The 142,166-nt window shown below is 39.0% G+C and overlaps 1 protein-coding gene across 4 annotated transcripts; it reads left to right on the top strand.

The window, feature by feature from the left end:
• Nucleotides 1-22,646: 22,646 nt before the first annotated feature.
• On the top strand, nucleotides 22,647-140,101 carry MTUS1 (microtubule associated scaffold protein 1). Of its 4 annotated transcripts, XM_032223734.1 has the most exons (17): nucleotides 22,716-22,861; nucleotides 23,487-23,589; nucleotides 49,176-51,286; nucleotides 53,055-53,235; nucleotides 71,498-71,668; nucleotides 78,269-78,400; nucleotides 79,597-79,704; nucleotides 81,294-81,344; nucleotides 109,201-109,415; nucleotides 117,325-117,391; nucleotides 130,768-130,982; nucleotides 131,509-131,614; nucleotides 131,832-131,905; nucleotides 132,531-132,626; nucleotides 133,230-133,346; nucleotides 137,028-137,125; nucleotides 138,287-140,101. In XM_032223734.1, the coding sequence occupies exons 3-17, from the start codon at nucleotides 49,304-49,306 to the stop codon at nucleotides 138,501-138,503; spliced, it is 3,831 nt and encodes a 1,276-aa protein (XP_032079625.1). In that variant the 5' UTR covers nucleotides 22,716-22,861; nucleotides 23,487-23,589; nucleotides 49,176-49,303; the 3' UTR covers nucleotides 138,504-140,101. The 4 variants fall into 4 exon arrangements, with proteins under 4 accessions (XP_032079624.1, XP_032079626.1, XP_032079625.1 ...); XM_032223733.1 differs by lacking the exon at nucleotides 23,487-23,589 and having other exon boundaries at nucleotides 22,647-22,861; XM_032223735.1 differs by lacking the exons at nucleotides 23,487-23,589; nucleotides 71,498-71,668 and having other exon boundaries at nucleotides 22,647-22,861.
• Nucleotides 140,102-142,166: the final 2,065 nt, after the last annotated feature.

The following is a 142,166-nucleotide window of genomic DNA, read 5'->3' as shown; positions in this document are numbered from 1 at the left end:
AGAAAAATGGGTCTAAATCTCACATCTAATTAGGAGAATCCAATGTAGTATCATTTGTTTCAGTCTGCAATTTATTTTTTGATGTGACTTGTAATCATTGAAGAATAGGGACATTGCAGTGAGGATATTTTTTAATTAAAGCTTGTTAAAGGAGCATTGCTTTTCCAATCTACATCACAAAAACTGATACAAATGAACTCAGAATAATATGTATCTTCTATTATTTCAATATGGCACACCTACTAATTAGCTGATACTCATGGCATCATTGGTGATGAATCATAATTTATTTGCTATTCCTGTCCTTTTTAAAAATCAAATTATTGCTTAGGAATTAGTGACAATTAAAGAACATGAAAAAATACAGGGCACTTAGAAAAAGGACAGTATGGTTCTAATAGGACAAATCCTATTTTGGATTAGTATATTCCCTGTTAAATTATGTCAATATGATTCTAGACCTATTTAAAGTTTAATTTCAAATATGTATTTTTAATATTTTAAAAAGCATTACAGAAAACTTTTTTTTAATAAATGTCATAATAGAAATGAAATGTTAAAATGTAGAAAAGCAGTAACTATTTTTTTTAATTTCATCTATTTCTTGTTTCATACCATTGAAATAAAGATTACTTTATTTTAGGCCCATTATATTATATGATATATTAACTGGGTTTCAACTTTGCAGATAAATAAAGTTATACCATTCGCATAACATTATTTTAGAGACCAAAGTGACTTGTGTAATAAAATCCTTATAATAGCCCCATAGAGGAAAAGCAATCCTTATATTGCAGGTAAAGTAATGTAACTGGTCAGCAGTATTTGTAATATGCTATGATGTTGATAAGATATTGGTTAGTCAATTAATCAAATCAATGCATGAGCATCATACACTAGAAGACAATAAAATGAGAGAAGATACAATGAAGTGAAATAAAAGCTATGGTGACATTAAATAGAATAAAATATAGGAGGTAAGATAAAGTAAAGATAAATGAGTAAGACAAAATAGAAGAAGAAGAAGAAGAAGAAGAAGAAGAAGAAGAAGAAGAAGAAGAAGAAGAAGAAGACTTTATGAAGTTGATTAACTGTATCAAATAAATAAAACTGATACAAAAATGCAAATAGATAATGAATAGATAATAATAATAGATCACCACCCCTGCATTTAACCTCAATCTTATCAAGGTATTCTGTTCTGTTTGAGGTGGCTTTTGAAATGAAAAGTGCAATCTTATTGATGATATGGAGTTTTGTTTCCTGCAATAAGAAAGATTGTTTCTCCTGCCTGGGTGTTTCAATATTTTTTTTACTTTTTAAATAAAGGTTAAGTAAGCAACCCTTTCTAGAGATAGAATTGGAGTCAACAAGAACGTGTTCCACCAACCCATAGTCTTTCTTCAACCGATACTTCATGAAACCTCTCATGTCTTATAATGGAGTCCTATTTTGTGTTCTAAAATAAGTATTCTGAAGCATGTGAATTGTTAATTTTTGATTTCATTTTTATGAAATCAAAGTGATGATGTCAGGCTTGCAGTTATATTCCTTTTAGGATCTTTGGCCTGCCACACTCTCTCTCTTTCTTTACTATGCTGTTCATTAGTGAGGAATTGGGAGAGGGGAATAGTAAGGAGTAGAATGTGTTTGTTTTCAAAATAAAAAATCTCTTTCTAGAAATCAAGGTCATTCTGTGTCTCTGCATATATTTAGAATGCTGACAGATGATACATCATTACATCACTGAGCAAATGATTTGATTATTTAATAACATCATGATATCCAATTCAAATATATAAAGAGCATCATTGGCATGCTGACATCATCATCCGCATATATTTACTTGATCCCCTCTTGGCTCCTCTTCCCCCCATAGATGCCTATGCAGCTGTAGAACAATGCCCTGTATCAGTACTACAGTTGAAACTCAAAAACGTGCAAAAGTTCATTTATTTCAGTAATGCAACTTAAAAGGTGAAACTAATTTTTGAGATAGACTCATTACATGCAAAGCAAGATAGTTCAAGCTGTGATTTGTCGTAATTGTGATGATTATGGCTTACAGCTCATGAAAACCCCAAATCCACAATCTCAGAAAATTAGAATATTGCATGCAATCAATAAAACAAGGATTGTACATAGAACAATATCGGACCTCTGAAAAGTATAAGTATGCATATGTACTCAGTACTTGGTTTGGGCCCCTTTTGCAGCAATTACTGCCTCAATGCGGAGTGGCATGGAAGCTATCAGCCTATGGAACTACTGAGGTGTTATGGAAGACCAGGATGCTTCAATAGTGGCCTACATTGTTCGGTCTCATGTCTCATCTTTCTCTTGGCAATGCCAAGGGTTCAGGTCAGGCGAGTTTGCTGGCTAATCAAGCACAGTAATCCCACAGTCATTAAACCAGGTTTTGGTGCTTTTGGCAGTGTGGGCAAGTGCCAAGTCCTGCTGGAAAATGAAGTCAGCATCCCCATAAAGCTCGTTTCACCTGTAAATGAATATGTGACCAGCTGTAGTTTACACTTCTAGCCGCAACGCAACTCTATTTGTTAATTTCTGAATTTGTAGTTATTACTTAGAAATACGTACAGTTGAGTTCTCAAATAAATTTGCATGAAGGTGCTGCTTCTGTTAGTTTTGTAACTGAGAAAATTAAAGTCTTCATGAAATAGTAAAAAAAAGAAGGGCAGGCTTAGCAATTAGGTGGTAGCATTTATTGCTTTCCTGCCAAAGTCCAGATATTTTCTGCAAATGTTTAATGGACTTCTTAAAGGATGACAGAATAATGATCAGCATATATATTACTCCCGTAAAGTGCCCACACATGTTTTATCTATCACCCTTTGTTATGACCACATAGGTAAATAAAGAACAGTAAGAAATAACCAGAAGGAACAAGATGTCAACTAAATACACTATTACAATTGTTAGCAGCAGGAACAATGCAAAATTATTTCTTCAATTTTCCATTATAGATATACCTTAAAAGATTTATAGTTTTATAAACAAGCACAAGCTCTGTGAAGAATAAATGAGTATTTAATGTCCTAGCCCTGAACTAAACTCATATATTCGGTTCTACAAAATAGTCCAATGAAGTACTTAGGCTTTCTTTGATTTGATGATAAAGTAAAAACAGACTACAATAGACAAGCTCCTATGGATTTCCTTACATATTCAGAAATACAAAAAAAATACCATCCTATCCTAGCCAGAGACAAAAATGAAACTGGAAATATATTTGTGCCTTTGAATCTCCTCCAGTCAGAACTTGGGATCTGTGAAGACTTTCAGATTTATGGTCTTTTCTGAAGTTGAGGGAGAAAGGCAGAGAAGATGGACTATCAACCTGAAAAGCTGGGAGAATCACCTGAGGTGGCTGCCATAGATAATAAACACGGCCATTTGGGGTTGATTCAGATCATGAGGGAATGCCTTCAGATCATGACAGAGTGCCTAGCCTTGTAGGTCAAGAATATGAAACCCTAACTCCTCCATTAAGCCATGTCAGCCACTGAGGCTGTAGAAAAGCAAACCGGGAGTCTTTTTTATTGTTGGAAACACTTTCTTATCTCCAGGCATACTTCAGTTTCTCTATTACCCTGCAACTTGAGCTTCAACTGCAACTGCATTCTTCAGACTGCTAGTTCTTGAGCCACAGACTTCTTTGCTTTGACCTGTATTTATGTTTTTCAATGATATGGTCTGACTAAAAAGAAAGAACTCATCTTTTCCAAATATCTCCTGGCTCTCAATTTACAATCTATCCAAGCAAGTATTATCCCTGCCTTTAAAATAAATTGATTTTTTAAATTTATTTTATTATTAACCTGCCTTCATTATCTTAACAAATAACTCAAGGCAGTGAGCATATCCAATACATCTTCTCCTATTTTCCCCACAACAATAACCCTGTAAAATGACAGGCAGAATTCTCCAACCCCTAGAAATAGCAGTAGCCCACAATCTATAGCTACTCTCCACCAGGAATTATCCAGAACCAAAGACAAGATACAAAAGGATAAAAGGAACAATGTAACCATTAAAATCAATTCTGCATGGGACAAACATCACATCAATTAAAAACCAGGATCCACAAACTCCAGCTGGCAGTAAAATGCCACAATCCCAAATCCTTAATCTCTACCGACAACAAACAGCACTAATTGGATTGGAGCCACACAAAACTAATCATCCATGCTACCACAAGCAATTCTCTCAACAGATTCATTAACCTATAACCAGCTATTAACCCCTCAGAATCCAAATCCACTGCACAGCCAACCAGAGACAGCATTGACCGTCAACCAACCTTCACGTCCTAATGACCTCACCTGATGTAACCTCCCCATCACAAGATTCACACTTGACGCACATGAAGCCCTTATAAACAGAAGAACACTGACACTGAAATCCCCTAAACTCTGCTGAAGATGTTACCTAGTCTGGTAACGAAACATTCAGAAATCAATCCACAAACTCAGGGAACTAACCTTCACCCTCATCTTGTGAGGTAAATTGGGCTGAGTGTGACTGGCCATTTGGCTTTCATGGCTAAGACAGGATTAGAACTCATGGTCTCCTACTTTATATAGCCTGTTATCTTAACCACTTGACCAAACTGACTCTCTTTTGATTTATTATTTATTTGATTTATCTCTCAATTGATTTAATACCCTACCATTAGGATAATAATCTACACTACCATTAAAACAATTGTTCTTATTCAGTTTAGTGTAGGACATCTGGGATGACAGATGTTACCTGGAAGACAATTTCAAAGATGCCCAGGCCTTTTATAGGTAACTGCAGTACTTTAAATTGCTCTTGTGGCAGTACCATGACTGTCTACTTAGCATAAAGGCATTTTGTATCCATTAAATTTTCTGGGTGGCCTTAGAAGAGCAACCCATGTACAGTGATCAAGTATGAGATACTGACTCAGCATGCTCCTCTGCTCCCAGAAAGACCACAAATGGTTTACCAGACAAAGCTGGCTGCAGCCTCCTATTTTTCTTGAACAAGAGCCAGGAGTCCAGGAGATTGCCCAAGTGACTGCTTTTTCAGATGGAGGCCTGTTTCTTCCAGAGTCAAAATCAATACCATTCATAGGGTGTTTGGTTTCTCAATTAGAGGCCCCACTTGTCTGGGGTGTTTAGAGTATCTTTTGAATCCCCTGCCTAAAATAATCTGAATTATTTGCTGATATTCTCTATTTAACGACACTTAAGATGCTCAGGACAAAATATTTATTTCAATTTTCTTCCCATCCTTTTATTTTATTATAATGACATTACAAAATAACTGTCATTTTTTCATGCTAAGCCAAACCCAAACAATTTCTACTGTCTTTGGATTATATTTTAATTTATTAGTTGTCCTGTCTTATTAAAAAGAACATTTCACATAGTAGACGAATCTTCTTTTGAGAGGAAAAAGTGTGCAGGTGATCTTCAACTTATGACTGTAATTGAGCCCACAATTATGGTTGTAACCTGTGTTGGTTTTTAAGCAGACAACCATGTGACCCCTCTCAATTGTACAATATTTTTTTATAGCAGTTGTTAAATGAACCCATTATATAGGATTTTTTATATAGGATCCCCTCTATAGGATTTTTTTGTGGGAAAACAGAAGAAAACACCATTAAATCGTGACCATCGGATGCTGCAAATGACAAAAAATGCAGGCCAGTTGCCAGCACCCAAAATGCAATCACGTGACTGTGGAGGGTGGGGTTGGCCATCATAACGTCAAATCTGGGATGTATCATGTAAGTAACTCTGGGGAGGTCCAGTGTAACTTCAAACAGTCCCTAAATGACAGGTCATAAAATTACCTTTATAACTGTTGAATCAGTTGCAGGGAGATCCTAGTTCTTGTCCACCTTATGTAAGTTCACTGGGTGTCTTAGGGCCAATCACACTCTCAGCCTAACTTATTTCAATGGGTTGTTTTGTGAAAAAAATAGGAAGCTTCCTCCCTGGACCCTTGTATAAACGATTATATAAAAACCACTCCCATCCCCTCCTCACCTTAAATCAGCTTTGATTGTGACAGGGGAACTTTTTAGAAAAATGAAGGGGGGAAAATTCCACCCATTGTAAGTTCAGCCAACAGGCAGTTCAAATTTATACTACTGGTTTGGGCTGCAGTAATAGAGTTTGGAAATTTTAGAGACTCTGGATTTAATGGTTGCAAGCAATTGTCTTTAGCCTTTGTTTAGTAAAGTATGTCTGCTCCAAAAATGGTATCCCAATTCCACACACAGTAGCTTTCTGTGAGATGTGGAGAGTTCAATGGCTTCTCAGCTTTAGCTACACCACTGTTTTAGATTTCTATTTATGAAACAGTTAATGCTTAGGTCATCTTTTGCAGCTTCTGACTGATATCATTTTCAGAAATGTTTATGTTTAGCTCTACTGAATAAAAATATTTTTAGCACAGAAGGCTCCTCCTGTATCTCTCTGAATCCAACAGAACATAAATATGCTGTTGCTTTAAAAGAGAGGGTTGTAAATTTTCCCATGGTCTCGAGTTGCTTGTTTCCAGGACCAGTCCAATTATGGATTGATTATGAAGTTTCCTCCCCCTGTTGATTAAAGTCAGGATTCCAAGTCATCTACTGACCCTTATTTCCTATATAGACAATAGTATTTCAACTGTATTTAGATGGATAGCTATGAAATTGAATAAAATAAATTTCCAGAGCGGTTTCCCTTTCTTCATCTGACCATTTAATGCATTAGGATTGCATAATGCAAGATATTGAAATATTGAATGTGAGCTATTATAGGCTGACATTTCTATCTTAGATGGGCTTTGAGTGGCTTGAAATATCCTTGCTTGAAATATTCCAATAATATTGTCATATCGCATTCTTTATTAAAGAGGGAGTATCTAAGCACATTTTCCCTGCTCTGATCAACATCCACTCCAAACGTATCACCAATCTACTCCATCAATCTTACAAAACAGATTCCCCAGCTTTGTGGAGAATTTATGCCATTGACAGTGGAGTGAAACAAAGGGATACAGATAGTCCTTGATTTACAACAATTAATTTAGTGACCATTCAAAATTACAAGAGTACTGAAAAAGTGATTTATGACCGTTTTTCATACTTATGACCGTTGCAGCATTCCCATGGTCACATGATCAAAATTCAGATGCTTGGCAGCTGATTCACATTTATGACTGTTGCATGTCCAAGTGTCATGCAATTCCCTTTTTGCGACCTTCTGACAATGGAAATGTCAGATTCATTTAACAACTGTGTTACTAATTTAACAACGGCAATGATTCACTTAACAACGGTGGCAAGAAAGATCACAAAATGGGGCAAAATTCACTTAACAAATGTTTCCCTTACGATCATAAGTTGAGGACTACCTGTACCATGTTTTATGGCTCTGAAAATAATTTTCTAGATTTTACATTTTGGGTAAATCCCATAATAAAGTAAGCACATTTCGAAGTTTTAAAATGTAAGCAGAGCAATCCTGCATCTTTAGAATATTTCAACATCAACCTTTCAAATTTCTGCATCAAACTAGAAAGAAAGTCCTTTGGCAGAACCTATCTCCAAAAAGCTAAGTAGGATTGGACAGGAGACCGCCCGGAGATACAGAAATATATTTAGACTGAAGTTGAAAAATACCCTCAAATGAAAGCCATGGAAAACCACTTCTATTGCCAAAAAAAAAACAAAAAACAAAAAAAAAAAAACCCAAAACAAAAAAAACCCATACATCAGGGACGTGCAGTCACTAGAGGCAAGGGAGGCGGAGCCTCCCCAGTCTCCTGAGAGAAAGGAAAGAGTTTTAAATTTTTTTTTTTAATGAATTAAAGCCAGGATACTTGCTACCAGATTTCAAGTCACAGTGGCTTGGTGTCTGCTCTCAGTGGTAACTAGGAGGAGGCGAGAGAACTCGGGGCCTCTTTTGCTTAAGGAATTTTTCGCCTTTTAAAAGTTAAGGCGGAGTTAAAAAGCAAAAGATTTAATATGCAAAAGAGGCACTGATTCTCCCGCCTCCTGATCTGGGAGCAGCGAATCATGTCTTGCACTTCAGCGACTGCGCAAGTGCAAGGGTGATTCTGGAGAGGTTTTTCTTTGACCACTAGCCGCCATTTCTTCAGCAGCCAGCCCAGCACCGAGCGGGGAGGATGAGGAGGCGGAGGAGGAGAAGAGCGGTGAGCCCTTGTCGGGTGGGGGTGGGTGGCTGGCTGGCTGGGAGGAGAAGAGCAGTGAGTCTTTGTGCCGGCCGGCCGGCCGGCCAAGCAGGGAGCAGGTCGGGTGGGGGTGAGTGGCTGGCTGGCTGGGAGAAGAGCGGTGAGTCCCTCCCCAGCCAGCCAGCCACTCACCCCCACCCGACCTGCTCCCTGCTTGGCCGGCCGGCTGGCCAGCACAAAGACTCACTGCTCTTCTCCTCCCAGCCAGCCAGCCACCTGACCTGCTCCCAAGAATGTCAGCAGGGACGGAGGAGGCGGAGGGCGAGGCGGCAGAGCACGGCAGCGGCGAGAAGCAACACCCCCGCCGCTGTGTCCGACAGGCATCTCACGTTTATGTCCATCATAAACGAGAGACGCCTGTCGGACACAGCGGTGGGGACGTTGCTCCTCGCCGCTGCCGCGCTCTTGCCTCACCAACGGTATCCCTCACCACACGTCACTGCCATACATGGATGTGTTTGAATAATTGTCAGACATCCATTTCAGCTAGAATGATACTTGTATCTTTTGTCTAAAAAAAGAGCTCTTCCAATACAAGAAAATAGGAAGGAAATACTTGAAATAAGTTTAGGTCAGGTCTATCCACCAACATCTAACCTTCCCCCATTTTGTTGCTTGTCATGTCAACAGAGGAACATCAAATGCCTGTCTCCTAATCATGACTTCTGGGCTTCTCTTCCCCACTCTGAGTAGAGGGAAAAAAACCTGGAAAACCACAAAGCATGTGATCTGCACTATCAAAGTCAGGGCCATAAATGCCACCATGGCAGGAGCACAAGGATGATTCAATGCTTGCTGTCCCTCCAAGAAAAATTCCTCAATCCCACAAGCTCCCTGATTGGTGGCCAAAAGTTGTAGAACTGCCATTTAAATAATTTGGGTGGGTTTTCTGGATCTAAAAGGGGAAAAAAGCTTCTGCAAACAACCCACTTATCAATCGATGATATGTTTTTAAAACCTTGAATCAATTGACTAGATTTTAGAGCTGTACACATTACATCTCTGCTTTATGGTCTAATAAATTAACCAATAAGCAAGATATCATACATAATTGATGTTTGAAAATGGGTTTTTATGGTTTGCAGCAACATAATTCATGTATTAAATAGCTCAAATTATTCAAATCATACCTATTTTTCATACAAAAGCAAGTAATCTGAAGAAATGTTTCATCCTTTCATAAATAAAATTTTTATTTTTTTAATACCTAATAATGTAATGTGGAATATAAACTGATAGGAGAAATATATTTAGGCAAAATAAACAATGTGTAAAATCTGCATTAATGTTTTGCTATTGGATTTCTTGCCCAATTTTAATGTACTGGTGTTCTTCAGTGGCACTATGGAAAACATTTCAAGCTTATTACAATTCTCTCTTCTTTAGACCACAAGCTCTTTCACTCTAAATTAAGATCTGTTGGTTTTAGATGATAAACGTTTGTCTGATAAAAGCTTAATGAAAGATTGCTTTTTCACATGACAAAATTATCTTTTTCACGTGTTGGGAAGTCTAAAAATAGGTCTTTCTGTAAAAATGTTCATAAATACTACCACAGAATAGAAATGAGCCTAGTAAGAAATCTCAGAATAATTTTACATTTTTAAAGACAAGCCTAGTGTAAGGTATCTACTACATATGTTACCTTTATACTGGCTCTTCCTTAATTTTACTTTTCTTACTATATTTAATTTCTGCGCCATTTTAAACTATCAGTTTTCCAGAGGTTAGCATCATGGTCTATGTAAGGAGATTTTGAGAAAAATGTGTCGGTTCTTTTCCCTATACCAAAATTATTTTCTGAATTAAAAATTTGTGGATCATTTATTTAAGCCTGGATTTCATCTTTTAAAAGGACGAGTCCAATTCATTAGTGATACCTTCATACAGGTATCATTTTGTTACTTAGTGGTAGGTTATACTTACCAGCTGCCTAACTATTGCCTCTTTCATTCCAGCTACAATATTTCCTTTCACTCCAGCGTATTCAGACTGTCGGTTTCTACCAGTGTAAAATGAAACTCCAGGGAAGTCAACTTCAATAAAGGTTCTAGTGTGCTTCTTTGGGGGTCATCTCCTTTCAGTACAAACCTGTCTAATGCTTTCTGCAAAAGGAGCCTTCATAGAGTTTCATTCATTAATCATTTAAAGGGAGGAGGTTTTAAGTTTAGTGTGGCATACCTGTTAAATTGATGTGACTAAGAAATAATAAACGATGGTGGTTCAGTAGGTCAGATGCTGAAAAGAAATATCCATCTCATCCAGATCTCACAATTACCTTCTAGAGATAACAAAGCAGAGTAAAACTATCTCTTTCCCTCTACAATAGTGGCAACTAATGTGCATTACATTGTCTCTTCCCTCATGGTGATATGGTAAAATAAGAAGATTGTAGTCATGGCGAAAACACACTAGCAAGCAAGTTAGTTTTCCAGATGATTTGGTTGTCTGTATTGTCTCTGGGCAACCCTATCCTCAATCAGAATAAATTTCATTCATTTGAGCAGACGGATTTTCTCTATAAGAGAGCCATATGTTGACACTACTACATCATATGTCAATGTTATAAAGGAATGATAACTTACCTGTAATGACACCGTCAGCTGAACAATGCACCATTTTCTCTTCTGAATACTCTCAGCAAAGACCAAATCTTCAAAATTGTCCTTCTACCATCTGAATCAGTTAATAAACCAAATGGTGAAAGATTATGAAGAACCCAATTATATTTCAGTTAAAGCCCCTTCCCTGAATGTGAATGCCACTTAGGTACAGAGTAGCCAAAGTAAATGCAGTATCTTCAAATGCAAGAAGATCCCATTGCCACAGATTAGGGGTCAAGGAGCTTTTCAACACTGAAGGGATGCTGAGAAATCTCTGGGAAGGAACAAGCAGAATTGTGTCATTTCCTGCAGGAAAGACATAATTTTTTTCAGGGGGTGGATTTTTTATCAAGGGGAGGGGAATTTATTTCCACTCTCTAATATCATCCTCTCCATTAGCTTCTTACAAGCAGCAAGCAGACGAGGTATCTGCACCCATGTTTGCAAAAGGTAAGAATCTTCTTTGCCCTTGTTAAATGACAATAGCAGATTTCCTAAAATCACGCATCTATAGCAATATAGATTATGTTATTAGTATAATTTCTAATAATTTATGGGAGAAGACAGTTTTTGCAATGGTGATATTGGAATGCAAAATGTCCCCCTTAAAGGCTCCTTATTTATACTCTTAGACTTTCTCACAATGTACCATATTTTTCGGAGTATAAGACGCACCCTTTCCCCTCAAAAAAGAGGCTGAAAATCTGGGTGCATCTTATACACTGAATACAAGATTTTTTGCCTCTCAAAACCCTGCCCCCTTCACCAAAATGGCCATGCATAGCTTGTAAGAGGCTTTCAGAGAACACCTGGTTGACGGGGAGGGCAAAAATGAGCAAAAAAAGCCCATTATTTGCTCATTTACCCCCCCTCCCGCAGGCCCAAGGAGCACTCTATAAGCTTCCTAAAGGCTATCCATGCCCCCCCTCTTTTTTTTCAAAAAAATGGGCCTGTTTTTGCAAAAAATGTTTTTGCCCATTTGGGGGGGCACCCCCAGGATTACTCTGCAAGCCCCCTAAAGGCTATTTATGCCTTTGGGGGGGACGGATCCATTTTCATGAAAAACAGGGCCGTTTTTGGGAGGTTTGTAGAGTCAAAAACTTTTTTTTATTTGCCTCTTCAAAACCTTGGTGCATCTTATACTCTGGTGCATCTTATACTCCGGAAAAATACGGTACTCTCTATGTTGTAAACTAGTTGTTGTTTTAAATGGGATTGAACTTAATGCTGCAGCTCTATTGATTAAAAAGAAAATCAGACTGGATTTGTAACAAAAATCAAAAACACTTCCAGCTTAAAGTAATTGCATACTTTTGTGCTTCCTTAATTGTCCAGCCAGAGTTTTTCAAGCTTTAATAAGGTGCTTTAATGAGATACACATTTAGCTTGCCTTTAAGAAACTACATCAAGAAATCACAATTATTGTAAAACAGAGATGACCTATCCATTTAAGCAAACCAGCCTCCTGGCTGGTTGCTAACAGCAGGGAGATGACACGGAGCTGGATCCAAGCGGTTATTACCGCCTCGCTTCGGGAGGGGCACTTCCCCGCCGCACTTAAAACGGCGGTGGTGAGACCCCTCCTGAAGAAACCATCTTTGGATCCAGCTGTACTTAACAACTACCGTCCAGTCTCCAACTTCCCCTTTATTGGGAAAGTTGTTGAGAAGGTGGTGGCCTACCAGCTTCAGCGGTCCTTGGAGGAAGCCGATTACCTGGACCCCTTCCAGTCCGGCTTCAGACCTGGTTACAGCACAGAAACCGCTTTGGTTGCATTGACCGATGATCTCTGGAGAGCCAGGGATGGAGGCCATCCCTCCATCTTGGTTCTTCTTGACCTCTCGGCGGCTTTCGATACCATCGACCATGGTATCCTTCTGCGACGACTGCGGGAGGTGGGGGTGGGAGGCACTGTTTTGCAGTGGTTCTCCTCCTACCTCTCGGACAGGTCGCAGTCGGTGTTGGTTGGGGGACAGAGATCGACCACGAGGCCCCTAACATATGGGGTGCCGCAGGGGTCGGTCCTGTCCCCCGTACTATTCAACATCTACATGAAACCGCTGGGCGAGATCATTCGGAGGCACGGGATAAGATACCATCAATATGCGGACGATACACAGCTGTATCTGTCCGCCCCGTGCCAACTCAATGAAGCGGTGGACGTGATGAACCAGGGTCTTGAGGCCGTTAGAGACTGGATGCGGGCTAACAAGCTTGTACTCAACCCGGAAAAGACCGAGTGGCTGTTGTGTTTCCCTCCCAACAATTTGGCTAGCGTTCCATCACTCAGGCTGGGGGGCCAAATTTTACACCCCTCAGACAGGGTTCGCAACTTGGGAGTCCTCCTGGATCCACAGCTGACCTTTGATCACCACCTGTCGGCTGTGACCAGGGGGGCATTCGCCCAGGTTCGCCTGGTGCGCCAGTTGCGACCCTACCTGAATCGAGAGGCACTTGGAGCTGCCACTGAAAAGGCGCCCTCGTGACCTCTAGGCTGGAATACTGCAACGTGCTCTACATGGGGCTGCCCTTGAAGAGCATCCGGCGACTTCAGCTAGTCCAGAATGCGGCCGCGAGAGTGATTGTGGGTGCACCTCGGTTCACCCACATAACACCTATCCTCCGCGAGCTGCGCTGGCTACCTGTTGATCTCCATGTGCGCTTCAAGGTGCTTCTTACCACCTATAAAGCCCTCCATGGTAGTGGATCTGGGTACTTGGGAGACCGCCTCCTGCCGATTACCTCCTCGAGACCGATTAGATCTCATAGATTAGGCCTCCTCCGAGTGCCATCTGCCAGCCAGTGCCGGCTGGCTACTACGCGGAGGAGAGCCTTTTCAGTGGCAGCTCTGACCCTCTGGAACGATCTCCCCGTGGAGATTTGTACCCTCACCACCCTTCAGACCTTCCGCGCAGCCCTCAAGAACTGGCTATCCTGCCAGGCCTGGGGGTAAAGATCTGATCCGCCCCCACCCGAATGTTGGATGAATGTTGTTTACTTTTTAATTATGTGTTATGTTATATGTTACTGTCTGTATCCCCCTCCCTATAAGTTGTTAGCCGCCCTGAGTCCCCTCAGGGAAAAGGGCGGCCTATAAATAAACTTATTCAATATTCAATTATTCAAAAGCTATGTTGTTTGTTGGGGGATATCATATCAATGCTGAGTTTGACTGGAACAAACAATAGTAGAGGGTAGAATGAAACATTGAATATAGATGTTCATTCTATCCAAAGGCTACACAAACAGAACTTATGAATTTTAGAAGCCAGACTTACTGCACCCGAGCAGTGCTGGGTTCCGGGTGGTACACCCCATTACGGGCGTACCAGCTGGGAGCAGCGGCCACCATACCGGAACAGTGTTTTGGAGGGCCCACACACCCGCTCTCGTTCCTTACTTCTATTTGAGCTAACAGGGCCATTTGCGCATGTGCGGGCAGCATATGGCACCTGTGTGATCTCCGCTGAGCAGCTGGAGTGTCACAGAGTGCGTGCCCATGGGGGATACCTGGCCCCGTTGCAGCATACCCGTTGCAACGGGATCCGGAACCCACCACTGCATCAGAGGTACTTGGACTGGCAAAAAGATAAGAAAGACAAATCCATGCTAAAGAGTCAAAATAACCAAAACTATCAATGATATAGAGCACCTGTGCAGAATATACAATTAATATACAATTGTCAACAAATGTCTGTCTTCTATTCAGCACCCATATTTCACACACATTCAGATGGAACTCATAAAATTCATAAAACTGGGTCTATTCTGGAGAAAACCTTGATTCTGAGTATCTTTTTACCCCCATAGCCTTAGATACAGTGGTGAAAATCATTTTTTTTACTACCAGTTCTGTGGGTGTGGCTTGGTGGGCGTGGGGTGGCTTGATGGCATGGCAAGGGAAGGATATTGCAAAATTTCTATTCCCACCCCACTCTGGGACCAGCCAGAGATGGTATTTGCCGGTTCTCCAAACTACTCAAAATTTCTGTTACCGGTTCTCCAGAACCTGCTGAATTTCACCCCTGCCTTATAACCTGGTACTGTATTTCTTTGCAGGTTCAATATATGTTTCTTCAGCAGGCTACTATATTTGGGCTGCAAAACTCTGATGACTTTTACATGACATCAAAGAATTCCTCTTTGCCAACATCTAGTGGTCATCCCACATTTTGCATTCTAGAATAGGTAGTTCAAGGCAACAGTGCACATGCAGTTTTAGACATTGAAAAGAACAAGGGTTTATGTTGCAGGTTCAAAGGCAGAAAACATTATCTTTGCCCATAAATTCTCAGTTAAGTTCACAGCCTAAAGTAAATAAGTTTTGACATGAGGCAATCCTTGACCAATACTCCCTTTTCATCTTTGGTCAAGTTTCTTCCAATGTAAGAGAAATAAAGAATCTTCTCCCTTCTGTTTCTAATTTTCTGTCTTCTTCTTCTTTTCTTGCCCAAGCAGTGGGGGTATGAGGAATGGGCAGTTTTTTTTTTAAAAAAAGGGCCTAAAGTGCTATTTTGCATAGAGTTAAAATTAAATTGACTAATAAATGCAACAGATTTCCTACAAGCTTTAAAACATGGCCAAGACTTCTAATTGGACCTAGGAATAGAGGTGGATTCAAATCCTACTTTGAAGAAACCCAGAGTTGGGCAGACAGAAATATGAGGGAGAGGGAGAGAATAGAAGTCAATTCAGAAACGATTATACCAAATTACTACTTTTAACACCATCAGTAAATATTACTTTTTGATGTCTGTTGAGGGCTGGCTATGGGAGTAGCATAAACCCACAATAAAGTAACATCATATTTTTCTTTAAAACCCACAGTAATGTTTGCTTTGATATCAGCAGCAAAAAATATTTCCTGACTTTGGAACTGATAACCCTGCCTGAATTCTGCATTCTAGGATAGAAACTTATAAATGCAGTAATTCTCCATTCCTTGAAGTAATGATCCAAAAAACTAAGAACTCCAGGCCAGTCTTTAGAGCAGCCAAGCTGAAGCTATGCAGAAAGTTGAAGCTATGCAGAAAGTTGAAAACTTGAGCTGGATTGTGTCCAGCTCAAGGCAAAGCACAATTTGTAATGCGCAAATCCCATAAAACTTCTGAGTTGCTCCCATCATTTAGAGCTAACTTACATGACTGCTTTTATTTCATTTTTGCAATTATGGCAATTTTATGCATGCACAAGATTAAGATTTACTTTATTATTATACGTATATACACAGTATATTCATACAACAAAATTCACATGACATCCAGAGACTAGGTTCAACACACATGACAATCCCCAAACACCCCCTGCCCTCCAAAAATTCCTCATACCTAAACCACCCAAGCATCCACAAAACAGACCAAGTAATGCTGTCCAACAGCTCACTGATGGTGGCCCTTTAGTTCATTGTTGAATGCGATTATAGCTCTGGGATTAAAAACTATTCAGAAGATGTTGGTCCGAGTTTTAATTGTTCTGTATCTTCTGCCAGAAGGCAACAGTCCAAAAAGATCATAAGCAGGATCAGAAGAGTCTCTGAGAATGTTGTGCGACTTCCTCAAACAACAAGATGTGAAGATGTCATCCAGGGCTGGTAGCTGGAGGCCAATATTCTGGGCAGTTTTAATGATTCTCTGTAGAGGTTTTTTACCTGCCTCAGAGCTGCTCCCACACCATGCAAGAATACCGTATGTCAGGACACTCTCAATGGTGCTGCGGCAGTGGTGAAGTTCAATTTTTTTACTACCGGTTCTGTGGGCATGGCTTGGTGGGTGTGATGTGGCTTGGTGGGCCTGGCAGGGGAGGGATACTGCAAAATCTCCATTCCCACCCCACTCTGGGGCCAGCCAGAGGTGATATATGTCGGTTCTCTGAAATACTCAAAATTTCCACTACCAGTTCTCCAAACTACTCAACATTTCTGCTGCCGGTTCTCCAGAACCTGTCAGAACCTGCTGGATTTCACCCCTGTGCTGTGGTAGTAGGACAGAAGTAGATGCTGGGATAGATTTATCTTCCTGAAGATTCTTAGGAAGTACATCCTCTTCAGTGCCTTCCTCCCAAGCATATTAGCCTTCGTAGTCCATGAGAAGACAAAGACAGTATAAGCGGCATAAGGGTTGATTTATTCTCTTTTTCTTTCTAACCTAACAATATTACAAAGAAATTATGCAGTAGGGCTTTGGTAGATTGTGTCCATCTTCTCTGTCAGCAGTTTGAAAACGGGCCAGTCAACCCAGTTTAAAGAAAGATGGAAATAACAACCCAGCAAATTCCTACAGGAAAGATGATTGGGTGGAACTTTAGAATATTTATGACCTCTCTATTCTAATCCCCTAAATTGACTCAGGGCATACACATATTTCCCTGTTTCACACTGCACACATATAAATCAAAAAATATACACACCCATGCAATACATCGGAATTCATTCTGATTAAAACCTCACTGACTGCAGGCAATGCATTTGCACAATTCTTAGTATTTCCTGGGAGGAATGTGCATACATTCATGCCATCACATGCAATGAACGTTCCTTCATGCTCACAGTTATTATGGCCACTGAAGCCAAATAAATTAGAGAGAATTTTAGAATTCATCCTCAGTGTGCATTCCCTATCTTGTTAATTTTCACACTTTCATAGGAACAAGGTGGCGAGGATTTACACAAAGACACCAATAAAGTGGTTTAGAAGACAGGCAAGAACTTGAAATAGTTTATTATTTTTTCTAGAGTGAATTGGAGTTATGTTAGAAGAGAGAGTGGTATAAATGCTTATTTTACTTATCACTCCAGAAAACAGGTTTGTCTGGTTTGTATTGTTTCAAACTCTCTAAATGTGGATTGGAGATAATAAAATACTTGTGCTGTGGAATTGGAAATGGGAAACTAAGCATTCTTAAAAAAAAAAAAAACCTTTAAAATTCCAATGCATTGCAATCCATTCCATAGGATTTGTTTTTAGGGAGAAATTGAAATCTCATACTTATTGATCTGGGAAAAGACTGAAGTCAGTGGGACTTTGCTTTGAATACACCTGCATAGAATTCATTTCTATCAGTGTTGGAAAAAAATATTTAAACCGGTAACCTCAGCAACTTTAAAGTGGGTGGATTTCAATTCCCAGAATTCCCCAGCCAGCATGCTGGTTGAAAAATTCTTGGAGTTGAAGTCTACCCACCTTAAAGCTACTGAGGTTGAGAAACTTGCTTAAAACTGTGGTTTAATCATAGCAAGAGTTTTTCCTATCAGTAAGTATAGTTAAACATACTCAATGAAACCCTTTATTCCCCTTTGGCTTGTTTCCCCCTTAACAAGTCACATTTATAAGCCAAGAAGAATATATGGGTTGCCATAATGTGCTTTTTTAATGGCATCCTAGCACAGAGATACCTAACCTGCCTTCCCAATATTTGTTTTTCTAAAATATTGAATGTATCAGCAATGAAAACATCCAAATATTGATACCAAGCCAAATTACTAATGTGACAGAAGTGGTGCTTAGAAAAAATGCTAAATGCATGACTAAGAAGCATACTATTGTTTATATTTATTTATATAGGAAGTGCTTTTGTACCTCTATTTTTTGCTTGCTGAGTCTGTCTAGCATACTGCTTGACAGCAACGTTGAACCAACTATAGCTCAAGTTTTAGTTTGAAAAATGATGGATGTTTTTAACTAAGAATTATGCAGGAATCCAGTAGTTGGGTTAATTGACATAAAATGAAGATTCCCTGTTTATACACAACTTTAAGCAAACTACAGATGGAGGGTTTTTTTTAGGTTTAACCCTTTTATTTCAAAGAGTGATTAAGAAGATGCATCAGTACACTGTTTTTCATTCCCAAACTCCTTATTTGTAAATAAAACTACTATAAGGGTAAAAAAAAATCAGATTTCAGAGTCTATGTAGCATGATTTCTGGCAACAATATGGAAATGACTTTCCAGTGCTTCTTCGAGATTTTAAAAAAAGACCTTTTTAGTCTGTCCTTGTGCTCCTGCATGTACACATTCTATCACATCTACTTATTGTTGACTGTATCACTTCTTTTGCACATACTGTAGGCTTCTTAGGTACCCCATGCCACTGCATTCAACTTCTTTGTTCATTTCTATTAACACATCCAGTTTACTTACATTGATAAATAAATTTCTTTCAGCAATCCTGAGCCATATATCCCTGTCTGCTACCTTTCTACAAGCAAATAGAATAGAATAGAATAGAATGGAATGGAATTTTTTATTGGCCAAGTGTGATTGGTCACATAAAGAATTTGTCTTTGCATATCTTTAAAATTCTTTGTTTCTATCTTTACTAAACATTCTATCAAAGTATCAAGTTCCTCTAGATGTGTTGCCATCTATATATCACTCGCAGTTGTACCTTCTTTCTGTAAAAAACACCCTACCATGGTCTTAAGTTACATGAATTTGAAATCAATACTCTTTATTGCATCATACAGCCTCTATAATATTCCCTAATCTTTTTCTCTCCTTAGTCGATTGTTGAGTAGTTCAGTTATAAGATTTAAGGAATTTTTAAGACTTAGGGAAATTATTCTTTTTAAATCGCTCAATCACTCATACTCTGGGTCGTCTCCCTTAGGAACTACTGCAATGTGCTCTATATGGGGTTACTCTATTCAGAAACTTCAGCAGGTGCAGAATGTGGCCATGCAAGCTATTTTACACTCCCAAGGATAGTGCATGTAACCCTTTGCTATGGAAGCTACATTAGATAATTGTTTGTTTCTGGATCAAATTCAAGGTGTTGGTTATTATCTTTAAACCACTACGTGGCATGGGGCCAGGTTACCTGAGGAACCATCTAATAATCATATCAGCCCATCCCACCTATTCAGGTAGAAAAGATAAGTTATGTCACTTTGACTGGCAGGATCCAGGAACTTATTTGCTATTGCTCCCACTCTCTGGAATACTTCTCATCTAGAGGTCTTTGCTCTCCTGACCTTTTGAAGGGGCTCACACTAAGCAGGAGGTAGTTGGTACAGTGGCAGCCTATCTTTTACTTTTTACCTTATTTATTATTTTATTGATATGTAGTTTATATGGTTCAGGGACGCAGTGGCTCAGTGGCTAAAACACTGAGTTTGTCGATCAGAAGGTCGGCAATTCAGCAGTTCAAATCCCTAGTGCCGCGTAACGGAGTGAGCTCCTGTTACTTGTTCCAGCGTCTGCCAAACTAGTAGTTCAAAAGCACGTAAATATGCAAGTAGAAAAATAGGAACCACCTTTGGTGGGAAGGTAACAGCATTCCATGCGCCTTCTGTGTTTAGTCATGCTGGCCACATGAGCACGGAGACATCTTTGGACAGGGCTAGCTCTTCAGCTTAGAAATGGAGATGAGCACCGCCGTTAGAGCCGGAAATGACTAGCATGCATGTGTGAGGAGAATCTTTACCTTTACCTTTATTTTATATCGTTCTTATTCTTATATATTTTTACATGTAATAGTACACTACCGAGAATAATTTTGTGAGTCAGATGGGCAGTATCTAAATGATGGGTGGGTCATAAAAGAGTGGACAGACTAAATATGCTTCTGTGGAAAGGAAATGGTAGTTCACTCCAGTATTTTTGTCAAGAAAATTAAAGGTATGTACGCAACAGGGATTATGTCATCACTGTATTTTGAAGAAGAGCCTGCCAGGTTGGAAGGCATATAATGAACCAGAAGAGGGCAAATAAAAATAGCCTTGGCACTTAAAATGTGGCTGGATTAAAGGTGAAAAAGCAGACAGTGCCAGATGAGGCCAAACGCAAAAGTTCAATGCTGCAAAGATATGCATAATATTATAATATGGAATATAAAAGCTACGGTGCAAGGTAAACTTGATGTTATCAAGACGGATATTGCATGACTGAACATTGGGGATGTTTAGGGAATCCAAAATTGGAGATAGACTGGAATAAATCACTTTACATCTGAGAAGCATCAGATTGTCTATTGTGGACAGGAAAATCATAGAGGACATGGAGTAACCATTAATATTAATAAAAAGAGGACAAAGTCAGTCCTCAGATACAGCACCCCAAATGACCGAATGATTTCAATATGAGTCCAAAAGAAGGCAATCAAAATACAGAAGAAACAGAAAGAGAACAATTCTATGGCAAACTACCACACCTTGCCAATACAGGAACTAGTAAAAGGATGCAGGAATAGTAGGAGAAAGTTACAAGTAAAATAGTGTTTGTAATAATGTAAACATTTGGCTTTAGTGTATGAAAATAAGTAGGAGACAGATTAAAAGTTCATCAGAAAAATCCATTTTACACTAAAAACCTTTTTCCAATAACCTAAAACTGTGAATTTGCACATGAACCTCAAACTGATCAACCAATCTGATTACCATATATAATTTGCAACAAAGATGCTGAAGTTTTAGTTAGCCGGCAAAACCAAGATCTTAATTTACTGCAGCTAAGATTGTGAACTCTTCTTTGCAAAATTATAACTTCAAGAAAACAATTGGTTATTAAGGTACAGCCTACCTGGTCATATGGTAAAGATCAGCAATAGATTTAATGGATTATATTTGATAAACAGAGTACCTCAAACATTACAAAATTTGTGATATCTTCAGAGATGAATGGGGGGGGGGAACCTACTAAAATACAGAAAGCAAAAGGCCAGCAAAAAGACTTTTAACTGATACAGTATGTTGAAACTACTGTATCTAAAGAAATCAAAAAGCAGTAGAACCCTCCTCCCCAATAGATGTTGAGTGCCAGAAAAAAGCAGGAAGAAACTACATGGAAGTAGCTAGAATAAATTACAAGAAACTTGGAGTTATGAATCAGAAATGCAAAGAAATTGAAAGTAATAATCAAATAGGAACAAGAAGATCAAAAAAAGATCCCAGAAATAAAAGGGAAACCTTTATCAAAGATGGGCATGATAAAAGACAAAAAAATGATGTGGAAGTACTAAAGAAATTAATAATATAAAGATATGATTACTAAACTTTTCTTCTGGAAATTAAATCCTAGAAAATTGCTCATAACAACTACCTTCCAAGATTGATGGAATGCCAAAACAGGCTATTGTAAAACTTTGTAAGCTGATGTAGTTTGAGTATTTCTGGAAGGCTACAAGCAGAAAACAGAACAAGTTTTATTGATGTCAAATGCCTGTACACTGATTTACTTCTAGGATTATTATTTTTTTGCATTTCTGCGTATACTTGCTTTCTTTTACAGCAGTGCTTTAATATGCTTACTGTGCCTTTAAACTTTTTGTGACTTATTTTACCATGTCATCTTTATTTTCCTTTTGAAGGGAGGGTTCCTTTTAAAATAAACTATCGCTTGGATCTAAAGGATCTGTATTTCCTAAATCCAAACTGATGGAGTTGCCACTGGGTTTTTTAAAGGATGAGATCCTGTACAGTACTGAAGCTTTTCACTGCCTCGTTTCTGGTATCCTATATTATAATAAGAGAAGCTAGAACAAAACCACGGGTACGAGAAAAAAAAACCTGCAGCTTTTCCTCCAACGTAACTCCTTCTCCGTATTATTCAACAGGAAATATTTAAATCATATATTTAAATCTGGCCCGCGACAGTCTTACCAATAGGCAAGCAATAAGAATTGCTTAATTTCTGTCTCTATTACAGTAAACTGATTGCCTTCAGTTGGCGTTAAAGACAATCCCCCTCCCCTCCCGCTTCTGGTTGGGCCAGGTAGCGCGGAATGCTGTGTCGTCAGCGGGGAAGGCAGGTGTGGCCAGTCCCTCAAGGCACAAGAAAAGGTACTCCCTTTCAGTGGCCGGCCGGGATTGAGCACGCGCACTAGACAAAAAACGGACCAAAGGCAAAGGGAGGAGGGAAAGGAGTGAGTGAGTGAGAGACGCGAGCGCGCCCCTTGCGCGCGCATAGGCTCAACGCACCAGCTCCTAACTCGGCGCTGAGAGAAGCGTCCTGCAGTACCTACCGAAGATAAACCAAGTTGTCCTGGGGCTGCGCTTTGAAGAGCAGCTCCGGGGCGCGAGAGGTGAGTGCTTTTGGTTACCCGTGGGCTGCAAAGGGATGAGGGAGAGGATGTTCTGGCTACCCCTTCATCTCCTGGCCCCTTGCTGGGTTGCGACGCGGCGGGTGCAGGCGGGGAGTGGGGGAACTGAAGTTTTTACTCTAGTCCTTAGGAGGGGGGAGTGCTGGAGATATCCCCTCCGCGTCCCCTCTGCCCGGGCAAAGGCTGAACTTTCGCGTGGGAAGGAAAGTTTTTTTTCGGGTCGCCTGGCTGAATTCTGCGGCGGTGGCGACAGCGAGCGAGGGTCCCTTGTCTCCGGACCTGGGAGACGCCGGCGGGCCAATAGGAAACGCTGTAGCGGAGACGGGGGGTTCTCATTGGAAGGGGGAGCCGAAGAGTCTGTCCCTTGCCCTGCAGCTCGCGCTGCGGCTTGTCCTCGCGCTTCTCCGGAGGCTCTTGGCAGAGTCGGAGCTGCTGCTGCGGCTGCCTCTAGGAAGGAGCCGCGTTGAAGGGACTGCAGTCCCGGCGAAGTCGTCTGCGGCTCGGCGGGTCCTGAGCTCCTGCCACTGCTGCGATGCCCTCAAACTGAAGGGGTCAAACGGCAGCGCGCAAATTAATAAGCCACGACTTTCCTTCTTTCCCTCGCCAGCTTTAGGCACTGCTAGAGCTTAAGAGCAAAGTTGGCAAAGATGTCACGGCTGGTCAAAGGGCTCCTTGGATTGATCTGTACTGCGATTGCGCGCAACCGCCAAGTATGTGGAAAGCGACCTGGCCGGGTGTTGCAGCTTTTAAAAAGAGAAAAGCAATCCCGTAATCCACCAATGAACGAACGTGCCTTCTTGGAGAGTTGACATACATTAGTAGATGTGTAGTGACCGCTGAACTTAGAAGACCCCCTTCACTTATTCCTTTCTTTTCCTAAATGGAAAAGAAATAGAAAGGTCCCAAGAGGAAGGTGCAGCCAAACTATGCCCTCCGTTGCCAAGAAGTGGTTCAGATTTCATCCTCCTCTTGGACCTCCCTAAAAGCTTTTATTTATCCTGTAAAGCACATCTGCCAAACTTAGATATGCTAAAAGTGCATGTGGCTTATTTATCGGTTCTTCTTTGGTTGCTTTTTGTCATTTGCTTGAAATATTCTCATGGTTTTATTGGGAAAGGCTGAAAGAGGGTCTCAATTTGGATCCGAGAAAGAAAAGTTTAATTTTAATTTTATTTATTTTGTCAAGCATGTGTAAGATAACAGATATAAGTATAAACAGGATTATGAATACAGGAAATGGATATGAATAAGTTGGGGCAGTAGGACAGCGACGGTAAGCACATGGTGCGCTTATGCACGTTGTTCAACTCAACTTAAAAGTTGAGTTCAAAAGTTCCTGCTTCAACTTTCTGTATAAAGTGGTGTTTTTTACTTGAAGGGAGGCTGCTACACAGAGAAATTATGGTCTGAGTATGAAAATTTTATCTGTTAGAATCGGTATGTAAAGTAATAAAATATCTTCATTGAGTTCAGTCGCAGCACTAAACAAATGAGAAGGTATAATTTCCAGCTAGTTTAGAACTGGTTGTCCCTGGTGATAAATGTTAAGAATGAAAGATCTGTGATTCTGGTCCTGTAAGTTCTCCCACCCCCACCCACCCCTTTTTTGCTGATGTCCTTAATAAAGATTTTGGACAATTTGGTCTCCCTCTGAACAGTTTTTAGCTTTTAGAAAGTTTCTGAGTTAAAAATGCTGCTGTGAATAATATAATTTCCATGTTCCCCATACTATTCTTGCATCAAATTGCTTGTGTGTAGCTTCCTTTCACCTAGGCTAATTAGGATCAGGTTTACTCATCAGTGATAACCAGGACAGGGTTTGTATTGAACCTGGTTTTAATTAACTGATATTTTATCTCTTCCATCCATGCATTTAATATATGCAGAAAAGCTCAGAGGAACACAGCAAAATTTTAGAATCAAGAATGGAATTTCTAAAGATTGTAGAAGAAAGAGACAATTTCAAGGTGACTTGCTTAGGGCTGTAAACAAGCTTATGAACCAAACTGCAAGATGAACTCTGCTTTGTGTGATGCTGCAGGCTATGGATGATTGTGTGATTAAAACAAGTGGCTTGGATATGCTTGCTTGTTTTTAGTTAAGAGAAGTTGTCAGATATGCAGTTTTCTGGCTTTCTGAAAAATGTAAATGTAGAAAAGTTTCAGGTTGCATTTCTTTCATATCTAATGAAATGCCCTTTTGTCCTGCAACAGGGTTTCCCAACCTTGGCAATGATAAGACACCTGGACTTCAACTTCCAGAGTTCTAGGAGTTGAAGTCTGTACCTTAATGATGTCAGTATTGGGAAATCCTACCCTACAGAGACAGTTGCATTTTTAACTCAGCATTCTGCAGTGCTGCAATAGTGAATATAGTAAAGAATAGTGACTTCCAGTAGGATCCTCACAATTGTACAAACTGCAGGTGGTCCTCTGTAGCTGAATGAGGAGACCAGTAGTGTCTTCAGCTGGCCAACAGGGAAGGAGACTGTAGAAAATGCTGCCTCTTCCCCATTTCTTGCTGTGTTTGTTGAAGAAGAAGAAACCATTCACTCTGTGAAGAACCACAAAAAGTAATTCTGTGATCAACTCAGAAAGTTTGAGTGTGTGTGTGTGAGAGAGAGAGAGAGACAGACACAGAGAGAGAGATTGGGGAGGCCAGGTGCCACTGTTGTGACCAAGACTTCCCAAGAGCATGAAACAAACTTCTTGTCCCAACAAAAAAAACATTTTATTAATTTACTGTGAATTCTGCTCATTCACATCCAGCAACGTCTTTAAGGGAGTAATTACAGTCACAAACCTTATCTGGCTTGGAGATCTGACAGACCAATATCTGCAAAATTTGGCAAGGAGTCTTGGAGAGTCACGAACCAATTAAGTGAACTAATTATCTCCAGCAAACTCCACTCCTCTTTCACTCCTCTTTTATTTTCTCTGGGAGGGACCATTCATCATCTGGCCTTACTCCCAAGTCAATCCTTGTTCTTTAGTTGTTTCCTTCGTCTGGCAACTCTGTGCATGCGCACACTGGGAACAGGCTCTAGCTGTTCATCTGCCTTACTGAAGGCAGCTGATAACTGGCATATGGCTCTGGCCCCCTCTCTGCCTCCAACAGAGCTCTGCCTCATCAGAGCCTTCCCCAGACACTAGGACTGGCCCATGTTCCTCCCCAACCTCCCCACTGTCCGAATCTGCTGCCAGCTCTGCTGGCTGCTGGCAGGCCACAACAACCACTTCTAGTTTTGATTACTATTTAAACTATTTTCCCTATAGTTCCAAAGGAAATGCTGCAAAATTATTTTTGAAAGGTTTCTTCTGGAAAAGTAGTTGAGTTACAAGATAATTGGCTCAGCTTACAAAGACTTCTGCAATTACAAGGTATTGTGGGGGGAAAAGAAATTTGGATTGGTGATGTCCTTGTATGTCTTATACACATCTATGCTAATTTGCAAACTTAAATAGACATGTAGTCGTATAGTAGGAAGTTCTTTATAAATAAAAATTGATGTAAAATGTATAATTTTCTAGAATTTTAAAATAGTTTTCAGTCTTAACAATGTTCAATATTCTAATGTCTTTCCAACGTTTTTTCTTTGGAAAAAAAATAACTTTAATAATAATATACCTGATGGGACCTGAATAGTATCTGCATTGACAAAATCACTGTTGGTCAGTTGCAAAAGGCAATTTACTTGGAACAGCTTACATCTTGCTACATCTAACATCATTAGATAATGTTTGCCTATTCCAGATCCTTGGGCGCAGGACTCAATAGGTGTATAAAAATGCCAAATCCAGTCTAAACATTTGGCTGACTGTGTGCTCAGCAACAACAAAAATAATAATAGAAAAAGAGGTAGCCTTGTAACCAACTAGCTGGAAGTAAGGATAAAAAATTAATGTAAAATTGAATTTAAATTAAAAATTTATAAATCTCTTAAAAAGCAACTGAGTTTTTGTTCACAAGTAAAGGCAAACTTTTCTTTTCTCATTTTACTGCAAAAGTCTGTAAAAGTACTTTGATAGCTTAATGTTCGACTCCTTCATAGTTATCAGCCTGATTTAGTTAATGACTGGATTCCTAAATTATGTTAAGCCATATTAGGGTTTTCATGTTGAATTTGGAATCTAGTTATTGTAATATATAAACCATAGCATATTATATTGTATAAATAAGGAAGGTTGGTCTTCACTAACTAACCTATTTTTATCCGTTCTGGAAGGGGATATTGTCTTTGATTTTTTTTGGTCCTATTTTATTTATAGTATCAGTATAGTACACGGAAGCAACTGGAAACATTTTAGTGATAGAAACATGTAGATTAATGGAATTGATTTAAAAGCATTACAAAAGAAGCTGGTAACATCTGTTTCACTGCTCAGGAACTTAATATTTCTACCATATTTAGGAAGACATGGTCTACTTGAATCAGTTTATATATTTCCTGACAAGCCAGCTATTGTTCTTTGAACATGTGGGATAGTCTGTGAATTTTGAAACTTATAAAAAGATTAAAAGGTCAGAAATCATTGTAGCCCAATTATTAACTGTATCCTTAATAACTAAGCTGCAATTAGTTTGTGGATACTATGGTTGCCATAAGACACTAGTATCAGAAGGGTTCAGTATGTGATTTTTATTTTGCTGACAGGAATTCTGGGAGTTGAAGTCCACACATCTTGAAGTTGCTAAAATTGAAAAACCTTGCCTTGGAGTAATAGTAGCTTGCAAAAACAAAAACTTATTCCGACATGCTTAAAACAGATCTTGAACTGTTTGCCTCTTTCCTGTAGGATTAAAATGTAATAAATAAGGCATTTTGCTAGTAGGTCAACTGTTTAAATGTGATGACTTCTACCAAATGATTGTGCCTTTTTACTGGTAGTTTGATTAGGCTGCTTTGGAAAAATGCTTAGTTACTTTGAGTACTTGTACTTCCTTTTGTTTCTATTTATATAAAACCCTGCTGGCAGGAACTAGAAGGGGCACTGACTTTGAATCTGATATCATTGTTTTGAATGACTTCTTGAGGCTCACTAAGAAGTTAAAGGATCAGAAATGACTTTTAAACCCTCTTAGTTTAAACACTTAATCACACTTTGAAGACAGGAAACACAATAACCTCTGGATTTCATCAGTTTATTCAAGACAGTAAGTGCCCTACTTCACAATGCTGGCATCTAAAATGCCACTAAGATAAACATTTTCAGGCACAACTTGTAAATTTGTAATAGTAACTTTATTCTTGATTAGTCCACAAGCCATATTAAAATACAGAATATAAAACACAGAATGTTAATATATAAAATGGAATTAAAACAGATTTAAAAATGCAAATCATATTCATCACCCTACAATTAACCCCCAACCAGGCCCACATTTTCAGATCTCAACTGCTTTATTCAAATAAAGGGCTGTTATATGTGATTTTTGAATTATGATCACATAAAATTTGATTTAATATAAGGATCCCAAGTGGTTGTTTATCTAATGTGCAGTCCAAGATACCGATATATCTCTCTCTTATACAATTGTAAGTTTGTCATTAAAATCAGGTTGCTTTATATATTTTAATCTTATTAAAATATGCAGGTATCAAGGAAGAAATTGTGTTAAAATTAATATCAACATTGCTGTCATTTTGTGTTTGGTTGGTGTTTGTACTACATAAGAAGTGTTGCATTCAGATTGTAGGGTAAAGAATAGAACTCAATTATGATTAAATAGGCTTTTTTCATAATTCCATTTTTATCTATTATTTTTAACAATGATTAAAGAGTCACATTAAGATGGCCTATATAACTTTGAATAATATAAATAATAAATTATCCAGTTAATGCTTATTTATAAGCTGTGTATTTCTTGAATATAGTCAGACTTCATGCCCTGTAATTTGCTTAGTCATAACTTATTTAGTAAAGCCTATTGGCTGAACTCACACAACACATTTTAAACATGCAGAATTCATGGTTTGCAAACCAGAATTGGTGATTCATACAGCAAGCCAGTTCAAAAGAAAACAACTGCATTTTGGCTTTTTATGATGTGCATGCTAGCCACACACAAGCTGATTTTCAGCTCATGTTAATTTGTTGAAAACCATGCACAAACTGTGGTTCTTAAATGACCAGATTAGAAACAGATAAACAAAACCAATACATTTTGGTTGAACACACAATAACTGCTGTTTTTAATTCTATATGGCTGCTGTTTTCAGGCCTGCCATCTCACAACTAAACAATTTAGTTTAACCTACTATAGTTCTTGCTATTACCATATTCAAACTAATATCTTGTGTGTGAAACAGTTGTCCTCCAGCAGACTGGTAGGGGATGGCAAGAATTCCAGCCAGCACTTGGCCTTTACTGTCTTTGTACTTAACTTGCCATGTGGTGGAATTTTTTTCTGTGATTATTTCAAATAAATAAAACAATCCTGTTTGGGAAACAATTCCAAAATTGTCTTTCTACTTAGTTTAGTAACATTGATGGGACAACTCGGAGGCATCAGCCTTAACAGAAGGGCAGAGATGGAAGGTGAAATGCAAGAACAGGCAATGGGAAATAGGTTGTCACTAATTACAGAATTGTTTTTTTCAGCCGCTTCTTCTGTGTGGTAGTTGAGATGGTTTCTTTTGAAGAACAGTGATGTGATTGCAGAGAGATGCAGTTCAGGCATAAAAGCAACACACAATCATTTTGTGGAAGTTGCTTGAATTAATTTATTCTTTTTTAATTTTATTTAGTTTGTCAAACATGTAAAATATAATAGGTGTATAAATATAAATATGAACACAGTAAATGGGTGTGAATAAATGGAGACAGTAGGACAGGGATGTAGGCACGCTGGTGCGCTTATGCACGCCCCTTACAGACCTCTTAGGAATGGGGTAAGGTCAACAGTAGATTGTCTAAGATTAAAATTATGGGATATGTGAATGTAACAACATAGTCAAGTAGTGCATTCCAGGCATTGACCACTCTGTTATTGAAGTCGTATTTTCTGCAATTGAGTTTGGAGCGGTTTACCTTGAGTTTGTATTTATTGTGTGCTCGTGTATTATTGTGGTTGAAGCTGAAGTAGTCAGTGACAGGTAGGACGTTGTAGCAGATAATTCTGCTACATCCCGGGCCTATGGTCTGATTTTAGTGAAGTACACAAAATTATCTGCTACAACGTCCTACCTGTCACTGACTACTTCAGCTTCAACCACAGGTGGCACGCGGAGACATTTGTCAGGGCATGCAAGGCGTTGCCCTGTCAGCTGGCCAGCGCACGCTTCAGCCTTTTTTTGAGGCCATTTTTCACCCTCCCCAGCTCCAGAGACTTTATAGGAGCGTGGGGAGGGTGAAAACAGCCTCCCGGAGGCCTTCCGGAGGCTTCCGGAGCTTCCCTAAAGCTTCCGGAGCGCAAAAAACCTGCCCTATGGGCAAACCGGAAGTTTGGGAATGGACCTTGGGTTTGTTTGTAGGGCCATTTTTAGTCCTCTGGAGCCTTCAGGGAAGCTTCCAGAAGGATCCTGAAAACTCAGGAGGGCTAAAATTGGCACTATGAGTAACCCAGAGTCACTTCCGGTTTGCTCGTAGGGTCATTTTTTTCTCTCCGGGGAGGGCAAAAAGCATGGAAAAAATGGGGAGGAGCGCTGGTCATGCTCGCATGCGTGCTGGAGGTTGCACATTGCATTACGGGTATGGCATGCCCGCACACGACCCCCCCTGCCCTCCCCCGCTTTTGGTACCTGAGCCAAAAAATGTTCGCTATCGCTGCCATAGGCAGCATAGTTCTAGATTGTCCAATCCCAAAATGTCAAGCCTGGTGGCATAGGGTATTCTGTTGTGAGTAAAGGAGTGGACTACTCTTCTCGTGAAGTATCTCTAGACTCTCTGAATTATATTAATATCAATATACAGTGTGGATTCCAGGAAGATGGGCTGTATTTGAGAACTGGTCTAGCAAAGGTTTTGTATGCCCTAGTTTGCAGTACAATATTACTGGAGAAGAAGCTTGGCAGGATTAGGTTGCTAATTAAAGAAAATTAAAGAAAATATGATTGAGAGGTAGGAATCTCTTCATTTCAAAATGTTGCAAATGAATGGCATTTGCAAATGAATGGCATTCTGCTTCTTTATTATTCATCCAGTATCAAATACTCATATCAAATGTGTGTATAGCATATTAGAAATATATTTTTAAAAGGATAGAAAAGGTTAGATTAAAATATTGGATCAATTTTTTAAAATTTTAAGGAGTCATTTAGCAAATAATTGTCAAAACTGTGTATTGGATTGTTCCCAGTTTACTAGAAAACATTGCTATAAAAGCAATGAAATCATTCTTCAAATAGGTAGATCTCTATTGTATGTCAACATCTTAGAAAGTGTTTGTTATCCATACGGTCATACTAAGGTGTGTTGAATATGGACAGATTACTGTATTAGCTCTTGCATGTGATGGCTTTATTATTATAATAGATACATTCAAACAATATCTTTTTAATTGCTATATACCATTTTATTGAAATCAGGAATTTTGTTCACATATAGATATATTGATGTTTCACTCAAAAGGAACTGTCTACTGTAACCTAAGGACAGTAGTGTTCCATATGCCTGGAAATCAATGAATAGGTAATCGTCAAGTAGTTGCTTAGTTGCTTAGAATTTACCAGTTACCTGAAAAGGGGAACTTATGACTTAGATCCAGAATTCCAACAGTTCCAGTGGTTACATGACCACACTTTGGGTGCTTGCCATCACAGCCATATTTATGGCCATTTGTCGCATCACTCGATCACATGACCACTTTTTATGATGGTTTTGTAAAAAAACAGCATTTAATTATGATTTTTAACAAAACCTTTCCCTAGCAAACAATGGGTTTGATCAATGACTGCCATAAAAACATTGAAAAATTGGATTGTCATGTGCACAACCTGTTTTACAACCATTATGACTTGCAACTATAATGGGCAGGCTCCACTATGGCCATACTCAAGGACTACCTGTATCTATACATGGTCAACATTTATGACCATTTATATTGTATGAAGCTTCATAGAATAAAGTAACAATCCTGTTATAAAGTCAGTTATTAAGTCCCAAACGCTTCTTTCAAATTCAGTTATTTTTATATCCAAAGTTAATTGGAATAATTATAATTAATTATTTCCATTTCCTCAATGAATTATTATTTCAAATAAAGATAATGCTTTGATCTGAAATAGCATTGTGAAGTTTTATTTTAATATTTTATATTTAGTTTGCTTAATGAAAGTGGTATATATTAAAACAGAGATTTTAAAAAATCAGCATATTTAGAGAAGTATGTGAGAATTTCTATGTCTTATGATTGCTCATTCCAGTTTTACTTATTATATTAAAATCTTCATGACCTCCCTTCTCCCGATCAGATAATTTGATACCGGTATAAACACACGCCAGTATTTTACTTTGTTCAATACATTTATAGTTATAGGTTTTACCTACTCTTTGGAGGTTTATCTGTGGAAAAAATGGTTTTTATGGGAATCTTTTTTCCAATTACAGGTAGTCCTCAACTTACGATTGCAATCAAGCTCAAAATTAATTTTAAGTGAGAAAATGGTTAAGTGAATTTGTCTCACTTTATGACTTTTCTTGCCACATTTGTTAAGTGAATCTCGGTTCCCAATTTGTTTGCTTGTCAGAAGTGACTCCTGAACACTGTAACTGTCATAAATATAAGTCAGTTGTTAAGCATCTTAATGTAAATCACATGACCATTGGCATGTGGCAATGGTCATAAGTGTGAAAAATGGTCATAAGTCACTATTTTCAGTGCCATTGTAACTTCAAATGGTCACTAAATGAACTGTTGTAAATCAAGGACTGTAGTGAGCAATAGATGGCTACAAAATTAAATTAGAAGATTGCTGCTGTATCTTCTTTGCTTGGCAATTTTAAAACTGCAGAATTTTTTAAAAACATAAAATAATAACCAATATTCTTAGGTCAAACTCTATAATTTCATTGTAGCAGTTTCTAGGTCCCTATCTCATATTTAAACATTTAAATTTATGCTACTGATGTTCATGATAAAGCCTTCTGCTACAGGCCTTTATTTTATTGCTTGAAATATTTCTTGAGGTATTTCTTCTCTAATTCTATGTACATGCATGGATGTTGATTATAACTCCAAGTGCTATAATGTAAAGACAGTTGGTAGTTATCAACATAGCTATTTGCTAAAGTTGAATTGAACTGATTATGGCAAAGTGAACATTGTAGCTGTTTGACATATGAAATTAAACACCTGCAGACTTATTTGCAGTGCTGGTGGGACTCAGTAAAAATTGCATGAGACGTTTTACAGTGTAATTAAATAAAGGTAGACTAAGCATATTGATGGGAGAGTGAGAGATTCTGTAGAGGTCATTCAGTAATACCCGTAGAAGTTATATTTAGGTCTTGTGTACAACAAAGTCCAGCTAGAGTAAAGCTGCTATTAATATAGTTAAGTTATTTATAAGCAATGTTCTGTAGTAAGAAGATAGTAATGTTTCTCCCAGTCTCGTAGACACTGATTCAAGAATCACTGGAATTATTCCTTTGCCACCAGTACTTGCCACTACTATTATGGTTATTTATGAACAATCAGGCTAAACAGTAAAATACAACTTGTTTAGCAAGCTTTCTGCAGCCTTACAAAATGAAATTCTGCTTGTTGGCTTGCTAAGAAAAACACTGTTCATGCAGATTGTTTGTATCAAGAATAAACGAAGCTTAGTGAATTGAGGATCTAATGCACTGTTTCTCAATCTTAACAACTTTAGGTTCTGTGGACTCAACTCTCAGAATTCCCCAGGCAGCATACTTAAAGTTGCTAAAATTGATTAAACACTGATCTAATATTCTGGAAATATATAAAATAGTTGTGGATATTTTACTCAGATATGATATCTGTGTAAAATAGGCATGAACAGGTTTCAAATATAGTGTAATGTTCTTAGACAATCTAAAATTTGCCAGTCAGGGACTGGTACAAACAGGATATGGCTGAGATTAAATGCTGAGCTAAGAATCTGTTCTGAATACTAGAATTAAATGTTCAAAGTCTTTAAGTAGTAAAGCCTGATGACTGCTCCGACTTGTTTACTCCCAATTAGTTACTACAAACCATATCATGACCTATATTAAACAATATACTATACAAAATTTGGAAATTTGGAAAAGACTGTTGGATTGTAATATTTATTAAATTTGTATGCTGCCCACCTTATTATTGAAGTGACATTCTATAGCCATGATGGCAAACCTATGGCACACCTATGCCAGAGGTGACACATACAGCCCTCTCTGTGGGTACGTGTGCCGTCGCCAGCTGCTCTTCTGTTTTCAGGCCATTTTTCAGGGCGTTTTTTTCTCTGTGGGCATGCACATGCCGGCCAACTCGTCTTTGGGTTTCCGGCACATGCACATGCATTCCAGTTTTGGTAGTTGGTGCTGAAAAGGTTCGCCATCACTGCTCTATAGTATTGTAAGTAAAGCGATCTGCACATGGAATCAGGGGCAAATCTTTCTATGAAAATGATGGGTTTTCCTCTGACCCACATCTGAAATCTATGAGAAATGAATGATATGGTAATAAACAATCAGAATAATAAACAACAAACAGAAATAGAGATCTGTTTTTATGTTACTCTCCAGTATATGTAGATCACTAATGATTTAACACCATATTTTAAGGAGATAGTAAGTTGGAATGAGAACTATATTGCTGATACATAGTCTACAAATACCTGAAAATTGCCATAGATGATGGAGTAGATTTGCTCTCTATTCCTCAAAAGGGCAGGACCAGAACAAATGGATTAAAGTTAAAGGGCCAAGATTCAGGTTAGCCTGAAGAGCAACATGTTGACTATGCAAACTGTCAGACCCTAGAAGACGCTTTTACAACTGGAAGCGTTCAAGTAAGGGTTGGATGGTCATCCATGAAAGATGTAATGGGCTCTAAACTGAGCAGAGGATTGAATTAGATTACCTCTAAAGTACCTTACAAATTTTATGATTCCGTCATTCTAATAATGATCTGATAAGAAGAACTGTGTTAAGGAACACCTGATTAAATAAGGATGAGAATTATTAAAACAAAAATTGTCTTTTAAAATAAATCCATCAGTATGTTAATACTTCTAAATTCCAGGGTCCTGAGATTTAAAATGCATAAAGCAAGCAGTTGTGATATTGAAGAGCTCTGATTTACAAAAAGCACTGAAGAAATTATGTTAATACTGAAACAAAATAGGACTCAGTTAAACCTATCATCTTGCTAGCCTCTCTATTTAAAGGAGAGTTTGGAATTTGATTAGAGATGTTTAACGTGTTGGCCAAGTTCAGTTGATGCCTGCATACATTGGATGTCATTTTGAGAGCAATGAATAGGATATAGTGGATTGGGAACAGGATTGTAATACAACTGGTAGTAGGTGTGACTGAGGCCTAATTAATTAATGGGTCCTTAAGTGACATTCCTGCTGTAGAATATTTGTTAGGTAAAGCAAGGACTTCTGTAACCCACCCCTTTGTAACATGTTGCATGCATTGTACATTAAAAAATACAGGCTTCAATCTTATATCTGCCATTTGATGACCTTGCCCCTCCCATACCTAATAACCATACATGAGAGTTTATACATTATAGTATACTGCATTATAGTAACATATGTTTACTATGTTTATGGTACATTGTAATGGACTATTTCCTCCATCCAAGTATCTCAAAAATTATACCGAGAATTATGAACCTAATTAGAATATTAGGGTTTCCTAGGGAGAAGGAATAATATTAAGCAAGTGGAATGTATAGAAGTCTAGACAAGATGGGTGGCACACAAATCAAATATATACATATGCATGAGCTTGCATCAAAATCTCAACTATTTTTAATCAATTTTTGGTGGAAAGGGGGGAAAAACTCTACCAGTTCTTCTAACATGGGCATCAGAAGTGGGTTGCTGCTGGTTTGGTCAAAGTAACGGCGGCGAGAGGCTCTGCCCATTTGCCCAGATGCTTTTGCGCACACGCAAGTGTGCCCAAACCAGTAGTAAAAAAATTGGCAACCCATCTCTGATGGGCATATATTTCACATATGTCAGAATTTCTTCCAATCACTGTAGCAATTACAAAAGAGCATAAGTCAAAACTCAGGGTTCAGTTTTGTGAATCTTGTTTAAATCATTTTATGTGGCTGGAAGAGAGAAAAGTGTATGTTCAAAATTGAAAATGATTTCACTTTATTTTCTTATAGTTCATAGGCCTTAAGAGCCAATTCTTGATTATTTTATTCTGGAAAAGAAAATGGACGTCCTATTTTCCATTAATGAGCAACAGTAGCAGAGGTGGGTTTCGGCCAGTACACACCAGTACGTGCGTACCAGTTCAAAGAATTCAGCGTGCCTTCCCGTACCGGGGCTTTTGAAGGGCCCCATACTGGAACGGTCCCTCTGTTGGCCTGCCCCCCCCACCCCATTAGCTGTTCCCGCCCACCCGGTCACCGCTTGCTAGCCCCTCCTGTCCGCACCAGGCTTACCCCATCCACCCACTTTCTTTGCCGGAGCTGAGGATTTGGCGGTTGGAAGAAGCCCACGTGGCACGTACATCCTTCTCTTTGATAGCCGGCTGGTTTCTGGGAAAGGAGGGAGAAATCCATGCATTAGAGAGGGAGGAAAACTCATCCTCCCCTCCTATTCCTTCTTCGGCTGCTTTTGGCAGGTTCCAAGTGCAGCTTTCTTTCCCAGTTACTCAGAGGCTTTGGTTTAAGGTGGTGCTGTTTTATGCCGCCCCTCTTCCTCCTGCAAGCGACCGGTGCCTCAGAGACTCAGCGGGCAACTCAAGGGAGACAATGGCAACGATGACTTCATTCCCCAGGAGCTGCTGCTACCACTTAAGCCCTCCCAGAAGCCGAGCAGAGCAGGAGCCCCAAAAGCAAAACATCTCTCCTTTCCAGTCATCACTGCCCATTGGCCCAATTCCCTGATGCAATTCGTGGAGCTGCTTGACCTGATGAAAATGCGGGGGTGGCATTTTCAGGCTTTCACAACTTACGGCTATAGGTAGGAAGACGAGGGTGTCTCGGGAGTGAAGTCTTCGGTGCCAAGTGCTGAGTTTCCCTTCTGCCCCCCTGAAAATCAACCCCCCCAATCCACTCACTCCAGTTAAATGTGCGTAGGGTGATAGGATTAGTTTTAAATGGATAGTGTGGCTTATTTGCTAGCCTCCCAGTTGGCAAAACAGAAATTTTCACCAACTGGGATGTGTGTGGGAAAGGGGGGGGGGAGAAAGAGAAAGAAGGATAGAGAAAGAAAGGAAGGAAAGAAGGAAGGGAGAGACACAAGAAAGAACAAAGGAAGAATGAAGGAAGGAAGGAAGGAAGAGAAAGGAAGGAAGGGTGGAAAGAAAGAAGGAGGAAGAGAGAGACACAAGAAAGAAAGAAAATTAAAATAAAGAAAAAAGAAAGAAAGAAAAAGAGAATTTATGATCACAATTCAGCCCAAAATTTTGGTTGCTAAGCAAGAGCGTTGTTAAGTGAGTTTCACCACATTTTCCAAGTTGGCCATGCCCACCCGGTCACATGATCGCCAAGCCACTCCCACCCGGTCACATGACCACCGAGCCACTCCCACAAAACAGGCCACACCACAGAATAGGTTCTAAAAAAAATTGAAACCTACCACTGAACAGTAGCTTAACAAATCTCAATTTTAAGAAGATAACTAACACTCAGTTTTCCACCTTATATATAATTCTGTTGAAAAGTATCTGCCTATTTAAAATAACTGCTATAATTGTCTGAGACCAAGAATGTAAATGCTGCACAATGGCACAAAATTACTTTCACTCTTCAGATTACTCTTTCAGATTAAAAGGTTTAGCAAATCTCTAGCAGTCACTAAACAACATGGAATACCAGAAGTCTGCTGTCCTCTCCCTTTTAAGTGTGTAATGAGCTGTTCACTTTACCAAGCTCTTTTTTCTGTATGTAAAATAGAAGAATTAGCTGTTGCTGGAGGCTATTGGATATCTCTGTGTTATATCCTTATTTAAAAGCCATGAAAAGCTTTGCAAGAACTCCTGGCCCTTATATTGCTGGCAGACAACTAGCCCTTGATGTAGAGTTGGCAGCTAGTCCCAGGAAAATTCTTCTGCTAGAAAAAGGTTATTAAATTCTGCCTTGTTACTGCTGCACTACTGAACTTCTGAATCCACCCTGTCTCATGAGAGGAGCCTTTGTAACAGGGAGGAAAAATCCACATCTTTCTTGTTCTAGTATTTTGTAATGTGCTGAAGTATGTTAGGAATAAAATCTACAAACTGGAGAGTAGTTAAACAAATACAGGGAAGAAAGGGGAAGATGAGAACAAAAGGAAAAAATTACTCATTTTTAAATGTTGATATTAGATTCATTCATTTGTGCCTTGTTTAATGCCTGTGCCTAATTTTACTGTAGAGGACACCACAGAACTTCTGTTTCATCTGTCGTGAAATTTATTTATTTATCTAATAAAATTACAAAGACTAATCCATGTTGTAGTTGAGCATAGTATGTTATCTGAATCATGTAATGGAACTAGGTGATTATTAAGACCGCTATTTACAATCTCAATTTGTGTTTAGTTCTATGATTATTACTTTAGTCTTGACTGCAGATGCAATCTGGAAAATAGGCTAAAATATTGTTAAATCCTCTTCCTAACCCCCAAATACAGAACCAGGTGAGGACTAGTATGTTTCTTGAAAGAAATAAAATTTGATAGTATTTGCAATTTCACCTACTTTAGTGTATGGGTAACAAGTTTGGGTTGCCAAAGTAAAAGAGAATTGGATTAATGGGATTTTAGAAATACCATGTCAGAAATTCTTATATCTAACAAGAGCACATTGCAGTTGTTTGGAGAGGGAAGATTTAAAACTTTGTAGCAGACTACATTAAGAAAATCATACACAGTAAGCATTAATATAAAATTCATTCAATTTCACAGGGTGATTTACAATGTAATTTGTTAGTCATATGTAACATTACATTCCTTGGATTATAGTCATATAATTGCTTGCCTAGAAGTAAGTGCAGACTATGTTGAGGTTAGTGAGATTTCTGATTAGTTCTGAATAGAATTAAGTTGTCACTGCTATTATGCATTGATTGAATTACATATGTATACTGTAGATGCTCTATGACCCTGCCAATATGAAAATACTTGTTAGGCACATATGAATCAAAACATAGCAAATGTTTACTGGCTCTATTATTACCATTTTAAAAGCTAATGTTTTGTTTGTTTTTAGATCAAATAACACATTTTGGATACTTAAGATAGATAGAGGGGGCGTGCTGGTTCAGTTATTAAAGACACTGACCTTCTCAGCTGGAGAGCTGACAGCCCATGTTCAAGACCCAAGCGCTGTGCAATGAAGTGAACTCCCATTACTTGTCCCAGATTCTGCCAACCTAGTATGGTAGTTCAAAGGCATGAAAATGCAAGTAAATTGCATTTACCACTTGTTCTGACCACAAGGTACCACTTGTTCTGACCTAGGCTTCCTTAAAAAGCAGGAAGCAGAGTCTTGGTCTGGCAAAACCTCTTTTATGTACACGACTATTAATTCCTTTCATTAACAGTTAGCAAGGCTTGGCAAACAATCTTTCAGAGGAATATTTATCAACACATACCTTATCTCGCTGGAGAGCTGCTAGATAACTCGTTTCCAAACACAGGGCAAGACAACACTTGGCACAGAGACTCTTATAGTCACAAACAGAACTTTCCACTCTTGAAATGACTGAAGGAATGAATTGTTTCCTACAAAAGCCCACTTCCTGTTTGCTTTTCTTTTGTTTCCTATGGGAGGGGCCAATCACCTCCAAGGTGTGGCTTGACCCCCAAGTCATCCATGCTTTCTTAGTTGTTCTTGTCTTTTGCATGCACACACTGGGAACAGGCTCCATCTGTTCCTCTGCCTCACTGCTGTCTAGCTCACTCTCTGCCTCTGATGCAGAGCCCTTGTCTGAGCTTTCCTCAGATGCCAGGTCTGGCCCATATTCCTCCCCAATCTCCTCACTATCCGACTCTGCTGCAGGCTCTGCTGACTGCTGGTGGGTTATAACATTACTTCAGTGGGAAGGTAACAGCATTTTGTGCATCTCAGTGTATAATTATGCTTGCCACATGAACACGGAAGTGTCTTTGGGCAAGGTGGAAATCAAACATGACTCGACAGGGGAAACATTTTCCTTTTAAAATAGGTAGATCCATATTGAAAAAATCAATAACAATGAACAATGGATGATAAACTCAATTTATGTTTTTTAAAACAGCAACATTTCTCTGACATAGAATATTGCTTCTGATATCAACTTGTATCTTAGAATTGTTTTAAACGACTAAGCTAGTATGATTTTTAAAAAATGGATTGTTTTTTGGGCTTATATAGATTCCCAGTGTTTGTTTTCTAAATTCAAAAACCGCTTAAGATTTAAAGAAGAAAACATCTCCTCCTCTGACCTTCCCAAATAATTAGCTTGACTATAGCAAATTATATACAGTACAGTAAAACAATAGGCTTACTAGCAGTGATAATATTACCTATTTTGTGTAATGAAACATTTTCAAGAAAACAACCAAGTTCAGAGTACCCAACCTCTTTATTACAACCCTGAGCTACAAATATTCATTTTATTGGTACTATAGGCTATAGTGCAACAATGCTATTGAGACACATTAGCAAAACTGCTCTTGTGATAATATAAAAGGAGGTTTGAATAGGTTTTTCTTGTGACATTTCTTGAAAAATAAAAGGAGAAATCCCTGTCTAAAACTTGCTTTGTCTCCAAAGTAGAAGCTATCCAATCTATTTGTGATTGCGGTGTTTCTGCCCATCCTATACCAATACTGCAAGGAGAGAATCTTGATGAGAAAATAAATAAATATTCTGAAATAGAAAACTGTGAGTCTACAGCAGGGATCCCTATTTCCTGGCCTGTGACCCACTTTTGGACCACAGCCTATTCAGAACCAGGCCACAGAAGATGGGCGAATGTATGGCAGGGGGGTGAGTACATGAACACACAGTCCGATCTGTGCCTCTGTTCATGCAAATGTAACTGTGGATGTGCTCTTCCATCACCCGCATGGATTCATCTTTCCCCGCTTGCCGATCCGCAAGAGTGAAAAAATAGAAGGTCTCTGGTCTACAGCATAGAGAGTGGATGAAGCAGTTAGAGTAACTAGACTATGAGTTTGGACGTAAACTAAAAAAGATTACAGGCAGTCCTTGGCTTACCACAGTTCATTTAGTGATCATTTGAAGTTACAAAAGCACTGAAAAAAGGGACATATGGCCCATGATCAATATCCCCATGATCACATGATCAAAATTCAAATGCTTGGCAACTAACTCATATTTATTACCATTGCAGTGTCCTGAGGTCATGTGCTCTCTTTTTGCAAACCTCTGAAAATCATAATCAATGGGGAAGCCAGATTCACTGTGTTACTTACCTTAACAACTGCAGTGATTGACTTAATTGTTGCAAGAAGGGTCATAAAATGGAGCAAAACTCACTTAACAAATGTCTCACTTAGCAACAAAAATTCCGGACCCAATTGTGGCCATAAATCGAGAACAACCTGTATAGATTAAACTACCATTATATATTGTAGATAGCTGCTTAACCATTATCCATAGGTTACTATTAATGGAATATGTAAAGATAATTCCTGATGTGGACGGCCAAAATTGTATTATGGCCACACTGAAAAAATCTATACTGGTTTCTAGTTATTTTTCCAGACAATTCCAGGGAGTAAGTACTAAGATTTTTACATTCTAAATAGCTTAGAGCCAGACTACCTGAAATGTCATCTCACATTATGTATCTGTGACCTGTAAGATATGCAGGAGACACGCTTTCACAAATATATGCAATACCTGTTCTGAGATATTTCCAAGATATGGAATGTCCACTGTTTACAAACAAATAGTTAAGTTTTATCTATTTAACCAAGGCTCTTAAAATTATTTTATGGCTATTTTAATGTTTAAGTCCTTTATAATTTTATGTTAGCTGCATTATTTATTCTGGTTAGATTTTTTTAAAAAGGATATAAATCAAGCAGTTATAGTACAGCGACAAACTGAAAAATAGTGATTAACCACAGAAATATGCAGAGCTCTTGAATTGTTGAGAGGAACTTTTCCAATAAAGTCATGGATGTCTTATCAAAATAAAGTTTGTGAATTCAGAGGTACTTTCTTTCAGGCACTGTAACTATACAGTATTAGATTGTAGTCAGGGGTGCATTCCTGCCGGCATTATTACTGGTTCGGCGCCCGAAACATTTTGCATAAAGGAGGTAAGGACCTGTTCTTTGTCACTCCAGCATAGAGGATAAGAAGACAGATTAGAAGGGCTTTCTAATATTGAGCAATTTTGATAATGGGTTTATTTATTAAAGTTGAAGCTAGAGAGCTGTTGGTAAGGAATGCCTTAATTGCGGTTTCTATGGTAGTCTTTTATTTACAACGATTCATTTAATTATGGTTCAAAGTTATGATAGCCTTGGAAAATATACTTTATTACTTGTAGTAGCACTTACAACTGTTGCACTACCCCTGCAATCATGTAATTACAATTCATGCACTTGGCAACTGGTTTTCATTTCATTTACAGTAAATTGCAGCATCCTGTGGGCATGTGATCATGATTTGTGATAGGCAAAAATGTCCAGTAGGGAACCTGGATTTGCTTAATAAGCATAGTAATCTGCTCAACCACCATAGTAAAAATGGTCATAAAATCAGGTCTGTCAATATAATGACTCAACTTATGACCGCACTGACTTAAGACCAAAATTCCGTATCCAATTGGTAGATCTACTTGTACAAGGTACAAGGAATTAATGGCCCAAATAGCTTTTTTTCAACAGAATAATTCAACATACTTAAAAATGCATTATAATATACCCTATTGCATTTGTCAAGCTAAAGAATAGGAAGAGTTTGTGAAAGTAGAAAATATATTCCAATATAGTTTACTGGATCTACTATTTAAAAAAACTGGTTTCCACACAAAGCAACTATAGAACATTTTTGAATTTGCAGATAAATATTTAACTGAAAAGTATTGTGACAGTTCTGTTTCCAATATTTTGTCATATTGTTGCTTTGACATATCACATTGTTTTCAACTAATAAGAAAAACTTGTTTCCTAAAGACCAAAAACAAATACATGATTCTTTCCCAAAAGCATTGCTTATTTTCTGGCTAAACTTTGTTTCAAACATATTGCCATTGTTTTTTCCGCATAGTTTTCCTTGAGTGTGAGAAGGCAGAAAAAAGAAAATAGGCTGCTTTTTATAGATTCTAGTAAAGAATCTTCAGCATTTAATTCTGACTGATTGGCGAAATGTTTGGTGCATGCAAGGGGCCCTTCCGACTCATTTCTGTTTAAGCAAGAACCCTGAAAAATTCTCCCATGGTTTGGCCATTATTAGTAATGCATGGTTACTGTTGGAATAACATGTTATCTCTTTCCCTTCACAAGCAAAATATAAGTAAATCCTGAGACTTTTGAATAAGCTCCCCCAGGAATTTGCATTTTTGAAGTATCATTCCAATGGGATTTCTCAGGCTCAGTGCACTTTATAAAATGAGTGCAAGAGTTTAATGTCTTTGATGAATGTGAATTCTTGGATAAATAAAACTAAACTTTTTAGCTAGCTGGAGATTTCTAGCTTTATTCTGACTTCATGATTATTACATCTTTTTGTTTCATGAAATATGAAAGATGTCCCAAAGCCTGCTTTGCTCACAGAAATTAATACTTGTTGTTATTTTAATACTAATTGGAATTGTTGCAGTTTTAATGTAATCCTAATTTTGCTGCCATTATTGTATAATTTTATTCCAGAAACTCATTTGCAACTATTTCAAAAATGGGTTTTATTCTTCACAATTCTTGATTTAATATTTCCGCTATGCAGATTTTTCAGGCTTGTCATCTCTGTGCAAAAAAATCTTAGTTTCTGAATCTGTATCACACTAGCACTATTAAAGATTTAAATCCTTTTATTTGCATATGGTTATGCAAAGCATTATTGGTTCCTCATAGGCAATGAGTTAACCTAGACAGTTAAGGTTTCATTTGCAAAGTTTCATTTGCAAAGTTTAAACAGGTTTGATTGAACATTTGCCTGAATTTGTGTCCTAATGATATGATTAAGCACATTGTTATGCTTAGCTGTCCAACCCAGATAGTTTGCCATATCAAAAGATTATAGTAGGGATTTTGGTAGCTAAGAGTATATTCAAATATATCTACTGAATAAATTATTATCAAAGAAAGGATATTATTTCTAAAGATGAGTCATGAAACTTTTGGGTGAATCTCAAACTGTAGGTGCTGGAGAAACCAACTGTACCAAGAAACAACAACAACAACAACAACAACAAGGGTGTAGCCAACTGCACATTTCAAAAACACTTGTTATGAAAATATAGCTGGAAGGGACTTTGTGGTTCTTATTTGCAATACATCTGCTTCCTATGTAAAACACATCAGGATTGACAGGAATGTGATCTTTGTAAATGTTCAATTTGAAAAAAAATAGGAATCTTCAAAAAATAACTAATAAGGAAAAAGAGGAAGGTTGCTAGTAATTATATTCTTGCAAAGATTAAATGCATCAATCCTGAAATAATATAGAAGGATAAATTGTGCATCTTGTCATGGTGATACAAGGAAAAGAAAAACATCTTGAAATATTTGATTTTGTTTTAAGAAACTGAACTGATAGCATAACGAAGAGGATAAAAATGACCAATTAAATTTATATTTAATTACTTTTCTGCTTAGCAATAGCACTTAGACTTATATACTGCTTCACAGTACTTTTAGAGCCCTCTCTAAGCAGTTTACAGAGTCAGCATACTGCCCCCTACAATCTGGGTCCTCATTTTACCCATGTTGGAAGGATTGAAGGCTGAATCAACCTTGACCCTGGTGAGATTCAATCTGCCAAACTGCTGACAGCTGGTGATCAGCAGAAGTAGCCTGCAGTACTGCATTCTAACCACTGTACCACTGCAGCTCTTACTCTTTGGTAATATTGACTGGATTCATACAATACTTGAACCAATAAATAACCACATTTTATTCTTGCAGGTTGTAGGAACTCAACCCCTATAATTCATTGGATTGTTCAATCCAGAATGTGGGATTAATTGAGAAAACCATGATTAATTTAATCATAGGTAAACATACCATGCTAACAAATAAGTCCTTGTGTTTTTCTTGGAAAGAAATGGTTTGTAATTTCCTTCTTCCTAGAGCTAAGAGTGAGTAACTGGCCCCCAAGATTGCCCTGCTGACTTTGTGCTTAAGGCAGGACTAGAACTCAATCTCCTGGTTTCTAGCTTGGTGCCTTAACCACTACACCAAACTGGCTCTCAATAATGGTAATAGTGAAGAGAAATTCAAAAGACTAAATATTTGCTATAAAACATCTATTTTGTTTTTTTCCCTAATAAATTTTGTCCAATTTTTGTATTATACATTATAAACATTTCTATTCTTCCCAGTTCCAATATTATTTTCAGTTTTGTGCAGTTTTATAACATAAATGGAAGGATGAAAAGTGGGAGAGATTCCGCAAAATTCCTAATTTGAAATGAGAAATACCTCATTTATATGATGTGATTAAATTGTGACATTTTCTGGATTCCTGATAAATTTGTCATTACACAGTACTGAATACAATACATTGAGAATTTCTAATAACAGCTTAAAATATAACAGCAGTTTAAAATCTGTTATATTTTAATAATGGTATAGTGGTAACCATTTCTTAAAAAGTTACATTATATAATACAACTTTTAAGAAATGGTTACCATTATACAATTAGTAGTATAGTAACTATTAGTTACTATACCATTATAAGTAATTAAGTAACTAATGGTTACTTATCTACAGAAAATAATACAGTATTGGTTAGGGCAGTGTTTTTCAACCTTTTTTGTGCAAAGGCACACTTTTTTCATGAAAAAAATCACAAGGCACACCACCATTAGAAAATGTTAAAAAAAATTAACTCTGTGCCTATATTGACTATATATAAAGTAATTCTCCCACGGCACACCTTACACTATGTCACGGCACACTAGTGTGCCACGGCACAGTGGTTGAAAAACACTGGGTTAGGGGATCCAAAACCCTTACTGAATACAGAGACGTATGAACAAAATATACAATACAATACAATACAGTAGCAGAGTTGGAAGGGACCTTGGAGGTCTTCTAGTCCAACCCCCTGCCTAGGCAGGAAACCCTATAATGTTTCAGACAAATGGCTATCCAACATCTTCTTAAAGACTTCCAGTGTTGGGGCATTCACAATTTCTGGAGGCAAGCTGTTCCACTGATTAATTTTTCTAACTGTCATGAAATTTCTCCTCAGTTCTAAGTTGCTTCTCTCCTTGATTAGTTTCCACCCATTGCTTCTTGTTCTACCCTCAGGTGCCTTGGAAAATAGTTTGACTCCCTCTTCTTTGTGGCAACCCCTGAGATATTGGAACACTGCTAGCATGTCTCCCCTAGTCCTTCTTTCTATTAAACTAGACGTACCCAGTTCCTGCAACCGTTCTTCATATGTTTTAGTCTCCAGTCCCCTAATCATCTTCGTTGCTCTTCTCTGCACTCTTTCTAGAGTGTCCACATCTTTTCTACAACGTTGTGACCAAAACTGAATGCAGTATTCCAAGTGTGGCCTTACCAAGCCATTATAAAGTGGTATTAACACTTCACGTGATCTTGATTCTATCCCTCTGTTTATGCAGCCTAGAACTGTGTTGGCTTTTTTGGCAGCTGCTGCACACAGCTGGCTCATATTTAAATGGTTGTCCACTAGGACTCCAAGATCCCTCTCACAGTTACTACTATTGAGCAAGGTACCACCTATACTGTACCTGTGCATTTCTTTTTGTTGCTTAAATGTAGAACCTTACTCTTTTCACCATTGAGTTTCATTTTATTAGATAGTGCCCAATGTTCAAGTTTGTCAAGATCCTTCTGTATCTTTAGCCTATCTTCTAGAGTGTTGGCTATTCCTGCCAGCTTGGTGTTATCTGCAAATTTGATGAGTTCCCCATTTATTCCCTCATCCAAATCATTGATGAAGATGTTGAAGAGTACTGGGCCCAAAACAGATCCTTGGGGTACTCCACTGCATACTTCCCTCCATGAAGATGCAGTTCCATTGAGGACTACATGTTGAGTGTGGTTGATTAGCCAGTTACAAATCCATCTGGTGGTGATGCTGTCTAATCCACCTTCTTCTACTTTATTTAGTAGTAGGTTATGGTCTACCTTATCAAATGCCTTACTAAAGTCCAAGTAAACTATATCGACGGCATTCCTCTGGTCCACTAATTTTGTCACATTATCAAAGAATGCAATAAGATTAGTCTGGCACGATCTGTTTTTGATAAACCCATGTTGGCTTTTGGCTATTACTTTGTTTGTTTCTAGGTGTTCGCTAATTCGCTGCTTGATTATCTTTCCCATAATCTTTCCTGGTATTGAGGTCATGCTGATAGGTCTGTAGTTTTCTGGATCTGTTTTTCCCCCCCGTTTTTTGAAGATGGGAACCACATCAGATCTTTTCCAGTCCTCTGGCAGTTCCCTCGTGCTCCAGGATCTCTGAAAGATATAGTTCAGTGGTTCTGAGATCTCGTCTGCCAGTTCCTTCAGAACCCTGGTGTGTAACCCATCTGGTCCTGATGATTTGAACTCGTCTAGGGTAGACAGGTGCTCACTTACCATTTTCTTCCCTATTTCAACTTGTGTTCCTAATCTGAAAAATATGATGGAGTGTAATTTTCTACTGTACTCCATTGCACATTAAACTTAAGCTAGGAAAATGGATAAATTTCTTGTACCTACAATAACACAGGTACATAATTAAAGAAGTCTGTTCAGGTTTCTGATAGCTCATGGAGGAATGGATAAGGTACTATAACTAGTTGTTGACTTACAACCAAAATTAGGATCAGAATTTCTGTTGCTAAGCAAGACAGCTTAGTGGGTCACACCTGATTTTACAACCATTCTGCCATACTTGTTAAGCAAACCATGTTAACTGAATCATTTAGGGTTAAGTGAATGCAGCTTCCCTCATTGTCTTTGTCAGAAGCCAGCTGGGAAGGTTGCAAGTGGCAATCACATGACCCCAAGGTGTTGAAACTATTATAAATACATGCTGATTGCCAAGCACCTGAATTTTGATCATGTGACTGTGGGGATGCAATAATTGTAAATGTGAGGACCCGTTGTTAATCAGGTTTTTTGTGCTCTTATAATTTCAAAAGGTCACTTAGAGAACAGGTTGTAAGAACTATCATACCTGTATAGCAAGTCAGCTTTCCATGGCTATGTCATCTGGGGATGAAGTAAACAGTAACCTACTGATTCTGAAGGGCATCAGGCTGATAGAGAATATTGTGGCAACATTTTACTTCAACATGAGCAGAAGATAAACATTAAGTTATTTCACGTTCCAAAAGTTAAGTTAAACTTCTGCAAGACAATTAAGCAAAACAACTGGTTTATACCTATCTTTCACTCTTCTACATTTTCAATTTAAAGAATCTAATTTTACCCAGAAGATTTTAGGGATTTCTCCTGTATTTGCTAATAAAGATACCAGTTTCTTCAAAACTTGATCCTTAGTTAGAATTCTATAAATAAATACCTATTTTTGTGGATCAAATCAGAAGAGTGTTAAATATCAACAGTGACTCGTCAAACTACTTTATCTTAAACACATGTGCTTAAAAATAAGTTTATATTGTACCCATTTGTTCTATTTCCCCCCAAAGTGTAGGGATTTGATCTATGTTGGTACTTTGAGAAAGTAAGTTAACTCTTATTTCTTTAATTATTATTACTGTGTCCTTTGCCCCCTTTCCCATCAAAAATTCCATCAAACTACTATTTTCTTTTTTAAAAATTGTCTGAAAATTGCATATTTTGGGGATAAACAGCTTCTTTTGAATATAATTCCCAATGAGAAAATAATACAAATGAGATAATGTTCAATAAATTCTGGGCTGATGTCTAAAACTAATTAGGGTTTCTTTTCCACGTGCTACACTAAGTATATTCAGCAATGTGTGTTTAGTATAATATATGCCCAATTACATTGCAATTTGAAGAACAGATTATCATTTGACGTAATTGTTCAATTTATCCAATTCTAGATCAGAACCGAATTTAATTGGGAATCCTACAATTATGAAAAATGAATTAAACTGAAGAGGACCTCCTTAAAAATAAAACCAAGACAATTTTACAGATTACCAGAATGACAGGACAGAAAGAATAAAAAATGAATGTGGAGAAAGTAGAGGAAAAAGTCTTGCAGTCACCTTTAATCATCAGGGATGAAAATGGCAACAGATGTGTGAGTAACACCATTGGATCTTTGAATGAAAGCACTATTAGTCATCCTCACCAAGGAGTAGAACATGAAGGCTGTACAATATTTAAGGATACAACTGGGCTCAAAACCATTGCTTCAACTCCATGCATTGAAGAGCAAGACTTGCAGAAAGCTCCCAGTGATTATATTTGCATGGGGACTTCAGACCCAAAGGCCACACAGTGCTCTTTTTCAAAGGAACAATTTTACATGGATGCCATGAATCAGACTTTCCTGGAGTCAGAGGGTTGTGGCAAAGAAAGCCTTGCAAAGGAACCTTTTCAGAATTGTAGTAGTAGGAAATCAATGTCTTATTGCCAGACAGATCTCATGAATTTAGTGCCCCTTGCCTCTAAGGAAAGGAGCACTACTGAAACACAATATGAATTAGGAAGTGCCCAAATAGAACAGGAAGATGCTAATACAAATTTAATTACAATGATAAATTTGGGGGATACAATAAGTAAATGTTATGAGGTAGCAGTCAGTCCTAGGGAATTAGGTGAAACTTTCATCTGTGAATACTCTGACTCTCCTAGCCTACAAGTTTTCATCAATTCAAATGCACCAGATATGTATCAAGATAAGGGTGTGCAATCTATTCCGCTTTCAATGGCAGCAGACGAGGTCACTAATTATATTGATTTAGTTTCACAGAATAGTGAACAGCCTGAAAAGCAAGGACAGCAGGATGCTGGTTCTTACAGTAAGCAATTATCAGAACCAGAACAGTTTGATATGTGCAAAGTCAAATATAGGAAATATATGCATAGCACTCCTGAACAAGATGAAAATAAATGGATGGCTGGGGCTAGTATAGATGATGACATACATGATGTTTGCCGTTTAGCCATTGAAACCTTTGATGAGCATTCTGAACAGGAATTTTGTGAAGATGAAGTGCACATGACCAAAATCCAGACTCTTTTCAAAGAAAATGAAGCCTTGTTGAAGGGACCTAGTGAAATACCCAAGCAAATACAAAATGATACACCAAAGGCAGAAAGAGTTGCTCTGTCTGAGCACAACTGTCAATCAACTTTCATTGTTTATAGCTCTCCAGCCAATGAACATAGCTTGACCTCGCCGCCTCCTGTGGGGTCAAAAAATGCAACTTTTGCTGTAGTTTCCATGCGAGATGATCCTGGTGAGGGATCTAAACCTGGAAAGAATACTCCCTTGGTAAAAGATCACCCTAGAAGTCCGTCCCTTAAAAATAATTCTGAACAAATTGCAGTAAAATCAACAAAGAGATCTCCTTTTATAGCTACTATAACCAAAGCCAGGAAAGCAGAAATTGTGAGCTTTCCAAAACCAAATTTTAAAAACATTAAGCCAAAAGTTGTATCCAGGCCTGTGTCACAATGTAAGGACAGTGCTGCTCTAAAAATAAGTCCAAGATCTCCGCAACTATCTACTGCTTCCTCCTCCTCGTCTTCCTCACCAAAGCAACCATCCTTTTTGTTTGCATCACTGAGGAAAAAAAAGGACTTGGATAAAGGCACCAAAGCAGAAACCCCTATGAATAAGACTCATAAGCAACATTTTAATAAACAGCTTCCTAGCCAAGGTGTGCATGCTACAACTTATTCTGAAAATGTTTCTCAGAAGAGTCCAAAACCAGTGTTAAAGCAGAATGTGGATCAGGTTGAGAAAGCAAAGCATCTTAGTCAATCATGCTTCCCTATGGCTTTAATGAGCTCCCAGAACTATGGTGGGTCACCAAGTGAAGGGATGGACAATGCAGAAACTTTGATTCAGCCTTGGGCTGTGAGTAGCTGCCAGAGAGCTCTAGAAAACAAGCATTCAAATGATTGTACGGGAATTCCAAGTGAGGCATCTACCCAAGAAGTTACAAACAATGGCCATGGACTAGTGCAATTTTGTTCGGTAAGTTTATGTGTGCATTGTGTACTGTATGTATATATTCTTAATCTGATGTTCAAACCATGTTTTTCACTGGTTGCATGTTCCTGAACTGAAAACCATTTTATTTCTGAGGTTATGATTTTACCACCTTGATTTTAAAGGCAAAAAGGGGAAAACCATATTTTCCCGTAAATAGTATTTATTATAAACATTGCTACTGCTGCTTTAGGTTTTTTAATATATATTTTTATTGAATGGCTTTATATAGTTAAAAGAGAAACAAGAGCAAACATGTAAAAAAGATAAAAGTACCAGAATCAGATAGAAAGAGTTAAAAAAGTGGTTTCCAATTTTCTTTATAAGAGTTGCTAAATTGTTATTATTTATCTCTTTAAAACTGAATTATATATTTCCCAACTTCACATATTCAGTCCATTATAGTTGACAAACCTAGGAATCACCAGTTCATTTTTACCCATTGTCAGCAAAAAGATCATACAAGCTTTCTAGATTTATAAAAAAAATATAGAATTTCTTTTGATAAAAATTATAAATTCTGGTTTCCACTGGATATTATTTTTTAAAATTTGAGACATTGTATATATCGTTGTCCAGTACTTGTTCACTTTTTCATGTTTACCATGCAATGTTGGTTTGTAACTTAATAGCTACAAACTACATATGGTTAACTGCTGCCTGTTTCTACTTTAAACACTGAAGAGAAAATCCTAACACAAAACTCACAGACTAGTTGGCGTGTTTTCCTTATCTTTTTTATTGAGTTATGCTGCAAAATTACATCTTATTAAAGATCGGATATGTCTATCCACTATAAGTCTAATACAAAAGAGCTAGTTTGTTTACAATTTGAATCTAATCTAATCATCTAATCTTATTGTAATCTATCTGTGGCTTAACATAGATTGTTTTAAGACTGCAATTAATACAACACAGTGCTGCAAAATAACATTTCCTAGCTTTCAGTTCAGCATTAACACCATTTCATATTTTGCAAATCCTTTTGCCCTGAAATAAAAAAAATATATGAGTAAATAATCTGGCATTATCAAACCAACCCAACAATCTGGTTAATATGCAGCCACTTATGTTTTGCAATGAGAATTTTTAGCAAGCTTCCAGCAAACACGCTGATGCTAGTTAAAAGTATGTTGAGTCTGTCTTAAATATTGGTATAAAAATGATTGAGTGCTAGCATTACAAACTTAATATTGGTATTTAATAACATTTTAAACATAGATACGTACATTCACAATTTAGATTCCTAACAGGGCTTACCACAGCACCCACTGATTGCTTCTGCTCTGAATGTTGAGTTGCAAGCTTTTTGGGTCTCCAGGAACAGCTGAAATTTCATGGAGGAAACTGTTGTTTCACTCCAACAATATTTGGGGACATTTGTGGCATGTTAGGAAAAAATCTTGATGCTTACCACAAAGAGTTAACTACAACATTAGATGATTTTGCAGCAACAGACACTTATCTTTACATACGCCAAACACACACAACTAAGTGCCAGGAATAGTGCTTATGACTGTTAGCCGCCTTCTCTGCTTAATCAAGAATGCATGGATAACTATCATTAACAAAAAGTATGTGGCTACAGTATGGAAAATTTGAGGCAGACCTTACTAGCACATATAATCAAGTGAACAATGCTTCATTAGCAGTAGTTACTTTGTGCTCTACATTATGAGAGTAAGAATATACATGTTTCTACATTTATTCTCTCCATTTCTTTGTTTTTTCCATATGGTATTAAATCATGCAGGCTTCTTTGTCTAAAACAGACATCGCACAAGGACAAGATTTTCCTAAAAGTAGTCCTGTTCCTGTAAGGAATGTACCACCATCTAAAATTGCATTCCCTTCTAGGAGAGGAAGTGACAATAAAAATACTCACGTGACCAAACTTTCATCTCCTCAAAGACACATTTTATCATCAAACTCTGGTGAGAAACATTTGTCTATTATCATTCTTGTGCAGAATGTATGACAACATGGTGTTTCAATTAATATAAGTTTGAAAAATATATTCACTAAAATTAATTGAATTCTCAGTGTTTTTCCTAAACACTACATCCTGATCAATGATGTAGTTGCAATTGTGTGTAGTCTGAAATGTTTGGGTATAAATTCTATAATATTGCATTGTACTAAGCCAATATATTTTTAATCATTGCTAGAATGAGCCATAAGCTGGCATATCATGTTACAGTTGAGTTTACTGTGTTGTTTCAACTGGAATATGATTCAGATTAGATCAGAGAACAGGAGAGAAAAAACACGCAAGCAGTCAAGACTAAATCCCTGGCATTTATGTCAGTTATCTGTAGTTGATTCGTCTTGCCTTTATTCTTAGAATATATTGAGGTTGGGAGTTTTAACTGTCTGAAGAATCACAGTTGCATTGTTACAATTGATTACTCTAGAACAGTGTTTTTCAACCTTTTTGTGCAAAGGCACACTTTTTTCATGAAAAATATCACGAGGCACACCACCATTAGAAAATGTTAAAATTTTTTAACTCTGTGCCTATATTGACTATATATAAAGTAATTTTCCCACGGCACACCTTACACTATGTCATGGCACACTAGTGTGCCGCGGCACAGTGGTTGAAAAACACTGCTCTAGAAGCAATAGAAATGTCTCCTAGAACCAGGTTGCTGATGTTCTGATGTATCCATGCTACCTGAGAAAGGGATTAAATTAAATGCTCTCCACTTGTACCCTGCTGGGAAAATCTAGAAGCAGTAGAAATGTCTCCTTCTAGAGCCAGGTTGCTGATGTTCTGATGTATCCATGCTACCTGAGAAAAGGATTAAATTAAATCCTCTCCACTTGTACCCTGCTGGGAAAATCTAGGGTTCTATTTTTAAAGAGTTAAATTAAAACTCGTGTTAAATCTGTACATATCTATGGAGTAATTTGGTTGCTAGGAAGGGTATATTGTTCAGGAGATTTAATGTTTACTGTGGGAGCAAGTAATTCAAATAAATGTTATCAAAAGGCTGACAGTGGAAAATAAAGCTTATTTATTTAAGTCTAGAAATTAAGCTAGACCTTTACTAAACTTATATTAAGTTATTTGGATTTTTTTTTTTTTGTAAACCAGCAACTCTCAATTATCATGATCAATAAAATTTGGAGATCCATAATTCTAACTTTCTCTGAAAGTAATCTAGTAGGGAAGGTTGATGTCAACTGTCCTGATAATGATGTGTATTTAATTTTTCTGTGTGTTTTCCCTCATTTGATAATAACAACAAACATTGATTAATAGCGGGTGAGATCTAGCTTGGAAGTAATGGTAAGTTCCAGCTGATGATCTCTACTGAGAAAATAGTTTGAAACTGGCTTCCCTGCAGATATGAAGAATAGACTACAAGCATATCAAGATGGTACTTCATAATTTTGGTGGGTGTTTGAAGTCTGAGCCAGGACAATCTCGTGGGAAGACTACCATATAAGATACGCCCAAATTGAAAGCACACAAAGTAATTCTTCAGTACTTTGGGCTGTTGCATCTTTGAAGTAGAATCAGTGATTAGCTTATCTACCAGTTCTTGATATATTCTGTAAAAATTTAAAATTCTGAATATCTCAATATAAGAGTTCTGTATTAGTACACAATATTGTTAGTTTTTCCTCCATAGTTTTCTAACCATTATTAAATAGGTGGTTGGCCTGGACATGAAAAGCATAACTTTGAAAACATGTCATCATTTTAAAAGCATGCTAATGACTTGTTATCTAGAAAAACCTGTTTTAATTTGTCTGGCTTTCCCACCCTCTGTAAAATGGGAAGCAGTCCAAAACAATGTGCCTCTCTATGTGCCACTCTTTCATGTTCAGACATGCTGTCTCTGTTTGTTTTCCTATCCTGAGCTTTGGTGTAAAATCTTTAAGTAGCCAATTTAATTCTCCTATTCATAAAAATGGCTTAGTGGGAGGTAAGCATAGAAAGTGAAAAAAATTAATTGTAACCTTAGATTTTTATACACTACTGTATTTAAAAACCACAATTTATGTGATTCATCTAATTTTATATCACCTCTTTTTAAGAAGAAGAAAGAAATATAGTGATCTTAAAAATAAGTGTAATATGTATGATGTTTTGTTTTGTGGCATTTGCAGTAATGAATTTCGGAGTTTGAATTGGGAGTTTGAAAGTCTTTTATACTTTGGCTCTTTGACTTGAGACAATGATCTGTGCATCATTCTTCGTGGTATTTCAAGCTGATCATAGCTATTATATAAATTTCTCCCTTAACCTTGTAGATTTTGCTAGACACTCACTTTCAATTTGTCTAGTCATGTTTGACCCTTTTGAGAGCTGCAGACTCTCACTTGGGAATATAGTATAAGCAGGAGGCATTTTCAGTGGCAACTTCATCTCTATGTATGCTTTCTAAATCTACCTTATTAGGGACTTTTTATCTGATCTACAGATAAGGGATGATTCCATTATTTCCAATTTCAAAGCCAGTTTCTATAGCCACAGGCAAACATTGTTATTGTAATAGTGGCTACACTCTTAAGATTGCTTACATCGAGAGAAAAAAATCTTTGAATTGTATTACTGAATGAAGGAGATTTAAACAACTCTGATATTACGATGAAGACTCAATATTATTAAGACACAAAGGTTTTCTCCATAATTTTAGATATAGAAAAAAATAAATGGAATATAATAAAATTGAACAAATGCCTTCATTTAGCAGCAGAGGTAAGTCAGAACAATTTTCTGTAACCTGCTGCCCTCCTTAGGCATTCTGGGGGGAAAAGATCTGGGATTGGTAGACAGCAGAAAGTATCCTGTTGGCCAAGGCTTAATAGAAAACTTGTTTTAGTAAATATGATAATTCTTGGAAAAGAGAGAGAACTATTCACAGCTATAGATCTCTTTAATACAAAGGACTCGACATACAGGCAGTCCTCAATTTATGACCATAACTGAATGCCAAATTTCTGTTGTTGTGAGATATATGTTAAGTGAGTTTTGCCCCATTTTATGACATTTCTTACCTCAGCTGTTAAGTGAAATACTGCAATTGATAAGTTAGTGACCCGGTTTGTTAAGTGACTTTCGACTTTGCTTGTCAGAAGGTTGCAAAAGATGATTACATGACCTTGGGACACAGCAACAGTCATAAATATGAACTAGTTACCAGGCATCCGAATTTTAATCATATGACCATGGGGATGCTGCAAAGGTCGTAACTGTGAAAAACGGTCATAAGTAACTTTTTTCAGTGTGGTTATAACTTTGAACCATTCACTAAATGAACTATTGTAAATCGAGGATTACCTATATCTCCTTTTAATACTGATAGAAGAGTGGATGGAAGTTTCAAGGTCTCAATTGTGAAGCTTTGTATTCATTGGCTTCATGTTTTTAGTATAGTTTAAGGCATGGGGGCTAAACAAATATTTCTTTTCCTTCAGAGCAGTGCTCAGATACAGCTTGCTAACTGTTAAAGGGCCACAAGTTTCAATCTAAGAGGCATGAGGCAGTGTGAGCCAATACGGTCCATTCTATTCATAGCTAAAAATTAGGATGGAAAAATGGTTGCAGATACTGTCCAGACTGCTTGTTGTTAACGAACGGCTGAAATCCCAAGCCTGCATGTCTACTTCAAGCTAGCCTTTATATTATGGCAGATATCTAAACAGATCACTGCTGAGAGATCATGTTAGAGTGTTAGCTAGGAGTCTGGCTACTGTCCACTAGCAAGTTGGCTATTTGCATTCTGAATTATCATTTGTTTTGAAATTATTATCTGGTGCATACATGGTGTGTGGTTATCATGTTCTGCCTTGCTGACAGAAAATCTGGTTTTTAGTTATGATTCATTATTTATAGAATAAACTGAGAGGAATTAAATCTAAACATAACCACTGGCATTTGATGATAGCACAGGCATCCCACCCCCCAAACCTCATGATAGCTAAAGAGTTTGGCTCATGTTGCTGCTTAAAGCTAAACATGACATGTTCCTTTAGTTTTTCTTTTTTCTTTTTAATCCACAAAGTCTGCCTCCCTGGGGAGACACCATTCCAACCTTTCTCTTGGGTTGATTTTTCTGTTCAAAGTAAGTTACAGTATATCCATATTAATATGCTTTAGTAGTCCAACTAAAAGTTTTAAGCATTTGTAGATTTAGTAACCTCTCACTAGCCAAGCTGGTTAACGCTTCCTAAAAGCATGTCGTGCATAGCACAGAAATGTTTTGAAGTAGTAAAGCAATAAACCTAAGACATAAATTAAGGAAAAGAGAAAAAAGGTATTGCTAGTTTAAGTTTACCCTACATGCTATATTTTTCCAACTTTCTATACTGGAAATCACCCTACTTAATAATGCTTTATATATTGCCTCCTGTTTTTCAAAACTCATTTCTTTGAGATGAACGTGTACAGAAATGTACAGAAGCATTTGGTTTTTGCATTTTCTTTTCTTTTCTTTTCTTTTCTGAGAAATAGCTAAAATTCCAGACCCAGATCCTTAACAAGTTAACAGGCCCAGTATTCTTCCATATCTTTATCAATTATTTAAAATAGACGATAGAAAGGGAACTCGTCAAATTTGCAGACGACACCAAGCTGGCAGGAATAGCCAACACTCCAGAAAGTAAGCGTAAGATACAGAAGAATCTCAACCAACTTACTGGATCCTATTTAACAAAATGTAATTCAGCAGTGAGAAAAGAGGTTCTTTTCTCCGTCACACAATTCAGTTTGTTATATACTTTATCTAAATCAATAAATATATATGTAAAGTTTATCTTGTACATTCATGTGTTTTTCTGGGAGCTGGGAAAAAGCAAAAATATGATCTACATGCCCACTGCCCAGCACAAACAGCCATATTGAATGACCCAGATTTTGTTTATTATAATTTTTCACACCATTTCAAGTACAATTTTTCCTAGGAATACAAGCTAATCCCTTTGTAGTTTTTGTAATCAATCTAGTTCCTTTTCCTTTTGGATTAGGTGAACAATTACAAAATTCTTCCAATTCTCAGGCATAGTTTTAGTCTTCACACACATATTTTTTTTAAAGTAATCTTTATTAGTTATACATTTTTTAAAGAGTAAAACATACAAATACAAATACAATTTTAAACATACAACCCCCTCCCCTCCCCCTCCCCCGCGGTGACAGTCATTCACAGCCCAACTTTTTTCTTTCCTTCCTCATTGTTAGGTCTCTAAGCCACATCTTCTCATTACAAAATTCAGGGATCTATTACAATACCCATGTTCACTTTTAACTTTCCCCATTTTAAGTCCCTGCTGTTCTCCTTGTCGCCCACATATACCATAAGTTCCAGCTAAGGTAATGTTCCGTTTCTCCTTTGTCCCTCAGCCAACCCGTCATTCTGTCCATTTCTGCACATTCATAGATCTTTTTAATTATAGCATCTTCCGACGGTATGGTAGTGGATTTCCAAAATTGTGCATAAGTTATTCTTGCGGCCACAATTATATGTAGGCTCAAATGCCATATTGAACTGCTCATGTTTTCTGGTTTAATGCTTAGTAGAAGGTTCTCGGGTCTCCATTCCATGTTTGCCCCGGTAACCTCTTTTAGCCATTTTTTAATCCTTTTCCAGTATTTCGTGGCCTCAGTACAGGCCCACCAAATATGGTAGAATGTGCCATCCTTTCTTCCACATTTCCAACACAATGGAGATAACCCAGGGAACATCTTGGCTAACCTCGTTGGGGGGAAGTGCCACCTATAAACCATCTTGTATATGTTTTCTTTGAATGCTGTAGATATTGTAAGTTTAATGGTCTTACTCCATAGATCCCACCATTTGCCCATTTCAATCTCATAGCCAAAATTTCTCTCCCATGCTATTAGAAGGCTTTTATCCATCTCTTCATTAGCATCTTGGCAGGTCAAAAATTGGTAAATCTTCAATAACATTTTCTTGTCTCCACCAAACAAAATCTTATCTAGCCCCTGAGGGTTTGGGTAGATCCCGAACCGCACCTTATCGCTTTTAAACCTGTTTCTAACCTGTAAATATTCCCACCATTCCAGATTGAATGACCCAGATTTTGTTTATTATAATTTTTCACACCATTTCAAGTACAATTTTTCCTAGGAATACAAGCTAATCCCTTTGTAGTTTTTGTAATCAATCTAGTTCCTTTTCCTTTTGGATTAGGTGAACAATAACAAAATTCTTCCAATTCTCAGGCATAGTTTTAGTCTTCACACACATATTAAGCTAGTTGCACATCCACACTATAAACAAACTGCACCCATATTTTAACAATTTTTTCCACATTTCCATACTGTCTATTTCTCTTAGAGGGGGATTCTGGGGGTATACAATAAAATATTAAAATATAAAACAGCATATATGAAAGTTTTAAAAAATTAAAATTAAGAGGTGGCAAAAGATTAAAATTATTTAAAACATGAAGGGGGGGGGACTTTTAGGAGACTAACTAATCCCACAGCTGTGTGCTCCATAGGTGTCCTACATGAGATGACAGAACCATGATGTCCTAACTCTTTCAGAAGAATGGAGACCTCTCTTACCTTCAGAGGAAAAATGTTCCATAGGGCAGGGGCAAAATTAAGAGGTGGCAAAAGATTAAAATTATTTAAAACATGAAGGGGGGGGACTTTTAGGAGACTAACTAATCCCACAGCTGTGTGCTCCATAGGTGTCCTACATGAGATGACAGAACCATGATGTCCTAACTCTTTCAGAAGAATGGAGACCTCTCTTACCTTCAGAGGAAAAATGTTCCATAGGGCAGGGGCAATGGCAGAGGTTTTCTTCCTAATCTCCACCAGTTGGAATTCTTTAACTGATGCGTTCTGCAACATACCTTCCCTGCCTGAGACAGCCAAGGACTACCTGTATTTTTTAACCATTCCACAATGCATCATTTTCTTACATCCTATTGGTGTAATTTTGCATACTTTATTGCATTCTGTATTGTAATTCTTTTCACTAATTTAAGATGCTTCTATATCCTCTTTCTTGCCTCAATGCATGTAAAAAGGGGGCAGAGATTTGCTGACACAGTCATATGAGGCTGTCATCTTGACTTTTGGTTAACCATACCCTGCAGACACATCTGCTTATACTGTATTCAATTGCCATTCCATTTTTGGGAGTAGTAAATTTATCTTCTAATACTCTCTCATACAGGACTTCTTATTTTGCTTCCTGCAGTCATTTCTGTTTTCACTTTTTTCTTATCCTTCCTTTTCTTCCATCTCCATTCATTCCCAAAGATTCACTCCTGACACCGATATATTCAGGTTCTCTCATCACTGGTTTTCTTCACTAATTCTTTCATGATAAAAATCATGTTTTTATTTATTACTTTTCCATCTTTACATGTGAATATACTTATGCTTAAACTAGGTAGTTAATCAAAATGATTTCTTAAGCAGATGTTCCCAGAGCAGTTGTAATTCTCAATCGTTCTTGAGTCTCTGACTAGCCCAATTGTTATTTCTCTTCTCTTTTCTCCATTTATCTATTCCTGGCAGCTTACCCCCCCCCCCGCCCCCCCCCCAGTTACATTCTCCACCCCACCCCCAGTTACATTATATTGAATTAGTCCAGGGTATTGTGGAATTTTCTCCAAATTCATTTCTACTTGTTCCTTTTTCATCATTTTCATATCATACAGCTGTCACCAACCTATTGGTTCCTTCTTCCATCCACACCTACAATAGCCTCGGTAGCATCAATTCATATTTTGTCACATAACTTTTAATTCATAATTTAATGTATACTATCACCTCCTTAGATTTGTTCATCAATTCCATTTCATAAAATTAGGCCCAGTCCGGTCAAAGCCCAGAAACGGGACAGTGAAACCCAGTTGAGTCCAATCATTTATTGCTTATAATGTATATAATCTTGCCAAACTCAAGCTATAACCTTCTAACCTACTAGATACTGTATATGCTGAGGGATTCTAGGAGGTGGCTACCCTGAACCTCTTCTCCCACCTGCGTCCAACTAGAACTATGCATTTTATTAATGTTAGGAGAAGCTCTGTGTTGTTTTCCCTTCTGCTCCTGCAGGTGCAGATTTCATGACAGGTAATCTTGATTCAGATCTATTGTGTTCCTTCTCTTTTTCTCAGTTTTGCAGATACATAACATACCTATTTTTCTTCCTTTCACTTCATCTATTAATTTGTGCTTTTTACTATTTATCTTTATAGTCTAAGCCATATTCTTCTCCATGTAAGTGTCATTGCCATTGCCAGATGGGTACAGCATTAATATTGACTAACACTTTTCATTGATGGAATCAACTGAGAGTTTCACATAACGCTTTTTTTAAAACTATGGACCAGGTTTTCCAGAGGAAAGGAGGGAGTGGTCACATGTGGGTATTCTCAAAGACTGATTGGTCCAAAGACTGAGAGCAAAGACTTAAATACTGGTACCTTCCAATCCTGGCCCAGTTTTCTCTCAGTCTTTCTTGGTCCAAATACTGTTTGAGAATATTCCATAGGTAGGCTTTATTTTTATTGCGATCTGGCTTTCTATTTGGCTTAATTGGGCACTTTTAAAAGTTTTCCTAAATTCTAAATTGTGCAGCTGCAGCCCCAAAGGACAGTTCTCTGCCTGGGCGGTTGGGGAGGGCCCTGTAAAGTGTTTTAGCCTCCCCACCACCGGCCCGGAGCCTCAGCCCTATCCCCGGGATTGCGGGGGTGCCAGCTCTTGGTTTCAGCTGCAGAAGGAGCAGCTTTCCCTTATAGGAATGCGGCAGAAGCGCCTCAGTGCCACGTGGAGCGCACAAGCTGCCCGCGGAGCCGCCGATCGCTCCAAGCGGCTGCCGCTCCACCGATGTTTGACTGGCTGGTGAGGGGGACGAGCAGGGGTGAGGAGAGCATGCCTGGGTGCCATGTGGCTCTCCCCGATTGTGCTTTGTGTGGCGCCAGCCCCTGGAAGACTGGCTGAGCTGCTTGAGTTTGTTGGCGGCCTCTCGCCCATGCACGGAGCTCCGGTGGCCATTTTGGCTGCCGCCATTCGGATCTCTGCTTCAGCCTGCAACGAGGGTGAGGCCTGGCAAGGGGAGATTTGGCCTAGTTCCCCCGCAGGCTTTTAGGCCCTGGTCCCAGCGGGGCCTGTGGTGGCTTGTGTTCCTGCTTCCTTCATCGGACACGTGAGTAGGCTATGGACAAGGGAGCGGAGATTTCCCAGGGCCAGGTGGTGGGCCCAATCAGGGATGAGGAAACCATGGATCAGGAGGTAGGGCAGGGGGTTCCCCCCCCCCAGGATCCTTGGCTGCCCAGCACCCATCTAGGTCCTCCACCAGAGAGGAGGCCAGGTGGCATAGGGCGATTGAGAAGACGTTTGCCAGGGCAGAGAGACAGGCCAAGTCAGCTGGGCCCTCATCCCGAGACAGGTCCCGGTCTCCTCTCGGGCCTATTTCTAGCCAGTCTTTTCCTAGGGGATTTAGCCCTTCTCGAGCTCCCCCAACAGGCCTCAGGCCTATTCCAGGAGGAGGAGTTCCCTCTCTCCTTCTGGTCATCCTTTGGAGGGCACGTCTAGGGGCCCCTGCTCCTCTCGCTGGTTGGCACCGCAGGGGCCTAGTTCTGCTTATGGTGATGTAGAGGATTTGGATAACCTCCCTGAAAGTCTTAAAAGGCTTATTTCTGCAGCCATTTCACGGGGCATTGCCCAGCGGGACAAGGGCTCCCTTTCTTCCAGGCATGGGGGGGGGGGCTAGGCAGGGCCCAGTATCGTGCTTCCTCTCCTTCCTTGGTTAGCGAAGCTTCGTTCTTGAGGGTGGAGAGGAACGGGGCCTGGGCCACTACTCCAACCTGTTCGTGGTTCCGAAGAGCACGGGAGGCTGGAGGGCGATGGTGTACAGGCGTTTCAAAATGTCCTCCCTCAAGTCTATCCTTCCTGGCCTCCGTGGACCTCATGGAGGCCTATCTTCACAGACCTATTCTGCCCACTCACCTCAGGTTCCTGAGGTTCTTGCACGGGACCTGCCCCTACCAGTACAGGGCTCTTCCTTTCGGACTGGCCTCGGCTCCCCGGACTTTCACAAAGGTCCTGGCGGCCCTGGCAGCTCATCTGCGCTCCATCACAGTGCTGCTCCAATGCTATTTGGATGATGTCTTGATTCAGGCGGGGTCTCTTCCTCAGGCCATCTCGGACCTTCGGCTCACCATTCTTCAGAGCCTTCAGAGCCTGAGCTTTTCGGTGAACTTTGCCAAAAGCCATCTTTCCCCCTCCACGTGTATTCTCCATCTGGGGACGGTCATAGACTCCGTGTCGGGGGTAGTGCGTCTGTCCCAGGAACATCAGAGCAGCCTTCGTCAGCTGGCAGCAAGCGTTCGCAGAAGTCAGTCAGCTTCGATCCTCTTTCTATCACAGTTATTGGGCAAGATGGTCTCTTGCATCGGGATTGTTCCGTGGGCCAGGCTTCACCTTCGACCTCTCCAGTGGGAACTCATTCCCTTTCAGAGGGGGCGATTGATCAATTATCTTCGGACTCTCCGTCTTCCGGTGGGGGTCCGGGTCTCTCTGGGGTGGTGGCTTTCCCCGGCCATTCAGCGGGGCTGCTGCTTCTTGGAGCCGGACAGGGTGACCATCACCACAGACGCGAGTCTGTTTGGGTGGGGGACCCTGGTGGGTTCTCGGATGGCTCAGGGCAGGTGGATGGCCTCGGATCTCTGCCACAACATAAATTGGCTGGAGCTGAAGGTGGCCCACCTGGCTCTGCATCACTTTCAGACCTCGGTGGAGGAAGCGTCACGTGTTCCTCCTGACGGACAATATAGCCACCAAGGCCCACATCAATCATCAAAGGGGGACCCACTCGCGGGCTCTCTGGCTAGAGGCTCTGCGACTGGACACCTGGGCGGAGAGGCACCTGTTATCTTTGGTGTCAGAACACATCTCCGGGCTCTCCAACATCCAGGCGGATTGGCTGAGTCGGGCGACTCTGGACAATGGCGAGTGGCAACTACACCCGTCGTTGTTCCGGAGGATCTGTCAGAGGTTCGGGACTCCTCTGGTGGATCTTTTCGCCTCACCCACAAAATCCCAACTTCCTCGGTTTTTCACCTGTTTCCAGTCCAAGTCTGCAGAGGGCATGGATGCCCTCAGGAGCCGGTGGCCTTGGGCCTTCCTTATGCATTCCCTCCCATTCCCTCGTCCTGGGGACCGTCAGGAAGGTGGTGGCGGAGGGGGCCCTGGTCATTGTGGTGGCCCCTTGTTGGCCCAGGAGGCCCTGGTTCGCAGACCTGGTCCAGCTGTCGGTGGCCCCTCCATGGAGGATTCCTCGGGGGGAGGTGGTCTTGCTACAGGGGGCCCTGATTCACCTGGAGCCCCAGTGGCTCCATCTGACCATCTGGCTCTTGAACGGTGGCTTGTAATGGGGGCTAACCTGTCCTCTGGGGTCATTCATACCATCGAGGTGTCTCAGCGTCCATCGACGACCTGCATTTACAATTCCACCTGGGCGGCCTTTGTCCGGTGGTGTGCTCCTCTTGGCATTTCTCCCGATAGGGCCACTATTCCTAACATCTTGGACTTCCTCCAGAAGGGCCTTGACGACAGGCTTTCACAGAATACGTTGCGTCGCCAGGTGGAGGCTTTGTCTTCAGTCCTGGGGAGGGGTCTTCTTCCCTCTCCTGTGTCCCCCTGATGAAACATTTTCTGAAGGGGGCGGCTAATCTCAGGCCTCCCCCGTCCACAGGTTCCCCATGTGGGATCTTCCCCTGCTGCTCAGGGCTTTGATGGGGACCCCGTTCGAACATCTCTGGTCTGTTCATCTATGGTTCTTGTCACTGAAAGTGGCTTTCCTGGTGGCGGTTACTTCCACCTGGCATATTTCAGAACTGGGCACCCTGTCGTCCAGGGACGACCTTTGCCATTTTCACCAGGACAGGGTGGTCCTTCGCCTTGATCCTACCTTCATCCTGAAGGTGAACTCTCCCTTCCATAGGGCTCAGGAGATCGTCCTGCCCGACTTTTGCCCTGGCCCGTCCATTGATAGGGAGAGGCTATGGCATCGGTTGGACGTGCACCGCGCTCTGCAGATTTACCTCCGGCGGACCGAAGGAATCCGTAGGTCAGAGGCCTTGTTTGTTTCGTTCCAGACGGGAACGCTAGGTTCTAGGGGGTCCTTGGGCACCATTGGCCAGTGGCTGCACCAGGCCATTACGGAGGCCTATGGGGCGGCTGGTCATCCGGCCCCGTCGGGCATCACGGCCCATTCTACCAGGAGTGCCGCGACCATGGCGGCGTGGGCCACGAGGGCCCCATTTGAGGACATTTGTTGTGCGGCCACTTGGGCTTCTCCGACGCCTTTCATCCGATATTATCGTCTGGATGTCTTCACGTCTGCAGACGCGTCGTTTAGTCAGAGGGTCTTGCAGAGGGTGGCAGCTGATGTTCCCCTTGGGTCCTAGTGGTTTTCTTGTTCTTCCTCCCTGGGACTATAGCTTGGGTATGTCTCACATGTGACCACTCCCTCCCTTCCTCTGGAAAAAGAATGTTGGTCTTACCTGAACGTGTCTTTTAAGAGGAAGGGAGAGAGTGGTCACGACCCGCCCTGAGTGTTGTTCCGTTGGGGCCAAGGGGAGGGTCCGGGTGGTCCGGGAGGGGGTTGTTGTTGTTGTGTTTTGTTATTTCAGTTCTACCATTCGAAACTGGGCCAGGATTGGAAGGCACCAGTATTTAACTCTTTGCTCTCAGTCTTTGGACCAGGCTTTGAGAATACCCACATGTAACCACTCCCTCCCTTCCTCTTAAAAGACACGTTCAGGTAAGACCAACATTCTTTCTCTTCCGTAATAATAAATGCAGCATTTCACATTCTTTGCTCAGTATAAGAACAGAATTACTCAGCTTGAGCATGTTATGTCCAATAGGTCAAATCTTTTCATGCTATTCTATGCATTTTGAGATTTCTAATCCAGAGATTGTCTTGCAAGCCAACATCCTGCTGTGCATATCCTATCAGCAAGGGGATACATGGAGTATGCTGTCACATGCTTGCAGGCCAGAAATATGAACCATGTTTGTATCAAGTTGCAGGTGGTGTGTAGCAGGCAGGATCTGTGTAAATTGAGGCTTAACAAGTTCCTAGAAATAGGATTGTAGTCTGCCAAAGTGTATGAGAAGAAGAAACAAACCAATCCTATGCAATTTACGGTAATATAAAACCTGCTCTTAAACGCACAACTTTAAGTCTGAAATAGAAGGGACAGAGAATTTAATGTGAAATATCATGCACGAATCTAATGGTCCCAATACAATTCATGTTAGGAATACATCTAAATGTTCCCTTAGTGAGATTATTGTAAACCTTTCCATTCTGATGATTCAAAATAGATTTCCATTAGCAGATGTATACAAAGAGGGAAAGTTAGAAGCCCAATAGTTCTTTTTCTTCTTCCCTCTTTTTCTTGAAATTTTAATTCTTGATGAATTTCCTTCATTTATGCCTTTTATTAATGTGTGTGTTTGTGTGTGTGTGTCTGTGGACAGATGGATAGATTCAACACAATGGAGTCCTTAACACAATAATCAGCTCAAGAATGTAATCTTTATCATATAATAAATACTTTTATGCAGTCTTCAGTATACTTTTACTCCTAATGTTATATACTCCACTCTGGATGAAATATGAGATAGTGTTCTGCTGGTAATATTGACATAATAAATTACAATTAATATTGATAGAATATTTTTGCCTTTTTCTATTTCCTACATACTAAGTTATTAAAATAGCAATGCCAATAGTTTTTTAATTAATATTGCATAAAGGTCATTGTATTAAAACAATCCAATACAATGTTGTAGGATTTATTACAAGATAATAAAAAAAATACAACAAATTTCCCAGCTTCTGATCCAGGCTAATAATTATATGCTATATGTTTTCCCTAGAGATAGTTTCTGCTCATCAAGAATCTTCGTGAAAGCATTCAGGTCTATAGAGAACCTACTGTATCTTAATCTGTGCTATAGAATCAGGATCCCATAAATGCCTTTACCATGTTTTCTCTGGCAAATATACACTTTGCTTCTGTAAGAGCGTGCTTGAAAAAGTAAAATTCTTTCTAATGTCACGTTGATTTTTGAAGCACAGGGAGAATGAAAGAGTATTTTGAAGGCTACATGATGTTCAAAGACTTTTTAAAAGCCATGATGCTGCTTGGTGCTGCTTTTTTTTTTTGCAAGAATTTAGTGGAATGAGATAATAAGCTTCACACTGTTTTCAGGGTAACCTCTTCCCAACAGCATAAAAGCATCAGACCCCATCCTTCTCTGCCTGGAGAAAATCTCAGATTTGTTAACCTCTGTACCCTTGTTCAGGATAAGGGTGATTTTTTTTTTATAGTTTTCACTGTATGCCTGCCTAATTTATAGTTATGTTTTTTCAGTCATTATTTATCAAAAAGACAAGCCATATTAGATCTGTGACTGTATGTGAGAGGATAGGCCTTTAATGCAATGAAATTTATATAATAAGTGTAGTTCCTTATGTTGTTCTAGCATTGTGAAACTAAACTGCCTTCGGTTATGCTTCTTTTCTTGTTGTAAATGGAGGATTACTTTGATGGCTCATAACTGCTACTGGCAATGTATGGCCTTTTGTAATCTAAAATATTTATATTTAATACTTTGTTCTTAAATAGGTGTTATCCACACAGGGGTGGGTTCCTGCCAGTTCTAACCTCTTCTATAGAAGAGGTTCCACAAATCTACAGTGCCGTTTAGAACTGGTTCCAGCTCCCTCCCCGCGCCTGTCCGCACATCATCAAGATGAAGAGCGAGAGGAGAAATTCTGGGAGTTGAAGTCCACAAGTCTTAAAGCTGTCAAGTTTGAACACCCCTGGGGAGGGTTTCTAAAGGGTTAGGGGTGCAAGTGTCTTGTAACTTGACAGCTTTAAGACTTGCGTGCTTCAAATGCCAGAGTTTCTGAGCCAACATTTTGGTTGCTAAGCAAGAACGTTGTTAAGTCAGTTTCACCACATTTTACAAGTTGGCCATGCCCACCCAGTCACATGGCCGGTTAGCCACTCCCACAAAGCTGTCCACACCTACAGAAGAGATTCTAAAAAAATTTGAAACCCACCACTGTATCCACAGCATTATTTTTCCAGCAAAATTTCTTGGAACATTAAATAAAATGATTATTTTCTAATGTACAACTTTGAAAATTCATTCTTCCAATTTCTACTGAGCTCTATGTAATCGCAATATATGTTAAATTGCCAGAAAATTGAATGTGACAAAATTTAGTGAAGGATAGACATAGTCCTCAATTTACAACCATTCATTTAGTGTCTGTTAGAAGTTATAACAGCTTTGAAAAAAACTTGACTTATAACTAGTCCTTGGACTTATGACCCAAGCAGTATTCCCACGGTCAAATGATCACAATTCATCCACTTGGTAACCAGCATGTATTTACAAAGCCTGCAGCACCCCGGGGTCAGGTAATTGCTATTTATGACCTTTGCAACCGACTTCTGACAAACAAAGTCAATGGAGGAAGCCAGATTCACTTAACAACTGCATATTAAACATCATGGCAAAAGTCATAAAATCAGTTGTGACTCATCTTGCTTATTCTGATCCAGTGGTGGGATCCTGTAGGTTTAACAACCAGTTCAATGATCACATGCTTTACACGCAGGTGCAATTTTTAAAAAACTTACCTTCTGTGTTACTGAGTCACACCACTGAGGCATGGCAATCTGCTCTGCCGCATGAATCAGCTGAGTCAATAGACAGGTAGGCAGGCCCACTTGATTGTCAGAGCAAACCGGTTCGCTCCCAGCAGATTGTCGGAGCTACCAGTTCACCCGAACTGGTCCGAACCAGTAAAATCCCACCCCCTGTTCTGATCCCAATTGTAGTTGTAAGTCAAGGACTACCTGTACTTGAATTGAAAAAGAAGTGTAACTTTTTTAAAGTAATAAATTGTTACGGCCCACACTCATTTACCATAGGGAACTTTTTACCTTGTTGAACTTACCTCCCTGGCAGGCTTGCTCACTTAAATACTTTTTGTTTCCAGGCAAGATAAGATTTTTTTGTAAATAAATGTACACTGGGAAAGCCAAACTTCTCAATGTGTTGAAAAATAAAACATCACATGGATTCCTAATCCTAAGATTACTAAACCTCATTAAAAGAAGCATTAAGGAATCTTTTTACCCTAAATGGGTAAAAGGAGAAGCAGACATACTTGATTCTGAAGAACAGACCAAGAAGTAGAAAGGGAATGAACCAGCTATGCAAAAAATGAGATCCTTGAAGAAAAAGTGCTATGAACACTTGAATACAGTGTAGTAATCTATATATGTATATTTCTATCTATCTGGGCAACCAAATCAAGTATGTCATCATTTTCCCCCCATCCTTTCTCTTCCAGTCTTTTTCATGATTTTGTGTATTTTAGAACATAACCTTCAGGAGCGGAAATTTTATTAAATTTTATTAATTTAAAGAATTGTTAGACTGCCCGACTGACAGTTTGTGACTCTGGGCATAGTACATCAATAAAAGTGCAAACTAATAAAATACAGTGCATAGTTGAGGCTGGGCATAATAAAACTGGGAGCTTGTTGGATTGACTGTTGTAGTAAACAAGCTTTAAATAAGTAAAATAAATAATGATCATGTGGTCTGCTTTTAACGAGGCAGCCTATCTGCATTTTTTACTAATCATTCAGACAAATGGCATATTCTTCACTAAATTGATGCCAATTTATTTAGAGAAACTTTGAGTTGGGAATGGGGAAAATGTAAACGCCTGCATAGATCTTTAAGGAACTAATACATTAACTAGTGGAAGTAGGCTATAAGTAAAAGAGCAAAAATTTTCCAAGTTGCCTTCCAAGTGACTATCTGATAATACCACCTGGTGTTGAGAAAAGTAATAGCACTACAATATTTTCCACTTTTGTAGTAGCTGATCACATAACTTTGAGCTGTTAAATGCTCCCTTTCAGACGAGCTCTTTAGCAGCTGGCTTAAATGTCTTCAGACAGCTGACATTTACTGGAAATGTTTAGTCAAAGAATGGTATAATTCCTTCTAATAATTAACTCAGGGAAATAGATGAATAACTGCAATTAGCAACGTCTAATTGATGTTGCTTAGTAAAAGAAGAAAGCATTCCTGACCATCCTTTAAATTCAGCAAAGGAGGTTGTACAAAAGTTAATCCCTACTGAGTTTAATTTATATAACAAATGGAATAGACTATACTTCCTGCAAAATATGTCTTTCAAATCTGTTCATATATGTCTCTCATAACCCTCCAGCCAGCATAGCTCTTGACCACATAGGATGATTATGGTTGTAATCCACCCATTATTTGGGAATCTTTGACAGTCTTTGTAAAGAACATTTGTACTTCACTGGGAAAAAAACATGGGGGCAGGTTAGTGTAGATGCAGAACTGTAGTTTATAGCATTCTTCGTTGTTGTGTAATGATTGAGATGGAAAAGAGTTGTGTTTAGAATCATTAGGGGGGTCATCGGATCAAATAGGCTGGCCTACTAAATAGCCATGAAATCAATATTCTTCTCCATGTAGCACGATACATATCAAAGATAAACCTATATTCTGAGTTTCTGCAGAATGCATGGTAGGAAGTCCTAGATGACAAAAGGAATTTAGACATCACTGTCTTCAATGTAAACTTAACTGATTTTGCCTGCTACATTGAATATCCTTAAGATGTTATTATCCTAATGCAAACAAAGAAAAAATATGTCTATTAGCTGTGCTGAAGTGCAAAGGCCTTGCTTAGTTCGCCTTTGCTGTAACTTGCTTCTTAGATGTCCTAATGTAGTATTATGTGGCAGGATAAAATAAAGTTGGAGTGTTTTTTTTTAAACGATTGAATTAGGCTGTAGATTCTCAGTCATCCTGGTCATGATTGTCCCAAAGGTACTTTTTTCAGGAGGCAACTGGTCTTCCGTGGTTTTTCTTTGAAGATGTTTCACTTCTCATCCAAGAAGCTTTTTCAGCTCTGACAGGATAGTGGAGAATGGAAGGATTTATATTCCTTGTAGACAACTGGTAATTTGTATCCTTTTAGAGGGCTGTTGAAGCACTTGGAGGTTTATCTGTGTCCTCAGGGTTAACTGAATAGTGTAGAAAGTACTGTTGCTTTATCTAAGAAGCAGCATTATTACTGACATCTGTCTTTATGCTGACAGGAGTAGGAACTCCCAGGGGAAAGCTTACTACTGCAAAGGCCTTATCAGGATCTTCAGCTAGTTCTGGCCTCAGTTCAAAGGTGCCCATTAGAAGACCAGGACTTCAGAGAACCTCTAGCATCTCTTCAGTCAGCAGCACTCAGAGTGACCAAAGCACTTTCAGCAATAATTGTAAGTTGATTTTAGAGATTATTGTTTAACAAATAATTGAATAAAACCCATCGTGGTTCATTATAACTGCTTTTTTTCTTCAGCAAAAGGTGGTCACAGATAATTCCAGAATTCCAAACGTTCGAACTCCTATGTTGCAACAGCACCTAATAGCTTTAGATGGTGTTTTGGCCCAAGTACCGTATATACTCGAGTATAAGCCGACCCGAATATAAGCCGAGGCACCTAATTTTACCCCCAAAAGCTGGAAAAGTTATTGACTCGAGTATAAGCCTAGGGTGGGAAATGCAGCAGCTACGGTAAATTTCAAAAATAAAAAATCAGTGTTATTTGAAACTCAAAGTTATGTTTATTCAAGGGACCCACTTAATTAAAGTGTTCTATAATATCAGTATGACTTATAATACTGCAAGTCTGCAATATTAAAATACTTGTATAGGGGATCCCCGGGATCCCCCGAAGAGATCAAATCACAACCAGTATGCCACCTTCTTGGTATATTGTTTTTATTTTCACTGAGTTTTTTAAAATGAGCATTATTTCATCCTTTTTTTCTTTATGTTTGATTGGTATCTGCAATTTGTGTTAATTCTGTTCATACATATAATATAAATGAAAAACCCAGCTCTCTTAAAAAATATTTTAAGTTCTTTCTGGTGCTCCCTTTTAGAATTGGCCAACTAATATTTCTGTTCACCCAACTAATGTCAGGCAGAGTTAACTGAAAAAGTAATTTTTCATGAAAGGACATTTTCCTAGGATTTTAATTGTTCTTACTGTCAGATTTCTCGTTATTTCCAGCTTGAGTCTCCTTCTGACAAGTTTCCATTGCTTCTTGTCCTGTCCTCAGGTGCTATTGCTGCCGCCGCCTCCTCCTCCTCCAACAGCACCAGCACATTTGCTGCCCAGCGCTGCGGCTGAGGTGAAGCCGCCAAAGCTCCCGCTGGCGCCCCCGCAGCGTTGGGCGGATATCCGGCAGTGCTGTTGGAGGAGGAGGAGGCGAACCAGCCTGCCATCGCCGGCCACTGCCAGCCCCGCCGCTCTTCCCACCCCCTTCCAAGCCCCACAGTCCAGCGGATGGAGCAGCGAAGCCCCGGGGCTTCGCTACTGCTCCCCGCATTTTCTGCACGGGGATCCCTTGGAGAGGGGATTCCAGCCTGCCATCGCCAGCCACCGCTAGCCCTGCCGCTCTTCCCACCCCCTTCCAAGCCCCAGTGGGCTTGGAAGGGGGTGGGAAGAGCGGCAGGGCTAGCGGTGGCCAATGTTCCCTCTAATTTTTTTCAGTGTGAGCGGAAAAGTATAGTGTTTGAGCAGCACATTTTCATACCTGAGCACCTGGATTTTTTTCATAGATGTCACCCAAGACAACGAAATTAGTGTTATTTGAAACTCAATTCTACCATGTAAATATCCATTAAGTAAAAAAATCTCCCTATACAGGTAATCCTCAATCTACAACCATAATTGAGCACAAAGTTTCTATTGCTAAATGAGACATTTGTTAAGTGAGTTTTGCCCCATTTTACAACCTTTCTTGCTACAGTTAAGTGAATCACTGCGGTTGAATCAGTAACCTGGTTGTTAAGTCAGTCTGACTTTCCTACTGACTTTCCTTGGCAGATGGTTGCAAAAGGTGACCCCAGGACACTGCAACCGTCATAAATATGAGGCAGTTGCCAAAGATCCAAATTTTGATCCTATGACCATGGGGATGCTGCAATGATCATGTGTGAAGAACAGCTGTAATTCACTTTTTTCAGTGCTGATGTAGCTTTAGTCATTAAGTGAACTGTTGTAAGTTGAGGACTATACTTTCCCCCTTACTATCCAATAGTCTGCAGTGATTTAGCAAGTTATGAATAAATTACCAACTGATGTAGATTAGCAATTGGAGCACTTAAAGAAGCAAACAAAGAGGGGAGAGGAAGGGAGGGAGGAAGGAAAGAAGGGAGAGGGAGAGAGAAACAGAGACAGAGGGAGAGACAAAAAAGGAAAGAGGAGAAAGAGAAAAAGAAAGGGGAGAGGAGGGTGGGAGGATAAGAAAAAGAGGCAGAAAAAAGAAAGAGAGAGAAAGAGGAAAGGAAGAAAGAAGGAAGGAAGGAAGGAAGGAAAGAAAAAAGGAAGAAAAAAGGAAGAAAGAAAAGAGGAGAGTAGAGAAGGAATAGAGGCCAAAAAAGCAAACAAGGAAAAGTAGGGAAAAAACTTTCACTGGAAAACACTATTTTTCCATCAGTGCAAAACTTTCCTAAACAAGGTTAATTTTCTGGATTTTGACTTTCCGGTCCAGGTGGACCAAGAAGCCTTTATTTTCTTTTTCTAAAATCAAATAAAATTTGCAGAGCACCAGCACGCCATATGAAAAAGAATTTGTATTTGCAAGTAGGTTGATCACCAATCCATGACAAATAAGCTGAAATGCAATATTTAAAACATTCTTACTAAACAGCAGTCTGCCTTCGCTGGATGGCTTGGATCTCTCGCTGACTCTCCATGAAAGCACCGAGATAGAAACAGCCCTCCTGTGCGACATTGACAGTAGGGAGATGGGGGAGGGGTGCCTCGCCCTCTCCTGGGGAGCCCTGTCTGGGGAAGAACCCCCCTCCTCCGGCCTCGGGACCGTCGGTTTCTCCGACGGGTCTCCCCCCCCCTCCTCTGCCCCCGACCGACTTCCTTTTCTGGGCTTTTTGCAAATGAGCCGGACGCAGCCGAATCTCTCTCTGTGTGTATGTGTGTATGTGTGTGTGTGTGAGCGCGAGTTGCCCAATCCAGTTCCTCCCTCCGTAGTTTTGAACCTGGGAGGAACTGGTTTGGGCAACCCGAGAGCTCCGCCTGACGCCCGAAGGGCTTTGCACGAAGAAACGCGGCTTGAGGCGCAAGGACGGTCCTGGCTGTGGGGCGCAGGCCCCTAAAATCCTCTCTTTGGTTCCCTCCTCCTCCCCCTCCTTCCACAGCCTGCGTGACGCCCTAGGCTGAGAGCTGCTGCTGCTGCACAGCTGAGGGAGGGAGAGCAAAAGCAGAGGCGGGGCGCCAAGCTTTGGTTAAGGCAGGCAAGGGAAACCGCGAGCCGAAAGGAAGTCTTGCTGGGAAGACGCGGCAGCAGGGCTTTAAAGGGCTCCCTCCTCCCCAGCCAGCCAGCCCACCCAGCCCATTCTTCCCCCGCCACAACTGTATCCAACAGGCCAAGTTGCTGGGAGGAGAAAGTTTGGGCTGCAGGACATGAGATTCCTCTGGGGAGGTCCTTTGCGGGAGGCCAGTTCCAGCCGCCTGCAAAGGACTTCCCACGTTTGCTTTGGTAGAAATCTCTGCGCGGCAGTTAGAAACTTCTGCGCGGGGATTTCTTTCCATGTGCGCGGCCGCGCACGCGCGCACCTTAGAGGGAACAGTGGCGGTGGCTGGCGATGGCAGGCTGGAATCCCCTCTCCAAGGGATCCCCGTGCAGAAAATGCGGGGAGCAGCAGCGAAGCCCCGGGGCTTCGCTGCTCCATCCGCTGGACTGTGGGGCTTGGAAGGGGGTGGGAAGAGCGGCAGGGCTAGTGGTGGCTGGCGATGGCAGGCTGGTTCGCCTCCTCCTCCAACAGGCAACAGCACTGCCGGATCCAGTTGTAGACTCGAGTATAAGCCGAGGCGGCTTTTTTCAGCCCAAAAAGTGGGCTGAAAAACTTGGCTTATACTCGAGTATATACGGTAATGTAGATAAAATTTATCCTTCTCATTTTGTAGACTTCCTAAAAGACTATTGTTCACAAGCATTGATGAATGCTTAGAAATGCCTGGCTGATACACAGAAGGAATTAATGTTTCACAACCTTCTAATGAAAGTTGTTACTGGGATTTTTTTTATTACTGCTTTGAAATGTGTAAATGAAGCAATGTACCGATTTGCCAATGGCAAGAGCGTTGTGCCATATTAAAGAAAATCAAACCTGCCATATAAGGAAGAGTGATCTTGGGCTAAAATGTATGAGCTAGGGAGGCAAGCAGTACTATAGCGTCAATAATGATGTCTTTTTGCTTTCCTTGCAGTTTTGAACTGCTACCCCTCCTCCCTCTCCCTCGTGCAATGCATTTTAAAAGAACAGCCCTGCTATTTAAGTTTTGCAGCATGCCTTTCTCCTAACCACAGATTGGCCCTGAATTGACAGCCATGTTGCCCACTGGTTGGTCTGTTTACTTCAGTGCCTGAATCACCTCAGGAGGTTGTAAACAGTCTGTGCAATTCTATCCTAGCTGCTAACAAAGGAAAGGGTTTTGCTTCTTAACAAAGAAATGTCATGGTTTCCAGTTCCAGTTTAAAGATCGAACAACGGATGACCTTTTCTTAAGTCTGATTTGCTAGTTGGATTAAGCTGCTCTTGTTTCCTGCCTTGAAGCTTACTATTCTCTCTACCTCCCACCCACCCCTCCCACCCTCGATTGTAATTCACTAAGAGCAAGCGTGGGGAATACGCGAGGGTGAACATGGCTGCAGTCTTTCAGGCGCTGAGCTTGCTTTGATCATTTTAAATGACTGTATCAGGAGGACATCGCAGTTGCACAGAAACCGACTTCTCTCCTCATATTTTCATCAATTCTACCCTCACACCACCGGCAGACTCAGGAAGCCACTACGATGTTACCTTACTGACCTTGCTTGTAGTGGGATCGTACAGCTTTTGTATCATTCCTTTGTTAGCCACATTTTCTGGCAGAAGAAGTAGGTGACTGTCCTTTTATATCTATATCCCTATACTTCTGTCTGTGGATAGAAAAAGGCAGCAGCGTGCCTTGCTTTTGTAAATGAAGGGAATGTATCAAATGAAATGCTTTTCCATTCTGTCTTTCTTGAAAGAAATCATGATGGAGAAGAGAGGGAGGAATATGTTTAATTTCTCATGAAATAATGCATGCTTGATGCATATTCTGCATTCTTTAAGAAAATCTGGAAAATACATTAGACAAATTCATTTCCAGCTGTTGACTTTTGTGTTCCTGATGATCTTATACCTGGTTTTTATAAGTATATGCTTCCTCCCCAAAAAAACCCTCTGTTCTCACCCTCCCTCTTGTCAGCATGTGAATTGCTTTGCTCAATACACTTGATTGTCTGCAATAACCACTACAGAATTCCTGTCAAGGTTTAAGCATCTTCAGTAAGACAGTTATAAATTAAAACCTAATGTATACTTTTGCATGATTGCAGATGTGCTATTTTTTAAAAAAAAGACAATCTTAGAGCAGCAGTTATTCATTTAATATAGGCTCTATGTTTTGTGTAATTTGCTTATAAACTGTGTGGATCCTGTAATGTTTGTGAGCATGTTTTTATGCGAGACTGTTATCATCATCTCCATAACCCCCAACATTAATCAATTGTTTTGGCTTATAACTGCAGCATTTAAACTGAGGCTATTTAACAGCTGCTATTGTCTACAGTCTGAATGGTTCCTCAGAGGTGTAAGTCTAAAGAAAATCACAATGGAACAGTCTGGAGTAAAGGGATGAAAAGAAAAAAGAAAAGCCCTTTCCGCCTTTTGCATATTTTGGAATGTTGAATATTCAAAGTGGACTTTCTCCTTTCACAGGAATAACCTTGTAGCCTGAACTGTGAACATAGCAGTTGTGATTGAAATGATAAAATAATAATAAAAAACTTTAAATTACCTGCAATTGTTTAAACTATTGAATAATAGGTTACAATATTTTTGTGATCTTGGGAGTTATAGCTCATGCTGCTAAGTGAACTTTTTAACAAAGTATTCATCGTCCCTAAAGCTTCTAAACAAATAAGTTTTTCTTATAATAGAGCAATAGAGAAAGCATTAGTCCTTCAGATTGTGAAGATAATTGTCAGAAACACTTGGCCAATTTCAGGAACAGATGAGTCTTTTCATTCTAGCTAATAAAACAGGTATTGAATAGAAAAAATGAATATATTCACTTATTACTGAATATTGAGGAGAAAATAGCATGTTTCAGACAAATAAAAAGACAGCAATCTATGTTATTAATTGGCTAGTATATTTCACATCATAATCCAAAATATTATTCTTTTTCAGTTGTTGAATCAGTCTTAACAATGTGACAAGTTCATGCAGTTGACTTCTGTAACTAAGCTAGAACTTAGACTAGAACATAACCATTAACCATTAGACCATGTTCACCCTGATATCAATATGTGTGTGTCCATGCATACCTTTGAGTGAATTTTTCTATTTTTTTGCTTTGACTCCTGATTGCCTGGACTAATCCCTACATTTTTCTTGGCAAGGTTTTTCAGAAGTGGTTTGCCATTGCCTCTTTCCTATAGTGACTGAGCCAAGATCAGTAAGCTGGCTTTGTGCTTAAGATGGACTAGAATTTACCGTTGTCTTGTTTCTAGTCCAGTGGTAGTCAACCTGGTCCCTACTGCCCACTAGTGGGCGTTGCAACCTTAATGGTGGGTGGTAGGGGTTTGCTGTAACTCTGCTTTATAAATTTTATAAAGTAAAGTTACTTCCCTACTTTATAAATCACAATTACTGTGGAACCGGTAGACGGTTAGAAAATTTTACAGAATATTTTGAATATTCTCAAAATGTGGTCATCAATAAACTTGCAGTTTATGTTTTTTTTCCCCAATAGCTACAAGTGCTACTATTATCAAGAATGGAGAATGGACTCCCAAATCTGCATGTCAGAATGGTACTGCCGGACCCATCTCTCTAAAGCCGGTGCCCAGGCCACGACTCCTTTCACTGAAAAGTGGAGCGAAAGGTATTTGATCTCAGCAAGGATATATGAGGCAGTGATTGGCTGATGGTAATTACCATTTTAGTGAGAAACATACTGGGAAGATGACAGAAGATTGTTGATTCCTGTTGTTTTCATATCCACAACCCTGATGATAAAAAGTTTCTATTAAAAAGCTGATATTGATTGAAAACACCTAAGTTTGCAGTCATAGTGCTTATCTTTTTTTAAGTTGGAAATAACACTATTAAATTGCTTTAATAGGCAGAAAGGCCTTACAATCCTTAAACCAAAAAGTGGATTGTAATGATTTTTCTTGTCCAGGCATTGATTATCTTGATAACCTGAAAACAGTTTGAGATCAACTAATAAAGCTCCCTGAAGGTAACTTCCTATTTGAGAGCTTTTTTGTTTTTGTTTTTTTGGAAATTCTATGAAATGCCTTGTCTTTTCTTTATCTCCTTGGTTAATCATCTATTACAGATACTGTCACCATGGTAGCTGATTAACTTGACTGCTTTATGTAGATTGGAACCTTGAAGAACAGAATTGCTTAAATATAAATATGTTTAGCTACAAATTTATCAGTATAAAAAAGAAGACTTGGGCCTGTTTGGATGACAGTTGGCTGTTATTTGGTCTACGTATATTGAGCAGGAGAATAGAACTATAGAAACCACAATTTCTCACGATCTTGATCAACAGTAAAAGGAAAGATCATTGGCTTGCTTTCTGCTAGAAGGCTTAAGTGTCCTGAGAAGGATCTGCTGCTAATTTGGATCTTTTCCCAACCTTCATTCTGCAGTCATAGGATTTGAAGTATACAGCTTGGATAACCATTTGGAAGATAACAGATTGGGGAAGTTTTTTCTTAGTGGACCCAGTGCATGATAGAATCATTCAGTGGGAATTATCCTATGTTCATCTTCCATCATTGATTTCGAAAGAGCAATTTTACATATGTGGGATGAAAGAGGAGCAGAAACTGCAGAGCAGCTTCTGGGTTTTCCTTAGAAAGAAATGAAAATCCTTCATCAGTCTGGTGCCTTCCAGATGTGAACCAATCACTCCCAGCTAGCATAGCCACTTTAAAAGTTGAATATGTAGCATGCTTCTGCTAACTTTAAAAAGGAGCTGATGTTTGTCCATAGTTTTGAGGTATATTTGATACTTTACGTACTGCATCCTAACATAATTATTTTATGGATTTTTTTCTTAAGGAGCAAAAGGTAAATTAGCCTTAGTGAACCAATGTGTTCCCAAATCTTCTGGAGCTATTATTCTTCCAGGGAAAAAACCAAATGAACCAAGAGGGAGTCAACGATTAGGTAAAATGATCATTTCGTTCTTGTGTTGAATTGATGTAATTAAGATGAAAATCTACATATTTTATGCCTCCTTTTCTGTCACTAATCTGTTAATTAATTGGTATGACATTTGCTCAGTTTATAAGATCTAAGTTGGGCAAATGTGATTAAACTAGATTTTGAATATTTTACTCTATACAGAAAGATTTCTACCATTTTTTTCGGGGGCTGGGCAAAATTCTCATTTACTGATTAAATCAGTTACAAAATCCATTAAGATGCTAGACTAGCATTGGAGAATCTGGAATGAAGTCCACCTTTAGCCATAGACACTTACTGAATAATTTAGAGTCAACCAGTCCAACCTATTTCACAGGCAGGTTGTTAGAGAAAAATGGAAAGTGAGAGAACTACATTTTATTTATTTTTATGTATTAATTTATCAAATCTACACTGTCCAATTTACTAAGTGACTCTGGGCAATTTACAAACAATATATATTCTATTGAAGGAAAGACAACTAGTAAATCTAGCAATTATACCAACTTGGGAACCCTGATCTTGGCTATAATTGCATATTCATTTCTGAAAGATCATGTGAAGATATTTGAGATTGTTCCACACATTCCTTGTCTCAAATGAAAGTAGGGAATATATTAAATCTTACTGGCAGACTTCATTTCCTACGGGTTTTCCAGGAATCAATAATTAATGATAGGCTGCTACAATTAGATTAAATCACATATCTGGGGAATTCCTAACCCTTCCAGCGAAGTGTTCTCTATTCAGGCTACCCTTAGGAAAGACAGATTTTTAGATCTTTTTGCCTAAAAATATAAACTGCAGAACACAGTAAACTTTGGATCTTGAAAATAAGATGACAATACAATCTTACATATATGAAAGTTTTTTAAGGAAAATTTAATTTTAAACAAAACCAAATGTCCATATCAGAGGATTTCAAACTTTTTCAGATGAGAGACAAAGGGATTCCCATATCTCCTCAGAAGACTTAATTAAGAGACAAAACTTGAGTTATAGAAAACTGTCGGCCTTTTTCACCTTACTGGGTCTCTTGATGGAATTACAATTTTTCATAGAACACAGGATTGACAGAACCAACTTTGAAAATTCCTGCTCTAAAGGTCAGAAAAGGTGTATTTTTTGTCCTCCCAAAAATTTCTTTCCACTTTTATTAAAAAGGGGAGACTGCTTGGGAGAACAAAAGATTAATTCCATGTAAGTATGACTTTAGTGATAGATCATAAGCTACAACAATCAATGAATTCAGAAAGACTCAATATGGAGTAGCAGGCTTTGAGTGGAAAAGCACCCAAATCCCTCCTGATTATCTTTTCACAAATATTCCAGAAGCGGTATCTGTCCTTTATTAGAAGCAGAACTTTTAATAAGTTAAATAAAACTATATCCTTTTGATCTCCTAGTGTTAATATTCAGTAGCTGATACTGAGACAAATATTTTGATTTCAAGATCCAAACATATTTAAATGTTTTTGCAGGTAAAGTCTAATATGATCTATGGAAACCTCTCATAATGTGTTCATTTTGGTGGTGAGTTACATGCCAAATTAGAACTTTATCTTTTTCAGGACCTTCAGCACAAAATGGATCCAGGCATTTATTGTCACCATTCAGCTCTGGTGAGTAGTTTAGTCTTTCCCTTACATTCACTCCTAAATGTTTTATGCCATCACAAAATATTCCTGCCCTGAAATGTATAATATAGGTGTTTTGGAAAAGTTACATTTGTGTAATTACATAACTTACAATGGTGAATGCTTTGTGGGTCTAATAATTTGATGCTTAAATGCACAGGTCTTACATATGCTGATGAAGCTGCATATCCCATTTCCACGTCTTGATCAAATGTTTATGCATTACTTGGCCCTCTTGGATCAGTCATAGAGAAGTTTGAATGTTTTTGTTAATACCAGGGGTATCAAACTGGTGGTGTGTCACATGCAGGTCATGCCCAACCCAGTTTCACACATGGGAAATAACAAAATAACTATCCAGCATCCTTCTTGTTCCCATTGATCTCAGCAGCTTCATACATGATAAGTTCAAGCTTACATTTAAAGATATCATCATCACATTTAATTTTGTCCTGATATAATAAATATGTTGATTCTGTGGTTTTCTAATAGAGCAGTGCTGAATGGGACTTTTAGGCTCCTACCCTTGGCTATGCCTGCCTCTCCGCCAGGGTCCCACCTCCATGCATTAACCTCTAGCTTTTCCTCTTGGCCAGCCCGCACCTAGCTATTCACCCTGGCCAATGGCCCACAGCCCCTCTGTCCCACACCCTTTGGCATGGCCCATTTGCTGAAACAGCTTTTGTCCTGAGCCTTTGACCACCTGGGACAGTTAGCCTCCAGCCAATCAGCTAACTGCCAATGCTGGCAACCAGAAGCCATGGTGCAATTGATTGCAGGGTCTGGGGGAATTTGGGGGAAGTGGTGAAGCCAAACAGTCTCAGGTGCTTGTTAGGAGAAGGAAGAAGAGGGGGTGGAAGCTTCTCTGTACCTGATCGTGCCTCCCTGACACAGAATGGGCAGTGTTCGTTGCTGCAACTGCTGCCTGGGTTTGGTTGGAAGGAAAGAGTGGGAAGAGGGTACAATATAACAGGACATGATCTGTGGTTTAGTGGCCACGTCTACAGGGGCACACTTTCAACTCATAATGGGGCTTTTGGAGATTGAGCCTTCAGAGCTGCTATGGGAAAGCTGTTACATCAGACTAGAATTAATGTCCTCCACAATTTAGAACCAGTTATATAAGTATTTCACTGGCTTACGGAGGGTGGGGGCTGAGTGCTAAAGAAAATATTATTAGATAGACTAAACAGGTCCTGTTGGAATTATCCTGTTGTTTATTATCTGCATTTCTAGTTGTTTTCTGGAGATAGAACATAATTACATAATTCTTATTTGATTTGATGTTTTAAAGATATTTTAAATATTAATAGTAAAGCCAGCATGGCCCAGATTTGGCAACTATTGTATAATGCTTCATGTAAAAATCACGAGAAGGCAAACTACTCAAAGCATAGAAGTGTGGGAAAGTTACAGATATTACTTATGTTAATGTTTTATTGGACTGTCTCAATTACTCAAGGCAGAGGAGGGATTCAGCTGGTTCGCACCAGTTCAGGCAAACCGGTTAACTTTTTGCCCAATTCTGAGAACCAGCTAATCCCACCTCTGGCCTGCCACTCCCTGGAGTTCCCCCACATATAAGGTGACCAGATTTTCAGATTGGTAAAGAGGGACACCTTTGACCGGGTGGGGGGGGGGGCTTGATTAAAATTTTTATATGGAGCAACAAAAATTTTCATACAACGCAAAAATAGTATTGTAATATTTTTTATTTCAACATAACTACAATTTACAAATATAAATTGTAATTGTTGCCAAACATCAAAATTTTGATCACATGACCATGAGGATGCTGCAACGGTCGCTAAGTGTGAAAAATGGTCGCTAAGTGTGAAAAATGGTCGCTAAGTGTGAAAAATGGTCATCAGTCCCTTTTTTCAATGCCATTGTAACTTTGATCACTAAACCCATTATACCACCTTTCTTGCCACAGTTCTTAAGTGAATAACTGCAGCTGATAAGTTAGTAACATAAGTGAATCTGGTTTCCCCATTTGACTTTGTCAAAAGGTCACAAAAGGCAATTACATGACCCCAGGACACTGAAACCATCATAAATACGAATCTGTTGCCAAACATCAAAATTTTGATCACGTGACCATGAGGATGCTGCAACGGTTGCTAAGTGTGAAAATGGTCGCTAAGTGTGAAAAATGGTCATCAGTCACTTTTTTCAATGCCACTGTAACTTTGGTCACTAAATGAACTGTTTGAAAGCTAAGGCTATTTCAAAGTATTGTGCATAGAATTTTAAAAAAATTGTTTATTTCAATTTATTTTGGGTAGAATCCACACAGAATAAAACTATTTTAAAAAATCCTATGCACAATAAATAAAATATTATTTTAAAATACATTAAAAAAATAAAAGAAAAAAACCCGGCTCACTTACCAGCAGGCAGGCACTCCAAGTCAATCCAGAATGATGTAGATGTTAATACAAAGAACTGAGCAAATTAAAATGGTGAAATTAGTCCCAGGGAAATATTTTTCAAAGAAACCTTCCACAATTTTTCCCACACAAGCCGACCTCCAACCTCCGTACCCCTCCCATCCGGGAAATCCAGGAAGGAACAGTCGCTACTTCTCTAGCCAAAGTATTTCCTGGAACTCTATGGTACTGGGTCATCTTTTCTTATAAAAGGAAGTAAAAGGGGTGGGGGGGGGGTCCGTTTTCTTGCTTTAATGTTTTAATATCTTCAATGAAAGTACTGAGACATAGAGAGGGTTTAGACAGAGTGTCTTTTGTCTTGCCCCGGTTAGGATTTTTTAAGCAAATCCACTGTGCTTTCAACATGAAGCCAAAATCGGGACTTTTTTTAAACGCCACGGGACAAGGGACAAATTATTAGAAATTGTGACTGTCCCACCAAAATTGGGACGTCTGGTCACCTTACCCACATACCCCGTTTTCCTTCCAGGGTGGTGTAGGAGGCCTTCCAGGCCCAAAATGGAGTACAGGGGGCATCAGGGCTCCCCATGCCTTGTTTTGACTTCCAGGATAGTGCAGGAGACACCCTTGCACTAGGATGAGATGGGAATGGGGATTTTGAATTATCATTAATGTGGGGTGAATTGAGAATGGGGATTTTGAATTATGATATAAGTACGTACTAACCAGTAAAAGAGGAATGGAAAAAATCCCTATCTATAGATCAGCGTTTTTAAGTCTTGGCAAGTTTAAGATGGGTGAACTTCATGCTGCCTGGGGAATTCTGGGAATTAAAAGTCCATGTACCTTGAAGTTGCCAAAGTTGAGAAGCATGGGTCTACACTAGAGCTTAGGATTTTCCTTTCCTGTTTGGTGCAATTAAATAAATCAGTTGTGGTTTTGTTAACAAATAGTGATTAAAGTGAAATGAACCATTACTGGACTTTTTGTGAGAAACTGAAATTAAAAGTTGATCTGGGTTTTGATGATTAATAAGGCATATGGAAATAATGTAGACAAATGTTAATCTTAGAGTAAGAGTTTGATATATGTTTTACTTATATCTGTACCAAAGAAAGTTGGAAATCATTCTTTTTTAGTTTTCCTTCTTTTTCTCTTTCTTTCTTACACATTTTTTCTTTCCTGAGCCTGTTTTTTATTTGTTTATCCCTTAGCTTTTTTTTTTTTTGATGTATGAAGGATCAAATACTCAGCCATCATAATTCTACATTCCTTATTTACAGAAATAATATCAAAATTTAGAATCAAATCCACTGGGAGCCATCTCATATAAGGCAGGCTCTGAATCCCTCTAACCAAAAAGTGTTTATTGACAGAATAAAATATTTGTAGCTCAGGGTTGCACTGTGGGTTCCTTGGTGCTCTCTGAGCTTGATAATTTTCGTGCAGATGTTTCATTACCAAACTTGGTAACATCATCAGTACTAGAGTTTGCTCTTATTTCCATATACTAGTGGCTGACCCTGTCAGTGTTGATCAGTTGCTTCACAAAAAGTGTTTTTATTGGTGCAGGGTCTCTACAGCCTCAGGCAGAGAAGGGCTATTCTGCACCCCTCCCTCAAATGTTCTTTAAAATACAGAGTTCCCCAGCATTCCTTTAGGAACCTCCAACATGCAAGCTGTGGTTACTCATCCTAAAATGAATCCTCTTTACCTGGAGCTTCAAAATTTGCTGTTTGCTGGGAAGATGTGTAGCTAAAAGTCAGTCTACATTTAGTGTACATCTGATTTTGGGGATATTTCTTCATAACCAAACAAAAGTGTATTTTCTGTGCAGTTCACACCTCTTGCTTGCTGGATCTGGATGTCACACAGCAAAGCCCACATTTTGTAATTATCCCCCACGTCCTGTTTTGGCTGGCAGAGTGCAGGAGGCTGAGTTCTGTCATGCCCCCTGGCCATGCCCACCCAACCATACCCACCCAGCAACACTCACCCAGCCGGTCATTAAGACAGGGAACCGGTTGTTAAAATTATTTGAATCTAATCACTGAAATAAGGTACAAGCTTTCAAGTTCTCAGAAGTTTTCATTAGCCATCATTACAAACAAAATAAATAGAAATAGGAAAAGGAGAAAAAATCTAGTGTTAAAACCACAGAGCCTTCATTCTATCACATACTTAACACAGAAAAGGAAACTGGGTGTTGTGATCAGGTTTTAGTTTGCGTTAATATCCATGCTTGGAAAAAAAGCTGCTGAAATGTGTGTCTTGTGAGTTAAAATCCATCCGATGAATCTAGAATTTGTCCAGCCATTAAAGAAAATAGTTGTGGACCTGGATACTCCTAAATTGTTTTCCTTTTCCCTCAAATTGGGGACAAAAGAGTCAATACTAGCCACAAAGAGAATCTGGCCCTTCCTCTCCCCCTCCAGCTAAGCTGTAAAGAAAAGTGGCAATAATTTCATAAGTAATGACAAACCAGAAAGAAAGATTTCAGTTTGATCTAAAGTGGTATGAAGGAGGAAAATAATTCTAGTGCCATGAAAATTGCATCCCATCTACCTTACTACCCTAAAACATTTTCTTCTTGAACTTGATCTGCCGAACACAGATTTCTGTGCCTCCAACACAGATCCCTCATGAGAGACTTCCCCAGACTCCAGACCTGGCCCATGTTTCTCCCCAATCTCCTCACTGTCCGAATCTGTTGCCAGCTCCACTGGCTGTGAAGTAGCTGTACATGTGGACATGAGAAAACCCAATCTGAGAAAGCCATTACAAACAAGGTTACTGCTTCAAGAAGCAGATTGATTCATTTGCACCAATATGCTTTTGAACATGTTACATAATTCTACTAATTAGTATATAGCCTCAACATATAGCCCAATATAGGCAATATTTTATATTCTCTTGAGTTGATCAAGGTACTCCATGTAATTCTCATGTCATGAATAGGTTGCTGTTTCTTCAGCTTTTGGCTGATGCCATTTAGATTGATCTACCTCTGCAGGAATGGAGAACTAATTAAAACAGCCCTATGGCTTTGGCATGAATGTTTTCCTGAATATGCTTGAAGAATTTCCCACCTCTTACATCATAGATCTTATTAAAGCCTTGCCAGATTTTAGGCTATTTTTAAAAAAATTCTCTGCTAATGTACTTGTTATATAGCAAGTAATAGCAAGTAACAGCAGGGTTGCACTTCTGATCAGTTGTTTTATGGATTTGAGATAGGGATAAAATGGCTGGAGATATTGTGTGTGTGTGTGTGTGTATACATACATACACACCCATGCACATATACATACATACATACATACATACATACACATACACACACACACTCACACATAGAGTATATATATCTTGTGCATATCTTGAAATTAATTCAGTCCATTTTTTATATTTCAGGCATCTTCTTGTACTACTTTGCTCCTTTTTCGTAACCAATTCAGCATTTTTGAAACATGTTACAACTTTTCCCATCTGGAAAATTAGAATCAGTGAATCCAAAATTTGTAGGTCCTGCCTGGCATACAAAATTGGCTTAGTGGTCCCCCCCCTTCTGAAATGTACCTGGCAATTTAAAGTGACAAGTTGCAGCTAAGGCGCTGAGCTTGTCGATCAGAAAAATTGGCAGTTCAGTGGTTTGAATCCCTAGTGCTGTGTAATGGAGTAAGCTCCCATTACTTGTCCCAGTTTCTACCAACCTAGCTGTTCGAAAGCACATAAAAAATGCAAGTAGAAAAATAGGGACCACCTTTGGTGGGAAGGTAACAGCATTCCGTGGCCTTTGGCATTTAGTCATGCTGGTCACATGACCATGAAGACATCTTCAGACAGCATTGGCTCTTTGGATTTGAAATGGAGATGAGCACCGCCCCCTAGAGTTGGGAACAACTAGCACATATGTTCAAGGGGAACCTTTACATTTACCTAAATCATTTATCCTACATTAAAATTACTGTTTACTTAATGATAGTAGCACTCAATTAAAACAAATATGCAAAATTAGCCTAGCCCTATAGACAAAGGACTCTGTTTAGTAGTTTTAAAATCAAAAAAGAATATTGATACAACCACAAACAACACATCTACTTGTGTTTGATAAAAAAGAACCAAAAGGTTGTTGTCTATTCTTGCTGGGTCAAATAGCTTTCAGGATAATGAACGTAGAATTTGATTTACTAAAAACTGTTAATATAAGAAATGGTCTTAATCCATCTTGTGGAATGTTAAATCTTCTCCTCTAGTGGTCCTGAAAACTGAATGACATGGTCTGTGACATTACTGGTTGATGTATTCAGCTTGTGGAACCACCCACTTCTTTCTCCTCCTCCCTCTTTCTGTTGCCACTGTACAACACATTTGATTAAACCTGAGCAGTGTGATGTAATTCAGAGCTGCTTCTAAATCACAGAGCAGTTTTATTCTCAGGGTGAGCTTTGTTTTTGCTGGTAGGCAACGAAGCTGGCAGCAGGCTTTACTTTGTGGATATAGTATTTTCCTTCCTGGATTCTTTTAATTTTTCACCTGTTTGTGGCATCTCAGTGGAGAAAAGAAGGTTTGTTTATCTGGCCAGCTACTCCATGCCTTCAAAGCTGAGTTACAAAAATAGTATGTGACAGTATATGGAGAATGTTTCCTGCTTGTTTTTCTTCCAATTCCTCTAAAGACATGTTATGGTCCCCCAAATTCTCCTTATCCAACATGCATGTTCGACTAACTGCAAAAGGATTACTCCGAAATCTTCGGCTTCCCTCTGGATATAGGAGAAGCACAGTTATTATTCATGCAGGTTAGTATATTTTCCTGTATGCCTGGGGGACATCTTGTTGACTTCTATGGCTGTTAATAGCAAATATGAATTGTTCAGTGTGCATTTCTTTTTCACAATATTCATGAGAAATATTCTTAGAAAATCCAGCAATCCATTTTTCAGTAGCTGAATGTAATGTGTGTGTCTGTGTATATGTGGTTACCTGTAATGGTTGTGTACTAAGTAGAACATATGTGTAATCTGTTTAAAATATTTTTTTAAAAAAGTGATTTTAAGTTGAATTTTTGTACATCAATGACCTGCAGTGGTCATGGTCTCTTAATAGATGTCTATTGGTGTTAAAAGAGTTTTGAATTTCAATTCTATATCTTCTTAATATCTTGAGCATAATGGTACATGGAATTCTGAAAGTCTATGCATGAATTTAGAGAAGAAATTATTCTATATTAGGAATCTCAATTCTAGGGCACATTACTATGCAATACAAATTTTGCAGTTGCAATTAATGAGAATGGACTTTATTTTTCTAAAATGGACAGATTCATTTTGTTCAACACTTTTCTTCATTTGATTAGTGATTAGAAAGAAAAAAAGGGGAATTTTGGCATACAGATTTTAAAATAGTCTACAGCAAATTTTATAAATTATTCAAAGCCTTTTATTATTGTTTTATCCATGTCTGTTCCCAAGCATGAAATTCTGGCTGTGCTTCTCATTTCTGTCCCCACATTCTGCGGGAAATTCCTTTTCAGACTGGCTGTGGCAGCTAGTATAGTAATCTCTTCTGAGCATTTTGAGTATTTTTCATATTCAGACTAGCACATTAGTGCTCATGGCTATTCTAATCTTTTCTCTGTGTTCATGCACATGCAGAAAAGAGCTATTTGTATCCCCTTCAGTAGCTTAGCACAATAGCCAGTCTAAGCATACAATAAAGCTTAATTGTTATAGTTTTGACTGCTTGCTAGGAAATAAATTGTCTAATTAATCACGGACTGCATGTGAAACACCAAAATTTGTTGTTTAGATAGCTTTGTACACTTTCTGCTTAATAGTCTCTTAATAGTAAGTGCTGGAAAGATTAGAAAACAAAACAAAACAGAATACAGATGTAAAAATGTATACTCTATGCAATTTGCAATTATCTCAGTAGCTTGACTTAAATAACTGCATATGTCAAGGCTGCTATGCGTATAATCATATGAACATTGGCTATCATTTGTTCTCTTCTGATATGACTTGAATATGTTTCTGAATCCAAAATGAATTTTCAAAATGTGCTTGTAACATTTTTTTAACAAAATAGGCTTATCTATGGTCCCTAGAAATGAATCCATAGAGGACAGCATATTGCAATGACTGTGAATACGTATGTCTTTAATATGCAGACTAAACTGAGTTTAGCATGGTATAGAGAGTTTACAAAACATAGAAACAGATTATTCACCTCATTGGCCATATTACTGTTTGTTAAATAGGTAGCTGCAAGTATTCTGTTTTGCCTTCTTTGCAAGTAAAATATTTGGCTGATAAAAGCTGTTGCCTAAGGAATTGGCACCGACTAAACCTAGATTCATTAATGGATTTATGAAGAGAGGGAGGGAGGGAGAGAGGGAGAGAGAGAGAGAGAGAGAGATAGAATGAGAATGAGAATGAGAATGAGAATTTGAGCATAACTATTCTTTGCAATCCTTGTCTAAATATTTGTTACTGGCTTGTATGAAAATAAATCCCTGCTCTGGCACTGATTCCATCATGGCATAAATACTCATGAAGCTGCATTATGAGTTTGGTTTTAAGATGCTGAATTACAGTTAACAGTCATGTTTAATACAGAGATGTTGCCCATTGAAATGAATCAGAGATGGTTAAAAGTCATCAAAACATAATTGATCAATAATGTGTACCTTTACTTTTTCTGCCTAAATAGTGCTTTTGAAGTGACATTCCCTCTAGCATGAGAGGAAGGAATGTGGCAATAGTAATCAATAGTAATCTGTGCTATCTAAAGGCATCATTGATGTTATTGACAGTGGTGAGCACTGAGCAGGAAATAATTATAGAATAGAAGCAGCAAGTAGGAATCTTCTAATTGAGGTTAAATATGTTCCATCAGCTGGGCTTCTGAGGAAATATAATCAAGTTGGAAATTTTAAAAAAGGTTTGTGCGATGTTTTTAAGACTTGTTAACTTTAAGATATGTGGACTTCAAGTCCCAGAATTCACCAACTCCCAGGTTAATCTGGGAGCTGAAATCCACATATCTTAAAAGTTGTCATGTTTGAAAAATACTGGTTTAGTTGAATTACATATTGCTATGGAGTGTTGCATAAAATTATTACTTTCAATCAAAATTATCATTACAGCTTACTCCTCGACTTAAAAACACAATTGAGCAAAAAAATTTCATTGATAAGCAAGACGGTTGTTAAATGAATGTCACCCCATTTTTCAACCTTTCTTGCTACAGTTCTTAAGTGAATCACTGCAGTTGTTAAGTTAGTAATAAGGTTGTTGATTGAACCTGGCTTCTCCATTGATTTTACTTGTCAGAAGGTTGCAAAAGGAAACCATGAGACACTGTAGCTGTCATAAATATGAACCAATTGCCAAGCATCCAAATTTGATTATGTGACCATTGAGATGCTGCAACAGTCTTAAGTGTGAAAAATGGTCATAAGTTACTTTTTTCAGTACTGTTGTAACTTCCAATGGTCACTAAAGAAATGGTTGTAAGTTGAGGACTATCTGTACCAGTTTACCTGTCATCTTCTGATACCATTCTTTGATAGCAAAATACTAGTTTGCTACACAGTGGAGGTCTTTCAAGAATTTGGATACTAAATTTCACTTCATGTTTGCTGTTCTAAATCTAGAGTAGGTCTGTGGTTTGTACACAAGCTTATTTAGGGTACCAGGCTAATTAAAGATAGAACTAGGGAAGTTCTAAAATGTAACTAGAATTACTTTAAAGCTGTGTATTTGTATGAAGTCTCCATTAGAAAATAGTTGATGAGATCTTTTTTATTAACTTAAGATATATTTTTATGATTTTCGAGCTAGTTTCTATTCTGATTTTTAGATGAATAAATATTAATATCCCCAGTTTTACATTTTACAAACTGATTGGGAATGAACATAGCTAGTCTTTAAGTATGAGTGTATTGTCATCGTGTGATGCATAGTCCAAAAACTGAAACATGTCCTTTAGGTTGAAATTGGTTGTTTCACCATTTCTAGATGTATCTACTATTCTGATGTTACCAGAAATGTTGCAAGCTGTGAGCAAGTTGGCTGTGAAATAATCCTATTTCTAAATCAGAGCCCTTTAAGATCAGAATAGCTGGTTTTAATTCAGTTTCGGGTGAAATATTCATAGTTTGATGAAACTGACATGCCAGTTGCAAGGTTGAACTGAATAATCACAAGTGGGTATCTTTCCTGTGATAGAAGGGCAGTTTATTTTTATGGAAACATTTGGTCACAGTTGCTGATCCAAGGTGAAAATCTCCTACACAGTTAGAAATAACTTGCCTTTAAATAACTTGACATGGCTCCAGGATATGGATTTGCTTACCTTCTATATTTAATACTAGTATGTTTTGTACCCTCCTTCTGAGTTTGATATCAAGAGTCAATATAGTATATTGGTTAGGTTGTTGGAATCAAGTTGATTCAAGAGATTCACCAGATGATTTTGGGTCAATTACTTCACAGATTTATTGTTCTGAAGGTAAAAGTGAAGGCAAGTTTTTCTGTAAACTGTTTTTAAGCACCTGAAGGAAAAGTGGGCAATCAGTGTGATCAACAAACAACTGTCAATTGTTATATAAGTGATATAAGGCTGGATTAATACCACAGAGTATTCTGAAGTAACAGACAATAATTGGGCCCCCATTTCAGCATCCCACTCACTCATCTTTCTTTGTCTTAATTTCTATCCTCTCTGCATAAACAACATAAATTTATGTACAGGTAGTCTTCAACTTATGACCTCAGTTGAGCCCAAAATTTCTGTTACTATGTGAGATAATTGTTAGGTGAGTTTTTATAATCTTTTTTTGTCACAGTTGTTAAATGAATCACTGTAGTTGTTAAGTTAGTAACGTGTATCTGGCTTCCCCATTGACTTTGCTTGTCAGAAGGTGACAAAGGTGATCACATGACCTCAAGACACTGCAACTGTCATAATTATGAAGTTGCCAAGCATACAAATTTTTATCACATGATCACGGGGATGCTGCAATGGTTGTAAGTGTGAAAAAATGGTCATAAGTCAATTTTTCAGTGCCATTATAATTTTGAACGATTCCTGAACAAAAGATTATAAATCGAGGACTTACATTATATTGTATTTGTATTTTATTTTATTTTTTTAAAAAACCTGTCAAGTTGGAGATTGCATTTGCAATTTTCCCCAAAGGAAGGCAGAAAGAAATTCAGATTGAGAGAATCAAGGCCAGCTCATGTTCCGCTTCTCTTCCCTCCAGACTAAATAAGTGGTCTTTCTTTGCTGATGGTGCACCTGTCCATTTACAAAGTCCCATCAAGCTCTCAATCTTCTGTACTTCAGTCAGGAAGGTCAACCTCTGTTGCTCAAATAAATGTGTTTTTAATGTTTATTATTTTAATAGTCTTTATGCTGTTTTAATTCTTGACTGGAAATAGCTCAGAGTTTAGATGGATAGCTATACAAATGTTTTAAACAAATAAAATGAAAGCCCCTTTTTGTCTGCGATAACTATGGAGAATGCTCTGTAGCAGTAGCCATCTTGTAGGTAAGGCTGACGATGTAGCTTCTTTCCCATTGTTAAGATGTTTGCAGCTATCCATACCTTTCATGATACAGTTCTATCCATTTAACAGTATTAATTCAGTACATGTCTTCATTTAAGTATAGGGTTGCAATCTAAATCCTGTCCAATATCCTTTTAAAGCCTTGCTCCTGGCATGTCACCTGAGATGTTTTAGTGTTATGGTTGAAAGCTATTCTTAGTTTAGAAGACTGGCACTTACAGAGAGCCCCAAATATTTGCAGCTATATTTCTATCTTGACAAATTAGCCAACTTGGGGAAAAGGGGCAAGCCTGTCAAATGAATCACTCTTAAATTTAATAACAAATTTCCTTCTTTGACATTTGTTTGTTAGTGCTTAATATCTGTAACACCTACTTACCACCATGTAAGTTGCTGGAGGGCTCACTGCAGCTACTGTTTTTCCCCCCTAATAAATTTAGACTTTGTTTGTGTGTTTATTTATGAAATTTATATTGTCGCCTATATTTGCAATGGTGACTCAAGGCAGCTTACAAGAATATTAAAACCTCATATAAAAACAATAAAACTAATAAAAGAGAGAATCATATAACAAATTCATAATATATAATAAAATATGTTTAAGATAGTAATAATAGTTATAACATTGAGATAAACAAAGAAATGCTATTTTTGTGAATAGCTGCTAATTATTCAGCTGTGCTATTGTTCATAACTGTAAGAAGATAGAGCTGGATGTTACCTACTTTTAAACAATGCTTATTCTAATTTCTAGGAGGAAGAAATGCATTAAGGGATAAAATTTTAATGCTGATTAGATGGTCATTGCGAGGGGGACACAGCTTTCCAATCTTTGTAACCTCTATTTTAAAACTGATGTCATGTCCTGAAATTACTAATGAAAGTCGGTTGTCATGTGCATGTAAACAGATGATTATTTTTTGTGTTTCGCTAAAATGTGGGTGGCATTTATATTAAACCAGGGGAAGATATGCTCAGTTTATAGCTAAAGTTGGTGGCTCCAAAATTGGTGGCTCAGTTAAACAGACTTGGTTGACTGCTTGTAGTCGCAAAGGGGATGGGGAGGCATTGTTTTTAATCTGTGTGAATTGGGTTTTTATTTTTTGTAAGTGACCTACAATCACTGAAAGGGAGTAAGCGGCCATATACATTTTCTAAATAAATGAATGAATGAATGAAATTATCATTTTGAGTACTATAGAAGTTTCCTTGCTGCTTTCTTGAGTGTCAGTATGATTAAAATAAGGAGGATAGTTTGACTCTGGCTACAAAAAGTTGTGTTGGAATATTCTTCATCAGGCTTCAATAGAATAAGCCAGCTTTGTGCTTCCCAAACATCTTCCAGAAATGTTTGCAAATCTCAGAATTCCTTTTGCCAAAGCAACAGAGTTTTTTGGGACTTTCACTCACTTCTAAAAAAGGATGGCATCCTTGGATAATGGGATAATTCTGTGATTCAGTATTATCTGTTATCTTCTATTATTATACTGTATTGGAGAAACAAATGTGGCAGACATACAGGTATCAAAAGTGTGATGTAACATGAAGTAATCTGATAATTGCGCCTTCAGGTTCCAGATGGTATTAGAAAAGAAAAAAACAAACATATTATGCTGATTGACATTTGTTTAAAATATATTGAAACAGAAACATGAGAAAGCACTAAAATTTCTTCTGAGTATTAATTATGTTTATCATTTTCCAATCTAGTTATCTCCAAGTATGTTGGGATTGTTTCTTGCAGAATTCCTAGACATTTTCAGAATTTTGAGAAATTACAATTCTAATTCATCTGCAAGATGGCTGGTTGGAGGAAGTGGGCAGATCTGTTTAAAATCCAACCACCTTGCTTCTCCTTGTTTAAAAAATAAAAATATATATAATACAGTAGGTGAGTCATGGAAATTTTAGTTGTTGCTAAAATTACATGCAAACAAAATTACCGTATATACTCGAGTATAAGCCGAGTTTTTCAGCCCACTTTTTGGGCTGAAAAAAGCCGCCTCGGCTTATACTCGAGTCTACAACTGGATCCGGCAGTGCTGTTGCCTGTTGGAGGAGGAGGAGGCGAACCAGCCTGCCATCGCCGGCCACCGCTAGCCCCGCCGCTCTTCCCGACCCCTTCCAAGCCCCACAGTCCAGCGGACGGAGCAGAAGCAGCTCCGGGGCTTCGCTGCTGCTCCCCGCATTTTCTGCACGGGGATCCCTTGGAGAGGGGATTCCAGCCTGCCATCGCCAGCCACCGCTAGCCCCGCCGCTCTTCCCGACCCCTTCCAAGCCCCACAGTCCAGCGGATGGAGCAGCGAAGCCCCGGAGCTGCTTCTGCTCCGTCCGCTGGACTGTGGGGCTTGGAAGGGGGTGGGAAGAACGGCGGGGCTAGCGGTGGCTGGCGATGGCAGGCTGGAATCCCCTCTCCAAGGGATCCCCGTGCAGAAAATGCGTGGAGCAGCAGCGAAGCCCCGGAGCTGCTTCTGCTCCATCCGCTGGACTGTGGGGCTTGGAAGGGGGTGGGAAGAGCGGCGGGGCTGGCAGTGGCTGGCGATGGCAGGCTGGAATCCCCTCTCCAAGGGATCCCCGTGCAGAAAATGCGGGGAGCAGCAGCGAAGCCCCGGAGCTGCTTCTGCTCCATCCGCTGGACTGTGGGGCTTGGAAGGGGGTGGGAAGAGCGGCGGGGCTAGCGGTGGCCGGCGATGGCAGGCTGGTTCGCCTCCTCCTCCTCCAACAGCACTGCCGGATATCCGCCCAACGCTGCGGGGGCGCCAGCGGGAGCTTTGGCGGCTTCACCTCAGCCGCAGCGCTGGGCAGCAAATGGGCTGGTGCTGTTGGAGGAGGAGGAGGCGGCGGCAGCAATAGCACCTGAGGACAGGAGAAGAAGCAATGGAAACTTGTCAGAAGGAGACTCAAGCTGGAAATAACGAGAAATCTGACAGTAAGAACAATTAAAATCCTAGGAAAATGTCCTTTCATGAAAAATTACTTTTTCAGTTAACTCTGCCTGACATTAGTTGGGCGAACAGAAATATTAGTTGGCCAATTCTAAAAGGGAGCACCAGAAAGAACTTAAAATATTTTTTAAGAGAGCTGGGTTTTTCATTTATATTATATGTATGAACAGAATTAACACAAATTGCAGATACCAATCAAACATAAAGAAAAAAAGGATGAAATAATGCTCATTTTTAAAAACTCAGTGAAAATAAAAACAATATACCAAGAAGGTGGCATACTGGTTGTGACTTGATCTCTTCGGGGGATCCCGGGGATCCCCTATACAAGTATTTTAATATTGCAGACTTGCAGTATTATAAGTCATACTGATATTATAGAACACTTTAATTAAGCGGGTCCCTTGAATAAACATAACTTTGAGTTTCAAATAACACTGATTTTTTATTTTTGAAATTTACCGTAGCTGCTGCATTTCCCACCCTAGGCTTATACTCGAGTCAATAACTTTTCCAGCTTTTTGGGGTAAAATTAGGTGCCTCGGCTTATATTCGGGTCGACTTATACTCGAGTATATACGGTAGTCTACTTCTGCATCGTGCAAAAGCTGCCTCTAGGGCGCTGCAGAAAGAACACCCATCCTTCTAACAGGTATACCCAAGTAGAATAACCTCAATCCATTTATAATTCTTGCTAGTTGATTTTTATATCAATAAAAACATTTCTAAAGAAAATAAATGCCCTTATCTGTTGCATTTCTCATTTTTGAAGAAAAAGAAATGTCTTTTAAATCTCTCTGTATGGATATCTGGACATACTGAATATATAAAGTGATCAGGGAGATAGATACATTTTAGGTACAGATTGTTCTTGACTTAGAACCACAATTGAGCCCAAAATTTCTGTTACTAAACAAGACAGTCGTTAAGTGAATTTTGCCTCATTTTACGACTTTTCTTGCCACAATTGTTAGATGGCCTCCTCAAGAGAGGGAACTACATACTGTATATATTTACTGGGGATAGTGTAATAGATTTCTCCTTTCCTGTGTTATTTTGTAATGATTTGGTTTGGCAAAGAATTATGGCCAGAATTTTGCTTAAGTATTCTTTCAAATGGAGAATTTTTGCAGAATGCAGTCAACTAACTGAATTCCTTTAGTTGCAATTCCTTCTGGTTAACTATAAATCCTCTTAAGTACTATGTATCTGCAAAAGCAGGTGGAATTAAGAATAAAGAAATTGGTTTCCCAGTGAATTTTTTAAAAAAATCTCTACATATGTATTCACAGATATGAGAGACTTTTAATGTACTGTTTCTCAAATAATGAACTCAAATCACATAGTCTAATTCATGCCATATGATGAAGAACAAAGTTATTTTTATAAAACTATTTTAAAACCAAGCTATTTTTATAAAGTTCAATATTTAGAAATCACAGATAGTCCTCATATAACAACAGTTCATTTAATGATTGAAGTTATAACAGCTGAAAAATGTGACATGACCCTTTTCACACAACTGTTGCAGCACCCTATGGTCACATGATCAAAATTCGGGTGCTTGGCAATGGGTTTGTATTTATGACTGTTGCAGTGTCCCGGGATCATATGATCCCCTTTTTTAATCTTCTGGCAAGCAAAGTCAATAGGAAAGCCAGATTCACTTAACAACCGTGTTGCTAACTTAACAATTCATTTGGGACCAAGAAAAAGGGCCTTCTCCATGTTGTTTCTGTCCCTGTGAAACACCGTCCCTGAGGAAATAAGATTGCCCCCCTCCTTGACACTCTTTCAAAAGGCCCTGAGGACGTTGTGTTGCCAGTGAGCCTGGGAATCCCAGGGTGACATCGAGCCCATCAAGCAGGTCTGATTGTCATTGCCAGGGGATTAGGATTTTGTTTTGAATTCAGGTTTTATTTTTGTAAGCTGCCTCAAGTCTCTGTGAGTGAATTGGGTAGCCATAGCAATTTTCTTAAATAAATAAAATAGTTATGCAAAAGTTAACTGGTCAAATTATGTTTTAGTCAAACCCCAAGTAAACGGATGCATATACTATAGCTCCTGTATGGAGTACGAAAGTGATGACATATTTTTGACAATTTGAATTGATACTTACTATTTATTTCCAGTTTAAAGATTCAAAAAACAAAACAAAAACCAGGGAATATGGGTTGTGTGGAAGGTTGGATTGATTCAGGGCTGTTTACAGTTGTTTAAAAACCATTCCTTCTCTGGTTTAGTCTAAAATTTTGTCATTTTCTTTCTGCTTACTGACAGTTGGTTGCTCATAGAATTGAATGTTTCAAATTATTTTGGGCTATACTTTTGGGTATTTTTAAACAGGGAACAATATACCAAGCATGATCATACCCTGTTTCCCTGAAAATAATACCTTCCCGAATAATAAGACCAATCAGGCTTTTGAGCGCATGCTCCAAAATTAGACCTCCCCAAAAATATTGAAATGCAGCAGCAGCCATGAGGTGACCACACTCGCCTCCTCCTGCACCTCAGAAATAATAAGACACACACACACAAAAATAAGGCCAAGTGCTTATTTCAGGGTCAAAAGAAAATAAGACACTGTCATTTTTGGGGAAACATGGTAGATTTCTGTTAGATTTTCAACCACTGATTTCTTAGCCAGGAAGAAAAGGAGGAGTGATCATGGCATATCTTCAAAAGCTTATGATACAAATAAATGGAGGAAGAGAGAAATAACTAAAATGTACACCCATCCCTGCAGCCCTAGAATCTGAAATTAAATCATTGGAAAGAAGAGGTGTAAAGATAGGTTAGATGTTATAATGTATGGATCATTTGAAAGGTGAGAAAAAAAGTACCTTATCAAATGTATAATATTTCACAATAAGATACAGGCTGCAGTTCATTATATAAATTGCATTGAATAATGCATAAATGTTCAAACTGCTTGCCATTTTATATATTGTGATTGGCCTGTGGGGCCTCACATCTGGAATGCTATGTATATTTTAATTTATTTTAGCTCTTCTCAACGCAAAGTATGATTTACAAGATAGTAATTGTCATATTGCTATTTAACTGAATGCTAGCAACTTTTGCATTTATCATATACCTTCAGTTCTCTGTTGTTAACAAGGGGTACTAATATGTCTTTCTCAGTTACCATAAAATGGGTTCCGCAACCTCTGGGCCATGGCCCCCACAAACAGGCTATGTGATCTTTGCAACCGGGCCGTGGAAACGGTGGGCAAGCATAGCCACGAGCGCATTCCTACTTGTGTGAGCAGTGTACAAGGGTATGCATACATGCTCCATTTGCGTGGCGGGGTGCGCACATATTTGCCAGCTGATTGTGCAGAACATCTCCTTCCCACCCACCACCTCCAGTCCGCAAAGCTGGAAAGGTTGGGAAACTCTGTCCTAAAATAATACTGTGAAGATGATAAAGGAGTAGGTGTCAGGGTTGCACCATGCTTCATGGTGGATCCTACTGTCAAGCCTGCAGCCATCTTTACATGTGGATGCTATTTAGAACCCCGACATTAGGATATACCATGAAGCATGGTGCAATCAATTCTGGAGCAATTTCATCCAATATATAATACTGACTTTATATGATTCCTTCCGAGATCCTGCTCTTTGTTTTATATTGATCTGCTTCTCAGTTGAAATGCTTCCGTGGTATTTCATGCATTATATTCATAATGATTCTTTAAAGCAGTTTATTCTATGTTGTATCCATGTTTTATAAGGCTAACTGTAGCAGATGCTTTTATTTTTTGTTGTGATTGTTTGAAATTTAAAATCAGGTTTCTCAGTTCATTAGTTCCACTTATTAAACCATCTGATATTTAATCTGAGACCCAAAGCTATCTAAATGCATTCTTAATTAAATGAGTGTTCAGTCTTCCTAAGCTTTGCATTTTAGTGTTTATAAAGTATAGAACAATATAAAAAGAAAATTAAGTTATAATTGTACTTATAAAGCTAATTTTTAAAGTTATCTTCACTTTTAATAGTTAAGATACTGTTTCAATACTGCAAATGAAATAATTTAAGGAAATTTTTCTCTTTGTTTACATGCCTAGCAACAGCCTTTATGCATAACTCCCACACATATTTTAAACTTAACAATAATTATTGTGTACACCTTTGATGCATCCTGTTTGTTATGAACAAATTCTTCCTGAATCAGCTGAGATAAATAATACTTTAGGGTTATGCTGTGCTTGGAAAATAAGTGAGCAGATTGTCAGCTTGTCCCATTTCAGATTCTTTTCTCCACTCTAAGTTGTTCTATACACTTAATCTATTAAAAAAAAGATTCTGCCTTCCTCATGTTTTTCATTCTAGCCATCTAGTTAAAAACGTTCTTGGACTATTATTTGAGAAATTATCATAAGATGAAGGTTGATAGCTTTTTAAAATTATTATTATTGTGGAACGGTAGATGGTGAGTGAAAAACATAGCATAATGATGCTTATTTGTAACATTTTTATTTGGAGATTTAAAAATATTGCATTATAGAGACTGTTACACTTGAAAAAAAACCATGCTTCCAATATGTTTCTGATACCTGGCATGTTTGAAATGAGTCATTTTTATTATCAAAAATTTGTTTAGTCTCCCCAAAGTGTGTTCTGTTCTTTCCTTCCCTCAAAAAATACTCTTGTAGACTATGAAGCAATTTTAAAGAGTGTATGTAATGTATGATATGTTCCTTTCCAATCTGGTTCATGAAGAAACAATCTAATCATCTTGCAAATCCTAACACAAATGTTAGTATTGTAAATGTTCTTTGTCTTTAATATTATAGTAGACAACCCATGTCCCATTGGGCTATTGTTTCAGAGATATTTTCTTACCCGAACAGAGAAATCGAATGACCACAAATGGGGGGGGGGGGCAGTGAGAGATGGAGCAAGTTCCTAATTCCTGCCAGCTTTACCCTTGACTTTCCTTCTGTGAAGCTGGCAGTTATCATTGGGAATTATTATCATGTGATCACAGCAGGAGGGCAATCCTGAAGCAGCCACAACTTTGCCAAATTTCAATGATATGCAGTCCTCTAACTTTTTTAATTAGCCCATTTGACATTCATTGATCAAAACTTGCTTCCCTATTATGCACCATTGCATCCAACTGTGGATTACAAACAGACAAGAGAGTTTTAGTAATATATAGTTTCTGATACAGCTGAAAGTACATTTGCTCATTTTTGCTTATTATTCTGAAGTTGAGATGAAGTGAACATGAAAAGTTACAAAGGCATTGAAAAAAGTGATTTATGACCATTTTTCACACTTACTACCACCCTATGGTCACATGATCAAAATTCAGATACTTGGCAACTGACTCATATTTGGTTGCAGTATCCCAGGGTCACATGATCACCTTTAAAACCTTTCTGCCAGCTAAGTTCATGAGAAAAACAGCTTCACTTAATAACCGTGTTACCAACTTAGCAACTGCAGTGATTCACTTAATCAAGAAAGGTCGTAAAGTAGACACAACTCACTTAACAAATGTCTCACTTATCAACAGAGGCATCATAAGTTGAGTTCAATTGTGGTCTTAAGACAAGGACAAGCTGTAAAGCAAAAACAATGAAATCATGTAGCTGATGGAAAGCGTGACCCGTCAAAACCGCAGTCGACAAAACCGCGCTCGACGAAAGCGCGTACCTGACGTCATCAGCAGCGCGATGAAAAAAATTAAAAAATAAATAAAATTAAAATTAAAATAAAATTAAAGCAAGCCAATTCACATAAAGGTAAGGGTTACGTTTAGCGTTAGGGTTAGGATTAGGTTAAGGGTTAGGGTTAGGTTTAGGGTTACGTTAAGCGTTAGGGTTAGGTTTAGCGTTAGGTTAAGGGTTACCGTTAGGTTAAGGGTTAGGTTTAGGGTTAGGTTTAGGGTTAGGTTTAGGGTTAGGTTAAGGGTTAGGTTTAGGGTTAGGTTTAGGGTTAGGTTTGGGGGGGTTAGGGTAAGGTTTTCGCTTTAATTTTAAATTTACCACTCACAGCGCGATGTTTTCGTCACGCTGTGATGACGTCAAGTACGCGCTTTTGTCGAGCGCGCAATTGTCTACTGCGGTTTTGTGGTGGAACCGATGGAAAGATAAAGTTAAATATCTATTCAAATGAAGGAGGAAATTAGGGAGTCATATAAAACATTTACAGATATTTTTTCAAAATGTGGAAAGGATTTTCTTTATGGAATGTCCAGTTCTCTTGTACTGCTAAAAGAATTTGCCTTACTGTAATACAGTGTAAAAATGACCTTGGAGAAAGCAGGTAGAGATGCTGCCTAGGAAACTATCATACAAGAGAGACAGTAGCCTTCAGTGGCATAATGGTGCGAGAAAATAACTTAGAAAAGATTCACCCTAATAGATCAAATAATTAAAATTTGAGGCGAGGTTTTGTTTTTTCTGACTTGCAAGAATCTATTAATGTAGCCTTACAATAAAGTAGAATTAGTTATGTTTCCTATCTGGTTTACGTGGGAGAGCTGAGACAATACCCACATATATTCTTCTTGCACACAGTAGCAGGATGACTGATATTAACTTTTGAGGGACATCCTTCAGATCTGAAATAAAGGATTTGATTGGTTTGGGTGTGGCCATGTTAGGCATCCATTTATTACAGTGGCATTTTCTTGCCAAGACTTGCAGTTAAGTTGAACTTCAGGAACTGAGAGGATTGCTTCATCTACCCAGCGTCTCTACATTCGTATTTTGGAAAAGTTCCATAGGTATGTGTCTGAATAGCAATGTTTCAATAAGTGATTATTTCTTCTTCAAGAAATAATACTATATTCTGTGTACAAGATTTGGAACGCAGCATCCAAAATATGCTTTCATTGTGATGGATGACTTAGCTGTGACCTTTGGAGGAACTCAAACAAATCAGGAATTATATAAAGCTGAACAAAAGGAATTTAATACCATGATAGAGTCTAGAAGAGGAATGGTGACAACTTTCGATTTACAGGAGATACAGCAGTCAATTAAAGAAGAGATCAGATCTGGTCAGTTGGAAATGAAATGTGCACTTGAAGAGATTAAGAAAGCATGGATGGAAATGGAAATACGATTAAATACGCAAGCTGATTTGGTCACATTGATGAAGGATATGAGCCAGAATCTGACTAATGTTGAAGTGTTTCAAACAACAGTAAAGAGCCAGAACATTCCTGACAATTTGGTTTCTGTTGCTGGAAATGATCAAGACCAGATATTCCAGTTATTGGGCAAGAAGGCTGAAAATATTAGCAGGTGTGCTAGCAGTTGGAATGAGGAAAATGAAGAAAATTTGGCTTTTGGTAAGGTAACCACTGTAATTCCAATAATACCAAAGACTTAAATTTTAAAAATAGTTTTCTCTTGGGTGCTTAGGAGGAAACTTCATTTGGCATCCCTGTAATTTAACTGCTGTTTTTGCTTAACTATAAAAAAGTACTTATATGTTTCATTTTTAAATGGCAAAATCCCAGTTTTTGTCTTCCATTTATGTTGGACTTCAGCTCCCATAGAATAGCCAGCAAGGCTAACATGGACATTGGAAAGACATGAGATTAGGAAATTCTGGTGTAGGTAGTGCTGCCATATGTAAAATGAACTCTTCAACATATAGATTAAGATCGACTGAATTGTATATATTATACAGCTCGTAATAAATTCTTAATTCAATTACAGTGCCAGATGGAAGTGTGCCTGAGAATATGAAGGATAGATGCACCATCTATGCCTAAATCATGTATCACTATGTTTGTAATGCCTGTTCCTGTATAGACTGGCTCTCTACTTGAAATATTATCAATTTCTGTAAACTGGTAGCAAGTTGAAGAACTCAACTAAATCTTCCTATACTTATGAGCAATTAAACGCTCATCATAACATTTATTTTTTATCTTTGCTTTATGATGGCAGTCCTGATTCAGAAATTCTGGTAGGTAACAGATTTCTATAGATTTTGATGCCCCCAATCTTTATAATATGTAAAGTACTAAAGTGCATGAGGCAAAGTTGGCAAGAACAGAAAACAATTTTGGAAGTCAAAGATCACATACAGTATCTTAAAGTTATCAAGGTTGAAAAACACTGAGGAATAACTAATCAAACATTCTCATGAAGTAAAACCATTCCTTTTAATTCACAAAAAGGTTTGGATAGCTATCCCTACATAATCTTGTTGTGTTTTGCTGTCAAATACCATATAGCTGGCAAGAAAGCAAATTACACTGACTTCAGTAAGGTACCTTTAATGCTAGTCTTGGAATAAATACAGAATCTGCAAGGACTTCCCAACCCTTCATAAATTAGAGGGGAGTTCCTTTGAATGATCTCAAAAATTTCTTGTTTAGGTTTTTTTGCTACCTTCTGAATTTCCATTTGATGTTGTTGATGTTTAATGAATTTATAGGCCGCCCAATCCTGAAGGACTCCGGGCGGCTTACAACAATACATTTAAAAAATAGAAAAGTTAAAAACATAGAAACATAAGTTAAAAAGACCACAACATACACTCAGTCTAATCGGTCTGAGTCACTCAGTCATGAGTTCAACAGCCCGGGGCCTGCCGGAATAGCCAGGTCTTAAGAGCCTTTCGGAAGGCCATGAGAGTGAGTAGGGTCCGGATATCTGGGGGCAGTTTATTCCAGAGGGTCGGAGCAGCTACAGAGAAGGCCTTCCCCCGGGTGGTTGCCAGCCGACATTGTCTGGCTGACGGCACCCGGAGAAGGCCCACCCTGTGCGATCTTATCGGTCATTGGGATGTATGTGGCAGAAGACTGTCTCGCATGGTCCTAGGCCATGTAGGGCTTTAAAGGTAATAACCAGCACTTTGAATTGCGCCCGGAGACCAATAGGAAGCCAGTGCAGCTCGCAGAGGATAGGTGTAATGTGGGTGTACCTTGGTACACCCAATATCGCTCACGCGGCTGCATTCTGGACTAGTTGTAGTCTCCAAACATTTTTCAGGGGCAGCCCCATGTAGAGCGTGTTACAGTAGTCAAGCCTCGAGGTAACAAGGGTGTGAGTGACCATGTGAAGTGCCTCCCGATCCAGATAGGGCCGCAACTGGTGCATCAGGCAAACCTGGCCAAAGGTCCCCCTGATCACAGCCGTAGGATAGACTACCATGTTTTCTTTTGTTTTTAGATTGTTTATATCTTATTACTGTTCCATTATTTTCCTGGCTTCTCCATAATCATTCATACTTTTAGTGATAACTGAATTGGAACTTTGTACCAGAATACAAGAGTATTTTATCTATCCACACAGTTCTGGCTTCTTTCTCTGGGCTTGGATAATGAGCATACTTTAGAGGTTGAGGTTCTTAATAACTGAATACTGTGTATTAACTTTGTGAACACCAAACTCTCAAATAACTTTCTCTGCAATCCCTATTAGTTCTGATGTTGTATGTGAGGGTAATGCAACAAGAATATTGATAACTCATTGAATAGTTTATGACCCATTTCTATGGACAGTTTCAACAAAACTGGCATTTTTAGTAAAATAAATGAATGATTCTATGTAGCACCTTAGCTTCACTGTGTTGAATAAACCTCTTCATCATATGGTCTGTACTTGGGGCAGTGGAATTAATCACAAACATTTGGCAATATTTGGAATCAAATGTTGGCATCTGTTAGGAAGAAACAATTTACTGTACTGAAGGGAATGCTGACAAGATGGTGACGATGAAACCAGTAGAAATATAATACTTCTAGCTACAATCAACCCTAATCATGTGGCTTTCAGGGCTAAGGCAGGACTTGAACTCAGTCTTCTAGACTAAACTAGCTCTATTATATATTTTATTTATTATAAAAACATGTTTCCCATTATACTTTTTATTAATATTTAAGTATGACTTCAACAAATTCAAATCTTATAATTTGTACATGGTTACAAATTACTGTAATAAATTCATAAATAAATTCAAAAAGTGGATTAAAAAAAAAGGGTCAAGTATAAATGTTACTTAAGTCTCTAAAATAAAGATTTAAGAGTGTGCATATTGGTAGTTGAATTGTTCTTGTCCAAAGTTAGTGTAGATCAATTTCATTGCTTTAAAAGCCTGTAATTCTTTTTTTCCTGAGATCTATTCATCATTAGAATATAAGTGTGGCAAGCGTTCTGGGTTTAGTTTTTAGCTAAATGTATTATGTTTTATTATTTATCTTTTCATTCATCATAAAATAGCCCAGAGTATATAATAAATCTTTACATGTATGCGCATATAAATTTATTTGGTAGCAAAATGTGTCTCAGAATCGGCTCCAGTGTCATTTATGCAGTTTGTCTAAGAGAATCTGACAAAATAGAAATATGCTAGTTGTAGCTCAGGTTTTAAGGTATGTGAGTGATGCCCAAGATTAGCTTTTTACAAAAGACAGATATTTATTTTAGGGATGGGCTTATTGGATGTTAACTAGGCTAACGCAATGTAAGTTTGAACTTCACGAAAGCAACCATTTTGCAAAAATTCTTTGACACTTCTAATTTAACATGCTTTAAATACATGTAATAACTTGAAAGTTAGCTTGCTTTGAAATGCAACTTTGAAATGCAACTTTGAAATGCAACTTTGAAATTTATATTCTATATTTATTGATATCCTTCGATTTCTATAGCACTTCTTCAAGCATGTGCATTTCTGTTTTAAACTCTGCTATGGTCATTGACTAACTATAATGAACGGGCCTTAAATATTTTAAAACAGTCTTCACATACAAACAAAATTTCTAAAGGTAATTATTCTGTCCCTTGTCATGGGATATACTTGTTTTTAAATAGCAACATTTTGATGTGGAATAGATGAATTCAGGATTTCTGTTGGCCAGAATATAACTTACATAAAATTGCTCACCATGACTAAGGACATTCTTTAATAATAGGTGAAGTAGTGGTCATCTCCATTCAGATTTTAAAAAACCACAAACTGAAAAATATGCTCCACAGATTCAATCATCCTACATATATGTGGATATTCCTGGAAACCTCTGGAAAAGGTATTAAAGGAAGGGAAAGTGTTAAAATTAGTGTTAAAATGAACTCTTGTAAAAGGATGTCTGTTATGGAAATAAGGGAATATAAATTATTTGCAGTTCCAAACCTCTGTATTAGCAGTTTCAGAAACTTTGTACAGGTACTATTCAACTTACAACAGTTCACTTAATGACCATTTGAAGTTAGAGCAGCACTGGATAAAAACAACTTGCAACCATTTTTCACACAACTGTTGCAACATCCCCATTGGCATTTGAATAAATTCAGATGCTTAACAACTGACTTATACTTACGACTGTTGCAATGCCTTGGGTCATGTGATTGGCTTCTGAAACCTCCTAACAAGCAAAGTCAATTGGGAAACCACATTCACTTAACAGTTGCAGTGATTCACTTAACTGTGGCAAGAAAGCTCATAAAATGGGACAAAATTCACTTAACAATTCTTTTACTTTGCAACAGAAATTTTGGTCTCAATTGTAAGTCAAGGACTACATGTAATGTGGCTCATTTCATACTGTACCCTTATATCTCCAATCCATTTTCTAATTAACTTCTAGGCCTTATACAACCTCCAATTTAGCAGAAACCCAGCAGACAGACTGACTAGGAACATTTTACTTAATATCCTATATCTAAATTTAATGCATTCCCTGTAATCAGGGGAACGAAGCCAGGATGATCATTAATCATAAAAACTGAATTCACTGCCAAGACTTAGTCTCCATCCTGGGAAGCTTGCATCTACTCTCAGTGCTGCACTGGGTGTTATAAACTTTCAGGATTTCAGAAATTACATTGATTTTTATTAATGCAATACAAAACTGGAACCGTATATCAGCTGTCCCCATACAATAGTGGGGCATCAAAATTTGAATTGAACAATTTGATAATAGAAATTGATAAGAACATAACAATTCAAATAATTCTGCAAATGCAATCCCAATCTTTAACTCATATAATAATGATATACAGCACAATAAAGCTTTTTTTCCTTCTAGACACAATCTTATGTAAGACTCTTACCAAAAACATAAGATGAAATCTATTATTTCTCACAAGAATGTTTCTTGGGAAATTATTTGGAAGTAAATGTTCAGTAAGATAGATAACAGTAAAGTTCAATCAATCTCCTTAATTAGAAATGTTGTTTAAATTACCAATAAAGCTGCATCTTTGATGTGAATAATGAATACTTTATAACTGTCAGAGAAGAGGCTCATAAAATTACAATATAGTTTTGAAATTGTAGGAAGGGACTTAATAGTCACTCCCGCAATCCATGTTTTACTGTATATAAGCAATAATGTTACATGAGCTTTGTACAACATTGATGTTAGGAACTGTATTTTTCTCTATAAAATCATGAAATTATTGCAGTGGTTATAAAACACTGATACTGTTTTTTAAAAAAGGAGAATAACTACATTGAATGGGAAAACCTTCTCTTCCATGTCAACATTAAGACAGTAATTATAAAAGTCATTAAGAGCATAAAAGCATCCATGAAAATGCTTTCTGTGCAAATTGCCCAGTATGCCTGCAGTATTGTCTAGAGAATAAAGTGCATCCACAATTTGTCATATTTGAGATTGCAGCACTAAGATGCATTAGTGTGTGTCGAAAGGGCTTTTCAACACTTATTGTAAATGTCTTAAACAGAAATGTGGGAAAGCAGGATTTTAGTGATCAAGGTAATGATAGTGTTGAGTATTAATTGTAGAAGATAGAAATGAAATATTTTAATAAGACATTTGTAAACACAGATAATGAATCTTTAGAGAATTGAATTTATGAGTTATTTTTCTTGTAACTGTCAAAAGAATGCTGCAGCATGCTGTGAGTGGTTTTCACTTGTCTTGCTAAATTGAACTATATTCCTGATTGAACTTTTCCCCCCCTCCTCTCCAGTTGGCCAGGGTAAGCAGAAGAGTCCTAAGAATTCATGTCTACAGACCAGGACTTCTAAGGAAGTACAAGCAGAAACAAAAACACAAGATTTGATGCAATACAAAAGAAAATGTGAAAACCAAAGTGGAATTATCCAGCAGCTGAAGAAATGTTTGGCAAACAGCAATAGGAAATTAGAAGCATTAGCTGTTGTGATCCAGCACTTTCAATCTGAGGTAAGGTTTCATGTCAAATTTATACATGCTTTATTTATTGAAATCTAGATGCAAGAGAAAAACTCCAAATTAAATGAAAAGTCTAAATGAACAGTGCAATAACTCAGATTACATTTCTAGGGGTATCTGGATATTGACTTCCCATCCCATTTCATTTGATATACTCTATATAGACATGCTTGCCAAGTTTGAAATTCCAGCGAGGACTGAATTATGTTTTGCTTAAATATTTAAACTTAAATCTGTGATAGTAAAGGCATTTGCAGAAGGACTTCTGATCTGAGTAGCTGGGCCGATCCCTAATTCTGCAGATACTCAGGCAAAGAAGTGTCAGAGAACACTTTAGTTGCATTATATATGTTATTTTGAGTTGTACAAAATAAAATTGGGATATAAATTTAAAAAATGAAAAAATAGGAAAAAAAACTTTGATTGTTCCTGATATGTAGCTGACAAAGGAATCATATAATTTATGTATTTTGCCCTAAGAGCAATTGTGGACATGTTTATGCAACATAGAACACATTGCCATAGTCAAACAAGGTATGGTAAGACAATGTTTCACTCATTCAAGAAGGATTGTAGTTGGCAGATCAGCCATAATTGTATAAACACACTCCTTGTTGCAACTACTGATTGCAAAATCCAATGATAGATGGGAAACAAGGAGCACTTTCAAATTGTAGAAATATACCTTGAATGTTATAACTCTTTCGAAAACAACTTGACCCACTCCCAAAAGTCCAGCCTTTTCTTTACAAAAAGCAAAAGTCAAATCAGATCAGATTTTCTTTATCAGCATCACCTCTGTTGTGTCTTGATTTGATTTTAATTTGTTTTCATCCACCCTAATAACATGGTTAGATAACATTGGGCATATTGATTGCTTCCTATGAGTTAGAAAGAAAGTAGCAATTGCCATACTTTTAAGGAGTTATAATATAATATACCTGGAGAATATATTATCCTATGCTCATCTAAAGTCTCATCTGAAAATAGTGCCCTCTATGTTACAACATATTGTTGAGAGCATGGAATATTTCAGTGTGATTGCAAGTAGTCTAGTTCATAACATATTTATGTTTAAAACAATATGAGCTTGGAGATTTTTCCATGGGTGTTATCAAATGATTAATCACAATATTGAGAATTATAATTAAATGGTTTGTTAGTTGTAATTGTAAATGAAATACTGTGTATTTTCATGGTGGCGAAGCATTAAAGCAACTGTGACTCCCAGGAAGCTTGTCTATTTCAGAGACTATCCCTGGTTATATGGAGATGTGGGTGTATACACTGCTGTTTTTTTCACTGGTGGTCCCATGCATGGACAACTTTTGGAACAGCTTTGTATGCCTTCTGGAAGACAAAGCTACTTTGGCACTCTGAAAACAGGCACTTTGCTCTTGTTATTACACACTGTGCAGATGTCTATCAAAACAACTCATTTTGAAGCTAAAAGCTCAAATTTGGGATAGAATATACTATGCATTTCTAGTAAATCGGTTCCTACCTGAATAGTGGGTGACCTCTTGTTAGCCTTGGCTGACTTTGAAAAGCTGAGCTGAGTTAGTTCATACCTGGTGATTCTTCAGAGCTAAAGACTAAACTGGGTAGTTGAAATCATATATGTAGGAAGTGACAGTGTTTTGTACTGTTGTATTAAATGATACATTACTTTTAGATTTGCTAAATATCAAATAAAATATTTTCTCTTCTGGTCTTCTTCAAAGAACAGCAATCCTAGGTGTTTCTAAAGTGGTAGAAACTCATATTATTTCGTAGTATATGACTGAGTATGAGCAAGCACTGGATTTCTGTAAATACCACTTTAAATACTGTATCAGTCATTCTACACCTCTAATGAAGTAAACCATAACTCAAGAAAGCTTATGCCTTTTAAAACGTGTTAGTTGGGAAAATGTGACATTAAGACTCCTTCTGACAATGTTACACAGAATCCTATTCTTTTAACATCTCTTTGATTTGTGAAAATGAGGTGGGTAAAACAATTAGTGCTAAGATTTCATGGAGGCTTTTTTCATGTAGGACAGGGCTGTCAAACTGGTGGCTCACAGGCCAGATGCGTCACGTGTTGACCATGACCCCGCCCAGTTTAGCAAAGGAGGGAAAAGTCCCGATACATCACATGACACCACTGTGACAACATGAGTTTGATAGCCCTGATGTAGGACATTGATTTTCTATAACCTTGAATCAGAGTGTTGCATTTTTATAAGTCACAATTCAGTTTTGAAAGCTAGTTGTAGTTTTTTATTTAATTCAGCATGCCAGTATCATATTGAACATTGTAAATCTGTTTAGTTTTCCCAAAAGACAATATGTCTGAAATATTTTTAACATGATTTTGCCAAGGACACTATTATTACAGAAGTCAACATTTGACTACCAAGACGAAAAAATTTCAGAAAAAGTTACCACTTTTTAAAAATTGTTGCTAGAAACACCTGTTTAAAAAGTTATTTCTTGTGTTACCATATCTTTAAAAGAACAAGTGTTGAATCTTCTACTGAAAAAGTTAATGAGGTCACAGTGTAGCATTAGTGACACTTCTGTTGTCATGGTAACTGATGTCATAGTCTTTTCATTACCTTTACTCAAGGGAAAGATTGAAGAAGGGCCGTTGTTGCTTAAACATACTCTTTTAATTAAACCATGGCTATAAAACTGTCCAAATGTAAATGCTTACTTCCTTGAAAAGCCTTTTAGGAATATATAACAGCCTCTTCATCAAGAAAGAGCATGGATCTGGCTTTAATCTTGAAATTATATACGTCAGACCTCTGTGATTAATATTAAAGGCCCATGAATTTATTGAGCTATTCAGTTTTAATCGTGTGTACTTCATCAATAATTATATTACAGTTCATGGGTTGCAAACTTGCAAAACTTTGCCATGCCTTGGGATTTGATCAATTAACCATTTTGAATGCCCTACCTAGCTACAAGAAAGAAGTGGTAAGTGTCTTCAAGTACTTGGGGTTGTCTTTTTTACTACTATTATTTTAAAAGAGGTTACTGGAGCAGCCATTTGTGCACCTTTCACCATTTTTTATTCATTTTCAACCTAGGTTTCTTGTTACTATGTAAGAGAACAAAAACATTCAGTGATTGTCATACACAGAAACAGAAATCTAACCAAACATGATCAGTAGTTAAAGATCTTAGAAAAATGCAGAAGTACTTTGTTTACATGAGCTATGACAATGTTTCTTAAACACGAGGAAAAAGAAAACTAATTGTCCTGTCCATTTCTATCATATTGGATGATAGAATGATGTACCACTATAGCCTCCTAGTGTTGAAGTTGAATAACAACACACTGCCTATAGCAATGAAGCTATAGGAATAATGTTGGGTTTCCTTCAGAAAGGTATTCCTGGTGTCAATGGTATTTTCTTCTTGACAGGATGTAAAGAGCCTTTGCCATTTCTATCCCATTTCTTTCCAGAAAGATCCAGCAGATTTAGTAAAACTAGGTAGAAGTAACACAGGAGTTAACAGTTCCAGGTATGGGAAGAAGGAAAGGTTGAGTGGTTTTGGATTGGTTTTGGATTGCCTTGCTAAGGCATGATTGATTCCCTTTCACTGGGAATGAGCATCTCCTTTAGTCTGATTTGCAGAAAATGCCCTTTCACAATGTCTTTCAAACAAAATACTTTTTGTCAATTCATTATCCAGTAGTTACACTGTAGTAGACAGTTGTATGGATTGTGAACAAAACTAATTCTGCCTGTAAAAATGAAGCCACTAAATTAGCATTTTATTTCTCCATACAAATTGATGCACATGGCTCTGCTCAGGAATAGCTATGAGATTTCAGCTGAAATGCATACAGGTGGTGCTTGATGTAGGATCACAATTGGGACCAGAATTTTCCTTGCTAAGGAAGGCATTTGATAAGCAAGTGACACCCAATTTTGCCATGGTTGTAAAGTAAATCACTGGTTGTTTAGTGAATCATGCAGTCATTAAACAAATTTGGCTTTCCCACTGACTTTGCTTGTCAGAAGCCACCAAGGTGGCTTCTGACAAGAATGACCCTGGGACAAGTGCCTAAATAAGACAATTCTGTTTTTATGTGAATGTCTCTATCCCATTTGTTTTTTGAAATGATTAAACCCCTTTACTATAAATCGGCTAATCCATACAAACAGTATATTTTGGTTGTGTTTTATTCACTATATTTCTTAATTTCCCAGCAACTACAGTTCTCTGGGCAGTAAACAAATGGAAAACCAAACTGATTTTTAAAAACATCACAGTAATTGAGATAAATGATCAACAATTTTAATGATGTTACATCCCTAGAATATCTCCCCAGTCATTTGAATGGCCCCTATTCTTGTTGGCTTTGGAAGAGTTTTAGAAGAGTGTTTCACAACCTTGACAACTTTAAGATGTGTGGATCTCAACTCCTGGTATTCTGGGAATTGAGGTCCATACATCTTAAAGTTGCCAAAGTTGAGAAACACAAATATAGGAAGAGTTGGCTGTTTAAACAAATTTTGAAATATAGAATGAGGTGTGGGGAGAGGAGGATTGCAAACTAATCCTGGGATCTTACTTTGTTGTTTTAATCCTTCTGATTTTTTGTAATGATATTTTGTTTTGCTTAAATCAAATTATGGGCGGGAAGTTGTATGGCATTCAGAGTCAGTTGTGATTAGAGCAACCTAAAAATCCTGTAAAATAAATAAACTGATATTGAAGCACACAATTATATGCTTCTGATCCTGGGGCATAAGGGTTCTCCTGTATTTTGCATAATGTCAATAATGAAAGAAATATGTGGAATAATTATCAAAAACAGAACCTTTAAACTGTTAAGGGCACTTTCCTCCCCTCCCCACGCACTTACTTTTAAAATGGAGGACGGTCAGGGTTTTTTTAACCCCTCTCCCAGGCCACTGTCTTGGCATATTTCCTTGCTAAACAATCCTCTGTTAATTTAATTTAAATTACTGTTAAATTAAATTTAAAGTTCCCAGTTATTATAGCAATCTACAAAGCATTCATTTTCATACTACTCCATTCATCGCACTATGTTTTCATTAAACCAAATAGGGGTTGTTTGGGGTCCTTTAATATTAGTTGCTTTGCTTGCTACTCAGATCATCCATCCAATAGCCACTGATAGGTTTGATTCTAAGTTGGTTTCTTTGAGTCATTTAGAGGGTTTTTTGTTCAAACATATAGTATTTGAATCAATGATTTTGATTATCTGACTTGTTGGCCTTCTAAATAGATAGTCTTTATTTTAACATCAATTCTTCTTAGCCTAAGAAATGGAACTCTGTTCCTAAACAATGAGAATTGTTGCTTTTATCTATAATTGATAAGAGCCCCTGACTGACTAACCAGTTATCAGATGTGGATTTCTCTCTGTGAGTTTAAACTAATTTGCAGTTAAATAAATATTTCAAAAATAAGGAGTATGTTCTCAAGGTGTGGCTTTCTGTTTTGTCTATTTGCAAAGTACTTCCTGTGTCTTGAATTGAACTACCTTATTTTCTTGTATACTCAGTACTTATAAATTTAGACTGTTAATAAAATTCAGATATATAGAATTTAGAATATGCATACAATCCTCTTTTGTGCATTCTAGTCCATGTAAATAAGTCATTAATATTCTTGTTTTAATATTGCCTATATATTTCTTAGGAATAGAAGCAGAGAAAACTTATTTATTTGCCAAATAACAAGAAGTTTTATAGAACCTCCAGGACTAATTACATTATATTGCATAATTTTTCATGGATTATAGTGTGATCTGGGACAACCTATTCAAACAGTTCAGAGCCAATAAGAACCCACTCTATTAATAGCCATGATGTGATTGCAGGAGCTCCCATGCTTTGCAATGTACTGCTTAAATATTCAGAATAAATACTGATGCAATATATGTCCTGATTTTTAAATACCAAAGCACCATATTAGTCCTTTAGAGAAGGAAAAAGATTCTTGGTGGCCAAATCCTCACATTAATCTAGGCCGTAAATGCAAGGCTAGATTTGACTCCTGATTAAGATACTTCATGAGAACAACTCAAGGCTGTCACCTTTTAAAAATTATTATTATTCTGTGCCTTCGAGTCACTGTTCATTCCTGGCAACTATCAGGACAAGTCTCTTCGGTTTTCCTGGCAACATTTACAGAAGTGGTTTGTCCTGGCCTCCTTCCTAGGGCGGAGAGAGAATGACTGGTGGCCTAAGGTCACCCAGCTGGCTTCATGCCTAGGATAGGACTAGAACTCACAGTCTTTTGTTTTCTAGTCTGATGCTTTAACCACTAAACTATACAACTTAGAGCCAAGAGTATCTATGGAACTGAGGCTAAAATATTGAGTGAAGGCTCTAAAGGCTCTCTTCCCATTGCTCTTTTCACTCTCACTGTCCCAGTGAGAAGCTCCTGAAAGGATTATATCACTTTCATTTGCTGCTGAATCCTCAATAGAACAGCACAAGAAGCATAAAGCAAATTTTGGCAAAGTTTCTTTCTTTCTTTTTCCTCCTTTCAGCTCACATCATCTCATTTTCCCACCAGCCTATCTAATAAATTAAGAGTAAAAGCCTGGAATAACTAATTCAGAAAAGCTAAAAATAAAATCCATTATCCATAGAGGTGGTCAGGAGGATGTTTTCTCTCCCTCCTTTCCTCCCCCAACCCTCCCTCCCTCCCAGGCATTATACCAACTGATATTTGAGTAAGTGGCAATCGATCTTAGTAATGTCTGGCTCTCATTTTTCAGAAACGAAAGAGCTGTAGCTTTAAGTAATCACTAGCTGCTGGTGCCAAGTGCAGAGGCTGCAGTGAGTGTGTCTCTGAATTGGGAGAGACCAGTAGAAGGACTACGGTAAACTGCAAAGCATGATGAAGTGGAGCTGAGGCAGTGGCCAATGGAGTGCGATCTGGTTGTGAGTTAAATGTGGCCCAACCAGTTTGCTTTGTGGTACCGCTTGCCACCTGTACACACTCCTGCCTGCATATGCTGGGGACAGAAGACAAGCTGGGGACCTAAGCTGTACAATGGGCTGCTCTAGCAGCAAAGTGTGCTTGTATGTTCCATGTGCTGCAAAAAAGGTAATTGGTATTTGTTGTGTAGTGTTCTTTTGGAATAATGTCAAGGAGTTTTCAGCAGTGGTTTGCTGCAAGCAAGGTGAAATGCTTCCCGCAGCAGGGAGTTTGGATTTTGATATCTCTGCAACATTGAGCTCTCCAAGCAGTTGATTGCAAGCAGGCAGCAGAGGGTTCATTGCACCTTATAGATTTGGGTGGGGGGGGAGGATTGCTTGTTTTCTGTAACTGGTTCAATAGTCGGAAGTAGGCAGAAAAGGACGTGGATTCTTTTGGAATGTTTAAACGGCACCAACTTTAGCTATAACAAAAGTAATCCTGATTAAGAGAATGTTTTGACTGAAACTATGACACACACTGTGCTGCTTCTAAATTTTGTAATTAGGCTTTGTAATCTATAGAAGACAGGCTATATTTACCTTTGTTATAAAGTACTTTGCACTTTGTTTTTCACTCCTATGTGGCCCTCAAAGTTATGAATAAAAGGTCGTACAAGTTTGTTGAATACAAGTTAGAAATTGTTAATTTAATCCTAAAAGTATCCACATTTAACCTGAAAACTAAGTTTTTGCTGACTTTAAAGTACTTAACAAGAGGTGAAAACCTTATTTAAACACATCTGCTTCCTTATCTTAGAACGTTCTGTGTTTTCCCAGTGTTAAAAAACTGTTATCGTGGATGGTTTTTATCTTGGTATCCTCCTCCCTATGCTTCAGCTCCTGTCATTTAGCAGATAGCCTGCAAATATAACTACTGAAAAATATTGTCCCCCAATAACATTATATGTATCCCTGCTGTGTTTTTCCCACAGAGAGAAGAAGTTCTTTCCCACCGTAAAGAGTTATCACTGGAACTTCTCAACTTACGTGGAGATCTGGGTAAGTGTTAATCAATGCTATCCTCCTTCCTTTTTTAAAATGATAAATGGAGCAACAAAGAAGAGCCATAAGAAGTCATAGAACTGACTCAGCATGTTCAGACCCCCTCCCACTCATTCCACCCATTCTGTTCAGATCTTCAGGTCTCCATTTTTCCAGATTCTTGATTGTATGACCCTGAGGTCATCTGGTTTCCAGAGAATTTTCTCTGGAAACATGTCTCTGATTGTCCTAACATCCACAGTGAGGAAAGTGCATGATGAGATAGGCTGTGCAAATCCATGTTTTTCGTTTTGTTGGTTTAGCGGTGTCCAACCTTGACAACTTTAAGATCTGTGGACTTTAACTCCTAGAATTGCTCAGCCAGTCATGCTGCCTGTTGAATTCTGAAGTTGAAATTCACAAGTTTTAAAGTTGCCAAAGTTGGACAACCATGGTTTAAATGGTATAACGGGTATTACTTTCCCTCTTGACAATGAGGAAACAGTGGTAATGTGCTGCATTTTATTCATAGTGGTAAATCACTCCCAGACTGCCCACAGTAAACTAAAATTAAAAAGAAACTAAGAAAACATCAGTTAAGCTAAACAGGTTAACTGCTTCAAGCCAGAAAATCATAAAATTCTTACAATGGTCCAAAATTAATTCCAGCTTAAATGTGCCAGAGGAGCATTTCATCTTAACAAATAGCTTTAGTGTATTTAATGTTAAGTCATAAGCAGATTGTAACGTTATGGGTAAGAAAATAAAATTGGTTTTGCTTTATATCTTACCTCTGTCCTTGTTAGCTGGCCTACGGCAAGTTGCTGAGAATTTCAAAATACAGAACCGAGGCTGACCTATTTTACAGATTAATGGAATGGGGCAGTGACATCACATATGTGAAACACTTAAGCAATTTGCTGTATAAGTTGATTGACATTCAATCTGTGAAATGTGATTATAAGTCCCTTGTAATTTCAGATATTTTATTATGAGAGTAATGACTACTACAAGTAACTTCAAGGCAATTTTAAGCAATGGTTATATTTTTTACCATTGTTCACATGACCTTCTCTAACCTGATGGCTCATTGCACATGGACTACAATTCCACCATTTGTGGAACCCAGGGCTGAACCTATTTGGAGATAGCAAGACATGGTGGAGGGTGACAGATTCAAGAAATGTTACTGTACCTTAACATATCTAAGATGATTCATACATTATCAATTATTGGCATGGAAAGCTTACTCTTACTACTAAAAGCATACAATAGATGAGATAAAAAAAGCTTTCTTCTGCCTTGGATCATTAATATATTGAAAATATTTTTATGTAAATCATGCATAAACATAAAATTTTAAAGGGGATTATTTTTCAAGTAGTAATAATACAATTATATACATGGGAAAATTGAATGTTGGCTTTGCTAGCTAGACATGGTTTCTTACTGTTTCACTTTGTACCAGCAGAGTATTGTATGTTTCTTTCTGTTGGATCTCGGTCATTCTCTCTTCTTTATACCCTTTTCCATTGATAATATAAGGATGTTGAGCAACAAACATTGGTCAACGAATTAAGCATTAGGCAGGGATGGCAACTTTAAAAAACAATCAAGTCTTTTCTGTCTTTTGAAAAAAACAAGATTCTTTGTGACCATTCTGAATTATAAAATGAACAGCAAGAATGGCAAAATGAGAGTGTGTATCACCTTTGATGAGGTGTCATGTTTACATGAAGTATGGGAAGTCTAGACTGATGGAGGGAAAGGAGCTTTTTTTACTTGTGAATCTCACCGTGAAGAAAAAATTAATTATCTTCTGGTCACCTGAAAAGATCTTATTGTGGACAACACCATAGCACCTATATCAGTGACCTCAAAGTAATTGATTGTGACAGTCCATTTTATTTATGTATTCATTCAGGCATTTATATGGCTGCCTAACTCAAGTCATGTGATTTTAAGTGTCATACAAAAATGAACCCATAGTCAATTTAAAAACATATTTCATTAAAATGTATTAAAGCTGTAGGTTGGCTATTAGAGTGAAATCTTCATCAATTAGAGATTTAACATCTGACCCCCAAGGGCCAAGGAAATAGCTGGAGCTTAGGTGTCTCCCTAAAAGCCCATAAGAACTTCCCTAAAAATAAATATAAAAATGTATATGTATTTAAAAATAAATTTTAAAACTTGTTAACATGTTCCAATCTAGTCTGCGTCTAGTTTTATATACTAGAACAGGTTCTGTTATGTGTGCTTTTTTATGGTAAATGCTCTCGAGTTTATCTGAAAGTTTATCTGTTTATTTGAAAATACGCTAAAACAATGTTTCAAAGGCTTATAAGCCAACTGCAGTCAAATGACCATAAAAACATTTTTGAGAACTGGGAAACCATAAAATTTCATGAGATTTTAAATAGCTTATTCTAGTATTATGAGGAAATGGTCCACCTTGCTCACCAGTTCACATGGTAGAGCTGTTTACATGGTAGAGCTATTTCTTCTCTGCTCTTACATAGTTGAAGGATCAAGACTGAGGCAAAAGTGTGTGGATAAATTTGATTTATTTCCTAAAGGAAACAAATTGCGGTGTGAAATTGCTAAAACACATTAGATTTTTCAATGGAACTGCATCTGTAGGGAAGTATGCAGTAGAGTATCCCAAGGCCCGTATTCTTTAATATTTTCATCAATGATTTGGATGAGGGAATAGATGGGGAATTCATCAAATTTGCAGATGACACCAACCTAGCAAGAATAGCCAACACTCCAGAAGATAGGCTTAAAATACAGAAGGATCTTGACAGACTTGAACATTGGGCACTATCTAACAAAATGAAATTCAATGGTGAAAAAAGTAAGATCCTACATTTAGGCAAGAAAAACAAAATGGACAGGTACAGGATATGTGATACCTTGCTCAATAGTAGTAACTGTAAGAGGGATATTGGAGTCTTAGTGAACAACTATTTAAATATGAGCCAGCAGTGTGCAACAGCTGCCAAAAAAGTCAACACAGTTCTAGGCTGCGTAAACAGAGGGATTGAATCAGTGATGGGTTCTGGATCCCGTTGCAACCGGTACAGTTGCAACAGGCCCGGCCATCCTCCACATGAGCACGCACATGCATCTTACCATCCAGCAACGCCTCCGCAAGCCTCCGTGATGTTCCAGTTGCTCGGCGGAGCATTGCACAGGCGCTGTATGCGCCATGCGTGTACACAGAAGCCCCGAAGAGCTTAAAGACAGGTAAGGACTGCGGGCAGGCATGTGGGCCCTGCAGAGCACCATACCGGAATAGGTACCCGGTGCTCCGGGCAGGCTCCGGTATGGCTGTACCGGGGCGTACCGCTTGCAAACCACCACTGGATTGAATCAAGAGCTTGTGAAGTGTTAATATCACTTTATAATGCCTTGGTAAGGCCACACTTGGAAGTACTGCATTCAGGTTTGGTCGCCACAATGTAAAAAAGATGTTGAGACTATAGAAATACTGCAGAGAAGAGCAACAAAGATGATTGCAGGAGTGGAGGCTAAAACATATGAAGAACAGTTGCTGGAACTGGGTATGTCTAGTTTAATGAGAAGAAGGACTAGGGGTGATAGCAGTGCTCCAGTATCTCAGGGGTTGCCACAAAGAAGAGGGAGTCAAACTATTCTCCAAGGCACCTGAGGGTAGAACAAGAAGCAATGGGTGGAAACTAATCAAGGAGAGAAGCAATTTAATACTGAGAAATTTCCTGACATAACGATTATGGTAATCAGTGGAACAACTTGCCTCCAGAAATTGTAAATGCTCCAATACTGGAAGTTTTTAAGAAGATGTTGGATAACCATTTGTCTGAAGCAGGGAGTTGGACTAGAAGACCAAGGTCCCTTCCAACTCTGTTATTCCATTCTATTTTATCCTTATCCTTCACTTAATCAGCATATTGACTTAATGGTTTTTATTTTGCCTCAAGAGGACAAATTTGTCAAAGCATGGCATTGTGACAATGCTTGTAAATTATTTTTTATTAGCAATTTTGAATGTTTTTCTCCCTTTTTGAGAATTTAGGCTTTTTTAAAAAAATCCACAACATACACTATATTGCCAAAAGTATTCGCTCACCCATCGAAATAATCAGAAGCAGTTGTGAGCAAATACTTTTGGCAATAGAGCGTATGTAGTATTTTTTGTGCTAATGAAATCTAATAACTTTGCAAACAGTTCCCTTTTGCTTAAATGGCTTAAATTCTATGGGGATTTTTGTACTGACTGAACAATTCTACACATGAGACATCAGGTCTGTGCATGCAAAGCTGAACTTCTTCTGGTTTATTTCAAGAGGAACGGCCGCTCATTCTGTACCTTGAATAATTGTTTTGGTGAGCTGTCTTGAACCTGCCACTGTTCATGCTACTTACTTTCCCCCATTGACAAAGCAGGTTAGCTACTAGTGATCAAGCCTAGTCCTGTGGGCACCAACATTGTAGAAAAAGCATCTAGACTTTATATTTAGTTTCTTTCTTTCTCTGGTGTCAAGATTGCTTGGAGATCTTGGAGCCATTAATAAAAGCTTAGTCATTTTTAAAGGTAGAAAGCAATAGTGGAAGAATCTGATTTTGTGTTATGGCATATGTCAGGCTTTGGGGTTATGATATATAACCCCATGCTGTGTGAGGTTGCCTACTGCTTTGTGATTCCTGGATGTGAATGGTATGCAACTCACTTTTCCCATAGAAATCCAAAGAAAATATTCACACGCTCAATTAGTTTTTGATGTCAATAACAGACCAAGAGAAAACAATCAAACGGATTTAGATAAATTGGAGGTGTTTCTGGACAATAAAGTGGGAGAAAAGGATTCAACAGAGATTAGAGCAGGGGTCCCCAAACCTGGCAACTTTAAGACTTGTGGACTTCAACTCCCAGAATTCTCCAGCCAGTGTAGCATAGCTGGCTGTAGAATTCTGGAAGTTGAAGTCCACAAGTCTTAAAGTTGCCAAGTTTGAAGACCTCTGGATGAGAGGATTATATTCCTGTAGAAGATTCAAGTTGCTGGTTAGTGTATTAGTGAGTTTAAGCTGTCAATGTGGAAGGTGTGAATTGACAGAGGTTTTCCTGTGAAAAGGTAACGCCAAATGTACTTACACCTAGTGTAATGATATTGGGAATGATGTTGGAGGGCAGGAGGGAGAACCACAGATAGAAAATCCAGCCTGCAAAAGCTATCTCAGCTCAGAGAAGAGTGGTGGGAAATGTGTTGGAAATATTTCAGAAGAGACATTCCTTAGTTTTTCAGAGCATAAAAGGAAAGGAAGGAGAAATACTTTCAGTCTTCGAAGATTTTGTTAATGTTAGCTTATAATATAACAATAGATGTAGCACTCCTGGTTGTGCTTCTTGTCTGGATTAGTTTTGGCATTTTCTGTCTGGTATCTTCTTGAAAAAGTAGTTAGTACTATCGGCTCTGCTATGATGAGGTCCTTGACTAAGATCAGTTATAATTAAAAGCTCTGTTGACTTTTTTTTCAGATAGTTGTCCTGTCCTGAAATTGTTTTGCCGAGCCAGATGTCCTTCCTTCTCTAGCAAAAGGTCATCCAGCACCATACGTGTTCTTCTTCCTCTCCCCCTCCCCCATTTGTTTTCTGGTTTAGAGAAGCTAAAAAACAGCAAGGCTTTTGTCCAAACTGCAGGTGATAGTCATGTTTTCTTTTTCAGTTTCCATGGCAAATGAAGGAACCCTCCCTTTCCTAATCTCCTTCATATGCCAGAGGTCTTAATGGAACAGATAACTAGGAACCACAATGACTGGTTATTAAGCCAAGCAATATTTTCTGTTTCCCTGGTGAAGAGGCAAAATAATTTCCACAACTCAATTTTTTGGCCCGCAAACAATCTGACTTATTTGGGGTTGGATTGGTGCCTTCTGAAATAAATAAGCATAGTTTAGCTTTTTGCATCAGTTTTTTTTTAAGACCTCAACTTTTGTAATGTATTTTTTATTCTTTAATATGCATGGAATTTCATTCTGGAAGGATATGAAAGCATCCCAGGATGATGAAATTGTTTCATGTCCACTTCTTTTCTTCTGCAGGAAGTTGGACCCTTCCAGATATTTTTGATAATATCCCCAATAATCAAGTGCAGGCAGCGTAGTGGCCTCCAGGTGTTTTTCAACTTCTGCTTCTATAGCACTAGACCATTTGGTGCCCCGTGTGAAATTTGTTCCTGTTTAGGACATCTGGCTGATGCATGCTGATAATTTCAAGGCTGAAATCCTACACTGAAAAAAAAAGTTCAAGTTTTATCCCACAGTTTAAAAAGTTAGAGATTTGGGGAAGACCAGATATCCCCTCCTCCATATATGTAGGCCATGAAGAAAATGTGCAGGAAATGTTCATGGAAATCATGAAGTTGTCAGGTTCTCAAGAATGTCTACCAAGTTGGAAACGTTTAAGACAGCTTTTAAAATGTTTATTCTTGTCAATCAATATATGTGTGTTGGTACGTACATATTGTTGCCCAGAAAAGCATAAAAGCTAGGCAGTAAAACAGCCCACCACAAAAACTAAAGCAAAAACAGTATAAAATATTATTTATATTATTTAATATTATATTTAAAAGTTTGAAGACTTTTACCCAAAAAGACACTGTTTTATCTGTCTAACTTTTCTTAGTGGAATACAAAACAAGAGCTCCGAAGATTAATGTAGTTGATCTTCTGAGGTTCAGGACTTCTGCTAGATCAGCAGACCCCAATCTTTGCACCTTGATGGCCCAGCTGAGGTGGAAGAAGGGAACCGGGCTGTGCAAGCAGTGGGCACACATTAGCACCAGCCTGATGCACATGTACTGTATGTGGAACTGCATGTGTGCGCTGACCCACCTCTTGCATGGCCCGGTTCCAAATAGGCCACAGCACAGTAGTGGACTGCAGCCCGGAGGTTGGGAACCCCTGTGCTTGACCAATAAAGTGAAATCTGGTCTTTGTTAGGATTTAGGATTTGGATTTTACTTTATTTATATGCCGCCCTTTTCCCTGAGGGGACTCAGGGCGGCTCACAATCCAGGGGGAGGGAAGAACAAAACAAATACACACATAAAGACATTACATCATTAAAACGCGCAACAGTCATACTATTCGGGTGGGGTTAAAGTCTTTAGCCCCAGGCCTGTCGGGACAGCCAGGTTTTAAGGGCTATGCGGAAGGTCTGGAGGGTGGTGAGGGTACGAATCTCCACGGGGAGTTTGTTCCATAGGGTCGGAGCAGCCACTGAGAAGGCTCTCCTCCGGGTAGTTGCCAGTTGACATTGACTGGCTGATGGGATTCGGAGGAGGCCTAATCTATGGGATCTTATTGGCCTTGTGGAGGTGATTGGCAGTAGGCGGTCTCTCAAGTACCCAGATCCAATACCATGAAGGGCTTTGAAGATGACAACAAGCACCTTGAAGCGCACCCGGAGATCAACAGGCAGCCAGTGCAGCTCGCGGAGGATAGGTGTTACGTGGGTGAAACGAGGTGCACCCACGATCGATCGCGCGGCTGCATTCTGGACCAGCTGAAGTCGCCGAATACTCTTCAAGGGCAGCCCCATGTAGAGCACATTGCAGTACTCCAGCCTAGAGGTCACAAGGGCACGAGTGACTGTTGTGAGAGCCTCCCGGTTCAGGTAGGGACGCAACTGGTGTACCAGGCGAACCTGGGCAAATGCCCCCCTGGTCACAGCTGACAAATGGTGTTCAAAAGTCAGCTGTGGGTCCAGGAGGACTCCCAAGTTACGGACCCTATCTGAGGGGCGTAGTATTTGACCCCCCCAGCCTGAGAAATGGAACACTTGACCAATTATTGGGAGGGAAGCACAGCAGCCACTCGGTCTTATCTGGATTGAGTACAAGCTTGTTAACCCCCATCCAGTCTCTAACAGCCTCAAGGCCCTGGCTCATCACGTCCGTCGCTTCATTGATTTGGCACGGGGCGGACAGATACAACTGTGTATTGTCCGCATACTGGTGGTATTTTATCCCGTGCCGTCGAATGATCTCGCCCAGCGGTTTCATGTAGATATTGAAAAGTAGGGGGGATAGGACCGAACCCTGCGGCACCCCATATGTTAGGGGCCTAGGGGTCAATCTCTGCCCTCCAACTAACACCGACTGCAACCTGTCCGAGAGGTAAGAGGAGAACCACCGTAAAACAGTGCCTCCCACCCCCACCTCCCGCAGTCGTCGCAGAAGGATACCATGGTCGATGGTATCGAAAGCCGCAGAGAGGTCAAGGAGTACCAGGATGGAGGCATGGCCTCCATCCCTGGCTCTCCAGAGATCATCAGTCAATGCGACCAAAGCGGTTTCTGTGCTGTAGCCCGGCCTGAAGCCAGACTGGAATGGATCAAGATAACTGGCTTCCTCCAAGGACCGCTGGAGCTGAAAGGCCACCACCTTCTCAACAACCTTCCGCACAAAGGGGAGGTTGGAGACTGGACAATAGTTGTTTAGAACGGCTGGATCCAGTGATGGTTTCTTCAGGAGGGGTCTCACCACTGCCGCCTTTAAAGCGGGGGGAAAGACCCCCTCCCGGAGGGAGGCAGCAACAACCGCCTGGATCCAGCCTCGTGTCACCTCCCTGCTGTTAACAACCAGCCAGGAGGGGCACGGGTCCAGTACGCATGTGGAGGCACCTACAGCTCTCATAGCCTTGTCCACGTCCTCAGGGGTAACAGCTTGAAAATCAATGCAGCGATGACCTAGCAGATTATCCCTTGGTGCCTCGGCTGGTTCTGCAGAATTGGAGTCCAGGTCCACCCGAAACCGAGCAACTTTATCCGCGAGGAACTGGACATAGTCCTCAGCCCTGCCCTGCAAAGGATCACCCGTATCCCTCCTATTTAGGAGGGAACGGGTTATCCTGAACAGGGCGGCTGGGCGTGACTCAGCGGAAGCAATCAGAGTGGCAATGTAAGTTCTTTTTGATGTCCTGATTGCCCGGATGTACTCTCTGATGCAGGATGTTAAAAGTGCTCGGTTTGATTCGGATTTACTGGATCTCCATTGGTGCTCTAGGCGTCTCTTCCGGCGCTTCATCTCCTGGAGTTCCTCGGTAAACCAAGGGGCCCTCCTGGATCCACTGCCTCAGAGCGGCCGTAGAGGCGCAATCCAGTTAATAGACTCCGTCGCTGCCGAGTTCCACGCAGCAACCAGAGTCTCCGCCGGACTGCGGGCGAGGGTATCAGGAATAACCCCAAGTTCCGTCTGGAACCCCAAAGGGTCCATAAGTCACCTGGGGTGGAACCACCTGGTCGGTTCCTCCTCCCTACAGTGGGGGTTTGGTCTCCGAAAGTCAAGCCTCAGTAGGTAGTGGTCTGACCACGACAGGGGTATGATCTCACTACCCCTCAGACCAATATCACAAGTCCACTGCTCCGAGAGAAATACGAGGTCAAGCATGTGACCCGCCGAGTGGGTTGGGCCCCGAATTACTTGGGTCAAGCCCATGGCTGTCATGGAAGCCATGAACTCCAGCGCTCCATCAGAGTGTTCACCAAGTGAAGGCAAATTGAAATCCCCCCAGAACCATAAGCCTGGGGAACTCAATTGCCAGCTCGGCTACCGACTCGAGGAGCGAGGGGAGGGCTGCTGCAATGCTGTTGGGAGGCAGGTACGTTAGCAGCAGACCCACTTGACCCTTGAGGTACAACTTCACCAGCAGGGACTCACACCCGACAAACTCCGGAGCAGGGATCCTACGAGGTACTAGGGACTCTCGGATAACAATGGCCACACCCCCACCCCTTCTCTGAGCTCTCGGCTGATGGAGCACCTGAAAGCCCTCTGGGCACATCTCTACGAGGGGGACTCCTCCCTCCGGGCCCAGCCAGGTTTCAGTAATACATGCCAGGTCTGCCCTCTCGTCTAAAATTAAGTCCCGGACGAGAGGAGCCTTATGAACTACAGACCTGGCATTTAGCGACAACAGCCTGAGACCAGGGTCCTGATTACTCGCGCCATCTGGCCTTGGAGTGGGACTTGTAGGGCCGGAAGGAGGGATCTCTGTGACGTAGCGAGCCCTCCTTCCCCGGTAATGGCCAGCCCTAAAGTCCCCGCCATATCTGCCCCTCCCTGTTAAGACCGTAATGCTCTGGCCCACTCCCGTGTCCGTAGTTCCATCAACCACCCCTATGGCTCCTGCGTTCCTCAACAGGCCCTCCGAATCAAACACACTCATTTGTTCACCCAAGCAGTCCCCACGTAGTAATTAAAACACATAGAATACAATAATAATAGGATAATAAAAAGGTGGGATCATTCACTCAATCACATGCAAGTCCCATACACTCGCCATACCAGTTAAAAATTGCGCAACCGTGCGAAGTTCGTACAAGGCTTATATCAAAATAGGAGAGAAGGTCTTAATGATCTTAGCCTTCTCCTCTGCAAAGTCCAGTAAAGAGGACACGGTCCAAAGAGGGCTGCTCCGCCCCTCTCCCTTCCTCCAAGTCCCAAAAATGTACCCAAGGCCAAAATCCGCATTGGGTAAGGTGGTTGCAAATGGAGGGGGCAGGGTGTAAACGCCAGATTTTAACAAGCAATAGCTTCGTAGTCTCACCCCCTCCAGGTCAGGATATGATCCGAAATAAAAGCCAACAACAGTCCATAGAAGGTATGTGGATGGTATGCTGGGGAGTGCCTTGTCTTCCCCCTCTCCTATAGGCCTAAGAGGGTCCAAAGTCTGGGGGTGGCCGGAACAGGTTGAAAGAGAGGGGGGGGTGCGTCGGTTGTTAAGATGCCAAGTCCCCACCCATATTTCTTCCATCCTCTATCGCTCCTTCCATGAAACGGATGCACCACAAAAACACAGTCCATGGCGCCCAGAGAGTTGTAATTAGATGGGCGCTATCCGAGTTGGTATTCCAGGGGCAGTGACGGGTGGCAATGCGGTCGGAGGAGGTCGGGTGTTAAGGCCACATCAGATGGTCACAGGCCAGGATAGTAGAGAGCCACTGCTAGGCAAGGGAACAGGAGGAGGCTTCGCAGCAACGAAGGCAAACAGAAGGAAAGATATTGCCAAAGGACAAAACCCGGACATAAAAAGCGAAGGGGGGAGGCTGCGACGGCGATGACGAGGGAGCCGAGCGAAATGGAGGGAAGGGGGGGGCGTCCAAGGAGGGCTACGGCGGCGGCAACCACAGCCAGCCGCCCGATCCGCCCAGTCCCGGTCAGTCCAGATATTAATAGGGCCCCCAAAGCTCACCGCTCGGCTAGATAACCAGCAGTCGCCGAAAACCAAGGCAGAAACGCCGCCGCCGTCAGCAGCGCGGCGCTGCCATCTCCCCCTCCAAGGCTTTTAGTTTTTTCCCTTTCTCTTTTCTTTGCTTTCCCTTTTAAATAATTACCAGTAGCAGTCTTTATTATTAATATTACATTATCTACACTTTTACAAAATTATCAGAGTAGTTTTCCAAAATATAAATTATGCTTTAACAAATTCTTGGACCAGTTTAAAAATAAAAGTTGTAAAAGAAGAAGAGTAACAAATGAAACTAAGATAAAATGGTTAAATTGGCATTAAATCTCATATGTCAAAATCTAGAAAAATACCTGGCCATTTAAAAGATAGGTGCATAGATAATAGGCATCCTCCAAGAAAAAAATGCCCCTCCTAGAGATGTAGATTTGTTTTGCTAGCAAGAAGAAGATACATTTTGCCTTCCTTCTCCATTCCTAAAAAGTGAAAATATTAGTAGCCCTCATTTAACTAATTGAGTCTAGAATTTCTGTTGCTAGGTGATGTGATTGTAAAGCATGAGTCACATGACCATACTTCTTACTGTTGGCAGTTCCAACAGTATCTGATTACCATTGTTAAGCCAGGACTCCACATGGTCGTGGCTTTCAATTTCTTGTTGGCTTCCCCATTGATTTTGCTTTTGGAAGGCCAAAGGTTGCACATCTTGATCTTGTGACCAGAAATTTAGGACAGTTGCTAAATGCCTGGATTGCAATCAGGTGATCATGGGGGTGCAGCAACAAGCAGGAACTTTGAGACTGGTTGTAACTACCATTAGTTTAGAGCCATTTCAAGGACCTTCTGTACCACAAACTAGCAAATTGTCAGTCCATTTGCTAGCTGAAATAGGTGTGCCTATTTCTTGTCAACTTCATATACACACTTTTGGTAACAAAATGAAAGAAAAGGCAGTTTTCATACTATAGCTAGAATCTGATGTTATCTTAATTTTGTAATACAGAATAAGCTAATTTGAGAACATGAGTGCTTTCTCACTCTGAATTTTAGCTCCAAACTATTTCCCTTTATTACCCAAAATAAAGACAAATGTTAAACCTACTATATCTAGTTAAGACTTATGAGGGAATTTTGTTCCTAACTAAAATGATTTATTTTAAAAGATTTAAATGTTATTCAAGATTAATTCTTCTCAAACTGACTATTTTAAGTCTTTTGAAGCACATTTGGCTCCTTATAACTACATAGACATATATTAAACTATAGGATTATATTTAGCATTACCATAAATTTGGAGTTAAGAATAGTTTAAAATATAATTTTGCCAGTGTAGAATAATTACTAGAGACCAAGGTTATATATTAGAAGTGCACTCAATCTTCCATACAGTTTTGAATACTAGGGCTGCATATTTTGGGGTAGGGAGAATTCTACTAGGTAAGAAACTTTTGCTGAAAAATCCTTATGCTTCATTACCTAGTAATTTCTCCCAGCAGTTTCACAAAAGTGTAAAAGAATATGACAAAGAATTGGACACTTGCAATACATGGATAGATTCCCAGCATTTGTTTCTGAATCTTAAACAAGCTGGGACCATTGCTTGTAAATAGTAGTTAGATCAGATCAATAGTATTGGAAACTTCTGAGAAATTGAATGGATCCCACAAGGCAAGAATATCATTTAGATAGACTGTGTGCTTTCTAGGGAAAAAGCTCAAATCCTATTTTAAGCAACTTGATAGCACTGGGAAAGATTTTGGGGAAAAAATAAAACCTCTATTATCTTGCTAAACGTGTCTTGAATCAACTGTATTGTTTAGGATGCAGATACTATGGCTTTGGAAAGAGTGTGGGATGATTTATATGACTTTATGTGCTGGCCTAGATTGTTAGTAGCTTTTCAACTTTTCTAGAAAGGTATTTCTATTAGCTGCTATCCAACTGTCTTTTAAACCAGATATGTTTAGGGTTAAACCTGGAAATAATTAACATTCAATAAATAAACCCTCAGTGCATTGTTTCTCTCTTTACTGGAAACTTTGTTTGAAATTATTGTATTGAGTATATTCTTGGGGTGGGGGGGGGAGAATTGTAAAAGCCAAAGATGTGTTTGTGAAACTACTTGATTGTAAGAGGAAAAAATTATTATTCATCATATCAAGTCACTACTACCACTGCCTGTGAGAAATTGGAGAAAGACCGAACTGAATTGCAAGCAGCTTATGAAGGGTTTGTGCAGAAGTTGAACCAACAGCACCAAAGTGATGTATTGGAATTGGAAGAGCGGCTGAAACAGTTCTACACAGCTGAGTGTGAAAAACTTCAGAGTATCTGCATAGAAGAAGCTGAAAAATACAAAGCACAACTTCAGGAGCAGGTTAGTGGAATTGGAGCATTTATTTAGCATAATGCTTAATTGTTGTAATATTCTTTAATCAAGGTTTTTTATATTAATGCATTCCTCTGGAATCTCAGCAGTGAAGTTTAAAAATGTATAAATATGTCTATCTTCACAGAGTCAATTTTATTATTCATCTGGCAGTAAAGTTAAGACATTCATTGAAATACAGCAGCCTTCTAGGATGGCCTTGTTGCAAATCATGTTGAAATTTGTATTAAATCAAAGCCCTATAAAGAGCTATGTTGGGTTTGTGGAACACTTGCAGAAATTAGTTTGGTGTATGTGTGTATGTATCTACACACACACACACACACACACACACTTTTGAGTCAGTGTTGATTCCTGGAAACTGCTAGGAGAAGTTCTTGCAGATTTCTTGACATGTTTTTGGAAGTAGCTTGCCATTGCTTGCTTCCTAGGTCTGAGAAGGAATGACTGAACCACACCTATCCCAAAATAAGTATTTTTATACACAAACACCCTAAATATTGTTACTTTTTAGGTTGACAACTTGAATATAACACATGAAAATTTTAAGCTAGAACTTGAAACCAGCCATGCAGAAAGGATAGAAGAGTTGAAGAAGGAATATGAATCTTCTTGTTCAGGTAAATTGTCTCATTTCTTAGATTATAACTAAGGATGTTATATTTAGAAAGAAATCTAAAAGCATTCAAAAGCCTCATAAAGATTTTTTTTTTACCATGGATACAGGATTTTTCTACTTCTAACTAAAATATAACCTTATCTTTTGCTATTGCAACAACTTATAATAAAAGCATGTTAGGGAACCTTACCTCATAATAAACCTCTAATTTTTTTCAGAACTCAAGGCTACCCATGAATTAGAAAGAAAGTCACTTGAAGAATCTTTCCATGAGAAGCAAGAAGAATTGGAGGTCTGAATTTTTCCCCAGTTTGTTAATACATAGACACTTCTATGAATTATTTCAAGATTTTATGTGCCTCCACTATTCAAAAAATTTACCTTTATTTTTCTCTCTTTAAAAAGTCCATATTTATACTTAGTCCTTATTAATATAGTTTAACTTTAGTTTTTATTAAGCATCTTTATTGCTTATACTGATTGGTTTGACAGATTGTATCACTCTGGTGCCCAGCTAATAGTATTAAGAATCTTAGCACATTTCTTTTTCTGACTTCTACCAATTTCTTTTATTCTGATAGTATTTTTTAAAATAATTCCTGGCTTTATGTTAGGGCAGGGGTGTCAAACTCGATTTTATTGAGGGCCACATCAGGGTTGTGTTTGACCTGGGGGTGAGGGGCCATGGCCAACTCAACATCACTGCAGGGGCCTCCTGCAGTGCTTTGTCAGTGAAACGGTTCCGAGCTCCATTTTCACTAGCAGAGGCACCACAGGCCAGTCCTTTGCTGTTTCTAGGGCAGCTCTGTCAGCCAGATCTAAGCACCCCAAGGGTAAGATCCAGCTTACGGACCGTGAGTTTGACACCCCTGTATTAGAGGCTTGATTGTTATATTGGACTATATTTAATGTTTCAGAAAAAAATTGCTGAATTACAAAGTGAAAATGATTCCTTAAATGAAAAGCTCAAGTTGGAAGAACAAAAACGAATAGCCAAAGAAAAAGCAAACTCTGTAAGTAAAGTATTGGATAGTATATATTATAAATATTGTTATAAACGTAGAAATCTTTCACAGGTATCAGGCACTTTTCAAACCCTGTGATTGGGTACAAAAACATGGCCCAGAAGCTGCAATTGATTTAATGCTTTCATAGAGTGCAGACTATAAATGTACTATATTTTGTGTTGGGTGGGGGAAATTAGGGACTGTGTAAAGCTTGCAGAAGCTTAAGGCACCAGTTTCATCCCTTAAAACAGGTGTTGGCAACTATGGCCCCTGTGCAATCTGTGGACTTCCAACTCCCAGAATTCCAGAAAAGATATCACTCAGCATAGCATAATCCTTGCGGAATTACAAAAGTAACATTATTTGGAACTGGGCAATGCATGGATATTTGCAGCCAATACAAATACCACTTTCATAAATTTCTCCATTCAATGCAAGTACTTCTGTAGGGTTCTATGGTGGTTTGCAAGTATCTATATTTTTCCGTATCCCTTGCTCCCAAGTATGGTGAAGAAAATCTATAGCCAGTCAATATATCATACACCTAATTTAAAACACATGGCAGTGTTGAAGGGCCAAAGATGTTTATCTTTGTATATAAATTTTCAGAAAAATCCTCAGATTATGTATCTGGAACAAGAACTGGAAAGTTTGAAAGCAGTATTGGAAATCAAGAATGAGAAATTGCACCAGCAAGATAACAAACTATTGAAGATGGAAAAACTGGTGAGTTTTGCATTGAAGTGCTGGTCTCCAAAATCTCATTTTTGTGCTGATAATGCAAAAAGACTTAAATCACTGAAGTATGAAATTGGGAACAGGCACCAAAAGTGTTCTTTACTATGGGACAAATACATATAAATTAGCTTGTAACTAATTTCAGGAAGGAATATTAATCTTGAGAGAGGATAAGCTTTTAGCATATGCTTGTGATCCCATGTAAAGCCTGCCCATTGCACTAGCTAAAATTGAAGTTGCTAGTTCAGATTTCATTATTAGCCAGGAATCTGCAATATGCCTGGAAGCCAACTATGGTGATTTTCTTTCCACTTCACCTTTTTTTTTTTTTTTTTGCAATATAAGCATTGCTGGTTAGATATTACAGAGATAAAACACAATTCTCTGAATGTTTAAAATATGCAGTATAAATTATTTCTTGTTTTCATACAACTTCAACAAAATGATAATTAGTTGTCTTGAGAATTCTTGTTCATTAATCAGAAAGGAGAATTATTTTCATTAATTAACTGACTTTTGAGCTTAAAATACCCTGTCTTGGGGCCAAAATTATTATTCAATCTATGGGAGTCATATTTTTATTTTGCATTCATGGCTTGTACTTAAAGAATCATGCTATAAGTGTCTGTTCCAATAGACATTGTTGATGAGGACAAAATATTTAAGCCAAACAAGTACTCTAGGAACTTAGCAATATAGAAGTTTAAATACCATCATATAAAAGGTTATCTAGATTATTGGATACTTGTCCTGAATTTATTTTATTTTTGTCCTTGCACTACAAACTCTGGTGGGAACTGGAATTACCAGATGTTTTCCATCTTCTCTTATGGGTTCTGGTGTTTTTTAGAGCTTACATCTATATGCTTGATGTCTTTTAAGTAGATCAGAAGGTTTCTGAGGATAGTTTTCCACTGCTGCAATTATATTTAAATCCCAGCTATCCATTCATTCTCTTCTCCTTGCCCTCTCCCTGCATACACATCTGTATACTTTATGCACTACATAACTGGAGAATGTATAATGAACTGGACTATCACTATCTTAAATAGATACCCATGATAAACTAGGAATAAACTGAATCTTAACTCTTTTCTCCTATATTTTTAGATTAAGAGCCTAGGCCTTTTAAGTTCAACTAAATCCATTTAAATAATTGTCAGTCTTTTGGGTTTTATTGAAAATATTTGTTTTGTAACAAGTTAGCAATAGCAATAGCAGTTAGACTTATATACCGCTTCATAGGTCTTTCAGCCCTCTCTAAGCGGTTTACAGAGTCAGCATATTGCCCCTACAGTCTGGGTCCTCATTTCACCCACCTCGGAAGGACGGAAGGCTGCGTCAACTTTGAGCCGGTGAGATTTAAACTGCTGAACTGCAGATAACAGTCAGCTGAAGTGGCCTGCAGTACTGCACCCTAACCACTGCGCCACCTCGGCTCTTGGTTAAAAACTATATGTAGTGTACTTTGTCAGGGGCAAGATACTAACAGAGTTTGTTAGGTTACACTTTATAAATAGACATTTGGGGTAACTTTGTAATTGACAAAAATGCTTCAGAGGATTAGCAACATTGATGCATTAGCTCAGTATTCCTTTATGTTGGTCAAACAAACAAAAAATGTGCAAACTCCGAATCCGACCGAACACTACTAAGAACCTTTATTAGGTCTTATTTAGTGGCGATACGGGCGGCAAAATGTGCCCATTTTTCCGCCCTTATTGCGTCCGCAGAATCTCGCCTGGCCGCCATGTTTAGAATAACTCGCTCCCTCCTGAAAGGGAGGGATGCGAGTGAACCCTTACAGGGAAAAGCTGAGGAATTTGTTCAGTTTCTGTCGGACAAAGTCACTCAGATTCGGACGGACCTAGACTCCATTTGAATAGTGCCAGCAGAGATGCTGAGGGAGAGCCTTGATCAAATTTTGTGGAGTGAATTCCAGCTTGCCACTCCTGAGGAAGTGGACAAGGCCAATGGAGCGATGAGTACCGCCACCTGTCTACTGGACCCTTGTCCCTCCTGGTTGGTTTCAACCAGCAGAGAGGTGACACGAGGCTGGATCCAGAGGATTGTAAACACCTCGCTTCGGGAGGGGTCTTTCCCGCAACCTTTGAAGGAAGTGGTGGTGAGACCCCTCCTTAAGAAGCCTGCTCTAGACCCAGCTGTCCTTAAAAACTACTGTCCAGTCTCCAACCTCCCATTCTTGGGGAAGGTTGTTGAGAAGGTGGTGGCCTCCCAACTCCAGCGGACCTTGGACGAAGCGGATTATCTAGATCACTTTCAGTCTGGTTTCAGGCCTGGTTACTGCACCGAAACCGCTTTGGTCGCATTGACCGATGATCTCTGGCGAGCCAGGGATAGAGGGCATTCCTCTATCCTGGTGCTTCTTGACCTCTCAGCGGCCTTCAATACCATCGACCATGGTATCCTTCTGCGGTGGCTGGAAGAGGTGGGAGTGGGAGGCACCATTTTATGGTGGTTCTCCTCTTACCTCTCTGGCAGGTCGCAGTCAGTGTTGGTCGGAGGACAGAGGTCGACCCCTAGGCCCCTGGAATATGGGGTGCCACAGGGTTCGGTCCTGTCCCCCCTCCTATTTAACATCTACATGAAGCTGCTGGGTGAGATCATTCGTCGGTACGGGATTAAATACCACCAGTATGCGGACGATACCCAGCTGTATCTGTCCGCCCTGTGCCAACTCAGTGAAGCGGTAGAAGTAATGTGCCAGTGCCTGGAAGCTGTCAGGGTCTGGCTGGGAATGAACAAGCTTGCGCTCAACCCTGACAAGACTGAGTGGCTTTGGATGCTCCTCCCAAAAATAGTCCAGATATTCCACCTTTAAACCTGGGGGGGTGAAATCTTACACCCCTCAGAGAGGGCCCGCAACTTGGGTGTTCTCCTGGACCCGCAACTGACATTAGAACATCATTTGTCAGCTATGACCAGGGGAGCTTTTGCCCAGGTGCCCTGGACCAGGAGGCACTCCAAATGATCACTCATGCCCTCATCACCTCAAGGCTCGACTACTGTAACGCGCTGTACATGGGGCTGCCCCTGAAGAGTGTTCGGAGACTACAATTGGTCCAGAATGCAGACGCGCGAGCGCTATTGGGTGTACCTAGGTACACCCACCTTACACCTATCCTCCGCAAGCTGCAATGGCTCCCTATTGGTCTCCGAACATGCTTCAAGGTGCTGGTTATTACCTTTAAAGCCCTACATGGCCTAGGACCTGGATATCTCCATGACCGCCTCCTGCAACATACCTCCCAGTGCCCAATAAGATCGCACAGGACGGGCCTTCTCTGAGTACCGTCGACTACGCAGTGTCTGGCAGCTCCTTGGGGGAGAGCCTTCTCTGTAGCTGCCCCGGCCCTCTGGAACGATCTACCCCCTGAGATCCGGACCCTCCCCACTCTCTCAGCCTTCCGTAAGTCTGTTAAGACCTGGCTGTTCCGGCAGGCCTGGGGCTGTTGATCTAGATTGACCTTCAGCCCCATTAAGATCGAGTGCATGTTGTGTCCTTCTTTTAACTCGTTTCTGTCCTGTATTTTAAACTTTTTAAAATGCTTTTAAACTATTTTTATGTAAGCCGCCCAGAGTCCTTCGGGATTGGGCGGCATACAAATCTATTAAAATTGGAAATTGGAATTTGATTTTTTATCCAAGGTGGAGAGCAACACTGCCCTGGTAGAGAAAATGAGAAAACTTCAACAAGGGAATGAAGAATTAAAAGCTCGGATGGACAAACATATGGAACTTTCCAGGTATTTTAAAAGCTCGACTCTAACCTATCCTTCATGTGGGGAATTTAGAACAGAGTGCATGCAAACGTTTTCCAGAATTGCCTTGGACTTTGAGTGACATGTCAAGAATAGTAATCAAAAAAATGAAGAAGGCCAGGATGAATAAATATAGTTGCAGTAAATAAACTTGAATGCTATTTAAATTAATTAAACAGAGAAATATAATGATTCCTCTTATACAGAGAAATATAATGATTCCTCTTATACTTAATTATATTTCTCCTCTGGCCCATTTAAAATTACAATTCAGTCATGGTCACACTGCAGCCGCACTAAAGCTCACTCTGGGGAAGTATGCATTTGACCCTAATATCATTGATGTATTCAGATAAAGCCATGATACAAACTGTTCTAAATCTAGTATAATAAAGTGGGACTAAAATTCAAATAAAAGTAAAAGTATCTTTTGAAGGTCAGTGAAATAATGTTCTCTGGGGACTATCAAAAGTTTAAGTTCAAATTTTTAAAAAATAATTTCTTTGTTTGCTTGCTATCATCTCTTGCATCTGGGAGAAAAACATTCTACAAGCACCTTGAGAAGAAAATCCTATTGCAGTTATTATATTATTCCTCTAATAGCATTACTAGTTTCCTCTAATAGATAGCAGAGGTGGTTTTCAGCCGGGTCTGACCAGTTCTGGAGAACTGGTAGCGGAAATTTTGAGTAGTTCGGAGAACTGGTAATACCACCTCTGACGGCTCCGCTTCCTGAATCTCAGCTGAGGGAATGGGGATTTTGCAGTAACCTTCCCCTGCCACGCCCACCAAGCCACACCATACCCACCAACCCACGCCCACAGAACCAGTAGTACAAATTTTTGAATCCCACCACTGATAGATGGGCACCAATAAGAGTGAAGAAAATGAGAAATAAGTTGACGGTTTTATTGTGCTCAACTAAGCCTTCATTTGTCCAAGTTTGTAATTTTGAAAGGGGGAAAATCTACTGCTAATTCAATGGAGAGTTCGTAGGTTCTGGAAGAACCACCTCCACCCCCACCCCAGAGAAGGGGGGAGAATTGTCCACCCGAAGCCTTTACAGCTTGTTCTAAAAGAAGAATAGGGCAAATCTGTTTGAAGGTAAGAAGGTCTCGTTTATCATTTTTCTTTTAAAACGAACAGGCAACTTTCCACTGAGCAAGCAGTTTTGCAAGAATCTTTGGAGAAAGAATCCAAGGTAAATAAACGCCTATCGATGGAAAATGAAGAACTTTTGTGGAAGCTACACAATGGGGACCTTTGCAGTCCAAGAAAACTCTCCCCTGGTACTCCACCACTGGCCTTTCAGTCACCAAGAAATTCCAGCTCTTTCTCCAGCCCCACTGTGTCACCCAGATGACACCATTGTGAAGAGACACTCTCCCTTCAGGCATTTCCTTCAAACTCTGCAGAACTGAAAACATGGTTTGAGGGAGCAAAAAGCTACAAAAATGCAGCTGTGCTTCACTGTGTCTGAAATACAACTGGAAAGAACTGCATTGAGAAATATCTTCAGGAGCAGGAAACGCAACTGTGGTCATCCTTGTTAAAGAAAAAAGACTTCAGAAATAACTTCTCCAAAAGTTGTTGCACAAAGCACTTAAAGGGCAAGAAATATCTTGTTCACTTTTGCCTTTTTCACCTAACTCTAGGGAAAAATTGCTCAGGGGCTTATAAATAAATGATTGCAACCTTTAATACGTTCCTCATTATAGATAGTTCTTGAGACTCTGGGTGTGCATAAATGATGCAGCATACCACCTTTGCCATGTATATGATAGAGGATACACACAGAAGAAATTAGGGTCATGTTATTCATGAATAAAATTTTCTCATTATGCATGTTTTATCAATGTTTTTCCCCCTTTCTTGGGACTAAAGAAAAACTGCCACTTGTACTATATGTTCCCTCTTATCTCTGTACTTCAGTTTAGTAAATGATTGAAAGGAGATACTATTTCTGTTTCATTGTCTTACCTGTTTCATTGTGGAATGTAATGAGTTTGATCATCTCCTTTCCAGGCATAATTACATTGTCCAAAATATTATTTTTCATCTTCTCCATATATATGACAGAATTAAATTGTTTTCCTTTAGCTATATTATTTAGCCTTTACAAAAAACACACATCAGTGTAGTAGATAATTCAAACATACATATAAACATTAGTATCAGTATCTACAGGGTCTTATCTGACTCAAAATAGCAGTGCTTCAGAGCACTGCATTCAGGAGGAAAACAATGCAGATGTGCTTATTTTAAGAGAAGCAAGAGGCTATAGAAATGTATCGTGTTGCTTTGTAATATACAGAGCTGATAATTTATCAATGTGCACTTTATTCAGTAAATGCTATAAGGAGCAATCTATTCATTACATTCATCAGTAACAGATCTATTAACATTTTCCCATTGGCTGAAGAATTCATTACCCTCGGTTTCATTTGATAAGTTTTCTTTGACCATCTTGAATTAAACAAAATTTGTTTTGTAATAGAAAGATACTTATCTCTTGAGTAGCATTTAATTCTGCATTGCAAATTTAAAAACAGCATTGTGCATGTCTGCTCTTGTTAATGACCTATTCAGTTTTGATTTTTCTGAGATTTAAAATCTCTTATTTGTACAATGAGCTCTAAAAATTGTCTCTGCTTTCTGATATAGGCGGGATTTTTAAATCCTATGGTTTGGTCTGTTATTAATACAATCTAACAATGAACTGATATCTCTTTGTTATTTAGTGATTAACTGTTAGTCTAAGGTTGGCAATGATATTTCAAGATTTCCTTTGTCTCTTTCATAAAATTAAAGAAGGGGACCTTTGAATAATCTTCTATAAACAGGGAGAACAAAATGTCAAATTAGATATTTGTTTAGAAAGCAAAATGTTGGCTTGAAGGGGGAAAGATTTTAGTTATTCTTGAATTATGGAAGCATATTATATTTGGTAATATGAAAAATTCAAGGATAAAATATTTTAATTGTGCATTGTGTATGGAATATTTTACTTGCCCAAACCCATTTAAGGAACAGTACATGCTGTTGTAGCTAGAGATGCTAGCACTTCTCAATAAACTGTTGTCCAGAGACTGATTTGTATAACCATGAACATTTGGTGTAGGCTGAAATTTGGCTTAGAAATATGTCTTGAAGCTATCTATTTCTTTGGTAAGGTCATATTTGATCACATGTATTGAGTGTCAAAAATTAAAATAAATTTTTTTACTGCTTTAAAACTCTTGCCTTTTTAAGTGTAAGCAAATCTCTGAAACCCAAGTAATATAAATGCTAACATAAAGTATGTTATGTATATAGAAGCCTTCCTTCCAAATTGTGAGTCATTTAAACCGAAGTGGTTTCTATTTAGACTGGGCTTAGAGTTGCAGACATCAAAACAGTAATTTTCAGATTTCAGAAAACCCTTGGAAAAAAATGCTTTAATTTAGCAGACATTATGCATGTGATTTCTTTGGTGTAATGAAAAACTATCTCCCATATTAGGATGTATGTTGATATATCTTCCAAGACTAGGGAAAAGAACATTGAGCTTTATTATAAATTTTTACTAGGTGGAGTTTCTTGCCATGTTTCAATTTGCATTTCAATTAAGTTCTAGGTTAACTACAGAACAACGGATGAAAACATGCAAGAATCAGATGAGTTTCAAAAGGAGTAAAATTGCAAATTCTATGGAGGTTCATTTGATCCCTATGTGTAAGAGGAAATATAAACATACAAAATATCTGATAGTGGTGACCATCTTGCAATCACCCCTTCTCCCAATTATTTGGATTTTAGCATTGATCTCATGCATCTTGTCTCTGAAAACTGGGTCTTCAAGGACCAGTGAGAACCAGGCATGGTGGAGGAGATCCAGTGGTGGGTTTCAAAAATTTGTGGAACCTACTCTGTGGGTGTGGCCTCCTTTGTGGGAGTGGCTTGCTGGCCATATGACCTGGTAGGAGTGGCTTGCCGGCCATGTGTTTTTTTTTCTTTCTTTCTTTCTTTCTTTCTTTCTTTCTTTCTTTCTTTCTTTCTTTCTTTCTTTCTTTCTCTCTCTCTCTCTCTCTCCTTTGTCTCTCTGTTCCTTTTTTCTTTTTTCTTTCATCTCTCTCACTCTTTTTCTTTTTTCTTTTTTCTTTATTTATTTATTTATTTCTTCCTTTCTCTTTCTCTCTCTGTGTGAGACTGTATGTGTGTGTGTATGTGTGTGTGTGTCTTTGCCTCTCCCTCCCTCTGTGTCTCTCTATGTGATTCTCTGTGTCTGTCTCTCTGTGTGTGTATCTCTCTCCTCCCTCCCTCTGTGTCTGTCTCTCATTCCCTCTTATCTCTCTGTGCCTCTGTCTGTCTGTCTCTATCACACACACAGACACAGACACACACATACATACTGTGGTCACCTTGTTGAATGTTCCAATCACATTTGAAACACTCAACAACTGGCCTGTATTCATGTTTTTTGCAGCATTCTGCAGACATGGGAGCAAAATATATGGTTAAAAGTACCTGGCAGCAGCGTTCTTCCCTGGGGGGCTCTGCAGAACATCCCAAGACCAATGCCACCACATCTGCCCTCTTTGGGGACAGGTCCTCTTCAGAAGGACGAGGACCTGCTGGTTCCCCTCACGTTCCTCGTGTTCCAGCCACAGCCCCATGCCGTGGAGCAACTCCAGAGCCCATCTGTGACCCCCGTGGAAAACATATGCGCACACACACAGCCTGCACAATAACAGGCCCGGAGAGTGAAGCCTCTACACAAGCCTGGGCGAATGAGAACAAGTTCTAAAGGCTCCGGGATGAGGGACAGAATCTTCACCCGTGGGCCAGTAAAGCTTCGTCCACCAGAGGCAGCAGGACCAAAGCCGCTCTCCCAACTGGCCCGCCCTCCCTCTGAGGGCAAGGGACCCGGCTGCCCCGCTGCCTCTGGCTTTCTTCCGAGAGTCTCCACTCTCCGGGGCTGTAATTGTGCAGGCTGTGCGTGCGTGCTTGTTTTCCACGGGGGTGATGGATGGGCTCTGGAATCACT

Source organism: Thamnophis elegans, chromosome 9, assembly GCF_009769535.1.
Source record: "Thamnophis elegans isolate rThaEle1 chromosome 9, rThaEle1.pri, whole genome shotgun sequence".
NCBI lineage: Eukaryota > Metazoa > Chordata > Lepidosauria > Squamata > Colubridae > Thamnophis > Thamnophis elegans.
The sequence above is the reverse complement of the archived record's forward strand: the minus strand, read 5'-3'. Positions and strand labels throughout refer to the sequence as shown.

Coding starts and splice junctions, on each gene's coding strand:
- MTUS1 (XM_032223733.1), top strand. CDS start 49,304: ATGAATGTGGAGAAAGTAGAGGAAAAAGTCTTGCAGTCACCTTTAATC. Junction 53,236..71,497: donor CATTTTATCATCAAACTCTG/GTGAGAAACATT, acceptor TTATGCTGACAG/GAGTAGGAACTCCCAGGGGA. Junction 131,906..132,530: donor AGAAGCAAGAAGAATTGGAG/GTCTGAATTTTT, acceptor TTAATGTTTCAG/AAAAAAATTGCTGAATTACA.